The sequence below is a fragment of the Phyllobates terribilis genome, unplaced genomic scaffold (assembly GCF_046119375.1).
Source record: "Phyllobates terribilis strain yellow unplaced genomic scaffold, ASM4611937v1 Scaffold_7__3_contigs__length_470593459, whole genome shotgun sequence".
NCBI classification, from domain to species: domain Eukaryota; kingdom Metazoa; phylum Chordata; class Amphibia; order Anura; family Dendrobatidae; genus Phyllobates; species Phyllobates terribilis.
The window spans coordinates 30617636-30761814 of record NW_027362767.1 but is presented as its reverse complement, the minus strand read 5'-3'; the positions used below and the strand labels follow the sequence as shown (position 1 = coordinate 30761814).

At 41.9% G+C, this 144179-nt stretch overlaps 1 protein-coding gene across 1 annotated transcript; it reads right to left on the bottom strand.

The window, feature by feature from the left end:
* Positions 1–30901: 30901 nt before the first annotated feature.
* CUNH14orf132 (chromosome unknown C14orf132 homolog) lies at positions 30902–132372 on the bottom strand. Its single transcript, XM_073638351.1, has 2 exons — positions 131377–132372; positions 30902–34779 (listed from the first exon to the last, which is right to left on the bottom strand). Exons 1-2 carry the CDS (start codon positions 131401–131403, stop codon positions 34555–34557), a joined length of 252 nt encoding a protein of 83 aa, XP_073494452.1. The 5' UTR covers positions 131404–132372; the 3' UTR covers positions 30902–34554.
* Positions 132373–144179: the final 11807 nt, after the last annotated feature.

Genomic DNA, 144179 nt, shown 5'->3' with positions numbered 1-144179 from the left:
ATAGCACTGAGTGCACCAGTGAGGAGCCTGGCATAGCACCGAGTGCACCTGTGAGGAGCCTGGCATAGCACCGAGCGCACAAGTGAGGAGTCAGGCATAGCACCGAGTGCACCAGTGAGGAGCCAGACATAGCATCGAGTGCACCAGTGAGGAGCCTGGCATAGCACTGAGTGCACTAGTGAGGAACCAGGCATAGCACCGAGTGCACCAGTGAGAAGCCTGGCATAGCACCGAGTGCACTAGTGAGGAACCAGGCATAGCACCGAGTGCACCAGTGAGGAGCCAGACATAGCACCGAGTGCACCAGTGAGGAGTCAGACATAGCACCGAGTGCATCAGTGAGGAGCCAGACATAGCACCAAGTGTATCAGTGAGGAGCCAGACATAGCACCGAGTGCACCAGTGAGGAGCCTAGCATAGCACCGAGTGCACCAGTGAGACGTCAAACATACCACCGAGTGCACCAGTGAGGAGCCAGACATAGCACCGAGTCCACCAGTGAGGAGCCTGGCATAGCACCGAGTGCACCAGTGAGGAGCCAGACATAGCACCGAGTGCACCAGTGAGGAGCCAGACATAGCACCGAGTGCACCAGTGAGGAGCCAGACATAGCATCGAGTGCACCAGTGAGGAGCCTGGCATAGCACTGAGTGCACTAGTGAGGAACCAGGCATAGCACCGAGTGCACCAGTGAGAAGCCTGGCATAGCACCGAGTGCACTAGTGAGGAACCAGGCATAGCACCGAGTGCACCAGTGAGGAGCCAGACATAGCACCGAGTGCACCAGTGAGGAGTCAGACATAGCACCGCGTGCATCAGTGAGGAGCCAGACATAGCACCAAGTGTATCAGTGAGGAGCCAGACATAGCACCGAGTGCACCAGTGAGGAGCCTAGCATAGCACCGAGTGCACCAGTGAGACGTCAAACATACCACCGAGTGCACCAGTGAGGAGCCAGACATAGCACCGAGTCCACCAGTGAGGAGCCTGGCATAGCACCGAGTGCACCAGTGAGGAGCCAGACATAGCACCGAGTGCACCAGTGAGGAGCCAGACATAGCACCGAGTCCACCAGTGAGGAGCCAGACATAGCACCGAGTGCACTAGTGAGGAGTCTGGCATAGCAACGAGTGCACCAGTGAGGAGCTAGACATAGCACCGAGTGCACCAGTGAGGAGCCAGACAAAGCTCCGAGTGCACCAGTGAGGAGCCAGACAAAGCACCAAGTGCAGAAGTGAGGAGCCTGGCATAGCACCGAGTGCACCAGTGAGGAGCCATACATAGCACCGAGTGCACCATTGAGGAGCCTGGTATAGCACCGAGTGCACCAGTGAGGAGCCAGACATAGCACTAAGTGCACCATTGAGGAGCCAGACATAGCACCGAGTGCACCAGTGAGGAGCCAGACATAGCACTAAGTGCACAAGTGAGGAGTCAGGCACAGCACCGAGTGCACCAGTGAGGAGCCAGACATAGCACCGAGTGCATCAGTGAGGAGCCAGACATAGCACCGAGTGCACCAGTGAGGAGCCTGACATAGCACCGAGCGCACCAGTGAGGAGCCAGACATAGCACCGAGTCCACCAGTGAGGAGCCAGACATAGCACCGAGTGCACCAGTGAGGAGCCTGACATAGCACCGAGCGCACCAGTGAGGAGCCAGACATAGCACTGAGTGCACCAGTGAGGAGCCTGGCATAGCACCGAGTGCACCTGTGAGGAGCCTGGCATAGCACCGAGCGCACAAGTGAGGAGTCAGGCATAGCACCGAGTGCACCAGTGAGGAGCCAGACATAGCACTGAGTGCACCAGTGAGGAGCCAGGCACCTGTGGTCAGATTAGTATAACCCCTTTTAATTCAAGCTGCCTCCATGAGGTCAGTGCAGATGGATGAGCTGTAATGATCGTGTCTGCGGTGTGTCTGCACATGGGAACAATGGGCAGTAAAATGTTAATGGTCTGAAGGGTCTGATGCCAGCTGCTGCCACACTGAGAGGGCGATGAACAGCTGCGCTCCCAGCCCCTCACTGCCCAGGCAGCAAAGAAGTGCACGGTCTGCCTCTATAGAGTTACACCGCTATATATAAGGATGCCGTAAAATATATTATTAGGGGCAAGCAAGAAAATGCAAAACAACTTTTTTCATTTCTCCAATAACTCTTTGCAGTTTGGCGTTGTCTTTGCATTCTGATGCACATTGAGGGCAATTTTATTTTTACTAAAATGCATCTAATTCAGGATAAAATAGTTTTTGCAATTGGGCTGCATTAAACATCTTACACTGTTTGCCTTCTATAGCATCACACTGTCTATTACTGGCTTGAGAATGAGTTAACTGAGGGTCCATCAGTGAGCTCGTTCTTTTTTTGAGGCTTTGTAAGTCTTATCTGTCTTTTCCTGAGCTTCTCTGTGCAGATTTATGACCACAGACCACATCAAAGTTGAATGCGTGGTGGAAAAAAATAGCACGTAAAAGTCAAATGGTGCAAAATTTTTAATAATATCTTTTTGCAAAAAAAAAAAAAATTGACATGCATTTAAATGAAAAAAAAAGTCCCCAAAGGAGGACAAACACTTTAATGACCACCATGAGGATTACATGCTTTACAACAAAGAATAGATTAGCCCAGTGATGAATCTTGGATCCCATTATTATATTTATACTTGGCCCAAAAAAGCAACAATTGTAGAAAAGTATAAAATTGCAAAAAATACACTTTAACACTACTGATGTTACTCTCATCATCCTGATACGTGGCAATCACTTTCCCGCCATATACACATTATAATCTGCAATCAAGGTGTTTATTTTGCTCCATCGCCTACTTCCATTGTGTTCACACATGCCACAACTCAAGGACCTTTATATGGACCTTCGAGGGAAGAAATCTTTATCTCACATTCAAGCAGAAAATGACAGAACATTAAATAATTAATGTTTTACCCAGTGGTAATGCATTCTGTCTGACTCATATCCCCTCGGTGTGGACGGTTCTAAATGGAAAAACTCCCCGGTGATTTCATTACGGGTGAATGGAGCCTGTAAATAAGTCTTCTGTTTGTTGACGTCACAAGTTCAAAGGAGCAGAAAGTATCTAATATGGTGAGTGGTCAAGAGATGTGACAGGAGGAAATGCACTTCTATCCACTAATGTACAAATACTGCGCTGTTCATAAGGAGGAAAAGATATAAAAATAACCAAAAGGACAAGTCCATCGAGAGAGCAGCATTCTGCTACATATCACACAGTCCTGGCCAAAGTTTTGAGATTGACACAAAGTTTGTTTTTTTACACATTTTGATTCTTCATTGTTTTTTGATCTTTCAGACTGATGGCCGCCCGTTCTTGTCTCATCAGAGTTCGAGTTTTATCACTATTCCTGTTTTTTTTAAAGAAATAAAATAAATAAATAATAATAAATATTTTTTTTTATCGCTTTTTGAGTATTGACCACAGGTTATCACTGGGATGAGAGCTGAGGAGTTTCCTGACCATGGGCCCAAAATGTCAATATTTTGTTCCCTGACCCATTAAGTTCCCTATTTTTCCTTGTGACCTGGTTTCCATCCTGGACGAAAACCTTCATCACCACATTGTCCTGGATGATAGGAGAAGTTGTTCTTGGAGGAGGTTTAGATCCCATCCTTTATTCATGGCCGTGTTCGTAGCCAAAATTGTAAGTGAACCCCTCCATGGGTAAGAAGCCCCCACACATGAGTGGTGTCAGGAGGCTTTACTGCTGGCAGACATAGGACTCATGGCAACTTCAACTTCTCTTCTCGGACAATCATTCTTCCAGACTCCCAAACAGTCTGAGGGTCTTCACAAGATAAAATAACTTTCCTCCATTCTCTGCAGAGTATCAGTCTGTATTTGATTTCTTTCTAAGAGAAAAGTGGCTTTTTGCTACTCTTCTTGACACTCAGCCTCCAAAAGCCTCTACCTCACTGTGTGCAGATGCATTGACATCTGCCTGCTGCCATTCCTGAGAAAGCTCTGCACTGCTTTTAAACAGATACTGTAGATAAATACACTCTAGGAGTGAGTGCTGGAAGGTGTTAGGCTTTCTTGAGTGCCCTGAAGTATTCTTCACCTTCATACCAATTGAACCACTCTTTTTGAAGTTCTTGATGATCTAAAAAATGGTTGATTCCGGGGCAAGCTTACAAGCAGCAATGTCCTTGCCTGTAAAGCCCTTTGATCTAAAGAAATGAAGACCACGTGTGTTTCTTTGGTGATAAAGATATTTAACAGAAGAAGACAATGATTTAAAGCACCAGACCATATTTAAATCAACAAGTATGCACTTATATATATCAATCAGCATGACAGAATGATATCAGCTGTGTTGTCATTGTTAACACTTTCTTCAGAGCTAACGAGCAAATCAGTTAAATGATGTAAACAGGTAATTTTGTGGCAGGACTGAAATTCAGTGGAAATATATTTTTGTGCATAGAGGACAGTATTATAGTAGTTATATTCTTGCACATAGGGGGCAGTATTATAGTAGTTATATTCTTGTACATAGGGTGCAGTATTATAGTAGCTAAATTCTTGTACATAGGAGGCAGAATTATAGTAGTTATATTCTTGTACATAGGAGCAGTATTATAGTAGTTATATTCTTGTACATAGGAGCAGTATTATAGTAGTTATATTCTTGTACATAGGAGCAGTATTATAGTAGTTATATTCTTGTACATAGGAGCAGTATTATAGTAGTTATATTCTTGTACATAGGGGCAGTATTATAGTAGTTATATTCTTGTACATAGGAGCAGTGTTATAGTAGTTAAGTTCTTGTACATAGGAGGCAGAATTATAGTAGTTATATTCTTGTACATAGGGGCAGTATTATAGTAGTTATATTCTTGTACATAGGAGCAGTGTTATAGTAGTTATATTCTTGTACATAGGAGCAGTATTATAGTAGTTATATTCTCGTACATAGGAGCAGTATTATAGTAGTTATATTCTTGTACATAGGGGCAGTATTATAGTAGTTATATTCTTGTACATAGGGGGCAGTATTATAGTAGTTATATTCTTGTACATAGGGGCAGTATTATAGTAGTTATATTCTTGTATATAGGAACAGTATTATAGTAGTTATATTCTTGTACATAGGAGCAGTATTATAGTAGTTCTATTCTTATCCATAGGAGAGGATAGACGTGTGCTTGTGAGCTCTCAGCAGGGCGGAGGCTTCTGACCCAGGTGGAGGGGAGGGGATCTGGGCTGATGATCCAGGGAAAGCCCCTGGTCTGGAGTCTGGCTTGTAGCATGTATCTGATGGTAATGGAAAGCTGGAGATGGTGGCTGGTGAGTCTTCTAAACCTGCTTGTTATGTTGGAGGATTAAATGCTAAAGTAAGAAGGCAAAGTATATTTAAGCTGGAATTGCATATCAGCAAACTAAAAGAAGAAATTAAGAAAGAGACTGATCCTAAGGTAAAGCTGATGAAGTGCGAGTGTCTGGATGATTGCAGCCGAGAGCTGCTGATCAGGAAAGAAAAACTGGAGAAAGGTTTAATCTCTGTGCCCAGAAAGGAGACTTGGGCTAAAGAGAAAAAAAAGAATCCAGAGCCCAGACTGTGAGCAGAAAACGCTTTATTGGGAATTAGGACATTAAATATAAAGCTGTGTACAGCATTGTGGAGCAAGGAAGCCCAGTGAGACGTGCAGAGCTGATATCAGGGGCACAATGTGAGGGGTCCGAGACACCAGAAAGTGCTGCAGAGGAAAGTGTGCCAGCAAACGAGGGGTTAACTGCAGTGACGTCTGTATGCAGCAATGAAGTGAGCACAGCTGCTGAGAGTGAGAAAGAAAGTGCACCCTGTACTGATACTGTGAGTGAGACCCCCCTCAGCGCTGTGAGTGAGACCCCGCTCACTGGTGCTAGTGAATGTCTGTCTGCAACAGATAATACAAATATTATAATGGACTCTGAACCCTCCATGTCAGTGAATGGAGATAATACTGTGCAGCAATCAGTGGTGATGGACTCTATGTCATGTATGTCAGCGGATGGAGACCACACTGCAGTGGTAATGGACTCTCAACCCTCCATGTCAGTGAATAGAGACAATACTGTGCAGCAATCAGTGGTGATGGACTCTATGTCATGTATGTCAGCGGATGGAGACCACACTGCAGTGGTAATGGACTCTCAACCCTCCATGTCAGTGAATAGAGACAATACTGTGCAACCATCAGTAGTAGATCTGGGTGTTGTTGCAGCACAGTCAGGTGTCAGTAATCATAGAGCTAGGGAGAGCTCCAGCACTAATCCTCCAGCAGCGGTGGAGATCTCCAGCACTGATCCACCTGCGGCTGGTGAAAGCTCCGGCACTGACCCATCTGCGGCTGGTGAAAGCTCCGGCACTGACCCATCTGCGGCTGGTGAAAGCTCCGGCACTGACCCATCTGCTGACCATCAGTTCAGGAGACTGTTCTCTAATGTCACCAGACCAGTGAACCCCCCGCCTCAGAGGAGAAACGCAGTCAGGATAAAATACACAGGACCAGAGGAGAACATCCCATCCAGAATTTACATTGGGAAAGTTCTCCTAAAAGACTTCATGAAGTTCAATGCGTCTGAGGTCTACGCTCTGATCCATATCCCATCCAGCAGGATCTATGACATCAGCTTTAAGCTCCAGTGCGATCTGGATTTGTTCTGGAACATCTAGAACATCTATAATGACACCAGAGAAGATGAGATCTGGGATCACCTCCATTGTATCCAGCTGTCTAAGCCGCAGGAGATAACGGCCACTGTCCTGTTCCAGTCTGAGATGGTGGCGGTGGCGGATCTGCAGCACTGGCTGAATCGGCAGTGCATAGTGAGAAGTCATCCTGACAAGATCTATGATGAGGAGCAGATATGGAATGGAGGATATACACTGAAAATCCAGCTGATACAAGAGAGCGGTGTGACCAGACACCTGTCGCACTCCTTCTACCTGGGCTCAGAGAGGGGGATCTGCTACTACCCTGGTCAGCCACGTCTGTGCCATAGATGTGGGGGCCGGCATCTCGCCATAAACTGCTCTCGTATCACATGCTCATTATGAGGACAGTCAGGTCATACAAAGGACAAATGCACAGGACCCGTCATCTGTAATCTGTGCTCAGAACCAGGGCATACGTTCCGGGATTGCCGGCATGCAGAACACAATAAATATAATGGCCAGACCTCCTCAGAAGTTATTCAGGGAGATGTCACCAGAGGTTCTGATGTCCCAGAAGCTGGTATGGATGAGGACAGAAGTGACATTATCAGTGAACCTGCTCCAGAGTCTGAGGTACTAACGGATGCTGCACTACTAGGACCACCAGCCACTGAAGAACCATCTAAAGGCCCACCAGCCACTAAAGAAAGACCTAAACCGCCATCAGCCAATATAATAAGACCTAAGCTTCGATCAGCCACTAAAGTAGGGCCTAAAATGCCAGTTGTTAAAGAGAGGCCTAAGGTGTCCAGAAAGCCTGCCACCAAACCATCCAAACATCAGCCCAGTACATCTGTGGAAGCAGTTAGTCCGCCTGCACTGTCCAGTGTGGATGAGGAAGGCTTTGTGACCGCAAAAAGAAAAAATGCATCTGTGGATCCCACCAGAAAAGTCACAAGAGTACAGAAAACCTCTGAGCCTCCAGTGCTGGCGATAAGTCCTGGACGTTACAATGTGCTGGGAGAAGACCAAGATGAAGAGTCACAAATGGAGCAAAGTCCTTCATGCGTCCTCGAAAACGTCTCTGATGAGGGGGATCCTGACCCTCCCGTGTCCACAAAGAGATGGGGCACTACAGGTGACAGCAGTGGAAGGAGGAAGAAGACCAAAAAGTCTAAGTGATCAGGATGCGGCTGAGAATAAACTCCATTAATGTGAACAGTGTGAGGACTGCGAGCCGGCGGCAGGCGATTTACCAGCGTCTGTCTGACGAGAGATCTGACGTCTTCTTCTTGCAGGAGACGTATTTGAAGAGCAATGCTCATGTGTATGCAGCCAAGAGAGACTGGAGACTTGGGCCGTCATACTGGTCCTTCGGTCTGGAGAGAAATGACGGTGTGGGGGTCCTCTTTAATACCATGAATGTCCAGGTGGACAGAGTCCTGGAGATCTGTCCGGGTCGCTCTCTGATGCTGGACTTTACATTGGACTCCATCCATTATAGAGCGATAAACATTTATGCTCCGCAGACCAGGAAAGAGCGGAGGGAACTATTTGACCACATGAAACCATATTGCTTTACATCTAAAGTATTTATATTGTGTGGGGACTTTAATAATGTGTCCTGTAATGTGGACAGATCCAGCAGTCATAAGCAACTAAGATATGATGAGACGTTCCTTAATAATATAGTCCAGCAGGCCCACCTAGTAGACCCCTATGGGTCTCATCATACCAGTAAGACGTACACTTACCATAAGGGTGGTAATGGCAGTAGGATAGACCGGGTGTATATAAAGAGGGAGGTGAGATGCTCTCAGTACAGGATCAGCCCCCTGGAGTATTCGGACCATTGTATGGTGAGTGTGACGCTGGATCTGGCCCAAGCTGTGGTCTGTGGAAAGGGGTACTGGAAGGTGAACAGCTCTGTGGTCCAAGATCCTCGGTTCAGAGAGGCCTTCACCACATTCTATAATGAACGTAGGACCACCCAGTGTATGTGTGATGACACAGCTGAGTGGTGGGAGATCATGAAGAGTGACATCAAGCAGTTTATTATACGAGCAGCCAGGAGACGTAGTAATATGGATTATATGAGATACACAGCCCTGAGACTGCACCTCAGCCGGCTATACAGCAGGATCAATGGTGGTGAGGAGGTGGACGGACGGAGCGTCAGCCATATAAAGCAGCGGATGAGGGAGCTGCAGTACGATCGCCTCAAGTCTCTCAAGGCGGAGGGACAGTTTGATAGTTGGGGCGTCCATAACCCAGATCCCTTTATTGCCTGTAAGAACAGGGTTAGTAAGAAGCTGATCACTGGCTTGTTAGATGAGAATGGGGTGGAGCAGTCAGAGCCGGAGAAAGTCCACAGGATCGTTGGGGATTATTATAGAGATCTGTGTAAAGGGGCTCATATTAATAAGGATGACATTAAAGCTTATCTGAAGGGGGTGTCCCTACCAACGTTAGACCTGGTGCAGGCAGATAGTATGGCCGATCCCATAACTGAGGATGAGGTGAAGAGGAGCATTGACTCCTTAAAGGCCAACAAGAGCCCAGGACTGGACGGCCTGACCAGCGAGTTTTACAGAGAGTTCAGGGACTTGTTGGCTCCGGACCTGGTGCAGGTCTATAATGATTGCCTCTCTGCAGGGAAGCTCCTACAGTCCCAGTATAGATCTGTTCTGGTTCTCTTAGCAAAGAAGGGAAATCTAAAAGATGTAAAGAACTGGCGTCCACTGTCTTTGCTAAACACTGACTATAAAATCCTGGCCAAGATCTTGTATTATCGGCTGAGTGAGGTGGCGGGTGAGCTGATCATCGCCAACCAGACGTGTGGTGTGAAGGGTCGGACGATAGAGGACTCATTGCTGCTGGTGAGAGAAGCTGTGACGTACATTAAGCAGCACAATGTGGGGGCGTATATTGTGGGCTTAGACCAGAGTAAAGCCTTTGATAGAGTCCATCATGACTACCTGTGCCAGGTGTTGTTACACTATGGCCTCCCGGTGCGGTTTGTGCAGTGGCTGCAGGTTGTGTATAAGGAGGCTGTAAGCCTGCCGCTGATTAATGGTCACTTGGCTGAGCCCTTCAGGATCATGTCAGGGGTGAGGCAGGGCTGTCCTCTCAGCCCATTGTTGTATGTCTTTAGTCTGGATCCTTTCCTCAGAAAAGTGCAGGATCATAGAGGTTTCACAGGGCTGAGGTGTTGCCTGCAGAGTACAGTGGAGGATGTAAAGTTCTGCGCCTATGCGGATGACGTGTCGGTGGTGGTGTCTTCTAGAGAAGACTGTACGGCTCAACAGCAGGAGATGACAGCCTTCTCCAATGTGTCTAACTCCTCTGTGAACATGGAGAAGAGCGAGGCGTTGTGGTTGGGGGGTGACAGTGATGTCTTCTCTGTGCCCTTCAGAACAGTTCAGGGTCAGATAAAGATTTTGGGAGTAGTGTTTGGAGCTGTAGATGATGGGAAGGTGAACTGGGAGGAGAAGCTGGTGGTGTGTGAGCAGAAGGTGCAGAGCTGGAGACACTGGAAGCTGACGTATCTGGAGAAGGTCCGCCTGCTGAAGACCTTCCTGCTCCCGCTCTTCCTCTATATCAGTGTGGTGTTCCCTGTGCCCGATGCGTTACTCCCCAGACTTACCAATGTCTTCTTTCACTTCTTGTGGGGTAGCAGAGTGAATGTGGTCGGGAGAAACATTGTCTATCTCCCCCATAAGGAGGGTGGTCTCTCCATGCCCTGTCCTGAGCTCTTCTTTAATCTCATGTTTCTTATGAAGAATTTCTCTTTTTGTAAGAATTCAGAGAAGACGCCATGGTCTGGTTTGTTTAAGAGCCAGATCCAGCTGTTTGTGTCCGTGTGGTCGGTAGGGGACCCCATCAAGAAAATCTCAGGCCGACTAAAGAATAATGTTTCTTGGTATGGTGTCCATGTAATAAGTAAGGTTATTAGATGGAGGATCCTGTATGAGGACGTCAGGCAGCTCAGTAGGAAGGAGTTGTATAAGAACGTGCTGTCATCTCAGTTTAGTGTCCATGTTCAATTGAGGGGCGCCCCAAGTCTAGATGTAAAACAGGCTGCAAAAAAAGTACTAGATCCCAGAGTTCCCCCTCATATGAGAGACGTGGCGTGGCTGGGGCTCCATGGTAAGATGTACGTCAGAGATAACCTAAAGTGCAGGAATGTATCAGACAGATCCTGTCCTAGAGAAGAGTGTCCCCGTATACAGGAGACTATGGAGCATCTGCTTCTAGAGTGTCCCTTCAGTATGCAGGTATGGGAGTGTGTGTCCTTGTCCCTAAAGTTACCGCACCTGGTGGGACAGTCGTATGGTCAGCTGCTGTACGGAGACTTCCAGCCTGAGCTCAGGGCGTATAACCGAAGCTCACTATATGTAATAAATGTGGTGACCATCTATCATCTGTGGTGTGCACGGTGCTGCCTGCTCATCAATAAGGAGGTCCTGTCCTGTGATAGTGTCAGGTATAAGATCCTGGAAAGTCTCAAGTCAGTGTATAAGAAGGACATAAAGATTAACTCAGGTAATGTGAACTGGAGGAACATTCATGTGGCGGGATTTATCAATGTTATCTAATATTATTGTGTAAGTGATGTAACAACACAGTATTTATTTTCTTTAATATTTATTATTTTGTGATTTTAATGTAATTATTCTGTAATATTTGGTTGTCAGTTTTAAATAAAAAGATCATTATAGTAGTTATATTCTTGTACATACAGTAGGTTCAGTGCTATATTATCAGGAGCACTGGGTCACTGGTTCCATGTTAGGATTACTGTTCCATCTTTGGGTGCTTTTCTCTAGGTTTTCTTACCATAGATGTAGTAGAGGATAGTTTATAACATGATATTCAGAGGTTCTACTCTATTTCGTCAGTGTTTTTACTTATGAGTAGTGAAGAGCGAGCATGTTTGCTACTGCTCGGTGCTCGTCCATCTCACAGCTCGAGATGCTCGGCTTTCGCCGAGTATTTCCGGCGTTGCTTGGCGGGAGCTCGGGTCTCCTCCCTGCATGTTTGGCGCTCTTTACAGTGCCAATGAACATGCAGGGATTGCCTGCCATGCACTGGAATGCCGTAGCCATGTTGGTTGTCGGCATTACAGTGATTGGCTGGCCGCACAGTGTCATCAGTGTCATCAGGTCTATATCAGACCTGGCGCCGCCATGCTCATCACAGTCACTCGGGAATCAGACATTGTAGGTGTGGTGCCCTTGAGGGTCCAGTTGCCACAGAGGTACTGCATCTCAGCCAGAGGTGTGGTACCGCACTCTCAGGTAAGGAGGGAGCACTACCCGGGACCCACATACTCACATCCAACACTACACCACTCCATTAGATTGCTCCTAAGGGAGAGCACAGACCCGGTCCCTGTTTGGAAGGTGGAACTAAGTAGAGGAGGTGGATGGAGGAAGTAGTTTAGGGGAGCACTGAAAGAAGAGTATAAAAGAAGGGTAGAAACATCTAGAAGGGTCCAGTCCTTGGAGCAGGAGTTCAGTGAGTGAGGACCGTGGAGGAGTGGGGTCCAGTCAGAGGGGCCCAGTAGGAGAGTGAAGAGAAAAGACCGGAGCAGTGAGAAAGGCTCCAGAGAGAGAGGATCCTAGGGGCATGGGAAGTGCGGAGTCCACCCGTGCCCCCGATTTCACACTGATCGTGAAGGGATCAGGCCGCAGTAGGGGACCGGCTCCAGACTAGTGGAGGTCTGCAAGACTCAGCTAGCAAACCGGAGGTTGCGGTATCTTCAAGTGCCGTAGCCAAAAACCACACACACTCACTGAAAAGGTAGCCATATAGGACAAAGGGAACAGAAAGAACGTCGCCCAACAAGGCCCGCGGCCACTGGCTCGGGACACTGTGTGTGAGGTGCAGGGCAGGAGGGCGAGAGCAAGCGCAGAGCGACGACCTGGAAAGGTACACAGAAAGGGGTCCCGATCAAGTGCATCCAAGATATCTGAGAGTTGGCTGGATCACTTCCCCGGAGGACACAGGACTCGGTGGGCTGTTATAACCTGCTGGTAGTTGTAACCCGGAACATCATAAGAACTGTGAGTAAAAACTTGAAGACTGCACCCCGCTGTGTCCTTTACTTAATTGCCGCGTCACCTGCCTTGCACCACAACACCAACATCCTAAATCTCCTATTTAACTGCCCTGGGGCTTAGCTCTACCCGTGGAGAGCTGAACCCTCTCTGCTGCGTCACCATCAGCTCCAGTGGATCTGAACAGCAGCGGGAGCCACCTATAGCCGCATACCACGGGTGGCGTCATGAATATTTATCCCAAAACTTTATTCCCCAATTGACTGTTCTTTATTGACCGCCTTGGGCCACGGACCGGGTCACTGCCACCGTGACTACCCAAAAAAAGGACCGGACCGGCTATCGAGTACCCCACAGTCCCAGGGGGCGCGTCAACTTTGGTGTCACAAACAGGATAAACCAACCCGTTAACCGGGTCCTGTGTGCCACAAAGACTATGTACAACTGTATAAACCGCAGCCATTACTGTAGCACATGCGGAGTTAATGATATGTGGGGAGTCCCATCGTGGGCGGAGTCTCGGAAACGGCGCCAAAATAGCCCCCCCCCCACTTGCATAGACTGTACCAGAGTTGTCTGTCACTCAGGCTGAAAGGTGCGCGCCTTCCCCTTTGCATCAGACTGAGGGGGGAGATTGTCGCCTCCCCCTGCAGAGGGCTGTGTGATATTATTCATCCAGCTGCTGCAGCCCTGTGCTGTGTAATCCCATCCATCCATCCCAGCTGCTGCAGCTCTGTGAATACAACACAAGTGTGAAAATGCTGAGCATGGTTGTCAAGTTCAACCTGGACAAGGGCTGGGGTTTCATCCAGGGGCCCAATAGAGCCCAGGACATATTCGTGACCAGGAGGGATGTAGAGTCGCACCTCCAGCAAGTTAATCCAGACCACGACCTATATCCCTGTGACCGAGTCACTTAGACCCGGCATCAAGGAGAGAGGGGGTGGTACGCGCTTGGTGTGCGGAAGGCGAGCGTAGAGGACATGCCCCTGACTTCTGGTGTCGCTGACCCTGGCCATCCACAAGCAGCTTCTGCTCCGGCTGCAGATAAATACCCGGTTCTGCCGTCTAGTGATAGATGATCAGATGAACTCCCCGGACAAGGAGAAAGAGCTCACCCTCAGCTTTTGCCGTGGAAGCAACTACAAGTTCCACCCCGTAAGCGGCAGGAGCCATAAAGCTGATGAGTCGCAGAGCAAACTAATGTAAAATAGTTACCCGGCTGGGTGTTAATATAGAAAGTTATAAACTGATAACTGTGTAGTACCCGGTTAAGGAAAAGGACACTGTGGTTGTGGACGTTGAACAGCCCGAACTTTTATTGTATAAAGCTGGCACTTCTTAATTTGCTTCTTGTTGGTTTTATAGACCATTGAACAAAAACCTGTTTGGCGTGGCCGAACACATGGTCCAACGAGTAGATCAGCTATGCCCTGCAGCCACGCCCAGGGCCTACGTTGGGGGTTTTAGGACGGGTCCCTCATGTTGCACTTGAAACAGTGAGATGGACACCCTGATACGGATCTCACTACAGCCTACTAAACTTGCTTGAAAAAGTGATAAAATGTTTTATATCTGAAAGAATGTTATTTAAAGTGATCTTATAGTGTTTTATGCACCCGGAAGTTATATATAACGTTTAAGAAAAAGTGCCTCCCATAAAGGGAAGAAAAGCTATTTATTTACCGTTTCTATCTGCTTAAGCATTCTAAAAATTTTGCATGTCTTAAATTCTTGTTTTCTACTCTGTTCCCACATTTCTTGCGCTAGAAATGTTGCCTTTTTGGCTCGTGGAGACGGAAGCATTCCGCAACCTGATGGCGGCGGCCATCCCTCGGTACTCGGTCCCCAGCCGCCACTGTTTCTTCCGGTGAGCCATCCCCGCTTAACACTAGCACGTGTCCCAAAACATTAGCCGTGCCCTCAACAACGCAGTTACTGGGAAAGTCCACCTAACTACGGACACGTGGACAAGTGCTTGTGGGCAGGGATAGTACATCTCGCTGACGGCACACTGGGTTAACATAGTGGAAGCCAGGACCCAGTCGGACCTTGGGACGGAACACATCCTCCCGACGCCAAGGATTGCGGGCCCTAGGTCAATCAGGGTTGCCCCCACATTCTACAGCTCCTGAACCTCATCCTCTCCCTCCTCCTCTTCAGCCTCCATCTCTGAAATGACCACATCAGTCGCAAGCTGGAAGCACTGCAGCACTGACTTTGCCAAGCGGCAACAGGCTCTGCTGAAGCTAATATGCTTAGGTGACAAACCGCACAATGCTGAAGAGTTGTGGACAGCTGTGAAAGAGCAGGCAGATCTGTGGCTGACACCACTGAACCTACAGCCAGGCATGGTCGTGTGTGACAATGGCCGGAACCTCGTGGCGGCTCTGAGGCGAGGCAAGCTCACAAACGTACCATGCCTGGCCCATGTGCTCAACCTCATGGTTCAGCGGTTTCTCAAATCCTACCCTGAGCTGCCGGATCTGCTTGTTAAAGTACGCCGCCTGTGTGCCTGTGGCGCCCCTGAGGGTTCGACCGCCACAGGGATGCTGCACCTCTTTAATGGGGTGTAGTGTTCCTCCTCTGAGGCAAGAACAGTGTGATGGTTTGGACCTCACCTCCACATCCAACACCACACTTCTCCCACCAGAGAGGGCTAATAGGCACTAGGTGCTGCCCCTACTGGAAGTTGGGAGACTGGGGAACCAAGAGATAGGGGAACCAACTAGTGGGTGAGGGTGGAGGACTCACATTTTAGTAACACTTTAAATTTCATATTTAATACACAGCCATTTTGGTTCTGAGTTTTTTGATCGTGATCTCCCTCCCTGAGAGTGGATCCTGTGTGGACCTGCAGAGGATGGAGACATGGCCCTCGTACCCTGGCCTTGGGTCGAGGGGCAGGTTCGAGTTAACATATGTCTCAACCCGGTCAAGGACCATGACCAAGAAGGCCTGGAGCTCAGGAGTGTAGCTCCACCGCAAATGGATCCCAGGGGGATGCAGACGTAGCGTATACGCCACCTGTCCCCGCTATGCTGATCTAGTCAGAGGGATTCCGGCTGCAAGAGGGGTACCAGCCCCCGACACCTGATCTTGCTACTCTACGTCCTGGTCAGGGAAGCCCGGTAGGCCCAGAGGATCCCACCGGGTAACGGAAGGAGCGGAGCTGCCACCCGTACCCTTTTTCTGAATGAAGTTCAGAGGGAGACCCGGCCTATCTACACACACACAGACAGGAAAGGACCCGGTCTGAAGTCTAGGAACACTCTGGTGTGGGGTCCTGATTGAACACTGGACTTACTCGGAGGTTGTGGGACCCCCCTCCTCATCTCTGGTGACAGCAGAACTCCGCGAGCAGCAGAGAGATGCCTTTCTACTGCAATCTCCAACGTGAGTAAAAGCCCTGGAAGTTAACCCCTATGGCCTCCGGACTCTTTATTCTGCATTGCACCGCACTACGTAGCACCAGACCTCTTAGACTACTACCCCCTCCATCCTGCCTCTCTCTGCCCTGAGGCCCTGCTCTGCCTGTGGCCATCAGTATTCATTTCAGACTCCACACATAAGACCTCAGGAGTGGACATGGATGTCAGACATATGTACCATCCTCCAAAACTTTGAGGACTCCACCAAGATGGTGAGCGGCGATGACGCCATAATTAGCATCACCATCCCGCTTCCCTGTCTTCTAAAAAGATCTCTGCTCACAATTAAAGAGGATGCATTGCAGGCGGAGCACGATGAGATGGAGCAAGGAACCATACAGCCCAGCCTCATCTCATCCCAACATGGATTGGGTGACAATGAAGAAGAGGAGGAGGAGGAAGAACAGGAGCTAGTTTCATGCGCTATAGACGGTACTACCTGCACAGCTGTCATACCGTCTGTTCAGCGTAGATGGCCAGAGGACAGAGAGGAGAAGAAGGAGGAGAGCATGGTCAGTCATCCTTGGTGAGGACACGGAAGTCTTGCCTGTTTGCAGTCTGGCACGCATGGCTGAGTTTATGTTACGCTACCTTTCCCATGACCCTCGCGTTCTCAAAATTTTGGGTGACAGTCATTACTGGTTGGTGACACTTCTAGACCCACGCTACAAGGAGAACTTTATATCTTTTAATCCTGAGGCGGACAGGTCTATAAAAATGAAGCAGTACCAGAAGGCCCTTGTTGCGAAACTATTAAAATAATTCCCATCTGAAAACGCTGGCGGCAGAGGTCACAGTTCATTGGACAACCAAGGAGTAGAGGCGAGAGAGACACAACTTCAATCCAGCAGAGGCAGGGGAACACTGTCAAAGTTCTGGGAGAAGTTTCTCAGCCCCTCCCATCGCACAGGCCCTGAGGCGCGGGGTACTCTCACAAGGAGTGCAAAGTTTGGGAAGATGCTGAGGGAGTACCTTGCCGACCGCACCAACATCCTCCGTGATTCCTCTGTGCCTTATAATTATTGGGTATCCAAGCTGGATACGTGGAATGAACTGGCTCTCTATGCCTTGGAGGTCCTGGCTTGCCCTGCCGCCAGTGTTTTATCAGAGGGGGTTTTTAGTGTCGCTGGTGGAATTATAACTGATAAGCGCATCCACCTGTCAACTGAAAATGCTGACAGGCTGACTCATATAAAAATGAACAAGGGCTGGATTGGGCCAGACTTCACAACACCACCGAATGATAGCAGCGTAACATAAACTCAAATCCAGTGTCTTTTCTTGGGAGGTGTATTCCCATGCACCTCTTCACACCCACACATGGGTACACGCTTCCTGATTTTGGCTATTTGCTCTTGTCCTCCTCCTTCTCCTCATCCTCCACCACCATATCACCAGGGTGACCGTGGTCCGTGATGCAACACCCACCTAATTTTTTTAAAGGGTGTTTATGATGCCCGTAAAAAAAATTTTTTATACAGTATGTTCATGTATACCCCCCAGGGGTAAATGTTTGTCAGCCCATACACTTAGTGCATGGGCATTACAAGTATAGGAGGCCCGCTCCTTTCTAATGGGAACATTTTTTATGAGGCCCTCTAAGTCTCTTCCAAGGGGCATTGGAGTGCCTCCAAATTTTTAGCAGCTTTTGCATTCACTGCATAGGTGCATAGGCAAACACTATGGGAGTCCCACTTCCTAATAATGGGAACATTGTTTTTAGGAGGCTCTCCGACCTCTACGACTCCTGCAAGGGGCATTGGAGTTCCTCCAAATTTTTGGCAGCTTTTGCATTCACTGCATAGGCAAACACTATGGGAGACCCACTTCCTAATAATGGGTACATTGTTTTTAGGAGGCTCTCCGACCTCTATGTCTCTTGCAAGGGGCATTGGAGTTCCTCCAAATTTTTGGCAGCCGTTGCTTCACTGCATAGGCAAACAGTATGGGAGACCCTCTCCTTTCTAATGGGAATTTGTGGTTACTGTGGCCCTGCTCTATGTGTCTTTAAATTGTTTGTGGGGTTTTTCCCAAATTTCGGCAGCCCTTGCAGTCACAGCATGGGCATTACCACTATAGGAGACCTGCTCCTTTATAATGGGAACATTTTTTTTACTGAGACCCTCATGTATGTCTCTTCAAAGGGGTATTGGGCAGCGTCCGAATTTTTGGCAGCCCTTGCAGTCACTGCATACGCAATAACAGTATAGGAGACCCACTTGTTAATAATGGGAACAACAAAGCATAGCCGGCTGATAGCGCTCTAACAATAGCGAGGGCCAACTGCTGGCCTTTTAAGAATAGTAAGGGCCGTCTGATGGCCCTATAAAGATAGGCTTGGTGACATTCAGAGTCCCTCCATCATAAATGAAACAGGATGTGTCTGATGATGTGTCACACACCACATTACCAGATAAGGTTGTAAAATGTTAAAATGACATTTCCCGGTGAATGCATTTGTCTTAAAAAATAACGTAAAAAAAAACAAAAAAAACAGTAGGATCTTTCTTTAGTGTAAAAAACAGAGTCGCCAATGTAACCTCAATATAATCACATTGTTCAGCTCCTGCACCTCCTCCTCCATCTCCGAAATGACCACATCAGTCACAAGCTGACAGCACTGCAGCATTGCCTTGGCCAAGCGGCAACAGGCTGTGCTGAAGATAACATGCTTAATGCTTAGATAACGCTGCAGAGTTGTTGAAACCTGTAACACAGCTGCTTGATCTGTAGCTCTCACCACTGAACATACAGCCAGGCATGGTCTTGTGTGACAGTGGGTGGAACCTGGTGACGGAGAAATGACAGCCGAAGTAGATACGGTTTACCTCTATGCCAGTCCTTTCACCGAGCTAAAGAATATGGCTGTGGTGAAATACAACTCCCACTAAGAAGCTGTTTCAGATTGAAAAACATTGGAACCACCAGAGGATTTGATTCTGAGGGCTCACCTTTCTCCCCCACTCAAGAGTGTAGCGTCAGCGTCTCTGCCTCCTGCCGGGCAGAGACACCGATCCCCTCACTGCCGCGGTCGCGGTCCGGCGTCCTCCGGCTCCCCTGCTGCATCTGCCTGGGGTGCGCTCACCACGCGCAGTTCCCCGGGCACTGTACTTAGGGAGCATGCGTGTGCGCTCCCTCCCTCTTAAAGGGGCCACGTGCGCCATCCTAAAAAGTCCCCAGCCGATGGCCGGAGGACTACTCCTATATAAGGCACCTCCTCCAAAATGGAGGTGCCTGTGCAAGGTTGTTGTTTGTGTGCTAACACTCTCCTCAGCCCTCAGGTTCCAGTCCCCGCCAGCCTGTCTATCAGCCGTGCCCGCCAGCCTATCAGCCGTGCCGCCTGCCTGTCTATCTGCCGTGCCCGCCTGTCTATCTGCTGTGCCCGCCTGCCTGTCTATCTGCCGTGCCCACCAGCCTGTCTATCAGCCGTGCCCGCCAGCCTGTCTATCAGCCGTGCCTGCCTGTCTATCAGCCGTGCCCGCCTGCCTGTCTATCAGCCGTGCCAGCCTGCTTGTCTATCAGCCGTGCCTACCTGCCTGTCTATCAGCCGTGCCCACCAGCCTCTCTATCAGCCGTGCCCGCCAGCCTGTCTATCAGCCGTGCCCACCTGCCTGTCTATCAGCCATGCCCACCTGCCTGTCTATCAGCCATGCCCACCAGCCTCTCTATCAGCCATGCCCGCCTGCTTGCCTACCCCCATCACCTGCCTGTCTACCAGCCGTGCTCATCTGCTGTGCCTGTCGGCTTTGGCCATCAGTCCTGTGGGAGTCGCCTGCTCTCACACAAGGTCGGTCCCAGAGTGGCACCTGGTTCACCTTCCCGGTCCCTCCTTGGTTCACGGAGTTGAGTAAGCCGCCGTGTGGCCAGGGTCGGTCCGGGTAGGCACTTAGTTACTCCCCTCTGGTCCCTCCTTGTATCACAGCACAGAGGTTCCACCACCCGGATCCGTAACAAATGTTGTCCTTGCTGGGATTTGAACCCAGGATCCCAGCACTGCAAGACTTCAGTGCTAACCACTGATCCAATGTGCTGCTGTTCACCCTCTGATATCTAACAGGCTGGAGAAACTTGCACCTAATGCCACTCTATCTTCAGCTCCTTTGTGAGAAAATGTATTTGGGCAGCCACTCAGTCTACCAAATAAAATTCCTGAGAAGGAAATTGGGGATGGCTTCGCTACTGGTATTGGGGGCAGTGCTAATACCATGGCTTCGTACCATAGTTTACTGGAAATATTCCAGGCTGGTAGGAGGCAAGCAAATTCCCACAGAAAAGTACCAGCAGTAATGTTAAGGGACCCGTGCTTGTAGAAGGTTGAGACGATATCGGGAGAAATAGTGGCAGCTGGGGACCGAGTATGGACACGAGGCAAGAGGCATGAGGTTGTGAAAAGCTTCCGCCTCCACGAGCCTAAATGCCACATTTCAAGTGCAAGCAGCTTTAGAGGACTTCCTAGGAGAAATGACAGCTGGAGTAGATACGGTTTCCCAAAAGTCAGTCCTTTCACCGAGCTAAAAAATATGGCTGTGTTGAAATACAACTCACCGACAAGCTGTGGACTCGCTCGGTACCGTCCCTGGCCACATTCACATGTCCAGGTGTTTGTGGTTAGGCGGTCCTTCCCATTAAGTGCACTGGGGAGGGCACGGGTAATGTTGTGGGACCAGTGCTTGTGGAAGGCAGAGACGACACCGGGACAAATGGTGGCGGCTGGGGACAGAGTATGGACACCTAGTCGCCGCCGCCATAAGGTTGTGGACAGCTTTTGCCTCCACGAGCCTAAAATGCCAAATTTCAAGTGCAAGCAGCTGTCAAAAATTTGGCAGTATAGTATTGCAGCCTGTGGGTGGGTGGCTGGCTGGCTGCATACTTGCGCTTGCATTCCAAGGAATGTGGTAGGGATAACTGAAAGCTGCGGTGGGACAAGGACTTGGATGGTGATTGTTGCAAGTCTGCAATGACAGGTGCATGGCGGGAGGCATCTTCGCATGCGCCAAGTATCACTTATGATGGGCACACTTTTAGGCAGTGACCCGGGAGTCAGAGATGTTTCCAGAGGTCTTCCCCATGCTGTTCCCATGTCTTTTCAGCACTCTATGCATGTGTCTGATGATGTGTCACACATCCGTAAAAGTGGCGAAATACTCTGACAACGTTGTTGACAGCAGTGACCTGGGAGTCAGAAATGCTTCCAGGGGTCTTCCCCATGCTGTCCCCATGTCATTTGAGCACTGTTTCCATCGATTTGGGCAATTTTTAGGCCCTCTTCAGTCCGCCGGGGTGGACCGCCAGAAAAATGCTCGCGTTTCCCATAGACCTACTATTGGGCTCGTTGCTCAGGTCTTGCACTCGCGTATTCCAATTTGCTCGACCCGAGCACTGAGCACCCAAGCATTTTAGTGCTCGCTCATCACTACTTATGAGCTGATTTTTTTTCTGGAGTGATTTCTTTGCACTTGCCTTTGTTATTTTACCTTTTCTTTTGCTTTCTATATTGCATACAGGGTCGGTCTGGGCTGGCGGGATACCGGGAATTTTCCCGGTGGGCCCCGCCCCCTGCTGCAGAGGAGAGGAGGGAGAAGAGAGCAAAAAAAAAAAATCCTGCGGTTTTAAGGGGCACGGGTCCTTTAAAAGCGCAGGCACAGTGTAGGCAGGGACGCGCACACGGGCCGTTCATTACCTGGACCACCGCGGCGCACGTCCCTGTGAAGCAGCTGAAGCTGCACGTCTCCCTTCGCCGGCCGGCGTATGACGTCATCGTCATGCGCCTGCTGTGAAGGAGGCGCGCAACTCAGGAGAAGGAGGACACCGCACGGGAGCGCAGGAAGGTAAGAGGTGTGTGTGTGTGTGTGTAATGGTCTGGGCCCCTGGCTGGACACACAAGGGGGGTCCAACTGGACACACAAGGGGAAGCCCAGCGGGACACACAAGGGGGTTCCCAGCTGGACAGACACACAAGGGGGTAGCCTGGCTGGACACACAAGGGGGTAGCCTGGCTGGACACAATAGGGGGGTCCTGGCTGGACACACAGTGGGGGAATCCTGGCTGGACACACAAGCGGGGCCCAGCTGGACACACAAGGGGGGCCCAGTTGGACACACAAGGGGGAGCCAACTGGACACAAAAGGGGGGATCCGACTGGACACACAAGGGGGGGCCCTGGCTGGACAAACAAGGAGGAACCCTGGTTGGACACACAAGGGGGGGGCCCAGCTGGACACACGAGGGGGAACCCCCGGCTGGACACACGAGAGGGAACCCTGGCTGGACACACAAGGGGGGGCCAAGCTGGACACATGAGGGGGGGCCAAGCTGGACCCACGAGGGGGGAGCCCTGGCAGGATACACGAGGCGGGTGCCCTGGCTGGACACACAAGGGGGGGCCCAGCTGGATACACAAGGGGGGAGCCGACTGGACATACAAGGGGGGCCCTTGCTGTACACAGAAGGGGGGACCCTGCCTGGACACACAAGGGGGGACCCTGCCTGGACACACAAGGGGGACCCCTGGCTGGACACACAAGGGGGGGCCCAGCTGGACACACAAGGGGGAGCTGACTGGACACACAAGGGGGGCCCTGGCTGGACACACAAGGGGGAGCCCTGGCTGGACACACAAGGGGGAACCCTGGCTGGACACACAAGGGGGAACCCTGGCTGGACACACAAGGGGGGGCCCAGCTGGACACACAAGGGGGAACCCTGGCTGGGCACACGAGGGGGAACCCTGGCTGGGCACATGAGGGGGGCCAAGCTGGACACACGAGGGGGGGCCAAGCTGGACACACGAGGGGGGGCCAAGCTGGACACACGAGGCGGGAGCCCTAGCTGGATACACGAGGTGGGAGCCCTGGCTGGATACACAAGGGGGAACCCTGGCTGGACACGCAAGGGGGAACCCTGGCTGGACACACAAGGGGGGGCCCTGGCTGGACACACAAGGGGGGGCCTTGGATGGACACACAAGGGGGGGCCCTAGCTGGACACACAAGGGGGAGCCCTGGCTGGACACACAAGGGGGGGCCCTGGCTGGACACACAAGGGGGGACCCTGGCTGGACCCAGGCAAAGGGGGTGTGCAGGATGGGTATATGGGAGGCAGGCTGGACACATGGAGGCCAGGATGGATATATGAGGGGGCAGGCTGGACACATGGAGGCCAGGATGGATATATGGGGGGGGCAGGCTGGACACATGGAGGTCAGGATGGATATATGGGGGGGTATGCTGGACACATGGAGGCCAGGACGGATATATGGGAGGGCAGGATGGACACATGGAGGTCAGGATGGATATATGCAGGGGGTAAGGGCAGGATGGATATATGAGGAGGCAGGCTGGACACATGGAGGCCAGGATGGATATGTAGAAGGGGCAGGCTGAACACATGGAGGCCAGGATGGATATATGGGGGGCATGTTGAACACATGGAGGCCAGGATGGATATATGGGGGGGACAGGCTGGACTTATGGGGGGCTAGGATGGATATGTGGAGGGGCAGGCTCGATACATGTGGACTAACATAAATATATGGAGGGGCACGCTGGATATATGGGGGGTGTCAGGATGGATATATGCAGGGGGTAAGGGCAGGATGGATATATGAGGAGGCAGGCTGGACACATGGAGGCCAGGATGGATATGTAGGGGGGGCAGGCTGGACACATGGAGGCCAGGATAGATATATGGGGGGGCAGGATGGACACATGGAGGCCAGGATGGATATGTAGGGGGAGCAGGGTGGACACATGGAGGCCAGGATGGATATATGGGTGGGGCAGGCTGGACACATGGAGTCCAGGATGGATATATGGGGGGGCAGGATGGACATATGGGGGGGGTGTCAGGATGGATATATGCAGGGGGGAGGGGCAGGATGGATATATGGGGGGGGGCTGGACACATGGAGTCCAGGATGGATATATGGGGGGGCAGGCTGGAAACATGGAGGCAAGGATGGATATGGGGGGGCAGGCTGGCCACATGGGGGGCTAGGATGGGTATATGGGAGTGGGCAGGCTCGATACACATGTGCTAGGATAAATATATGGAGGGGTCACACTGGACAAATGGGGGCCAGAAGGGATATATGCAGGGGGGTGTCAGGATGGATACATGGAGTCCAGGATGGATATATGGGGGGGCAGGCTGGAAACATGGAGGCAAGGATGGATATGTGTGGGGGGGGGCAGGCTGGCCACATGGGGGGCTAAGATGGATATATGGGGGGAGGGCAGGCTCGATACATGTGGACTAGGATAAATATATGGAGAGGCCACCCTGGACATATGGGGGCCAGAAGGGACATATGGGGGTGCCTGGCTGGACAAGGGACTTAATTACTGTTTGGGGGCCAGATTGAGGAACATACTTTATTAGTTTATGGTGGCCAGTGGGGAACATTATTACTTTAGATTCCAATTATTATTATTACATTATTAGTTCTGTAATATAATTTACTTTTTAGGAAACTGTTTTCCATGGGATGGGACAAAAGAGGAGTCCTGTTACTGTGCAGGATGGCACTATGTTGCTTTTTTATTCAACTGGTATAGTGTAGAAGTCAGGGAGGAAAAGTGGGAATATTCTCTAGAAGAGATCAGTTATTGATAACTGTGTGTTATTTTCTGCAGATACGATTCCTGGCTGGAAGAAGTGATGGCGGTCTGTGCCTGATGAAGAAGAAAAGTGAAGATGAAGGACTTCACCTAGAGACGTCACTGGTGAGTCAGTGTATTACATGTACACTTACACTACACACGTGGTCAAAATTGTTGGTACCCCTCGTTTCATGAAAGAAAAGCCCACAATGATCACAGAAATAACTTGAATTTGATAAATTACAATTTTTTGAAAATGAACAAATGAAAGTCAGACATTGCTTTTCTGCTTCCACAGAATTAAAAAAAAAAATTAACCTCATGAAATCGGCCTGGACAGAAATGATGGTTCTTCTTAACTTAATATTTTTTTGAACAACCTTTTGAGGCAATCAGACGATTCCTGTAACTGTCAATGAGACTTCTGCACCTCTCAACAGGTATTTTGGCCGACTCCTCATGAGCAAACTGCTCCAGTTGTCTCGTGTTTGAAGGTTGCCTTTTCCAGACGGCATGTTTCAGCTCTTTCCAAAGATGCTCAATAGGATTTAGGTCAGGGCTCATAGAAGCCACTTCAGAATAGTCCAATGTTTTCCTCTTAGCCATTCCTGGGTCATTATCCTGTTGCAAGACCCATGACCTGCGACTGAGACCAAGCTTTCTGACACTGGGCAGCACATTTCTCACTAGAATCCCTTGATAGTCTTGAGATTTCATTGTACCCTGCACAGATTCAAGACACCCTGTGCCAGATGCAGCAGACCAGCCCCAGAACATAACAGAGCCTCCCCCATGTTTCACAGTAGGGACAGTGTTCTTTTCTTGATATGCTTCATTTTTCCGTCTGTGAACATAGAGCTGATGTGCCTTGCCAAAAACTTCCATTTTTGTCTCATCTGTCCATAATACATTCTCCCAGAAGCTTTGTCGCTTGTCAACATGTAGTTTGTCAAATTCCAGTCTGGCTTTTTTATTATTTTTTTTTTCAACAATGGTGTTCTCCTTGGTCGTCTCCCATGAAGTCCACTTTGGATCAAACAACGATGGATAGTACGATCTGACACTGATGTTCCTTGAGCTTGAAGTTCACCTTTAATCTCTTTAGAAGTTTTCCTGGACTCTTCTGGTACCATTCATATTATCCGTCTCTTTGATTTGTCATCAATTTTCCTCCTGTGGCCACGTCCAGGGAGGTTGGCTACAGTCCCATGGATCTTAAATTTCTGAATAATATGTGACACTGTAGTCAAAGGAACATAAAGCTGCTTGGAGATGGTCTTATAACCTTTACCTTTAACAAGCTTTTCTATAATTTTCTTTCTAATCTCCTGAGACAACTCTTTCCTTTGCTTCCTCTGGTCCATGTTGAGTGTGGTACACACCATGTCACCAAACAGCACAGTGAGTATCTGTAGCCCTATATAAAGGCCACTGACTGATTACAAGATTGTAGACACCTGTGATGCTAATTAGTAGACACAACTTGATTTAACATGTCCCTTTTGTCACATTATTTTCAGGGGTACCATAATTTCTTTCCAGGCCTATTTCATGAGTTTAATTTTTTTTTAAATTCTGGGGAAGCAGAAAAGCAATGTCTGACTTTCATTTCTTCATTTTCATAGATTTTTAATTTATTATTACTTTTGTCAGATTCAAGTTATTTCTGTGACCATTGTGGGTTTTTCTTTCATTAAACGAGGGGTACCAACAATTCTGACCACGTGTGTATATATTATATACAGAGCTCCTGTGTATGTCACTGGTGATCACTGTATTACGTATACACTATATACAGAGCTTCTGTGTATAATGTCACTGGTGACCACTGTATTACCTGTACACTATATACAGAGCTCCTGTGTATAATATCACTGGTGATCACTGTATTACCTGTACAATGACACTATATACAGAGCTCCTGTGTATAATATCACTGGTGATCACTGTATTACCTGTACAATGACACTACATACAGAGCTCCTGTGTATAATGTCACTGGTGATCACTGTGTTACCTGTACACTGACACTATATACAGAGCTCCTGTGTATAATGTCGCTGGTGGTAATAACAGGGTTGTTAGTATTGTGGTTTGTATTCATGATCAGTATTGTAGTATTTGGTCACTTTGGGGTGGTAATATGTGGTCTGGTCATGGTGTGGCCATATTTGTTCTTTGTATGTGGTATTATTCGGTCACTATGTGGTGGTAATATGTGGTCTGGTCATGGTGTGGCGATATTTGTCCCTTTTGTATGTGGTATTATTGGTGTTGATATAGTGAACTGTGTTGTGTATGGCAGTCATTTTGTTCTTGCTGATATTAACTAGGAAAAGATTTTTTTCCATTAGGCCACAGCCCCACCATTAGTATTTGGTTAGTATTCTTTCTCAGGAGTCGCTGCCAAATCAAGTAGTGGGTGATAAATGCAGAATTGGTGACTTGTTTCTATTCTACCTTTTCTCTGATTGTTCCTCACCTGGTTTTGGCTCCCACTCCTGAAAAAAAAAATACTGACCGGATACTGATAGTGGGGCCGTGGCTTTAGAGATGAAATACTTGGACCAGAGCAGCAGAGATGCACTTACAGGGGCTCTCTGGTGAAAACAAGTAATCACCTCTGCACAGGATCAGTGATAATATTGATTGGTGGGGGTCTGACTGCTGGGACACAATCGGCAGAATGTGGAGCTTTTCTCCCCATTAGACTGGAGCTCATGTGAGATGCGACCACTGATCCATTCATTCTCTCAGTGGCTGTGAGCGCTGCTCTTTTTTGGAAGCCCTCAAGAGAATGAATGGAGCTGCGGTCAGACGTCCCACCTGTCGCTGCATTTTAAAATGGGGATAAGTGTCCTGTCAGGGATAAAACTTCCCCATTCTTCCGATAGCTGCATTTTCCAATGTTCGGACCCAAACGATCAATAAGTTATCTCCTATCCTGTGGAGCCCATGGATCGGTGATAACTTGTTTTAACCAAAGAACCTCTTTACTGCAAACTACCGTCATTGTACATCTCAGTTAGTGTCGCACAGTAGATGTGCAGGAGCCGCCAGTCAATGCTCCACTATAACAGGGATAGCGGATAACAGATATTTGCATATGGCTGTAGGTGGGCCCCTAGAGTCAATTACCCCTGTGGGCCCCAGACACCCCAGTCCGACCCTGATTGCATACATTTCCCTGAGCACTTTCCCAGGTCAGGCTGTTACATGTATCGGTCTAGTAACCTGTGTCTGTATTCTGTGCCTGGAGTCAGTCCTGGTTTTCTTTATTGTTGGTTGTTGTAAGTGTTATTTTCTTTCTGTTTTAAGCAATGTATAAAATGAAGTTTCGTTACTCTCACATCAGTAATTCTTTCCTTGCTGTTGATTTGTCGATTATTGGTGCATTATCCTGATGGGCTGAATCGTCTGTTTTCCGGAGATGTTACACATACACTGTGTCATGGATCACAGATCTACATTGGTTACATTTTTATTCTGATCATTTCATGTTGTTTTATTTTCCTTCTTTGTATCACTGCAGATATTTTTAGTTATGGTGGACACATTTTTTTCTCCCTTTTGCACTGTTTCCCCTCATGAAAGGAAAATCCTGTATTTGCAGCAGATGTTTCTCTGCCGTCTCTCGCCTTCTGCCAATTTAATTTGCTTTACCCATTTTCCGTCTTTGGAATAACTCTGACGCACTGATTTCAATGTCACACTGGCAGCTGAGCTCGGAATGGGCATCACAGGGCAGAGTTGTTCGCCTTATGTCATTTTCTAGCCAGACGCACACATCGTGCGGCCCCCGCTTTCCTTGGAGATGAGGAAATCATTGCCACCATTCCCAGGAATTCACCAATATTGTATCATTCAGGGTCAACCCGTCCTGGAATATTACTCACATCGGGGCACGTAATACTCCCATCCTCCTATCAATGTGATCTATGAGTTCACTTTTCTTTACCATGGTTTTTAACCAGTTGTGTAGCGTGAGGGGGCATTTACAAAATTCAATGGGGGAAGGGTTGTAGAATTTGTCCCTTACGGCTAAGGATAAGGATCCCATAATATAATAGTTATTAACAAAAAAAACACAAAAAATGGAATAAGACAAAAAAAAATTCTAACAATGTAAAAGAGGAGAAAAAAATAGAAATCCAAAGCACAAACTATAATTACATTTCCTTAAAATTCAACACATGATCTTGGGAAATAGTTTTGGACTTGATTAGGGCTCAGGGAGTGCAAAAGGTGCATGAGGTAGAAGGGGAAAATCCTTTCCTTGCCCTGGGTGCTGGGACCCTAGTTCCCTGGTGTTTATCTGGATCATTAGAAGGGGCAAAAACATTCCTATGTGTCATTAAAGGGGATATTTCCCATCCTGGGCCCCTTCCTGGTATAATATCCCCCATCCTGGGCCCCTTGCTGGTATAATAAATATACCCCATCCTGGGCCCCTTCCTGGTATAATATCCCCCATCCTGGGCCCCTTCCTGGTATATTGCCCCCATCCTGGGCACCTTTCTTCTATAATATCCCCCATCCTGGGCCCCTTCCTGGTATAATATCCCCATCCTGGTATAATATTCCCCATGCTAGGCCCCTTCCTGGTATAATATCCCCCATCCTGGACCCTTCCTGGTATTTTGACACCATCCTGGGCCCCTTCCTGGTATAATATCCCCCATCCTGGGCCCCTTCCTGGTATAATATCCCCCATCCTGGGCCCCTTCCTGGTATAATATCCCCCATCCTGGGCCCCTTCCTGGTATATTGCCCCCATCCTGGGCCCCTTTCTTCTATAATATCCCCCATCCTGGGCCCCTTCCTGGTATAATATTCCCCATGCTAGGCCCCTTCCTGGTATAATATCCCCCATCCTGGGTCCCTTCCTGGTATAATATCCCTCATCCTGTTTCCCTTCCTGGTATAATATCCCCATCCTGGGCCACTTCCTGGCATTTTGACCCCATCCTGGGCCCCTTGCTGGTATAATATCCCCATCCTGTGCCCCTTGCTGGTATAATATCCCCATCCTGGGCCCCTTCCTGGTATTCTGCCCCCATTCTGGGCCCCTTGCTGGTATAATTTCTCCATCCTGAGCCCCTTGCTGGTATAATATCCCCATCCATGCTGAATGTGCGTGCTCCGATGCACAACCACCTGAATAGGTGTGTTGGTGGGCTCCTCTTCCACACAGGCCCGGTGGCAGTCTCACCCTTGTTATGCCTCTAGCAATATAGCAAACTGCCTCTATGCTGCACAGACTTGTTTTCAGATCCACCCAGAAGGTAGTAGATACCTCCCAACAGTTCATTATTCATGGGACACATGACAAAATCTGATCAAGGCCCCTAAGCAATTAGTATTAATTCCCCTTAAAGGGGCTGAGGGACGTTTTGGTTTCCTCATAAAGCTCAAGATGCCTTTGTGAAAGCAAAGAAGCAATACATTGGATAAGACATTTAAATAAAAAAAATGTTATAGCGCCCCCTCAGGCTGTATACATGAATTGCCATATAAATACCATACATTTGTGTAAAGAATTGCTTTATCACTGTTTCATCCTGGCACAGAGGTAGAATTTCTGACTCGAGCACCATTGTATACTCCCCTCCCCCACGTGTGCTCGTTTCTCCACCGATCGCTTCCGTCTTTGCAGAATGCCGCTTACCTACATTTAATTAGATTTACCTTTTTAAGAAACAATTTGGAAACATCTCATTAAAAGACCAGGATCCACTTTCCCCTCTAAGACGTCACGTTAAATATTGATCGCCCTCGGAGAGAGAACATCAGAGATGGGAGCAATTAATTAAACATTAGGACTGAAGAGGCGGCCGACGGCTTCACGAAAACTCCGCCGGCCCTTATGGCGAAATGTATGTGCAATTATGGCAACCTGCTCCATCTTTACGGATGCAGAGGAATTTCCTTCATTATGTATTTATGGCGCTGTTGGATCGCTATTGCATATGACATTTAAAGGGGAACTGCACCTAAAATTAAATTCCTACAAACTTATGGCTGTGGTAGAAGATAAGACTGGTAAGATGTGTATGAGCTAGAAAAAAGGTCTTCAAAACAAAAAAAAAAAAAAAAGGATTTTGTCAACGCAGAATTAAACGAGCAAATATACTGTTATTGAATTCTTTATTTTTTTACTAGATTATATACATATACACGAAAATACGGTAAAAATTATTTCCAAATAAACGGCACATAAAAAAAGATATAATAATAATAAAGCACATAATCTGAGAATACATTAATCCCATAACTGTTAGAAAGATTCTTAATGCAGTGGAAATGCTTCCGGTCCATACAAATATAAGGACCATTTTATCATTGTGTTTTCGCAGAATTCTGGCAGTGTTTGAGCGACGCTTTTTACTTTTTTTTTTAATCTGTTTTTTGGCTATTTTCCTGAAATACCTTAGGTAGCAAGTTGACATTTAAAGAGGCTGTGCCTTTAAAACAACCATTTTTGAAACTAAAGACAGCCCCTACTGGAGATATAGGGTATTACATGGTGTCCATTCAAATGAGTAGGGAGTTAAAGGGGTTGCTTTCTTTAAAAATCAGCACAAAAAAATGGTCTACAGGCTGTGTGTGATATTGTACTTCAACTGCATTCACATCAATGTGGCTGGACTGTAATACCACACATAACCTGTAGATAGGTGTGCCGCTGTTTTTGGATGGTAGAAGCCATGTTGTTCTAATCCTGGAGCGTTTGCTCCCTGCTCTGTTAATTTATGTTAAAGTTAATTTATATCAGCTACAACAATTCAGAGCTGGCGTCAGAACCAATGGCTCCCGGGCACATGAAAAGCTGGGTACATTCGAGCTGGGATTTTGTTTGTTTCTGCTTTGTGCGATTAATTCTGGTTGTTGCAGATGCATCTGCAGGTGTAATGGACGAAATTAACGGCGTCGTAAAGATTGCACTTGGATTTACAGCCAAAGATGGGAGTAACATTGAGCCTTTATTACACCAGTGTCAGAGCAGCCTTATAGGGACGTCGTCATTGCACACGGTGCACCAAGCTAATTACCTGGCCGGGTGGGGTAAAAGAAGGAAAATTCACACATAACTAACTTGCTGTAAATGGATAGTTCAGTGATGAGGAAATCAACTCTGAATCCTTATGTGATTGAGGCTGCAAGTGCACGGGGTGGTCCGATTCTCAGAGAGTACATGGAGGGGGCAGACTCTCAGAAAGTGCAATGAGAGGGGCCAATTCTGAGAGAGTGCATGGAGAGGGGGCATACTCTCAAAAAGTGCACCATTCTCAGAAAGTGCACTGAGGGGGGCCGATTCTGAGAGAGTGCATGGAGAGGGGGCATACGCTCAAAAAGTGCACCATTCTCAGAAAGTGCACCGAGGGGGTCGATTCTCAAGAGGTGCACCGAAAGTGGCCCAATAATCAGAAAGTGCATCATTCTCAGAAAGTGCACTGAGGGCGGGCAGACTTTCAGAAAGTGCACTGAGGGCAGGCAGACTGTCAGAAAGTGCACTGAGGGCAGGCAGACTGTCAGAAAGTGCACTGAGGGCAGGCAGACTGTCAGAAAGTGCACTGAGGGCAGGCAGACTGTCAGAAAGTGCACTGAGGGCAGGCAGACTGTCAGAAAGTGCACTATTCTTAGAAAGTGCAACTATGATGGTCTAATTCTCATACAGTGCACCTAGTGCAGACTCACTCAGAGGGTGGGCACACTCTAAGAAAGTGCATGAAGGGCGGGTACACTCTCAGAAAGTGCACGGAGGACGGGTACACTCTCGGAAAGTACACAGAGGGCGGGTACACTCTCAGAAAGTGCACATAGTGTGGACAGACTCTCAAAGAGTGCATAGAGGGCACACTCACTCTCAGAAAGTGCCCCGAGTTCGGGACGATTCTCATTAAGTGCACTGAGGGTAGGCCATCTCTCAGAAAGTGCATCCAGAGCAAGTGAATTTCCAGCTAATGCACCATAACTTAGTGTAGCGCCATCCTTATGTGCTTGATTAACATGAGTCCAGCTCTGCTCCGTGAGTGAGTGCTATTGTAAGTGAAATCTTATATATGCACCATGCTTTCTTACTCATTTTCATGTGTTGTGCATTCATGCCAATTCTTTCCTTTGTGGACAAAGGCATGGCTGATCAGGCACATGAGCCTGATTTTGCTGACTTGTCCACAAAAAGAAACTGCAGATGCGCCTGGCCAGGAATGAATGAAGACTGTGCAAGATTCTCCAGCAGAATCAGTGAAGTTGCAGAGTTCAACAGGTGTAAATCAAGCACATTGGGGTGACGCGAGGAAGGGAATAATACAAGAAACACAGCACTGTCCAGGAACACGCTGGCGCTCATTATCGTAAAGATTCAGAAATAGTTTTCTCAGCAATGAAATATCCGTTTTCAGGCAGGAACGTACTTGTGAACTTTGCTTTTGCTACCCTAACAATAGATTTCCCTTGAAATCGGCAGTTATTTGGTATAATTCTCTACCTTTAGTTTACAACTAAACTTATCAAAAAAATTGTTTAAAAAATTAGAACTATTTTTCTTTTTACCGAGCATTAAACAATTCTATGAATTGAAATATTTATTTAAATTTATTTTATGTTTTGTTTTTAATTAAAACTTTCTAAAAAAACAAAACAAAAAACTTTACGTCCAGTATCCAACATAATAAATTTTCGCTTTTAAAACTAGATTTCTTTTTAAAATTTACAAAAAAATTCCTTTCGACAATCTTGAAAGATTCTAATAAAAATGATCCCGTAAAACCTTTTGTAGCATTTATAATTGTCAACCTACAAAATGCCAAGAGAAGAATTAAAGCCCTTATTAATTTACACAAATCGGTTTCATAGAATAAATCAATTTGGTGTATGATGGAGCCTTGTTAAATCGGCACAATGACATCAAGCAGGATTGGATAAGTGACATCATCTTTCGGGAGCGATGACATCACTTATTAAGACAAAAGCTGTTTGTGGTGCAGATTGATACATTCTACTCCACTGATTGTATCAGGCAGGAATCCATAGGGAAAACCTGTTGTATGTATGGGGCAGAATGGATGCCTGTCGGGGCCCCAACAGATGCTGGACCCTTGGGCACTGCTGCTTATCTGACCTGACCATGTAAATCAGGCATTCGGGCATTACTTAACTTCATTTTGGTTGCTCTTTGGAAACTGTCATATTTCTCAGAGCCAGATAATTAGTTAATTAGCTTATGACGCATGTTTTCTTCTGTCTGCAGCTGGGAATTTACTTAATTAATATCCCTTTAGATATCCACAGACTAAATAAAATGAGGCTGGTTTATCCCTCTTTGTCCTGATTTACCCCTACACAACCCGCGTAGGTTAGAAGAGCAGAGCATGAGTTAGACTCTTGGGTTGTGCGCACCCATTCCTTACCCCATGGTGGTTCCTAAAGAAATAGAATGGAATGTAGTTGGGACTTACCAACCCATTGTTCCCACACCATGAGCCCCATGGCATCCAAAGAGGCAACTTAAATGGCATATATGGTCTAGCTCACAATAAGACATGTAACAATAGTTATAAGTCCAGCTCAAGTCCGAGGCTCCACGCTACGCAGCCTATGTGACCGCACAGCACATTAACTTACTTCCTTTGTACAGTGAAACATTGTTTCTCTTTGTTAAATGTTTCATGATCTTTTCTTTTTCAGTCTGACAGGACGTAAATTATGAACACCAGTAAGAACATCAATAAAAAATACTGTCTGTGCCTCGTAGCACCATTGCCCACAGTTCCATCCTTCTTAAAAAGTAAAGGCGTAGACCACTCCCACCACTACGATATTTCCAATAGTGGCGATAATCGCAATCCATAACAATATAGCGTCATTGGAGGAGCGAGCTGGTTCTTCAGGGGGAATGGGGGCAGATGAGGCGGCGTGGACGTTGGCCGATGAGTTGAAAAGGGAATATTCCGTTCCAAATTCCTCATTCGGAGAGTCCATAAAAGCCCCTCCCATAACAGGGAGCTGTTGGGGGAAAAAGAAAGGTGATCAGGACAGTATTCTCATAGGGACAACTGTAAATAAACATAAAACATTGTAAAACATAAAATGTTATAGGACAGTGATGGGGTTTCTTAGCTTTTGCAAAAAAAACACTGCTAAAAGTAAAAAAATTGCAACAGATGGAAGCACAACATTTTTGCACCACTAGTCTTAGCAATAATTGGTCCTTAAAGAAAATCTGTCAGGAAGAATTGGCACAGAAAACTATTTATATACTCATGTAGCTCTTTCAATGATAAGTTCAGCAATAGCTTTACATGGACAGTCCGTTCCTCTGTTACTGAGAAATGAGCATCTGAATTAATATGCAAGTGAGGCTAAAGGACTATGGTAGATCTGAAGCCACTGTCACTCCAGCTCTGTTCCCCACCCAGCAGCTCCTCATTTCTGCATAATGAATGACTCCTTTGCCTGAGGTCACACAGCACACTGTTAGTCAATGTCATAGAGAACAATTAAACATCCATAAGACATCTACAGAGAGGGAATAAAAATCATATATAAATGATTGGTGGTGGCAGCTTGTAGTTCTTTTGTTATTGCAGAGCTGGCAGTGATCGTACAGGAGGTATATACATATATTCCATGAGCTACCATCGGAGGTATATATACCATATGCTCACTGTTAGTTCCCCAATAACCGGCCTAGTATTGGAAGCAGCCGCTGCCTTGTCAATCACTGGTCAGTCAATTGCATAATTGTAACGGTGGGATCTCTGTCATCTTTCCGCTGTCATCTGTGAAAAGGTGATAATAGTAGTGGGATCTGTGTATCCGTGACAGTCAATCAGGGAGAAGAGGGGCTGGACGGGAAATAGAGCTCAAGTGACAGACGTTTCAGATTTACCATAGCTTTTCAGCCTAATTTTCAAGTCAATTCAAACACTGATTTCTCAGAAATGGAGGAATGGACCGGACATGTAAAGGTATTGCTTGACCTGTCTTTGAAACAACCACATGAACATTTTGGGGGATGAAATCCTGCCGACAGATTCACAGATTCCTTTTATCTAATAGGCAGATGGGGCAATACAAAAGCAGTTATGGTATATATACTGTTTCCACATAAAAAGCTGTTTTATAGACTTTCATTATTGTTTTAAGTTCAAAATTTCAAATATTTTAAACACCATATCTGTAATGATATACTGCCTTCAATAAGGGACATGTATCAATTGTCTTCATTATTTTAATATGTATTTTTGTTGAAATGCAAATGAAAACATAAATTTGAAAGAAAATAGTATTTTACCAGTTATATTCTTGAACATAGGAGCAGTATTATAGTAGTTATATTCTTGAACATAGGAGCAGTATTATAGTAATTATATTCTTGTACATAGGAGCAGTATTATAGTAATTATATTCTTGTACATAGGAGCAGTATTATAGTAATTATATTCTTGTACATAGGGGCAGTATTATAGTAATTATATTCTTGTACATAGGAGCAGTATTATAGTAGTTATATTCTTGTATATAGGGGCAGTATTATAGTAGTTATATTCTTGTACATAGGGTGCAGTATTATAGTAGTTATATTCTTGTATATAGGAGCAGTATTATAGTAGTTATATTCTTGTATATAGGAGCAGTATTATAGTAGGTATATTCTTGTACATAGGGGACAGTATTATAGCAGTTATATTCTTGTACATAGGAGCAGTATTATAGTAGTTATATTCTTATACATAGGGGCAGTATTATAGTAGTTATATTCTTGTACATGGGGGGCAGTATTATAGTAGTTATATTCTTGTACATAGGAACAGTATTATAGTAGTTATATTCTTGTACATAGGAGGCAGTATTATAGTAGTTATATTCTTGTACATAGGGGGCAGTATTATAGTAGTTATATTCTTGTACACAGGAGCTGTATTATAGTAGTTATATTCTTGTACATAGGCGCAGTATTATAGTAGTTATATTCTTGTACATAGGGGGCAGTATTATAGTAGCTATATTCTTGTACACAGGAGCTGTATTATAGTAGTTATATTCTTGTACATAGGCGCAGTATTATAGTAGTTATATTCTTGTACATAGGGGGCAGTATTATAGTAGCTATATTCTTGTACATAGGGGGCAGTATTATAGTAGTTATATTCTTGTACATAGGAGCAGTATTATAGTAGTTATATTCTTGTACAAAGAGGCAGTATTATAGTAGTTATATTCTTGTACATAGGGGCAGTATTATAGTAGTTATATTCTTGTACATAGGGGGCAGTATTATAGTAGTTATATTCTTGTACACAGGAGCTGTATTATAGTAGTTATATTCTTGTACATAGGCGCAGTATTATAGTAGTTATATTCTTGTACATAGGGGGCAGTATTATAGTAGCTATATTCTTGTACATAGGGGGCAGTATTATAGTAGTTATATTCTTGTACATAGGAGCAGTATTATAGTAGTTATATTCTTGTACATAGGAGCAGTATTATAGTAGTTATATTCTTGTACATAGAGGCAGTATTATAGTAGTTATATTCTTGTACATAGGAGCAGTATTATAGTAGTTATATTCTTGTACATAGGCGCAGTATTATAGTAGTTATATTCTTGTACATAGGGGGCAGTATTATAGTAGCTATATTCTTGTACATAGGGGGCAGTATTATAGTAGTTATATTCTTGTACATAGGAGCAGTATTATAGTAGTTATATTCTTGTACATAGGAGCAGTATTATAGTAGTTATATTCTTGTACATAGAGGCAGTATTATAGTAGTTATATTCTTGTACATAGGAGCAGTATTATAGTAGTTATATTCTTGTACATAGGAGCAGTATTATAGTAGTTATAGTCTTGTACATAGGAGCAGTATTATAGTAGTTATATTCTTGTACATAGAGGCAGTATTATAGTAGTTATATTCTTGTACATAGGGGCAGTTTTATAGTAGATATATTCTTGTACATAGGGACAGTATTATAGTAGTTATACAGTTATATGGCAAAGTTTGGGCACCCCTATTAATCTTAAGCTTAATGTTTTATAAAAATTGGTGTTTTTGCAACAGCTATTTCAGTTTGATATATGTAATAACTGTTGGACACAGTAATGTTTCTGCCTTGAAATGAGGTTTATTGTACTAACAGAAAATGTGCAATCTGCATTCAAACAAAATTTGACAGGTGCATAAGTATGGGCACCCTTATCATTTTCTTGTTTTAAATACTCCTACCTACTTTTTACTGACTTACTAAAGCACTTTTTTTGGTTTTGTAACCTCATTGAGCTTTGAACTTCATAGCCAGGTGTATGCAATCATGAGAAAAGCTACTTAAAGTGGCCACTTGCAAGTTGTTCTCCTGTTTAAATCTCCTCTGAAGAGTGGCATCATGGGCTCCTCAAAACAACTGTCAAATGATCTGAAAACAAAGATTATTCAACATAGTTGTTCAGGGGAAGGATACAAAAATCTGTCTCAGAGATTTAACCTGTCAGTTTCCACTGTGAGGAACATAGTAAGGAAATGGAAGAACACAGGGACAGTTCATGTTAAGGCCAGAAGTGGCAGGCCAAGAAAAACATCAGAAAGGCAGAGAAGAAGAATGGTGAGATCAGTCAAGGACAATCCTCAGACCACCTCCAGAGAGCTGCAGCATCAACTTGCTGCAGATGGTGTCATTGTGCATCGCTCAACTATACAACCATGGGAGAGTGATGCGAAAGAAGCCGTTTCTGCAAGCACGCCACAAACAGAGTCGGCTGAGGTATGCAAAAACACATTTGGAGAAGCCAATTTCTTTTTGGAAGAAGGTCCTGTGGACTGATGAAACCAAGATTGAGTTGTTTGGTCATACAAAAGGCGTTATGCATGGCGGAAAAAAAAAACACTGCATTCCAAGAAAAATACTTGCTACCCACAGTAAAATTTGGTGGAGGTTCCATCATGCTTTGGGGCTGTGTGGCCAATGCCGGCACCGGGAATCTTGTTAAAGTTGAGGGACGCATGGATTCCACTCAGTATCAGCAGATTCTTGACAATAATGTTCAAGAATCAGTGATAAAGTTGAAGTTACGCAGGGGATGGATCTTTCAGCAAGACAATGATCCAAAACACCGCTCCAAATCTACTCAGGCATTCATGCAGAGGAACAATTACAATGTTCTGGAATGGCCATCCCAGTCCCCAGACCTGAATATCATTGAACATCTGTGGGATCATTTGAAGAGGGCTGTCCATGCTCGGCGACCATCAAACTTAACTGAACTGGAATTGTTTTGTAAAGAGGAATGGTCAAAAATACCTTCATCCAGGATCCAGGAACTCATTAAAAGCTACAGGAAGTGACTAGAGGCAAAAGGAGGATCTACTAAATATTAATGTCACTTTTCTGGTGAGGTGCCCATACTTATGCACCTGTCAAATTTTGTTGAATGCAGATTGCACATTTTCTGTTAGTACAATAAACCTCATTTCAAGGCAGAAACATTACTGTGTCCAACAGTTATTACAGATATCAAACTGAAATAGATGTTGCAAAAACACCAATTTTTATAAAACATTAAGCTTAAGATTAATAGGGGTGCCCAAACTTTTTCATATAACTGTATTCTTGTACATAGGAGCAGTATTATAGTAGTTATATTCTTGTACATAGGGAGCAGTATTATAGTAGTTATATTCTTGTACATAGGGGCAGTATTATAGTAGTTATATTCTTGTACATAGGGGCAGTATTATAGTAGTTATATTCTTGTACATAGGGGGCAGTATTATAGTAGTTATATTCTTGTACATAGCAGCAGTATTCTAGTAGTTATATTCTTGTACCTAGGGGCAGTATTATAGTAGCAATATTCTACTGTATAGGGGGCAGTATTATAGTAATTATATTCTTGTACATAGGGGCAGTATTATAGTAGTTATATTCTTGTATATAGGGTGCAGTATTATAGTAATTATATTCTTGTACATAGGAGCTGTATTATAGTAGTTATATTCTTGTATATAGGAGCAGTATTATAGTAGTTATATTCTTGTATATAGGGTGCAATACTATAGTAATTATATTCTTGTACATAGGAGCAGTATTATAGGAGTTATATTCTTGTACATAGGAGCAGTATTATAGTAGTTAAATTCTTGTACATAGGGGCAGTATTATAGTAGTGATATTCTTGTACATAGGAGCAGTATTATAGTAGTTATATTCTTGTACATAGAGGTAGTATTATAGTAGTTATATTCTTGTACATAGGGGCAGTATTATAGTAGTGATATTCTTGTACATAGGAGCAGTATTATAGTAGTTATATTCTTGTACATAGGGGCAGTATTATAGTAGTTATATTCTTGTACATAGGAGCAGTATTATAGTAGTGATATTCTTGTATATAGGGAGCAGTATTATAGTAGTTATATTCTTGTACATAGGAGCAGTATTATAGTAGTTATATTCTTGTACATAGGGGCAGTATTATATTAGTTATATTCTTGTACATAGGAGCAGTATTGTAGTAGTTATATTCTTGTACATAGGAGCGGTATTATAGTAGTTATATTCTTGTACATAGGAGCAGTATTATAGTTATTATATTCTTGTACATAGGGGCAGTATTATAGTAGTTATATTCTTGTACATAGGAGCAGTATTATAGCAGTTATATTCTTGTACATAGGAGCAGTATTATAGTAGTTATATTCCTGTAGATAGGAGCAGTATTATAGTAGTTATATTCTTGTACATAGGAGCAGTATTATAGTAGTTATATTCTTGTACATAGGGCAGTATTATAGTAGTTATATTCTTGTACATAGGAGCAGTATTATAGTAGTTTTATTCTTGTATATAGGAGTATAAAAGTAGTTATATTCTTGTACATAGGGGCAGTATTATAGTAGTTATATTCTTGTACATAGGAGCAGTATTCTAGTAGTTTTATTCTTGTTCATAAGAGCAGTATTATAGTAATTTGTCATTGAAAAGATTAAGATCAATAACCCACTCTGGTGAGGGAGCATTCAACCCCCCCATCCTCTCGCGTACCAAATTTCAAAGAGACAAGAGATGGCATTCTAAGCCCCTTGATGTAGAATTGCATAGTGGACATAGGGAAGTGACAAATGTACTTAACATTCCATTTGAAGCCCAGACTCTCCGCAGTGCCAAGGTGGCTGAAAGAGTTTATTGTGAAAGACTGAGATTTATAGATTGGACTGGTAATTAGACAGGAGAGATCTTTTTTGGGGTTCAGATAACAAAAGAGGCATGTGTTTAAACATAGATAGAGAAGTGGAAGTGTCTTTTTTATCCCCCAGTAAGACCTCTTACATTTTGAATGAAAGGGAAGTGAATATCTAACACCTTTTAGAGCTATTGTTCCTCCAGGATGAGCTTCTTTCCATAAAAACATCTTTGGTAGCCAGTAGGGCACGGTTGGAAAGTTATGAATATCGGGGTTTTTTGTATAGATCCGATATCGATGGGACATACATTTTCAGCTTCAGGGCTAATCGGGGAAGAATTTGCATGTTTTCTCAAAATTGTAACACCTGCCTATTAACCCCAAATTAATAGTGGATAGATAACTGACACCAGCCATGACATGTTTACTATCTATGGAAAGGTAAAATCCCAATAAAAAATATGTCGGCGATCTCGAACTTCTGCGATCGTCAGAAGAGATGATATCTAATAAGTTGGGAATTTCATAAAATCTTGAAGTGCTGAGAACATCCCACAACCGGGCCCACGTGAGGTCATCAAGGAGAGGTGCAGGGGAGGTCTGGGTGGCAGAGGTGCAAATGCCCCCCCAGGCCGGTCCCCCCAGCAGCTGTTTTGGGCTGCCCGACCGTTTTTTGCTTTACAAGCCGGGTGCCGTCCCTGTAAATATAAACTTGTACAAGTGCCGGCCGGATCTCTGTATTGCAGACAAGCCAGCACCGTCTGCAGAACTGACATCACCCAGCATGCCTCTGGCCGGCAAGAGAGTTTGAAAGCAGCCTGGAAAGGATCAGCACAGGCCAAGGTGAGGCAGGAGGTCTCTGACTCTGATGTTTCCACAGTGATAGCATCACGCTCACCTCTTGGTATGTTCACAGCTCCTGGTCTGTCTGCAGTTTCTCTGTGGTATTGTCTGATTTATTGCAACAGCTTGGACCTTCACACAGATCGGGTCGCGCTGTCAGTGGGGTCATCGGCTCCAGCGTTACCTGATCTGTATGGAAGTTCAGTCTGCAGGAATAAATCACAGTGAAGATCAGATAAAGAATGCAGGCAGGCAGGCAGGACCCTGCACTGACTTATCCTCTGCCTACAGGACATCATGTATTATATACAGATCCATATATTATAGCATGTGAGATCCTGTAGGCAGAGGATCAGTCAGTGCATATAACACTGTATACCTGTGCACAGTATAACACATTCAGTCTACACATTGTTATATACCATCTGAGGTTTGTAGCCTCAGTACATCATATGCTAACCTGTATATTGGTTTTGCTTCACTGTGTGCACAGACATCAGAAGGCTCATGGTGTAACCAGAGTTTCATGGGCCCCAATGCAAAATTTGGACTGAAATAATGCCCTCTTCCTGTAATAATGTCCCCATCCTGTAATAATATCTCTGTCCTGTAATAGTGTCCCCATCCTGTAATATCTCCGTCCTGTAATAATGTCCCCACCTGTACTAATATCTCCATCCTGTAATAATGTCCCCATCCTGTAATAATATCTCTGTCCTGTAATAGTGTCCCCATCCTGTAATATCTCCGTCCTGTAATAATGTCCCCACCTGTACTAATATCTCCATCCTGTAATAATGTCCCCATCCTATAATAATATCTCTGTCCTGTAATAATGTCCCCATCCTGTACTAATGTCTCCATCCTGTAATAATGTCCCCACCTGTACTAATATCTCCATCCTGTAATAATGTCCCCATCCTGTAATAATATCTCTGTCCTGTAATAATGTCCCCATCCTGTACTAATATCTCCATCCTGTAATAATGTCCCCATCCTGTAATAATATCTCTGTCCTGTAATAATGTCACCACCTGTAATAATATCTCCGTCCTGTAATAATGTCTTCATCCTGTAATGATATCTCCATCCTGTAATAATGTCCCCATCCTGTAATAATATCTCTGTTCCTGTAATAATGTCCGTACCTGTAATAATATCTCGTCCTGTAATAATGTCCCCACCTGTAATAATATCTCCGTCCTGTAATAATGTCCCCATCCTGTAATAATATCTCCGTCCTGTAATAATGTCCCCATCCTGTAATAATGTCCCCACCTGTAATAATATCTCCGTCCTGTAATAATGTCCCCACCTGTAATAATATCTCCGTCCAGTAATAATGTCCCCACCTGTAATAATATCTCCGTCCAATAATAATGTTCCCACCTGTAATATCTCCATCCTGTAATAATGTCCCCACGTGTAATAATATCTCCGTCCTGTAATAATGTCCCCATCCTGTAATAATATCTCCGTCCTGTCATAATGTCCCCACCTGTAATAATATCTCCATCCTGTAATAATGTCCCCACCTGTAATAATATCTCCGTCCTCTAATAATGTCCTCATCCTGTAATAATATCTCCATCCTGTAATAATGTCCCCATCCTGTAATAATATCTCTGTCCTGTAATAATGTCACCACCTGTAATAATATTTCTGTCCTGTAATAATGTCCTCATCCTGTAATAATATCTCCATCCTGTAAGAATGTCCCCATCTTGTAATAATATCTGTCCTGTAATAATGTCCTCATCCTGTAATAATATCTCTGTCCTGTAATAATGTCCCCACCTGTAATAATATCTCCGTCCTGTATTAATGTCCCCACCTGTAATAATATCTCCATCCTGTAATAATGTCCCCACCTGTAATAATATCTCCATCCTGTAATAATGTCCCCATCCTGTAATAATATCTCCATCCTGTAATAATGTCCCCACCTGTAATAATATCTCCATCCTGTAATAATGTCCCCACCTGTAATAATATCTCCGTCCTGTAATAATGTCCCCATCCTGTAATAATATCTCCATCCTGTAATAATGTCCCCACCTGTAATAATCTCCATCCTGTAATAATGTCCCCACCTGCAATAATTTCTCCATCCTGTAATAATGTCCCCACCTGTAATAATATCTCCATCCTGTAATAATGTCCCCACCTGTAATAATATCTCCGTCCTGTAATAATGTCCCCATCCTGGGCCCTGTATGTAATAATGTCCCTGTCCTGTAATATGTCCCTAACCTGTAATAGTATCTTTGTCCTGTAATAATGTCCCCATTCTGTAATAATATCTCCGTCCTGTAATAATGTCCACTGTCCTGGGCCCTGTATATAATAACCTTCCCGTCCTGTAATAATGTTTACATCCTGGGCCCTGTATGTAATAATGTCCCCATCCTGTAGTAGTATCTCCGTCCTGTAATAATGTCCCCATCCTGTACTAATATCTCAGTTCTGTAATAATGTCCCCATACTGTAATAATATCTCCATCCTGTAATATCTCCGTCCTGTAATAATGTCCCCATCCTGTAATAATATCTCTGTCCTGTAATAATGTCCCCATCCTGTAATAATATCTCCGTCGTGTAATAATGTCCCCATCCTGTAATAATATCTCCGTCGTGTAATAATGTCCCCACCTGTAATAATATCTCTGTCCTGTAATAATGTCCCCATCCTGTAATAATATCTCCATCCTGTAATAATGTCCCCATCCTGTAATAATATCTCAGTCCTGTAATAATGTCCCCATCCTGTACTAATATCTCCGTCCTGTAATAATGTCCTCATCCTGTAATAATATCTCCGTCCTGTAATAATGTCCCCACCTGTAATAATATCTCAGTCCTGTAATAATGTCCCCATCCTGTACTAATATCTCCGTCCTGTAATAATGTCCCCATCCTGTAATAATATCTCCGTCCTGTAATAATGTCCCCATCCTGTAATAATATCTCCGTCCTGTAATAATGTCCCCACCTGTAATAATATCTCCATCCTGTAATAATGTCCCCACCTGTAATAATATCTCCGTCCTCTAATAATGTCCTCATCCTGTAATAATATCTCCATCCTGTAATAATGTCCCCATCCTGTAATAATATCTCTGTCCTGTAATAATGTCACCACCTGTAATAATATTTCTGTCCTGTAATAATGTCCTCATCCTGTAATAATATCTCCATCCTGTAAGAATGTCCCCATCTTGTAATAATATCTGTCCTGTAATAATGTCCTCATCCTGTAATAATATCTCTGTCCTGTAATAATGTCCCCACCTGTAATAATATCTCCGTCCTGTATTAATGTCCCCACCTGTAATAATATCTCCATCCTGTAATAATGTCCCCACCTGTAATAATATCTCCATCCTGTAATAATGTCCCCATCCTGTAATAATATCTCCATCCTGTAATAATGTCCCCACCTGTAATAATATCTCCATCCTGTAATAATGTCCCCACCTGTAATAATATCTCCGTCCTGTAATAATGTCCCCATCCTGTAATAATATCTCCATCCTGTAATAATGTCCCCACCTGTAATAATCTCCATCCTGTAATAATGTCCCCACCTGCAATAATTTCTCCATCCTGTAATAATGTCCCCACCTGTAATAATATCTCCATCCTGTAATAATGTCCCCACCTGTAATAATATCTCCGTCCTGTAATAATGTCCCCATCCTGGGCCCTGTATGTAATAATGTCCCTGTCCTGTAATATGTCCCTAACCTGTAATAGTATCTTTGTCCTGTAATAATGTCCCCATTCTGTAATAATATCTCCGTCTTGTAATAATGTCCACTGTCCTGGGCCCTGTATATAATAACCTTCCCGTCCTGTAATAATGTTTACATCCTGGGCCCTGTATGTAATAATGTCCCCATCCTGTAGTAGTATCTCCGTCCTGTAATAATGTCCCCATTCTGTACTAATATCTCAGTTCTGTAATAATGTCCCCATCCTGTAATAATATCTCCATCCTGTAATATCTCCGTCCTGTAATAATGTCCCCATCCTGTAATAATATCTCTGTCCTGTAATAATGTCCCCATCCTGTAATAATATCTCCGTCGTGTAATAATGTCCCCATCCTGTAATAATATCTCCGTCGTGTAATAATGTCCCCACCTGTAATAATATCTCTGTCCTGTAATAATGTCCCCATCCTGTAATAATATCTCCATCCTGTAATAATGTCCCCATCCTGTAATAATATCTCAGTCCTGTAATAATGTCCCCATCCTGTACTAATATCTCCGTCCTGTAATAATGTCCTCATCCTGTAATAATATCTCCGTCCTGTAATAATGTCCCCACCTGTAATAATATCTCAGTCCTGTAATAATGTCCCCATCCTGTACTAATATCTCCGTCCTGTAATAATGTCCCCATCCTGTAATAATATCTCCATCCTGTAATAATGTCCCCATCCTGTAATAATATCTCCATCCTGTAATAATGTCCCCATCCTGTAATAATATCTCCATCCTGTAATAATGTCCCCACCTGTAATAATATCTCCGTCCTGTAATAATGTCCCCATCCTGTAATAATATCTCAGTCCTGTAATAATGTCCCCATCCTGTAATAATTTCTCCATCCTGTAATAATGTCCCCATGCTGTAATAATATCTCTGTCCTGTAATAATGTCCCCACCTGTAATAATATCTCTGTCCTGTAATAATGTCCCCATGCTGTAATAATATCTCTCTCCTGTAATAATGTCCCCATGCTGTAATAATATCTCTGTCCTGTAATAATGTCCCCATGCTGTAATAATATCTCTGTCCTGTAATAATGTCACCACCTGTAATAATATCTCCATCCTGTAATAATGTCCCCACCTGTAATAATATCTCCGTCCTGTAATAATGTCCCCATCCTGTAATAATATCTCAGTCCTGTAATAATGTCCCCATCCTGTAATAATTTCTCCATCCTGTAATAATGTCCCCATGCTGTAATAATATCTCTGTCCTGTAATAATGTCCCCACCTGTAATAATATCTGTCCTGTAATAATGTCCCCATGCTGTAATAATATCTCTGTCCTGTAATAATGTCCCCATCCTGTAATAATTTCTCCATCCTGTAATAATGTCCCCATCCTGTAATAATATCTCAGTCCTGTAATAATGTCCCCATCCTGTAATAATATCTCAGTCCTGTAATAATGTCCTCATGCTGTAATAATATCTCTGTCCTGTAATAATGTCCCCATGCTGTAATAATATCTCCGTCCAGTAATAATGTCCCCATCCTGTAATAATATCTCAGTCCTGTAATAATGTCCCCATCCTGTAATAATATCTCTGTCCTGTAATAATGTCCCCACCTGTAATAATATCTCTGTCCTGTAATAATGTCCCCATGCTGTAATAATATCTCTGTCCTGTAATAATGTCCCCATCCTGTAATAATGTCCCCATGCTGTAATAATATCTCTGTCCTGTAATAATGTCCCCACCTGTAATAATATCTCTGTCCTGTAATAATGTCCCCATCCTGTAATAATATCTCTGTCCTGTAATAATGTCCCCATCCTGTAATAATATCTCTGTCCTGTAATAATGTCCCCATCCTGTAATAATTTCTCCATCCTGTAATAATTTCTCCATCCTGTAATAATGTCCCCATCCTGTAATAATATCTCTGTCCTGTAATAATGTCCCCATCCTGTAATAATATCTCTGTCCTGTAATAATGTCCCCATCCTGTAATAATTTCTCCATCCTGTAATAATGTCCCCATCCTGTAATAATATCTCTGTCCTGTAATAATGTCCCCACCTGTAATAATATCTCTGTCCTGTAATAATGTCCCCATCCTGTAATAATTTCTCCATCCTGTAATAATGTCCCCATCCTGTAATAATATCTCTGTCCTGTAATAATGTCCCCATCCTGTAATAATATCTCTGTCCTGTAATAATGTCCCCATCCTGTAATAATTTCTCCATCCTGTAATAATGTCCCCATCCTGTAATAATATCTCTGTCCTGTAATAATGTCCCCATCCTGTAATAATATCTCTGTCCTGTAATAATGTCCCCATCCTGTAATAATTTCTCCATCCTGTAATAATGTCCCCACCTGTAATAATATCTCCATCCTGTAATAATGTCCCCATCCTGTAATAATATCTCCATCCTGTAATAATGTCCCCACCTGTAATAATATCTCCGTCCTGTAATAATGTCCCCATCCTGTAATAATATCTCAGTCCTGTAATAATGTCCACATCCTGTAATAATTTCTCCATCCTGTAATAATGTCCCCATGCTGTAATAATATCTCTGTCCTGTAATAATGTCCCCACCTGTAATAATATCTCTGTCCTGTAATAATGTCCCCATGCTGTAATAATATCTCTGTCCTGTAATAATGTCCCCATGCTGTAATAATATCTCTGTCCTGTAATAATGTCCCCATGCTGTAATAATATCTCTGTCCTGTAATAATGTCACCACCTGTAATAATATCTCCATCCTGTAATAATGTCCCCACCTGTAATAATATCTCCATCCTGTAATAATGTCCCCACCTGTAATAATATCTCCGTCCTGTAATAATGTCCCCATCCTGTAATAATATCTCTGTCCTGTAATAATGTCCCCATCCTGTAATAATTTCTCCATCCTGTAATAATGTCCCCATCCTGTAATAATATCTCTGTCCTGTAATAATGTCCCCATCCTGTAATAATTTCTCCATCCTGTAATAATGTCCCCACCTGTAATAATATCTCCATCCTGTAATAATGTCCCCATCCTGTAATATCTCCATCCTGTAATAATGTCCCCACCTGTAATAATATCTCCGTCCTGTAATAATGTCCCCATCCTGTAATAATATCTCAGTCCTGTAATAATGTCCCCATCCTGTAATAATTTCTCCATCCTGTAATAATGTCCCCATGCTGTAATAATATCTCTGTCCTGTAATAATGTCCCCACCTGTAATAATATCTCTGTCCTGTAATAATGTCCCCATGCTGTAATAATATCTCTGTCCTGTAATAATGTCCCCATGCTGTAATAATATCTCTGTCCTGTAATAATGTCACCACCTGTAATAATATCTCCGTCCTGTAATAATGTCCCCATCCTGTAATAATATCTCAGTCCTGTAATAATGTCCCCATCCTGTAATAATTTCTCCATCCTGTAATAATGTCCCCATGCTGTAATAATATCTCTGTCCTGTAATAATGTCCCCACCTGTAATAATATCTCTGTCCTGTAATAATGTCCCCATGCTGTAATAATATCTCTGTCCTGTAATAATGTCCCCATCCTGTAATAATTTCTCCATCCTGTAATAATGTCCCCATCCTGTAATAATATCTCAGTCCTGTAATAATGTCCCCATCCTGTAATAATATCTCAGTCCTGTAATAATGTCCTCATGCTGTAATAATATCTCTGTCCTGTAATAATGTCCCCATGCTGTAATAATTTCTCCATCCTGTAATAATGTCCCCATCCTGTAATAATATCTCTGTCCTGTAATAATGTCCCCACCTGTAATAATATCTCTGTCCTGTAATAATGTCCCCACCTGTAATAATATCTCTGTCCTGTAATAATGTCCCCATCCTGTAATAATATCTCAGTCCTGTAATAATGTCCCCATCCTGTAATAATATCTCTGTCCTGTAATAATGTCCCCACCTGTAATAATATCTCTGTCCTGTAATAATGTCCCCATGCTGTAATAATATCTCTGTCCTGTAATAATGTCCCCATCCTGTAATAATGTCCCCATCCTGTAATAATATCTCTGTCCTGTAATAATGTCCCCATCCTGTAATAATTTCTCCATCCTGTAATAATGTCCCCATCCTGTAATAATATCTCTGTCCTGTAATAATGTCCCCACCTGTAATAATATCTCTGTCCTGTAATAATGTCCCCACCTGTAATAATATCTCTGTCCTGTAATAATGTCCCCATCCTGTAATAATATCTCAGTCCTGTAATAATGTCCCCATCCTGTAATAATATCTCAGTCCTGTAATAATGTCCTCATGCTGTAATAATATCTCTGTCCTGTAATAATGTCCCCATGCTGTAATAATATCTCCGTCCAGTAATAATGTCCCCATCCTGTAATAATATCTCAGTCCTGTAATAATGTCCCCATCCTGTAATAATATCTCTGTCCTGTAATAATGTCCCCACCTGTAATAATATCTCTGTCCTGTAATAATGTCCCCATGCTGTAATAATATCTCTGTCCTGTAATAATGTCCCCATCCTGTAATAATGTCCCCATGCTGTAATAATATCTCTGTCCTGTAATAATGTCCCCACCTGTAATAATATCTCTGTCCTGTAATAATGTCCCCATCCTGTAATAATATCTCTGTCCTGTAATAATGTCCCCATCCTGTAATAATATCTCTGTCCTGTAATAATGTCCCCATCCTGTAATAATTTCTCCATCCTGTAATAATGTCCCCATCCTGTAATAATATCTCTGTCCTGTAATAATGTCCCCATCCTGTAATAATATCTCTGTCCTGTAATAATGTCCCCATCCTGTAATAATTTCTCCATCCTGTAATAATGTCCCCATCCTGTAATAATATCTCTGTCCTGTAATAATGTCCCCACCTGTAATAATATCTCTGTCCTGTAATAATGTCCCCATCCTGTAATAATTTCTCCATCCTGTAATAATGTCCCCATCCTGTAATAATATCTCTGTCCTGTAATAATGTCCCCATCCTGTAATAATATCTCTGTCCTGTAATAATGTCCCCATCCTGTAATAATTTCTCCATCCTGTAATAATGTCCCCACCTGTAATAATATCTCTGTCCTGTAATAATGTCCCCATCCTGTAATAATATCTCTGTCCTGTAATAATGTCCCCATGCTGTAATAATATCTCTGTCCTGTAATAATGTCCCCATCCTGTAATAATGTCCCCATGCTGTAATAATATCTCTGTCCTGTAATAATGTCCCCACCTGTAATAATATCTCTGTCCTGTAATAATGTCCCCATCCTGTAATAATATCTCTGTCCTGTAATAATGTCCCCATCCTGTAATAATATCTCTGTCCTGTAATAATGTCCCCATCCTGTAATAATTTCTCCATCCTGTAATAATGTCCCCATCCTGTAATAATATCTCTGTCCTGTAATAATGTCCCCATCCTGTAATAATATCTCTGTCCTGTAATAATGTCCCCATCCTGTAATAATTTCTCCATCCTGTAATAATGTCCCCATCCTGTAATAATATCTCTGTCCTGTAATAATGTCCCCACCTGTAATAATATCTCTGTCCTGTAATAATGTCCCCATCCTGTAATAATTTCTCCATCCTGTAATAATGTCCCCATCCTGTAATAATATCTCTGTCCTGTAATAATGTCCCCATCCTGTAATAATATCTCTGTCCTGTAATAATGTCCCCATCCTGTAATAATTTCTCCATCCTGTAATAATGTCCCCACCTGTAATAATATCTCTGTCCTGTAATAATGTCCCCATCCTGTAATAATATCTCTGTCCTGTAATAATGTCCCCATCCTGTAATAATATCTCTGTCCTGTAATAATGTCCCCATCCTGTAATAATATCTCTGTCCTGTAATAATGTCCCCATCCTGTAATAATATCTCTGTCCTGTAATAATGTCCCCATCCTGTAATAATATCTCTGTCCTGTAATAATGTCCCCATCCTGTAATAATATCTCTGTCCTGTAATAATGTCCCCATCCTGTAATAATATCTCTGTCCTGTAATAATGTCCCCATCCTGTAATAATTTCTCCATCCTGTAATAATGTCCCCATCCTGTAATAATATCTCTGTCCTGTAATAATGTCCCCATCCTGTAATAATATCTCTGTCCTGTAATAATGTCCCCATCCTGTAATAATTTCTCCATCCTGTAATAATGTCCCCACCTGTAATAATATCTCTGTCCTGTAATAATGTCCCCATCCTGTAATAATATCTCTGTCCTGTAATAATGTCCCCATCCTGTAATAATATCTCTGTCCTGTAATAATGTCCCCATCCTGTAATAATATCTCTGTCCTGTAATAATGTCCCCATCCTGTAATAATATCTCTGTCCTGTAATAATGTCCCCATCCTGTAATAATATCTCTGTCCTGTAATAATGTCCCCATCCTGGCATTTTCCTGCAACACATTTATACACAAAAAATAAACAATTCCTCTCACCTTTCCTCGCTCCCGCTGTGGTCGGCGTCTTCTTTCTTCTCCATAACCGCGCAGGTGGGGGGGCGAGCGGCACATGGCAGTGACATCATTAGCTATACACAACAGGCGTGCCGACGTCAGCTGCCGCTTCTGATAGGCCAGCGGTCACTAGAGCAAATTCAGCAGCAGACTAGGCAGGCGTCAGCGGACCCCCTAACTCCACGGGCCTGGCCGTGATCGCACCCTCTGCGACCAGGATCGTTTATGCCCCTTCAGATATTATATACAGGATAATATGCGACTGGTGTAATATCTGATGTCTGTACTCATATCATATACCAGTCACGTATTGTCCCATTTGCTGTATACATTATACTATACATCCTATGGTATATACACGGTAATATGTGACTGATATATATCCTATACGATGACCTTTTTTCATTGTTGTGAGGTACAAGTATATATTGGAGATTGGGTTGAGCGAGTATTTTTGAAATAATAAAAAAAAAAAACTTAAAAAGGTATTCACAGGTACAATAAGAACATAGTACCCTATAGTTATGCGTGACCACCTTTACTCCAGGTATATGCCGTTTTTACATTGCTTTGCATTATGTTCATTGTTTTTTGTTTTTTTGCTGCACTATTTCAGGCAGATTCCACCTGAATAATATGTCATGTGCATATACCCTAAGGCAATGATCACCTGGAGCGTTTTTTTTATATAGTATCCGCTAAACCTATGAGACTTCAGAAATCTTATTGACACGCTTGTTTGTTTTTTTTCCTGACTGAATTTGAGAACTGCAACATTTTTTTAATCTGCAGCATGTCAATTGTTGCAGCATTTTTATGCAGCATTTTTTTCACCTGAGGAGTGAGAAAACTCCGAAAAACACAACAGCGTTTTTAGCAGCGTTTTTAGCAGCGTTTTTGGTGAATAAAACTAACTTTTTTAAACATGTACTATAGAGAAAGCACACATGTAATCCGCACTCATAAAGGCGTTTGAGCAATGATTCCTGTCACTGAAAACTTGCACGGTTCTTGCAAGAATTCTGTGCGGAGTTTTGAAAAATCAGACTCAGTGTTTTAATTTTGCTTATCTGGGACAATACTGTACGTGTAGCAGTTACACTCCCCCCATCTCTTGTTTTTCTGTCCTATCTTTTGTTTGGCAATGATGGCTGCAGCTGGAGAGCCCTGGTATAATCAGCAGACCAAGGACACTCTTATTGCCCTCTGTACAATGAGATAGATTGACTCCACAGGCAAAACCAAGCACCAAATGATTGCTGAACTGTTGCAAGGTGATGCAGAGCCAGTCCATCACCCAAGCCCTGATGAAGGGGAAGCCAGCCAAAGTGTAGGTGGCACTGCGGCAGAGGTCCCACCTGTGAATGCCAGCTTCCTCAGCAACCACCTGCAGATGGTCTTCCTGCAACCCGATGCAGACGATCATGAGTGATGTCTGAACCTGATTCAGCAGTACCGAGAGGCTGAGAGCCGACACTGAGGCTGAAAAAGCCAAGCTAGAGGCTGAGAGAGCCGAGCGTCAAGCTGAGTGACAGGCCCAGGCTGAGCGGGAGGAGCGAGAGTACCAGCTGGCGTTAGCACAAATCCAAAAGGAGACATCCACCCCATAGAACATGAGTCAAGTAATGTCTCCACCGTTAAACCAAGTCCTGAACATTTTCCTGTAATGGACAAGGACGGGGACTTGGACATATTTCTGCGGGGGTTTGAAAAAGCCTGCACACAGTACCAGCTGCCTTCGGACCAATGGGCCCAATATTTAACACCAGGGCTCTGAGGCAAAGCTCTGGAGTTATTCGCCTCTCTCCCTCGAGATCAAGTTGGAGACTACGAGGCCATCAAACAGGCCCTGATAAAAAAAAAGTACCAGTTGACACCAGAGGTGTACCACAAAAAATTCTGGGTCCTCCAACATGGATCACATGACAGCTATAGTGATGTGGTGGACGGGCTCAGAATAAACTTTGAGTAGTGGCTCCAAGGACTGTCAGTCACCACCTTGGAGGAACTGAAGTATCTGATGGTGAACGACCAATTTCTTCATCTTTGCCCTGTGAAGGTGCGACAGTTCGTGCTGGACCGGGAGCCAAAGGAGACCGCTAAGGCAGCACAGATGGCAGACATCTATGAGTCCAACTAAACACCTGAGGTACAGAAGTCTGACGTCGCCAGCTGGAAAGGCGGTAAGCCGACAACCAGCCCCAGTGCTCCTGCCAGCGAATCTTCAGGAGATCCTGCTCCATGTTTAGCACCCGGCCTGCACGTGACTTCTGCCGCTGCAATACCTGAGAACGAACTGGTCACATCAGTCTAGTCTGCCCGAGAGGCAGAAGACTAAAGCCACACCCAGGGGTGGATTAAGAGTAGCAAGGGCCCCGGGCAGTTTAGAAGGCGCGGGCCCCCCCCCCAACACACACCTGATGTATCACATGTCACATGAACCCCCGTGAAAGATCATGTGATAGTTCACGTGAAATTAATTTGGCACAATATTAATATATTAATTGTAATAATTTTTTTTAGGCTGTGTGCCCACTATGCGTTTTTTAAGCGTTTCCGCATTGGCAATTCCGCTGCAGAAACGCTTAAAAAACGCTTGGTAGAAGGTCTGCAATGTTCCCCAATGATAATCCACATGTGCCGTGCACATGCTGCGGAAATTTCCGCTGCGGATTATCATTGTGGAAAAATCCGCAGCACTACCAATTATTTTGCGGAAGCGCGGCGTTTTCGCCGCCATTGACTTGCATTGGAACGTATGGACCCGGGTACCATAGAACCTGTAAAAAAAAGACTAAAATAAAAAATAAATATTATACTTACCTTCTGATGGCCCCCGGTGTCTTTATCCGATGCGTCCTGGCTTGCCGGCAGCTCGCGGTAGACTAAAGGACCTGTGGTGACGTCATTTAGTCATGTGACGGGTCATGCGACTGCTGACGTCAGCAGGCCATCAGAAGGTAAGTATATATTTATTTTTTTCTTTTTTACCATTCTTTTACGGTCACATTCATAGGCGGATTATAATGAGGGCAATCTGGGCTACCGCCCAGGGCCTGAGCCTCCGGGGGGGCCATGAATTGCTCCCATTATAATGCGCAATCTTTTTTTTTTGTCACTGCAGCGCTGGCCGAAGGTTCAGATCAACACTGCTGCGGGCCCGCAGCCGCAGGCGGCTTGAATCATGCTGTGCCCGCCCTGCCAGTGCCACATGATGTCAGGCAGGGCAGCCACTCACAGACACGCTGGCTGCATCACTCAACCGCTCCCATCCTGCTGCCGCAGCTGTTTATTCGCTAGCGCGGCCAGTTTAAATGATGTTGGGACCGCTCTGCCTGACGTCATGTGGCAGGGCGGTCCAAACATCATTTAAACTGCCCGCTCTAGTGAATATACAGCTGCGGTGGCCACGTGATGCAGCCAGCGTGTCTGTGAGTGGCTGCTTTGAAATTTGGGTCCTGCCCTGCCTGCCTGAGTGGACTGAAACTACATAAAGACAAATGCCCCTGCACACTGTCTACCCCCTCCCCCATCATCTTAGAATTTTTGCTTGCATCACATATTTCATTATTTGTATAAATGTATGATGCAATGCAAGCAAAATCTCCAAGGTGGACAGCGCATAGTGTGTCGGGGCATTGGTCCCATGTAGTTTCAGTCCACTACCATCTCCCACATTTTTTACACAATTAAAGGCTCCTTGTCCTTAGATGCAGAGCGCCACTGCAAATTCTGCTTGTACATGCCCACAATCAGGAATGGTAGCGTTTTGAATGCAGCGTATTTCCACTGCATTGTAATTACCGCACTTGTGTTTAGTTACATGCAGATTTACCGCATCTAATGACATGCTATTGGTCATACACTGAAGACACTGGTCTTTGCCACAGAAATTCACATGCAGCCATGTTGCGTCTTGTAAACCCGCGTAAACTCACCTCACCCGGGTGAGATTGCATAGCATTAGGCTGGTTACACACGTCTGGCTATTTCTGGTACTGGAAAAACCGGTACCGGAAATATCCGTGTCCCGTGTGGCAACCATTTGCCACATCAGGACCGGCGCCTAGGAATAGAGGTACAGTTAGCGCTGTTCATAAGCGCAGGTGCCGAACGCTGCCCTCATAAAAACAATAATAATAATTTTTATTTTTATAGCGCCAACATATTCTGCAGCACTTTACAATTTTAGGTGGGACATATACAGACAATACAGAATAAGCATATCTCATATCGAAAGGAGTGAGGGCCCTGCTCGCAAGCTTACAGTCTATGAGGAAATGGGGGAGACACAAAAGGTAGAATGTACATATATTGTATAATGCAGCCTTGATATACTAAATAGGATAATTAATACATGGACTGGTCGCCTGCCAGTATGTGTGCAGTCCTGACCGAGGCTATTAAGTACATGGTTGGTATGAACCTGAAGTTGAAGAAGATTTTAATATGGGGGAAAACTGGGACGGACAGATAGTGTGTTGAGGCGATACGCCAGTCTAAAGAAATGTGTTTTTAGGGTTCGCTTGAAACTGTGGGTATTGGGAATTAATTGAACTGTCCTGGGTAGTGCATTCCAAAGAATTGGCGCAGCACGTGAGAAATCTTGGAGACGGGAGTGGGAAGTTCGGATTATGGAGGATTTTAGTTTTAAGTCACTGGCAGAATGGAGGGCACGTGTAGGGTGGTAGACTGAGACAAGGGAGGAGATGTAGGGGGGTACTGAAGCATGGAGAGCTTTGTGGGTAAGCGTGATAGGTTTAAATTGAACTCTATATTGGATGGGCAACCAATGCAATGACTGGCACAGGGAAGAGGCATCGGTGTAGCGGTTGGCGAGGAATATGATCCTGGCTGCTGCGTTAAGGACGGATTGGAGAGGGGAGAGTTTAGTAAGAGGGAGCCCGATAAGTAGAGCGTTGCAGTAGTCCAGACGAGAATGAATAAGAGCTATAGTAAGAGTTTTTGCCAAGTCAAAGGTGAGAAAAGTCCTGATTCTTGAGATGTTTTTGAGGTGTAGATGACATGAACGAGCGAGTGATTTGTTGTGATGAGTGAAGGAAAGATCTGAATCAAAAATGACCCGAAGACAGCAGGCTTCTTGCTGGGGAGTAATGGTTGAGCCACAAACGGAAATGGCAATATCGGGCACAGGTAGGTTAGTGGAGGGAGGAAAGACGAGGAGTTCAGTTTTTGACAGATTCAGTTTTAGACAGAGGGACGACATAATGTTAGACACAGCAGAAAGACAATCACTGGTCTTTTGTAGTAATGCAGGGGTGATGTCCGGAGCAGAGGTGTATAATTGGGTGTCATCAGCATAGAGGTGGTACTGAAAACCAAATCTACCGATTGTTTGTCCAATAGGAGCGGTGTATAAGGAGAAAAGAAGGGGCCTAGGACCGATCCTTGAGGAACCCCGACAGTAAGGGGAAGGAGAGAGGAGGAGGAGCCGGCAAAAGACACAGAGAAGGAGCGGTCAGAGAGGTAGGAGGAGAACCAGGAGAGAACAGTGTCCTTGAGGCCAATAGAGCAGAGCATAGTGAGGAGGAGCTGGTGATCACAATTCCCTGCCAGCGCTGCGATCAGCGCGAGCAAGGGACAATGATGAGGGTAGTAGTAGTCTGCTCCCGCAGTGTCCCTGTGTATAAATAAGATTAAAATAATAAAATCCATATATTCACCTTTCCTAAGTGTCCCACGTTGTAATCCTCTGACTGCTGACAGAGAAGCCTGTGAAAATGAGCAGCTCCAGCGAGCGGCTCCAGAGCTGCACTCAGGAGCAGTGTCCTGTCACTCACAGAGCGCAGCTACGGAGCGGCTCATTCTCTCCGGCTCCTCGGCCGCAGCGATCGCATGGATTACAGCGGGAGACACCTAGGAGAGGTGAGTACATGGATTTTATTATTTTAATCTTATTTTTGCAGGCGTGGACACAGCGGGAGCAGACTACTACTCTCTCTATTGTCCCTGCCTGTGCTGATCGCAGCGCCGGCAGGGATCCATGATGAGGGCAGTGTTCAGCCCCGGGCGTTTGGGGACAGCGCTAACTGTACCGCTGATTCCCAGACACGGGTACGTGTCACACTGATGACAAACGGATGTCATTTGTGTGTGTTCAGTGTGAGACAGTTTTGTGGACCGTGTATCTGCAAAAAAGGAGACATGTCTCCGTGTGGAGCACACGAACACACAGTCCATGGAAACACACTGACATGTGCGCAGACCATAGACAGTTTCCGGAAAGTGTCACCACTCGTAGAGACTTGTTTACATATTAAAGTTGGTCTGTTCAATACTATGGCTTAAAGTATTTTTTTAAGCGAAGGTAAATTTTAGATTAATGGATGTTTTTTATGTTATAGTTTCACCCAGCAGCTATTTTTTTCAGAAATAATGTTTCAGGTATATGGTGAACCCTGACCCGTCACGTGGGGCGGTGGAGGGGCCCATGCAGTCTCAACTGCACGGGGCCCTGGCTATCCTTAATCCACCCCTGGTCACACTACATAAATACATGCCGGTTGCATGGATTTATATAGTGTGACCAAGTTGTCAAGCACTTTCCAAGGGATGCTAAAATCGCTGGGAAAGCGCTTGTCAACCCGCATGCGGAAATGCATGTGAAGAACGCTTCACCCCTGCATGTCCCTAGCAGGAAAAACGCATGTACAATCCGCATGTACAATCCGCATGTACAATCCACATGCGTTTTTTCTGCCAGGGAAATGCAGAAATGCTCAAAAAAAATCCGGAGCATTTCTGCATCGTGGGCACATAGCCTTACATTAATTGTATGGCTTAATATTGAGCACACGTAGCCATCTATACACAGCAGGAGGCCGCACGGCGCCATCTATACACAGCGGGAGGCTGCACGGCGCCATCTATACACACCAGGAGGCTCCACGTAGTCATCTATACACAGCGGGAGGCTGCACGTAGCCATCTATACACAGCAGGAGGCCGCACGTAGCCATCTATACACAGCGGGAGGCCGCACGTAACCACCTATACACAGCGGGAGGCCGCGCATAGCCATCTATAAACAGCGGGAGGCCGCATGTAGCCATCTATAAACAGCGGGAGGCCGCACGTAGCCATCTATACACAGCGGGAGGCCGCACGTAGCCATCTATACACAGCAGGAGGCCGCACGGCGCCATCTATACACAGCGGGAGGCCACACGTACCCATCTATACACAGCAGGAGGCCGCACGTAGCCATCTATACACAGCGGGAGGCCGCACGTAGCCATCTATACACAGCGGGAGGCCGCACGTAACCACCTATACACAGCGGGAGGTCGCACGTAGCCATCTATAAACAGCGGGAGGCCGCACGTAGCCATCTATAAACAGCGGGAGGCCGCACGTAGCCATCTATACACAGCGGGAGGCCGCACGTAGCCATCTATACACAGCAGGAGGCCGCACGTAGCCATCTATACACAGCAGGAGGCCGCACGGTGCCATCTATACACGGCAGGAGGCCGCACGTAGCCATCTATAAACAGCGGGAGGCCGCACGTAGCCATCTATACACAGCGGGAGGCCGCACGTAGCCATCTATACACAGCAGGAGGCCACACGTAGCAATCTATACACAGCGGGAGGCCGCACGTAGCCATCTATACACAGCGGGAGGCCGCACGTAGCCATCTATACACAGCAGGAGGCCGCACGTAGCCATCTATGCACAGCAGGAGGCCGCATGATGCCATCTATACACAGCAGGAGGCCGCACGGTGCCATCTATACACAGCAGGAGGCCGCACGTAGCCATCTATACACAGCAGGAGGCCGCATGATGCCATCTATACACAGCAGGAGGCCGCACGGTGCCATCTATACACAGCAGGAGGCCGCACGTAGCGTTCTACACAACAGGAGGTCGCACGTAGCCATCTATACACAGCAGGAGGCAGCACGGTGCCATCTATACACAGCAGGAGGCCGCACGTAGCCATCTATAAACAGCAGGAGGCCGCACGTAGCCATCTATACACAGCGGGAGGCCGCACATAGCCATCTATACACAGCAGGAAGCCGCATGATGCCATCTATACACAGCAGGAGGCCGCACGGTGCCATCTATACACAGCAGGAGGAAGCACGTAGCCATTTACACAGCAGGAGGCCGCACGTAGCCATCTATACACAGCGGGAGGCTGCACGTAGCCATCTATACACAGCGGGAGGCCGCACGGTGCCATCTATACACCACGGGAGTCCGCACGTAGCCATCTATACACAGCAGGAGGCCGCACGTTGCCATCTATACACAGCAGGAGGCCGCACGTTGCCATCTATACACAGCAGGAGGCCGCATGTAGCCATCTATACACAGCGGGAGGCCGCACGTAGCCATCTATACACAGCGGGAGGCCGCACGTAGCCATCTATACACAGCGGGAGGCCGCACGTAGCCATCTATACACAGCAGGAGGCCGCATGATGCCATCTATACACAGCAGGAGGCCGCACGGTGCCATCTATACACAGCAGGAGGCCGCACGTAGCATTCTACACAGCAGGAGGCCGCACGTAGCCATCTATACACAGCGGGAGGCGGCACGTAGCCATCTATACACAGCGGGAGACCACACGTAGCCATCTATACACAGCAGGAGGTCGCACGTAGCCATCTATACACAGCAGGAGGTCGCACGTAGCCATCTATACACAGCAGGAGGCCGCACGGTGCCATCTATACACAGCAGGAGGCTGCACGTAGCCATCTATAAACAGCGGGAGGCCGCACGTAGCCATCTATACACAGCGGGAGGCCGCACGTAGCCATCTATACACAGCGGGAGGCCGCACGTAGCCATCTATACACAGCGGGAGGCTGCACGTAGCCATCTATACACAGCGGGAGGCCGCACGTAGCCATCTATACACCGCAGGAGGCCGCAAGTAGCCATCTATACACAGCAGGAGGCCGCACGTAGCCATCTATACACAGCAGGAGGCCGCACGGTGCCATCTATACACATAGGGAGGCCGCACGTAGCCATCTATACACAGCGGGAGGCTGCACGTAGCCATCTATACACAGCAGGAGGCCGCACGGTGCCATCTATACGCCGCAGGAGGCCGCACGTAGCCATCTATACACAGCGGGAGGCCGCACGTAGCCATCTATACATAGCAGGAGGCCGCACGTAGCCATCTATACACATCGGGAGGCTGCACATAGCCATCTATACACAGCAGGAGGCTGCACATAGCCATCTATACACAGCAGGAGGCCGCACGTAGCCATCTATACACAGCAGGAGGCCGCACGTAGCCATCTATACACAGCGGGAGGCCGCACATAGCCATCTATACACAGCGGGAGGCCACACATAGCCATCTATACACAGCAGGAGGCCGCACGGCGCCATCTATACACAAGGGAAGGCCGCACGGAGCCATCTATTCATAGCAGGAGGCCGCACGTAGCCATCTATACACATCGGGAGGCCACACGTAGCCATCTATACACAGCGGGAGGCTGCAGTAACCATCAATACACAGCAGGAGGCCGCACGGTGCCATCTATACACAGCGAGGGGCCGCACGTAGCCATCTATACACAGCAGGAGGCCGCACGTAGCCATCTATACACATCGGGAGGCCGCACGTAGCCATCTATACACATCGGGAGGCCGCACGTAGCCATCAATACACAGCGGGAGGCTGCACGTAGCCATCTATACACAGCAGGAGGCCGCATGGTGCCATCTATACACAGCGGGAGGCTGCACGGCGCCATCTATACACAGCGGGAGGCCGCACGCAGTCACGCACACAAACATATGCAGACATATACATACATACATGCATAAACACATTTGAAACACAAAAATACATATAAACAGACATCACACAATGTTATCTGCCTGCACACACACACACACACACACACGGGGTCGTGTCTCTTAGTTGTGACGCGACCAGTCCAGCACACAGGGAAGTTAACAGGTGCAGTGCTGGCCCGGCCGAAGAAGAAGCAGCGGCCCGGGGGCCCCCCTGCCTCTGGCTGCCGGTATGTGCCGCGGCGCCGCACATATTATAATGAGGGCAATCTGGCCATGGACCCCCTGGAGCCCCGGGCCCCCTGGAGCCCCGGGCGGTAGCCCAGATTGCCCTCATTATAATCCGCCTATGCCCACACCTGACGCCCAGGAGCCTACTACAGCTGTTCTTTTGTGGGTGGTGAGGTTGTGAGGGCCTGTGAGAATCTGCAACTGGTTACTGTGCATGAGAATTTGCAACCAGTTACTGTAAGCAAGACCGCTACTGTTGGTCTGAAGGACACAGGCGCAGAACTAACCCTCATCCATCCTGAGTCTGAGCTACCAGAGGAACTCATTCCTGGGAAGACCCTGACTGTCACTGGATTTGAGGGTGTTCGCCGTCCCTTACCGATGACCCGGGCTCTCCTGGATTGGGGTGTGGGAAGGGAATTAAGGGAAGTGGGGTTGTCTGAGAACCTCCCCACAAATGTTTCATTGGGAACTAATCTGGGACTGTTGGTTGCCCAATACATTCTTGACAACCCTCCCAAATCTGATATGTCATTTGATGCAACTGTCAAAACTGTCAATGTCATGCAAAACGAAAATGTGTTCTGTGGTAAAGGAGAACTCAGCTATGTCGCGCTGCGGGGTGATGTTGCTGAGTATCTCCTAAAAGGAGCCAGCATAAGCGCTAAGGGCGACGGGGACAGGCACGGGGATCATGAAGCAAGTGGTCCCATGCAGCTGATCAGTGTCACGACGAGCGGTGACATGGCCGGTGGTAGCTGCCCCATGATGAGCACTGCTCCAGAGGTAACAGGGGAGGATGGGGACAGGCATGGGGGATCATAAGGAAGGTGGTCGCCTACAGCTGACCAGTGTCACGACAGACCCTGACATAGCTGCCCCATACGTAGACAGCTCCTGAGGTAACAAGGGGGGCAGGGAAAGTATGTTCCACAACTGGTCAGGGTGAGGGAAAAGTATGTCCAACCGTCCGACGATGGGAAAGAGGTACTCATGGCCTGTCATGGGGGTGGGAAAATTGTACCCCGAGTCTGTCAGGATGATGGGAAGGAGTGTCCCACAATCTGTAAGTGTGATCGGAAAGCAGGATTCCCCGTGGATCAGAGTGGTGAAAAGGTGTGTCCCATAGCCTGTCAGAGTGGCAGGAACATAGTATTCACAGTCAGTCAGGGTGGTAGGATAGTTGTGTGTGCAGCCTGTCAGACAAATGGGAGAGGGTTGTTATCCCCTGGGGAGACAACCTGCATAGCCGCTGTGCGAGAGTCCAGAATGCAGGTAACGCACTGCCTTCTGGACCCTCATCAGCCAGCGGTATAGCATGACTAGGTACCGGAGGGTTCCTGTGAGGTTGGGGCCTTAGCGTCACTTTTGGTTACCTAAAGCCAGGAGTCTCGGATCTATCTGATGGCTCTTAGTGACCTCATGGGGAAGCACATCTCTGAATCCTGGAAGTAGAGGGTACTGTGGGTTCCAGGAAGGGATGCAAAGGAGGTAGGCTTGGGAAATTATCAGTTTTCCATGCAACTTCAAAAAGGGGGAGATGTCATTGATCTTAATATTTTCTATTACCCACCCTAATGAGGGGGCATTCAACCCTCCCTCCTCTCTCGCACCAAATTTCAAAAGGACAAGAGCTGACATTCTAAGCCTCCTTGATGTAGAATTGCACAGTAGACACAGGGAAGTGACAAATCTAATAAAAATTTTGTTTGAAGCCCAGACTCCCAGCAATGCCCAAGTGACTGAAAGAGGATGTCTATTGTGAAAGACTTAAATTTATAGATTGGACAGGTAATTAGACAGGACAGATCTTTTCTGAGGTTCAGATAACAAAAGGGGCATGTGTTTACACATAGATAGAGAAGTGGAAGAGTCTTTTTTGCCCCCAGGAAAGACCTCTTAAGTTTTGAAAGGAAGGGAAGTGAATATCTAACACCTTTTACAGATAGTTATTGTTCCTGCAGGATGAGATTCCTTCCATCAAAACATCTTTGGTAGCCACTAGGGCATTGGTGGAAAGTTAAGAATATCAGGCTTTGTATAGATCCGACAACCATGGAACATACATTTTCAGCTTCAGGGTTAATTGGGGAAAAATATGCATTTCTGTTTTCTCATAACTGTTACACCTGCCTATAAGCCCCAAATAAATAGTGGGCGAATAACTAACACCAGCCATGCCATGCTTACTATCTATGGAAAGGTAAAATCTTGATAAAAAAATATGGCGGCAATATCGAACTTCTGCGATCGTCAGGAGTGAAGATATTTCATAAAATCCTAAAGGGCTAAGAACATCCAACAACCCGGCCCACGTGAGTTCATCAAGGGGAGGTATGTGGGTGTAACTTATGTGTTAATAAAAGGTTAAGGTGAATTATGATCTGTGTTCCTGTAGAGAGATACACATCAGTGTACACATGAGTCTCATTCACTGAATGTCTCCAATTGAAGTGCTCTCATTTGCTAAGCTGAATCACCTATGTGATCAGCGTAGTAAGTTCTTTTGTTAATCCTGTTTTATTTTATGCAACTGTATATGCTGTATTGCTTTGTGTCCTTTGTAAAATCTTTTGTGTATTTTTTATAAATGCTGCCTAGCGTTCTGGATTAAATATAAAAAGTAATACACCTGTTCCTTTTGTTCTGTAAACCGCACCACAAAGGCATATGCTACCAGACATCAGACATCCAGTCAGTCTGTATAAAACTACTGGAGGTGGCAGCAAGCAGTCTTAAGTTATCGTGGAGTTTTCAATGATCATACCGGGGAGTATCTATATATATATATATTCCATGTGTTGGAATCGGAGTTGTATATACCATACGCTCACTGTTAGCTTCCCAATAACTGGCCTAACAGTGGAAACAGCATGCGGCCCCCTCCATTAATCATCAGTCAATCACGTAAATGTCCGGAAGATAGGCGGCCGCAGTGAGCTGTTCATGACAAAAAGTTAACTGCAGGTGGATCTGTGTGACATCCCAGGCTGTGATCTTTGACATAATTATATTCTTGTACATAGGTGGCAGTATTATAGTAGTTATATTCTTGTACATAGGAGCAGTATTATAGTATTTATATTCTTGTACATAAGAGCAGTAATATAGTAGTTATATTCTTGTACATAAATGCAGTATTATAGTAGTTATGTTCTTGTATATAGGGGGCAGTATTATAGTAGTTATATTTTTGTACAGAGGAGCAGTATTATTGTAGTTATATTCTTGTACATAGGGGCAGTATTATAGTAGTTATATTCTTGTACATAGGAGCAGTATTATAGTAGTTATATTCTCGTACATGGGAGCAGTATTATAGTATTTATATTCTTGTACATAGGGGCAGTATTATAGTAGTTATATTCTTGTACATAGGAGCAGTATTATAGTATTTATATTCTTGTACATAGAGGCAGTATTATAGTAGTTATATTCTTGCACATAGGGGGCAGTATTATAGTAGTTATATTCTTGTGCATAGGGGACAGTATTATAGTAGTTATATTCTTGTACATAGGGGCAGTATTATAGTAGTTATATTCTTGTACATAGGGGGCAGTATTATAGTAGTTATATTCTTGTACATAGAAGCAGTATTATAGTAGTTATATTCTTGTACATAGGGGACAGTATTATAGTAGTTATATTCTTGTACATAGGGGCAGTATTATAAAAACCAGGGGAGGAGTCCTGAGGAGATAATTTGCATATTCCCGCTGCATTTTGGGGTAAGTGAAGAGTCTCCGCGAGCTCAAAGAACACTGGATTTTGGCTGTTGGAGCTGAAAAGAGGACATCGGTAAACCGCGCATTTTGAAGCTTTTTTCACTGTTTTCAGAACATTAACAATAAGAACATGGAAGAGTCCAGGAGCCATTTGGTGAGCTGCATATCCTGCTACATGTTCACAGACTTGCCAGTGGAAAAGCCAAACTTCACATGCCAGAAATGCAAGCTTGTGTCCTTGTTGGAGGAAAAGTTGCGAAATCTAGAAGAGAGGTTAACTACCTTGAAAATCATTAAGGAAGGTGAAGAGTTCTTAGACAGAGCAGAATTATCTCTTCATGATTCAGAAAGAGAAGAAATTCGAACTGCACCTGACGAAACAGAGGAATGGAAGCATGTGACCCACAGAAGCAGGAGGATCGAGAGGCAGTCAGCACCCATACTGCTCAGGAACCAGTACCAGGCTCTCACGCAGGAGAACCATGAAGAAATACAGCAAAATAAGACTTTGCCAGCAATGAATAACCTTGTAAGCCCTCAGAATCCTCCTGGATGGAGAAAGAAGAATGTTGTGAAGAAAAAACGGAGAGTGGTGGTCATGGGGGATTCCCTGTTAAGAGGAACAGAGGCCGCTATCTGCAGACCAGACATAACCTCAAGAGAAATGTGCTGTCTTCCAGGAGCAAAAATTAAAGATGTGTCTGACAGGATATCAAGACTCTTCAGACCTACAGATCACTACCCATTCCTGCTAATACATGTGGGGACAAATGACACCGCAAGAAAGGACCTGGAAACCATCTGCAGTGACTTTGAAGACTTAGGCAAGAAAGTGAAAGAATTGGGAGCGCAGGTGGTCTTCTCATCCATCCTCCCAGTGGATGGCCATGGAACAATGAGGTGGAATAAGATTCTACAGGTGAACAACTGGCTACGTCGATGGTGCTGTCAACAAGGATTTGGATTTCTGGATCACGGAATGAATTACCTATACGATGGACTACTTGCTAGAGATGGGGTGCACCTTACAAAGACTGGAAAACATGTATTTGGAAGTCGCCTTGCTACACTCATCAGAAGAGCTTTAAACTAGAACAATGTGGGAAGGGAAGCAAAAGGCCAGAAAAAGCCATACAGCTGACAAATACTATTGAGATCTCTGCTACTGGAAGTGGAAAGGAAGAACAAAGACAAAACAATTTAAATAATAAAAATATGGGAGGAAGAGAAACCAATCACAAACTAAAATGTTTTTATACAAATGCACAAAGCATGGGCAACAAACAAGGAGAATTGGAACTACTAATGCAGGAAAAGAAATATGATGTCATTGGAATCACTGAAACTTGGTGGGACGATACACATGATTGGAATAAAAGGCTTAAAGGATACAACTTATTTGCAAGAAACAGACTTGATAAACGAGGAGGAGGTGTCGCATTGTATGTTAGAAAAGCGTATATCTGCACAGAGATTGAAGCTTCAGAGACTGGGAGTTCTGTGGAAACTGTTTGGGTAAGAATACAAGGAGAGAACAACGGAAAGGACACCATTGTAGGCATTTACTACAGGCCACCTGGGCAAGCTGAAGATATGGATGAACTCTTTATGTATCAAATGACCAAGTTCTCCAAAAAATATGACGTAGTGGTCATGGGAGATTTCAACTATCCAGACATTTGTTGGGAATCTCTCTCAAGTAAAACTAACAGGTCAAGCAAATTCTTATCCTCTCTTGCTGACAACTTTATCTTCCAAAAGGTAGGGGAGAAAACAAGGGGATCTGCTACTTTGGATCTAATCCTTATAAACAGGGATGAAATGGTTGAGGAGGTAAAGGTGGCTGGGACCCTAGGAGGCAGCGATCATGCTATTATAGAATTTTCGATAACTAGAGGAGGAAGACATGTGAAGACTCAAACTTCAAGGTTAGATTTTAGAAAGGCAGATTTTAAGAGACTCAGAAAGAGAATAGGAGGGATCCAATGGCTGGATGTCCTTAAGGACAAAAATGTCCAGGAAGGATGGGAAATTTTTAAAACTGAGATTCTCAAAGCACAATCGTTAACAATCCCGAAAAGTAGGAAGAATGGGAAGCATTTAAGGAAACCAGAATGGATGAACACAGAACTTAAACACATGCTAAAAAGAAAGAAAGAAATGTTTATTAAATGGAAAGAGGGAGGCATATCTAAAGAAGATTATAATGCAGTCTGCAGATCCTGTAGGGCACGTATCAGGTTAGCTAAAGCTGACAATGAATTAAGGCTTGCAAGAGATGTCAAAAGCAACAAAAAAGGATTTTGGGGGTATGTCAAAAGTAAAAGAAAAGTCAAAGATGCTATAGGATTTTTACAGGATGAAAATGGAGAAATGGTAAGAGAGGATGTTGAGAAGGCCGAACTTTTTAATTCCTATTTTGCATCTGTTTTCTCTCAGAAAAAAAATGTAACATCAGCTGATCGTCACTGTCCTTTTAAAGGAATAGAGGAATCCAAGTTATCTGTAAACAGAAAGATTGTGAGGGAATATTTAGCTAACATAAATGAGTTCAAGTCTCCAGGTCCAGATGAATTACACCCCAGAGTACTGAAGGAGATCGTAGAAGAAATTTTAGAACCACTCTCCATAATCTTTGAAAATTCTTGGAGAACAGGAGAAGTCCCAGAAGACTGGAGAAGAGCAAATGTTGTTCCTATCTTCAAAAAGGGGAAGAAGGTGGACCCAGGGAACTATAGGCCGGTGAGTCTGACTTCTATACCAGGAAAGATCTTTGAACAAATTATTAAACAACATGTATGTAAGTACATGGATAAGAATGAAGTGATTAACCAGAGTCAGCATGGGTTTGTAACTAACAAGTCATGTCAGACTAACTTAATTTCCTTCTATGACAGAATCACTGACTGGGTGGATCAGGGAAATGCTGTAGATATAGTATATCTTGACTTCAGCAAAGCATTTGACAAAGTATCTCACACCATCCTTATTGAAAAAATGACCAAGTATGCAATGGACCAGGCAACTGTTAGGTGGATTCATAACTGGCTTAGTGATCGGACTCAAAGGGTGGTTGTAAATGGCTTCACATCCAGCTGGATGAATGTCTCAAGTGGGGTACCACAGGGCTCCGTCCTGGGACCTGTATTGTTCAACATCTTTATCAATGATTTAGATGAAGGAATTGAGGGTAAACTGATTAAATTTGCTGATGACACAAAGCTAGGAGGGATAGCTAATACTAGAGAAGAGAGAGAGAGGATTCAAAAAGACCTAAATAAACTGGAGCAGTGGGCAGCAACAAACAGAATGGTTTTTAACAGGGAAAAATGCAAAGTACTACATCTGGGCAATAAAAATGAAAAAAACATATACAGAATGGGAGGAATAGAGCTAAGCAACAGTACATGTGAAAAAGACTTAGGTATACTAATAGATCATAGACTGAACATGAGTCAACAGTGTGATGCAGCAGCAAAAAAGGCAAATACAATTCTGGGATGTATTAACAGAAGCATACAGTCTAGATCACGTGAAGTCATTATCGGACTTTACTCCTCTTTGGTCAGACCTCATCTGGAATACTGTGTACAGTTTTGGGCACCACATTTTAAAAAAGACATAGACAAACTGGAGCAAGTTCAGAGAAGAGCGACCAGAATGGTGACTGGTCTGCAAACCATGTCCTATGAGGAACGGTTGCAGGATTTGGGAATGTTTAGCTTGCAAAAAAGAAGACTGAGAGGAGACTTAATAGCTGTCTACAAATATGTCAAGGGCTGTCACATTGTAGAAGGATCATCTTTATTCTCATTTGCACAAGGAAAGACTAGAAGCAATGGGATGAAACTAAATGGGAGGAGACACAGATTAGATATTAGAAAAAACTTTTTGACAGTGAGGGTGATCAATGAGTGGAACAGGCTGCCACGAGAGGTGGTGAGTTCCCCTTCAATGGACGTCTTCAAACAGAGGCTGGACAGACATCTGTCTGAGATGATTTAGTGAATCCTGCTTTGAGCAGGGGGTTGGACCAGATGACCCAGGAGGTCCCTTCCAACTCTACCATTCTATGATTCTATGATTCTATTATAGTAGTTATATTCTTGTACATAGGAGCAGTATTATAGTAATTATGTTCTTGTACATAGGGGAAGTATTATAGTAGTTATATTCTTGTACATAGGGGGCAGTATTATAGTAGTTATATTCTTGTACATAGGGAGCAGTATTATAGTAGTTATATTCTTGTGCATACGAGCAGTATTATAGTAGTTATATTCTTGTGCATAGGAGCAGTATTATAGTAGTTATACTCTTGTACATAGGAGCAGTATTATAGTAGTTATATTCTTGTACATAGGAGCAGTATTATAGTAGTTATACTCTTGTACATAGGAGCAGTATTATAGTATTTATATTCTTGTACATAGGAGCAGCATTATAGTAGTTATATTCTTGTACATAGGAGCAGTATTATTGTAGTTATATTCTTGTACATAGGAGCAGCATTTTAGTAGTTATATTCTTGTACATAGAGGCAGTATTATAGTAGTTATATTCTTGTACAGAGGGAGCAGTATTATAGTAGTTATATTCTTGTACATAGGGGCAGTATTATAGTAGTTATATTCTTGTACATAGGGGTAGTATTATAGTAGTTATATTCTTGTACATAGGAGTAGTATTATAGTAGTTATATTCTTGTACATAGGAGCAGTATTATAGTAGTTATATTCTTGTACATAGGGAGCAGTATTATAGTAGTTATATACTTGTACATATGGGCAGTATTATAGTAGTTATATTCTTGTACATAGGAGCAGTATTATAGTATTTATATTCTTGTACATAGAGGCAGTATTATAGTAGTTATATTCTTGCACATAGGGGGCAGTATTATAGTAGTTATATTCTTGTACATAGGGGGCAGTATTATAGTAGTTATATTCTTGTACATAGAGGGCAGTATTATAGTAGTTATATTCTTGTACATAGGGGGCAGTATTATAGTAGTTATATTCTTGTACATAGGGGGCAATATTATAGTAGTTATATTCTTGTTCATAGGAGCAGTATTATAGCAGTTATATTCTTGTACATAGGGGGCAGTATTATAGTAGTTATATTCTTATACATAGGGGGCAGTATTATAGTAGTTATATTCTTGTACATAGGGGCAGTATTATAGTAGTTATATTCTTGTACATAGGAGCAGTATTATAGTAGTTATATTCTTGTGCATAGGGAGCAGCATTATAGTAGATATATTCTTGTACATAGGAGCAGTATTATAGTAGTTATATTCTTATTCATAGGGGGCAGTATTATAGTAGTTATATTCTTGTACATAGGGGCAGTATTATAGTAGTTATATTCTTGTAGATAGGGTGCTGTATAATAGTAGTTATATTCTTGTACATAGGAGCAGTATTATAGTTATATTCTTGTACATAGGGGGCAGTATTATAGTAGTTATATTCTTGTACATAGGGGCAGTATTATAGTAGTTATATTCTTGTACATAGGGGACAGTATTATAGTAGTTATATTCTTGTACATAGGAGCAGTATTATAGTAGTTATATTCTTGTACATAGGGGACAGTATTATAGTAGTTATATTCTTGTACATAGGGGCAGTATTATAGTAGTTATATTCTTGTACATAGGGGGCAGTATTATAGTAGTTATATTCTTGTACATAGGGGGCAGTATTATAGTAGTTATATTCTTGTACATAGAGGGCAGTATTATAGTAGTTATATTCTTGTACATAGAGGGCAATATTATAGTAGTTATATTCTTGTTCATAGGAGCAGTATTATAGCAGTTATATTCTTGTACATAGGGGGCAGTATTATAGTAGTTATATTCTTATACATAGGGGGCAGTATTATAGTAGTTATATTCTTGTACATAGGGGGCAGTATTATAGTAGTTATATTCTTGTACATAGGGGCAGTATTATAGTAGTTATATTCTTGTACATAGGAGCAGTATTATAGTAGTTATATTCTTGTGCATAGGGAGCAGCATTATAGTAGATATATTCTTGTACATAGGAGCAGTATTATAGTAGTTATATTCTTGTACATAGGGGCAGTATTATAGTAGTTATATTCTTGTAGATAGGGTGCTGTATAATAGTAGTTATATTCTTGTACATAGGAGCAGTATTATAGTTATATTCTTGTACATAGGGGGCAGTATTATAGTAGTTATATTCTTGTACATAGGGGCAGTATTATAGTAGTTATATTCTTGTACATAGGGGACAGTATTATAGTAGTTATATTCTTGTACATAGGAGCAGTATTATAGTAGTTATATTCTTGTGCATAGGGGACAGTATTATAGTAGTTATATTCTTGTACATAGGGGCAGTATTATAGTAGTTATATACTTGTACATAGGGGGCAGTATTATAGTAGTTATATTATTGTACATAGGGAGCAGTATTATAGTAGTTATATTCTTGTATATAGGAGCAGTATTATACTGTAGTTGTTATATTCTTGTACATAGGGGGCAGTATTATAGTAGTTATATTCTTGTACATAGGGAGCAGTATTATAGTAGTTATATACTTGTACATAGGGGCAGTATTATAGTAGTTATATTCTTGTACATAGGGGGCATTATTATAGTAGTTATATTCTTGTACATAGGGAGCAGTATTATAGTAGTTATATTCTTGTACATAGGGAGCAGTATTATAGTAGTTATATACTTGTACATAGGGGCAGTATTATAGTAGTTATATTCTTGTACATAGGAGCAGTATTATAGTACTTATATTCTTGTAGATAGGGTGCTGTATAATAGTAGTTATATTCTTGTACATAGGAGCAGTATTATAGTTATATTCTTGTACATAGGGGGCAGTATTATAGTAGTTATATTCTTGTACATAGGGGCAGTATTATAGTAGTTATATTCTTGTACATAGGGGACAGTATTATAGTAGTTATATTCTTGTACATAGGGGGCAGTATTATAGTAGTTATATTCTTGTACATAGAGGGCAGTATTATAGTAGTTATATTCTTATACATAGGGGGCAGTATTATAGTAGTTATATTCTTGTACATAGGGGCAGTATTATAGTAGTTATATTCTTGTAGATAGGGTGCTGTATAATAGTAGTTATATTCTTGTACATAGGAGCAGTATTATAGTAGTTATATTCTTGTGCATAGGGAGCAGCATTATAGTAGATATATTCTTGTACATAGGAGCAGTATTATAGTAGTTATATTCTTATTCATAGGGGGCAGTATTATAGTAGTTATATTCTTGTACATAGGGGCAGTATTATAGTAGTTATATTCTTGTAGATAGGGTGCTGTATAATAGTAGTTATATTCTTGTACATAGGAGCAGTATTATAGTTATATTCTTGTACATAGGGGGCAGTATTATAGTAGTTATATTCTTGTACATAGGGGCAGTATTATAGTAGTTATATTCTTGTACATAGGGGACAGTATTATAGTAGTTATATTCTTGTACATAGGAGCAGTATTATAGTAGTTATATTCTTGTACATAGGGGGCAGTATTATAGTAGTTATATTCTTGTACATAGGGGCAGTATTATAGTAGTTATATTCTTGTACATAGGGGCAGTATTATAGTAGTTATATTCTTGTACATAGGAGCAGTATTATAGTAGTTATATTCTTGTACATAGGGAGCAGTATTATAGTAGTTATATTCTTGTACATAGGGGCAGTATTATAGTAGTTATATTCTTGTACATAGGGGGCAGTATTATAGTAGTTATATTCTTGTACATAGGGGGCAGTATTATAGTAGTTATATTCTTGTACATAGAGGGCAGTATTATAGTAGTTATATTCTTGTACATAGAGGGCAATATTATAGTAGTTATATTCTTGTTCATAGGAGCAGTATTATAGCAGTTATATTCTTGTACATAGGGGGCAGTATTATAGTAGTTATATTCTTATACATAGGGGGCAGTATTATAGTAGTTATATTCTTGTACATAGGGGCAGTATTATAGTAGTTATATTCTTGTACATAGGAGCAGTATTATAGTAGTTATATTCTTGTGCATAGGGAGCAGCATTATAGTAGATATATTCTTGTACATAGGAGCAGTATTATAGTAGTTATATTCTTATTCATAGGGGGCAGTATTATAGTAGTTATATTCTTGTACATAGGGGCAGTATTATAGTAGTTATATTCTTGTAGATAGGGTGCTGTATAATAGTAGTTATATTCTTGTACATAGGAGCAGTATTATAGTTATATTCTTGTACATAGGGGGCAGTATTATAGTAGTTATATTCTTGTACATAGGGGCAGTATTATAGTAGTTATATTCTTGTACATAGGGGACAGTATTATAGTAGTTATATTCTTGTACATAGGAGCAGTATTATAGTAGTTATATTCTTGTGCATAGGGGACAGTATTATAGTAGTTATATTCTTGTACATAGGGGCAGTATTATAGTAGTTATATACTTGTACATAGGGGGCAGTATTATAGTAGTTATATTATTGTACATAGGGAGCAGTATTATAGTAGTTATATTCTTGTATATAGGAGCAGTATTATACTGTAGTTGTTATATTCTTGTACATAGTGGGCAGTATTATAGTAGTTATATTCTTGTACATAGGGAGCAGTATTATAGTAGTTATATACTTGTACATAGGGGCAGTATTATAGTAGTTATATTCTTGTACATAGGGGGCATTATTATAGTAGTTATATTCTTGTACATAGGGAGCAGTATTATAGTAGTTATATTCTTGTACATAGGGAGCAGTATTATAGTAGTTATATACTTGTACATAGGGGCAGTATTATAGTAGTTATATTCTTGTACATAGGAGCAGTATTATAGTAGTTATATTCTTGTAGATAGGGTGGTGTATAATAGTAGTTATATTCTTGTACATAGGAGCAGTATTATAGTTATATTCTTGTACATAGGGGGCAGTATTATAGTAGTTATATTCTTGTACATAGGGGCAGTATTATAGTAGTTATATTCTTGTACATAGGGGACAGTATTATAGTAGTTATATTCTTGTACATAGGAGCAGTATTATAGTAGTTATATTCTTGTGCATAGGGGACAGTATTATAGTAGTTATATTCTTGTACATAGGAGCAGCATTTTAGTAGTTATATTCTTGTACATAGAGGCAGTATTATAGTAGTTATATTCTTGTACAGAGGGAGCAGTATTATAGTAGTTATATTCTTGTACATAGGGGCAGTATTATAGTAGTTATATTCTTGTACATAGGGGTAGTATTATAGTAGTTATATTCTTGTACATAGGAGTAGTATTATAGTAGTTATATTCTTGTACATAGGAGCAGTATTATAGTAGTTATATTCTTGTACATAGGGAGCAGTATTATAGTAGTTATATACTTGTACATATGGGCAGTATTATAGTAGTTATATTCTTGTACATAGGAGCAGTATTATAGTATTTATATTCTTGTACATAGAGGCAGTATTATAGTAGTTATATTCTTGCACATAGGGGGCAGTATTATAGTAGTTATATTCTTGTACATAGGGGGCAGTATTATAGTAGTTATATTCTTGTACATAGAGGGCAGTATTATAGTAGTTATATTCTTGTACATAGGGGGCAGTATTATAGTAGTTATATTCTTGTACATAGGGGGCAATATTATAGTAGTTATATTCTTGTTCATAGGAGCAATATTATAGCAGTTATATTCTTGTACATAGGGGGCAGTATTATAGTAGTTATATTCTTATACATAGGGGGCAGTATTATAGTAGTTATATTCTTGTACATAGGGGAAGTATTATAGTAGTTATATTCTTGTACATAGGAGCAGTATTATAGTAGTTATATTCTTGTGCATAGGGAGCAGCATTATAGTAGATATATTCTTGTACATAGGAGCAGTATTATAGTAGTTATATTCTTATTCATAGGGGGCAGTATTATAGTAGTTATATTCTTGTACATAGGGGCAGTATTATAGTAGTTATATTCTTGTAGATAGGGTGCTGTATAATAGTAGTTATATTCTTGTACATAGGAGCAGTATTATAGTTATATTCTTGTACATAGGGGGCAGTATTATAGTAGTTATATTCTTGTACATAGGGGCAGTATTATAGTAGTTATATTCTTGTACATAGGGGACAGTATTATAGTAGTTATATTCTTGTACATAGGAGCAGTATTATAGTAGTTATATTCTTGTACATAGGGGACAGTATTATAGTAGTTATATTCTTGTACATAGGGGCAGTATTATAGTAGTTATATTCTTGTACATAGGGGGCAGTATTATAGTAGTTATATTCTTGTACATAGGGGGCAGTATTATAGTAGTTATATTCTTGTACATAGAGGGCAGTATTATAGTAGTTATATTCTTGTACATAGAGGGCAATATTATAGTAGTTATATTCTTGTTCATAGGAGCAGTATTATAGCAGTTATATTCTTGTACATAGGGGGCAGTATTATAGTAGTTATATTCTTATACATAGGGGGCAGTATTATAGTAGTTATATTCTTGTACATAGGGGCAGTATTATAGTAGTTATATTCTTGTACATAGGAGCAGTATTATAGTAGTTATATTCTTGTGCATAGGGAGCAGCATTATAGTAGATATATTCTTGTACATAGGAGCAGTATTATAGTAGTTATATTCTTATTCATAGGGGGCAGTATTATAGTAGTTATATTCTTGTACATAGGGGCAGTATTATAGTAGTTATATTCTTGTAGATAGGGTGCTGTATAATAGTAGTTATATTCTTGTACATAGGAGCAGTATTATAGTTATATTCTTGTACATAGGGGGCAGTATTATAGTAGTTATATTCTTGTACATAGGGGCAGTATTATAGTAGTTATATTCTTGTACATAGGGGACAGTATTATAGTAGTTATATTCTTGTACATAGGAGCAGTATTATAGTAGTTATATTCTTGTGCATATGGGGACAGTATTATAGTAGTTATATTCTTGTACATAGGGGCAGTATTATAGTAGTTATATACTTGTACATAGGGGGCAGTATTATAGTAGTTATATTATTGTACATAGGGAGCAGTATTATAGTAGTTATATTCTTGTATATAGGAGCAGTATTATACTGTAGTTGTTATATTCTTGTACATAGGGGGCAGTATTATAGTAGTTATATTCTTGTACATAGGGAGCAGTATTATAGTAGTTATATTCTTGTACATAGGGGGCATTATTATAGTAGTTATATTCTTGTACATAGGGAGCAGTATTATAGTAGTTATATTCTTGTACATAGGGAGCAGTATTATAGTAGTTATATACTTGTACATAGGGGCAGTATTATAGCAGTTATATTCTTGTACATAGGAGCAGTATTATAGTAGTTATATTCTTGTACATAGGAGCAGTATTATAGTAGTTATATTCTTGTACATAGGGGGCAGTATTATAGTAGTTATATTCTTGTACCTAGAGGCAGTATTATAGTAGTAATATTCATGTATCTAGAGGCAGTATTATAGTAGTAATATTCATGTATCTAGAGGCAGTGATACAGCTGTGTGTTAGTAATTACTGAAAAATCGCTGGATGTTGCTGTTTTTGTTTATTGTAAATGTGTCTTTTTCTTTCACAGAATGAAATGTTTACTGCTCTTGTCTGATGTGCTAATATCCTCCTCACCGCCAGATACTATGAATATTTCATTTCTTTGCTAACAGTTTCCAACCTTTGACAGCAAAAATAATTCATGTAAATGACAGCAGAAACCGTGACCCGAAACCTTGTTTTCTTCTTTTGCTGATGGAAATTATTTAGATCAGTTTATTATTAGAAAAAAAAAATATCCAGTTGGGGCTGAGTGAGATCTTATGTGCTGAGTGTTAGAAATATTAGATATAAAAGTATAAAAAGTAATGATTTCTAGTAGTTAATAGGGGGAAATATTTCACTCAAAGGCACAATAGCAGCGTCTTCTCTCGCCCATCCAGCAGTAGGGTATGAATATTTTTGAAATGTTATTACAATGTTGTATAGGACTTATTGCCTCATGTTCTGCAGAAGTTTCTTTGCTTGCTATATGATTTATCTGTGCAAGTGTATAAATATCCCCAGCCTCACTAACATTTACATCATTCTCTGCAAATCCCCGTGCATTCTTCAAAAGTGCATTTACACAGGGCAATCTAGAGCATTCGCTACTTGCTTTGACTTTCTGAGACAGAGATTATACTCATAAATCATTTCCATCAGTAAAATATAATAACCGAACATTGTGTCCCCTCCCCCACAATTAGCTGAGCTTATTTTTAATGTATCTGGAGCGCTCCAGCTGGAGTCTCACATCCCATCCTGATCCTTTGTGCAGCTCTTTATCATTCTGATTAAGGCTCGGGCAGCGATTATGTAAAATGTTCGGTGATATTGTCAATTAGTGCAAAATATTCCTTTCATTTTTATATGGTCAAGATTCTCAGATGAGTCTTGTGACGTCCAAACTTTGATAAAAATCCATGATTTATGTTTTTGTGTACTTTTAGTCCAAACCTAATCATATTATAATTCACAGGATTCCATCTTTCCTGGCTCTTCCTATTCTCTGACTTGGATTATGTTAATTATCAAAGATCACAGCCTGGGAGATCATGCAGATCCACCCGCTGTTATAGTTTTGTCCCAAGCCGCTCATTTCTGCCCCCTACACAACTGACCGAAGATTAACGCAGGAGGCCGCAGGCTGTTTCCACTAAGGCTGGTTATCAGGAAACTAACAGTGAGCGTATGGTGTATACACCTCCAATTCCAAGGCATGGAATATATATGTACAAACGGTATGGACACTGCTAACTCCTCAATAACCCAAGAAATATTATTAGCTGCCACCACAAGTTGTTTTTATACAGGCTGACTGGACATCTAATTTCTGGTAGCGTATGGCTTCGGGATACGGTTTACAGAACAAAAGGAACAGAACTATTCCATTTTATATTTAATCCAGAACAATAGGCAGTGTTTATAAAAAAAAAAAAATACAAAAGATTTTACAAGGGGGGGAGGGGGGGCAAAACAATACAGCATACACAATTGCATAAAATAAACAGGATTATCAAAAGAAAATTACTACGCCGATCACAGAGATGATTCAGCTTAGCGGATGGAAGTGATCCGATTGAAAACATCCGTAAACATGGAGCCTGCCTACCCTGATATGTATCTTCCGACATAGAACACAGATCATAATTCACCCTGAGCTTTTATCAGCACCTAAGTTACACCCACACACCTCCCCTTGATGACTCATAGCAGGGCTAGTGAATTTTCTTCAGTGTCAAAAAATTATAATATTCCAAACATTAACAACATCTTTACTCCTGAAGCTCACAGACATTTGATATCGTCATCATATTTTTTATCTGGATTGTACGGTTAGCCAAATACCAAACATAATATGGCTGTTGTCAGCGATCTGTCCACTATTGATTTGGCGCTTATAGGCAGGGTTTACAGTTATGAAAAAATATGCATACTCTTCCTCTATTAGTCCTGAAATTGAAAATGTATGTCCCATCAGTATCGGATCTATATGAACCCCAATATTCATAACTTTCCACCATTGCATCAGCGTCTGGTTGCATATATAATATTTCCCTGAAGGGAACAAAAGTTTAATTTCAACTCAGGATGTATTTCCTGGGGATAAAAGAGACTCTTCCACTTCTCTATCTATGCGTAAACACATATCCCTTTTTTTGTCTATCCCTGGGAAAGGATTTTTTCTGTCTAATTACCTGCACCCTGTAGAGAGTCTTGGCTTCAAAAGGAATTTTAACTCGATTTCTCACTTCTGAACTATATGTAATTTCTTCTAAGTCACCTGAGCAATTTTATTTCAAGGCAGCTTAGATTGCAAGCTCTTGTCTCTTTGAAATTTGATGCAAGAGACGAGGGGGGATAAATGCCCCCTCACTAGGGTGGGTTATTGATATTCATATTTTCTATGACACTAATGAAGAAGTCTACCAAAATAAGTAAGGAATGTAGTCCATTGTGCTACTACTAAAACAATAACTTTATGTACAAGAATATAACTAATATGATACTGTCACCTATGTACAAGAATATAACTACTATAATACTGCCCCCTATGTACAAGAATATAACTAATATAATACTGCCCCTCTGTACAAGAATATAACTACTATAATACTGCTCCTATGTACAAGAATATAACTACTATAATACTGCTCCCTATGTACAAGAACATAACTACTATAATACTGCCCCCTATGTACAAGAATATAACTACTATAATACTGTCCCCTATGTACAAGAATATACCTACTATAATACTGCTCCTATGTACAAGAATATAACTACTATAATACTGCTCCTATGTACAAGAATATAACTACTATAATACTGCTCCCTATGTACAAGAATATAACTACTATAATACTGCCCCCTATGTACAAGAATATAACTACTATAATACTGCCCCCTATGTACAAGAATATACCTACTATAATACTGCTCCTATGTACAAGAATATAACTACGATAATACTGCTCCTATGTACAAGAATCTAACTACTATATTACTGCTCCTATGTACAAGAATATAACTACTATAATACTGCCCCCTATGTACAAGAATATAACTACTATAATACTGCTCTGTATGTACAAGAATATAACTACTATAATACTGCCCCCTATGTACAAGAATATAACTACTATAATACTGCTCTGTATGTACAAGAATATAACTACTATAATACTGCCTCCTATGTACAAGAATATAACTACTATTATACTGCCCCTATGTGCAAGAATATAACTACTATAATACTGCTCCTATGTACAAGAATATAACTATTATAATACTGCCCCTATGTGCAAGAATATAACTACTATAATACTGCCCCTATATACAAGAATATAACTACTATAATACTGCCCCTATATACAAGAATATAACTACTATAATACTGAACCCTATATGCAAGAATATAACTACTATAATACTGCCCCCTATATACAAGAATATAACTACTATAATACTGCCCCCTATGTACAAGAATATAACTACTATAATACTGCTCTGTATGTACAAGAATATAACTACTATAATACTGCTCCCTATGTACAAGAATATAACTATTATAATATAGCCCCTATGTACAAGAATATAACTACTATAATACTGCCCCTATATACAAGAATATAACTACTATAATACTGCCCTTATATACAAGAATATAACTACTATAATACTGCCCCTATATACAAGAATATAACTACTATAATACTGCCCCCTATATACAAGAATATAACTACTATAATACTGCCCCCTATGTACAAGAATATAACTACTATAATACTGCTCTGTATGTACAAGAATATAACTACTATAATACTGCCCCCTATATACAAGAATATAACTACTATAATACTGCTCATATGTACAAGAATATAACTACTATAATACTGCTCCTATATACAAGAATATAACTACTATAATACTGCTGCTATGTACAAGAATATAACTACTATAATACTGCTCCCATGTACAAGAATATAACTACTATAATACCGCTCCTATGTACAAAAATATAACTATTATAATACTGCTCCTATATACAAGAATATAACTATTATAATACTGCTCCCTATGTACAAGAATATAACTACTATAATACTGCTCCTATGTACAAGAATATAACTATTATAATACTGCTCCTATATACAAGAATATAACTATTATAATACTGCCCCTATGTACAAGAATATAACTACTATAATACTGCTCCTATGTACAAGAATATAACTATTATAATACTGCTCCTATATACAAGAATATAACTATTATAATACTGCCCCCTATGTACAAGAATATAACTACTATAATACTGCCCCTATGTACAAGAATATAACTACTATAATACTGCCTCCTATGTACAAGAATATAACTACTATAATACTGCCCCTATGTGCAAGAATATAACTACTATAATACTGCTCCTATGTACAAGAATATAACTATTATAATACTGCCCCTATGTGCAAGAATATAACTACTATAATACTGCCCTTATATATAAGAATATAACTACTATAATACTGCCCCTATATACAAGAATATAACTACTATAATACTGAACCCTATATGCAAGAATATAACTACTATAATACTGCCCCCTATATACAAGAATATAACTACTATAATACTGCCCCCTATATACAAGAATATAACTACTATAATACTGCCCCCATGTACAAGAATATAACTACTATAATACTGCTCTGTATGTACAAGAATATAACTACTATAATACTGCTCCCTATGTACAAGAATATAACTATTATAATATAGCCCCTATGTACAAGAATATAACTACTATAATACTGCCCCTATATACAAGAATATAACTACTATAATACTGCCCTCTATATACAAGAATATAACTACTATAATACTGCCCCCTATGTACAAGAATATAACTACTATAATACTGCTCTGTATGTACAAGAATATAACTACTATAATACTGCCCCCTATATACAAGAATATAACTACTATAATACTGCTCATATGTACAAGAATATAACTACTATAATACTGCCACCTATGTACAAGAATATAACTACTATAATACCGCTCCTATGTACAAGAATATAACTACTATAATACTGCTCCCATGTACAAGAATATAACTACTATAATACCGCTCCTATGTACAAGAATATAACTATTATAATACTGCTCCTATATACAAGAATATAACTATTATAATACTGCTCCCTATGTACAAGAATATAACTACTATAATACTGCTCTTATGTACAAGAATATAACTATTATAATACTGCTCCTATATACAAGAATATAACTACTATAATACTGCCCCCTATTTACAAGAATATAACTACTATAATCCTGCCCGCTATGTACAGAGATATAACTACTTTAAAATACCCATTTGGAGCCTTGTAATGCAAACACAGCCTTAATGTCCAAGTGACCTCAACCTATCTGACTAGAAGAAAATGGATGGTAACTGTTGGTTACCAGCAGCGGTATTCAGGTGGTGTCTATGGGTCAAATATTGGACTAGTACAGCAAAGTTGTATGCAACGAAAGTACATTTTTAATAACCCGTGCACTTCATGAGGGGGACAAGTTGATTTTAAATTTCTGGATTTTGAAAATTTGTGATGTGTATGAATGAAAATAATGGCTTTCTTGCCTGTGACACACAAGCCTAGGTTTCAGGATTCTTCTTTATTAGCAAGGTTTTCAATTACAGCTTGTGAAGATTAAAACATGTTGTCATTCAGGTTCTGTTTTTGGAGTTTATCACAGATGAATGACGTCATAGACACACTGACACTGAAGCTACAGCACCTCCCTATATATCATATTGACTCTGTAGGTCCAGCACCTCCCTATCTCACTGGAATCTTTGTATTATTATTCACAGACTGACTGCCACTCTGCTGCCTTAGTGCAGTTGGACAATACAATATAATCTTGGCCTTTTTCTATCCCTGTATGAATGAACTGTGCACTGTGATCGCTTTCCCTATAGTTTAAGTGGCGATAATGGCCATCTCCTAGACCTGGGCTGTGATACTCCCCCCTGATTGGCTGCGTCAGACCATAGCTGCAGAGCATTATGGGAAATCACGCCTGGTGAATGATATGGCCCTGTGCATTTTTTTTTTGGCCAATCCACACAAATGAAATCATAGTCCGTTCTGTTCATATTCGTGGGGACCTGCGAATATCATTAGATTTGACTCCAATCGATCGATCTGCTCATCTCTACTTAGGAATGTTCCGCTTTCACTCACTTTGCTCCGTGCAGATGGAGGAGATCTGCCTGCAGAATATGATTTGAGACGAGAGATTGTGTGAGCGGGAAATGTTCTGAATTATGTATAAATGCTCAAAGGATCTTTTCACATTCCATTAAATCAGTTTTTCGGAGCTCTCTGGTATTTTAATGAGGAGGAGTAAGTGGAATTTGATTTAATAAAACAGACGGTTGATTCTCCATCCGAAACCAAAGTGAGCGTTTCATTGGCTGGAAGGGATGGAAACTCCGACATTAATCACGGGTCTCCCCTTAGTCTGCATGTGTAATATATATGGCGCTCTGCATGAACGTTGATACATAGTTTTTGCAAATCATTTTTTCTTATTACACAGAATTCCAATTCTTTTTTTTTTTCAAGACTGAACTTTCCTGGTACATTCAAGACAGATCAGTATTTGATTTGCTTTAATATTAATTTAGCGCCCACATTTTCACAAGGTTAACGCTGATGGCACCCTACCAATCATCAGAAGTAGGCGTCCCCCCACGCACTTCCAGCTCCCATCTACCTTTACCAAGCTTTGCTACAGCACGAAGGTCACCTTTACAAAAAAAAATCTGTGCAATCTGTTCACAGCCAAATTATAATTGTTAAGATCTCCGTTTGCAGTCAATGAAGTCCTATTTACAAACAGAGGCTAAAAGGCGCCGAGAAGTTGATCAAAGCTAAGTCATGTTGCAATCCATGCACCAATGCAAAAATTAATTTACTCGTAGAAAACAGAGATCTTAAAAATATTGATGATTTGCAAATCTTTTTGTGACACAACGATAAAAACAACAAAAAAAACGGTTTACATCACATTCCACTTTTCCATTCCTGCAATTCATGGACGCTTCATTTAATTGCGTGATGAAGAGCTGACAGTCTGAATTTCCGTCACTGCATCTCTTGTCGGCAGCCCCCATTCTGGCCTGTAATGTGATGCATATAGGGTAAGACACCAAATGGTTCAGCAGCAGGGGAGCTCCTAAGTTACTGTCTGAGGGACGACGATGGGGTGGAATTTACTGGATATTTCAGATCTTAATTGTCAGCCTTTCACACAGTTCATAGCAAGTCTTGTCTTACGTAATCTGAATGGTGTATTTTGGATCACTTGTGCTCAGTATTAAGGGCAGAGGAGAAAATGGCAGCAATGTAGTCTACAAAGGAATTGGAGATGTCAGGGGTTACATTATAAAATATTGTCCGCAGAAATACATGACAACAGTCTATTGCAGCCACCACTAGGGGGAGCTCCCTGTATACATAGATACATGATAAGATTCTGTCTGCAGTCACCCCTAGGGGGAGCTCCCTGTATACAGAGATACATGATAATATTCTGTCTGCAGTCACCATTAGGGGGAGCTCCCTGTATACAGAGATACATGATAAGATTCTGTCTGCATCCACCACTAGGGGGAGCTCCCTGTATACAGAGATACATGATAATATTCTGTCTGTAGCCACCACTAGGGGGAGCTCCCTGTATACAGAGATACATGATACGATTTTGTCTGCAGCCACCACTAGGGGGAGCTCCCTGTATACTGAGATACATGATAATATCCTGTCTGCAGCCACCACTAGGGGGAGCTCCCTGTATACAGATACATGATGCCTCCCCAAATATATTATGAAATGAAAGAGTTTTCTATATTGTGACATGGAAACCCTCTTTCCAGAAAACCCCTTTAATCAGCAGAGAAATCCCCTTTATAGAAGTTGGTACACTTTACTATCGTCCCCTATAAAGGATGACACAAGTGATCAGCAGAATGCTCCACTGAGGTCGCTCCTATGAGTATAAATGATACGAGTTTCATGTATATGATATATGTCATCTCTCCGGGGGTCTCAGACCCTGTTAATATAATACATAAGGGACATATGTCATTGACGCGCCCCTGGGCCTGTGTCGCGCTGCGTTGCGCATGCGGGAGCCTACCCGGAGCCGGATCAGTGGAGGGTTGTAGTCTCGTGGCGGTGACCCGGTCCGTGCCCAGGGAGTCAAACTAGACGGCAGTCTATTAGTAGTAAATAGTTGATGACTACGCCACCCGTTGAGTGCAGCCAGGGAGCTGCTGCTGCAGGGCAGACCGCTGAGGCCGGTGGTAGGATTGTGCAGCGCGATAGTATAACCCCCAACGGGAGGGGTATGGCCTCAGGGCAGCCGACGTGGATGATGGGGGTAGCAGGAACCACTCAGAGACGGTACGGTGTAGTTCAGGGTCTTTACTGGTAACAACGATAGACCCTCCCGGAGTACTTGCTAGCAAACGGGGCCTGGTCAGTCTTTGAGCAGATGGGATCTCCCCTTGCCAGGCGTAGTTGTAGGCCTCACAAACTGACTGTACTCTTCCGGCTACCTTGCTAGAAGCTGATGTAAGTAGCCCACGTCCCTGAGTGTACCGTGTGGTGCTCACCCGTATGGCCGGTGACTCGGGGCCTTCTAATGGCTTCCGCTCCACGATGGCGGTGCTGGTCCCACGCGTGTGACCGTGCCTTCGGGCTTCTGGGCCAGAGGACCTGAAATCCCCTGCCTGACGGATTCTGCTGCTGGGTAGAAGTTAGTCCCCACAGCCTCGGACTCCGGGTCCGGTAAAGAATCTTCTTAGTCAGGGCGAGCGCTGCAGCTGCCAGCCCCTGACTCCTTGGAACTCTCCTGTTTCCTATGCTGCTTCTTGTCTCCACTCTCCTTGTCTGACTCACCCTGCCTCAGCCCCGGGTTTATACAGGGGAAGTTCTTCCCCTCCCAAGACTGGGCAGGAGGTGTGGCATGCACAGGATCCCTGACCAAAGGACCTCCCACCTGCTCTCAGACATAACATTACATTACTGTGGAAAACCAGACCCCTGGGGTGCCACATTCCCCCCTAGTGAAATTTAGTACTCCGGGACTAAACACATTTAGAAAAACATAACAAAGTATAACAATAACAACACAATAAGAAAAACACATAAGATGGTTGCGGCGTGTCCGCAACCGGGTGCAGTCTTTGAAGAAAAGCAAAGGTGTCCATTTCACCAACACAGGGAGACGTAACCAGGTAGGGGTCTGTCCTACCCCGAGTCCTTAACAGTCTCTAGTCCATCCTGGGTTACGCTCCAACTATATACAAGGATTCCCGGTAAATCCACCAAGGTTTCCTAAAAACAACTGGAAACACAAAATTATTCACAAGCAACAATACACAGAAAAACATAAATAAAACAATTTATACACTTTAAATTCTCCAGCGTGCGGGTAACTGGCCTCTAGTGGCCCGAGTGGACCTACGGAGCTGACTGTCTGGCCCTGAACTACAGGGTGTAGGAGCTGTCAAGGGTAAACTGGGCAGCTGTCTACCGGCTCTTTGTCTCACTAGGGGTACGGCAGGCTCACTATAAGCAGAGGGTTGATTCTCCTGTTCTGCTTGTGTGGAGTCTTCTGCCTCCTGGACCGGCTGTTCTTCCAGCTCTACCCGTTGCTCCGTAGGTTCTTGGGATGATGGTTGGAGGAAGGTGAGTACGGGTACCACAACTGCACCATTGACTTGAGTCCAAGACTGAGGGAAGTCCCCGAGCACGGTACTAACCATATCTTCCCTTTCTTCCACGGGTCGATGGTCTTCTTGTTCCTCTTCAGGGTTCCTCAGTTGTTCGGGACACTTCTTCAGGTGGTCCCGGGATACAATGGCTGTGGTTTCCCCTCCGTCTTTACTGATGGTACAGACCTTCGGGTTCTCGTGGCTTGAGGGCAGTACGGTGTACGGGTCCTCCTCCCACTGGTCATCCAACTTGTGGAGCCGTCTTTTCCTCTTCAAGACCTGCTCTCCGGGTACCAGGGGAACAGCGGGAGCATACTGGTTGTAAGTCTTCTCTTGTCTTTCCCTAGCCTGACAGAGACTTCGCTCCACGCTCTCTTGTACTCTCCGGTACTGCTGCTGCCTCTCTGTGTCCCAGTCTGTTTCTGGTGAAGTGTCCTCAGGTGTCAGGACTCCCATTTCCAGGTCAACAGGTAACTTACCAGGTCTCGCCCTCATTAGGTAAGCCGGGGTACAGTTGGTGGAACCTACCGGGATGTGGTTGTATAGGTCCACCAGATCGGGCAACTTCTCAGGCCACAGACTGCGTTCTTCCAGGGGCAATGTTTTTAGCAGATCCATTACCACCTGGTTCATTTTTTCACAAAGTCCATTAGTTTGCGGATGGTAGGGTGTCGTCCTTATCTTCCGGCAGCCATACAGATTGCAGAATTCCTGGAAGACCTCCGCTTCAAAGGCAGGTCCCTGGTCCGTCAGCACTTGGTCCGGGTACCCGTGTGGACGGCAGAAGTGCTGCTGGAAGGCTCTAGCTGCCGTTTGAGCCGTTAAATCCTTGACGGGGACGACAACCAAGAACCGGGAGTAATGATCCACGATGGTTAACGCGTAGACGTAGCCACTTCTGCTTGGGGTCAGTTTTACATGATCCAAGGCTACCAGTTCCAACGGTTGCCGGGTGACGATGGACTGCAGGGGAGTCTTCTGGCTGGCCCGGTCCTTCCTTCTCAGATTGCACGGGCCACAGTCTCTGCACCACTTCTCGATGGTTCCCCTCATGCCTACCCAGTGGAACCGCTCGCGCAGCAGGAACTCCAGCTTTTTCCACCCGAAGTGTCCAGCTCCGTCGTGGTATGCCTCCATCACCATGGCTGCGTCTCTTCGTGGCACCACTACTTGCCAGAGTAGCTCATGCGTCCGGGAATTGACCATTCTGCGGCACAACTTCCCCTTGTAAAGGAATAGTCGACTCTTCTCCGCCCATAGTTGTTTGGCTTCCTCCGGAGCGTCTGGTTCAAGTCGAGCCTCCGGCCGAGTCAGCATCTCCTTGACCAGTCGGACGGCAGGGTCGCTGTCTTGCGTTTCCGCCCAGTTGTAGTGGGGTAAGGGGTTCAACGTAGCAGCCTGTTTACCCCTTACCCGGTGGGAATACTGGATAGTCCCATGACGGTGGAACGCAGGGAGTTCAACTTCTTCCAGTCCCTCCGGATCTTCTCCTTCGTCCGGCAGGTTGGGCATCCTGGACAGGGCATCCGCGTTAGTATTGGAGCGTCCTGCCCGGTATTTGATTGTGAACTCGTAGTTGGACAGACGGGCCATCCACCTCTGCTCCAGGGCACCGAGTCTTGCCGTGTCCAGGTGTATCAACGGGTTGTTATCCGTGTATACGGTGAACCGGGAAGAAGCGAGGTAATGCCTAAAGCGCTCGGTGACTGCCCATACCACGGCCAGGAACTCTAGCTTAAATGAGCTGTAATTCTCGGGGTTCCTTTCGGTGGGTCGCAGTTTTCGGCTGGCATAGGAGATCACTCGTTCTCTCCCCTGCTGAATCTGGGATAGTACGGCTCCTAGCCCGATGTTACTGGCGTCGGTGTAGAGGATGAAGGGCTGGCTATAGTCTGGGTACGCCAAGATTTCATCCCCCGTGAGGGCCATCTTCAGCTGGCGGAAGGACTCTTCTTCTAGCTCTTCCCATTTGAAGGGCGGCTTCTGGTTCTTGGCCTTCCGGGACTGGCCTATCAGGAGGTCCTGCATAGGCGCTGCCTTTTTGGTGAAACCGGGAATAAACCTTCGGTAGTAGCCTACCAACCCTAGGAACTGCCGCACTTCTTTTACGCTGGAGGGGCTTGGCCATCCCTTAATTGCGGTGATCTTATCGGGGTCGGGAGCCACTCCGTCAGCGCTCACCACGTGTCCCAGGTATTGCACCTTTGGTTTCAGGAGGTGACACTTGGAGGGTTTCACCTTTAGGCCGTAACTCGCCAGAGCTTCGAACACCTCCGCCAGGTGTTTCAGGTGGTCCTCATAAGTTTTGGAGTATACGATGACATCGTCCAGGTACAACAGGACCGTCTCGAAGTTTCTGTGGCCCAGACAGCACTCCATTAATCGTTGGAAGGTTCCTGGGGCGTTGCAGAGTCCGAACGGCATGCAGGTGAACTCACTAAGTCCCATCGGGGTGGTGAATGCGGTCTTCTCCCGGTCCGCCTCTGCTACAGGAACCTGCCAGTACCCGCTAGTGAGATCCAAGGTAGAGAAGAAGTTAGCAGATCTTAAAGCAGCCAATGACTCCTCTATCCTTGGTAAGGGGTACGCATCCTTGTGTGTGATACGGTTGATTTTCCGGTAATCTACACACATCCTCATGGTGTTGTCTTTCTTTTTGACTAAAACTAGTGGGGCTGCCCAGGGGCTACAGCTATCCCGGATTACCCCAGCCTCCTTCATGTCTCTAAGCATCCCCTTGGCGTGTTGGTAATGTGCAGGGGGTACGGGTCGATACCTCTCTTTTATGGGAGGATGATCTCCCGTGGGGATGCGGTGTTCTACCCCCTTGACTCGCCCGAAGTCTAACGGGTGTTTACTAAACACTCTCTCATACTCTTGAACCACCCGATAGACTCCTTGTTTCTGATGTGAGGGAGTGGAATCAGTACCCAAATGTAGTTGCTGACACCAGTCCTCCATGTCTTTCTTAGAGCCGTTACCTTCCTCCGGGTGAGATGGAGGCAAGGGTTCCACAGATTGTATAGAATTTTGATTAGTGGTATATAATTTGGCTAGCGTGGCATACCGGGGCAGGTACACTTCCCTCTCCCCGATATTTATTATGCGAATGGGCACCCTCCCATGGCGTACATTGACCACCCCCCGTGCTGTCAAAATGGTGGGCCTACTGTCTGAGTAAACTGGTTCTACCATTGCCTGGTAATCTCTTCCTCTCAGACCAATAGCTGCCCGGCACCAAATCATCATTTCACTTTTTGGGGGCATGGCAATAGGAAAAGGGTCACACATTCTTACGCTACCAATCTCACCGCCGGAGAGTTCCACTTGTTGCCGTTGCATCAGTGCCCGGATCTCTTTCTGGAGCACCCGCTGCTCGCCGGAGCTGGCGTTCTTGGCAACCTGCTGTAAAAGGAAAATCACCTCTGCAAGACAATTTTCAATTACGTTAGTTCCTAGAGTTATTTTTGGGTGACTCTCATGTTTATCAATATCTACAATGATCAGTCCCTGTGCGGCCAGTTCGACTCTACCGATTTTGAGGGCCACCTCCTTAAATCCGATCTGTGGCACGGGCTGGCCATTGCTGGCGATGATACTCAAGTCGTCGTCAGGGTAGTGGGTAATATCCGAGTCATTCCAGTACTGCTTGAAGAGCACGTACGGGATGGTGGTGACCTGTGACCCGGTATCCAGTAGGGCACTCATGGGAATGCCATCCAGTACCACAGGCAAGACTGGACGTCCTCCCACATATCTGTCGCGCCAGTTCGATGGGCCTGGTGATCTTTTTCCTGGGGGTTGGCCCTCTACCCCAGGTTGTGCCCGTTTAAAGAACAGTACCTTTCCATATGTCCGGGTTGATTGCAGCGGCGGCAGATGGGTCGTCCGTCCTCGCTGTATCGGTCACTGGGTCTTCCTCTGGCCGGTGGGGTCCTCCTTGGTCGACGCCACGGGATGTCCTCCGGTCCGGATGCCAGCTGGATCTTCCCTGGGGTGGAAACCTGTAAAGACTGCACAGTTCGGGTTAGCGCAGCAACGCTCTTAGCTAGCTCTTGGACCTGATGGTGTAGGTCTGGAGCCGGGTCATTGTCCAAAGCCTGCGCATCAGCTCCCACAGGCCCTGCTGACAAGGGCGCCGCCTCCTGGTAGTAAGTGGTAGTGGGGCGTCTGTGGGTCACAACGCCACCTGGTGCCGGTTCTCGGAGCACCCGGATGGCTCTGTCCTTGAACTGTGCAAAGTCCAGATGGGGATCCTGTAAGGCCATTGCCCGCAACTGGGTTCGGTGGGCATTGCAATATAAACCCTCTATAAATTGTTCAGTCAACAGCCTGTCCTCGTTTCCCACCCCATCAGGGTCGGTCTGCTTTATGGCCCTCAGGGCCTCTTGTAGGTTTAGTGCATAGTCCCTTATACTCTCATGCGCTCGCTGCTTGCACCCGAATAATCTAAGCTTAATCTCGGCTGAGGTTAGAATCATAGAATCATAGAATGGTAGAGTTGGAAGGGACCTCCTGGGTCATCTGGTCCAACCCCCTGCTCAAAGCAGGATTCACTAAATCATCTCAGACAGATGTCTGTCCAGCCTCTGTTTGAAGACGTCCATTGAAGGGGAACTCACCACCTCTCGTGGCAGCCTGTTCCACTCATTAATCACCCTAACTGTCAAAAAGTTTTTTCTAATATCTAATCTGTGTCTCCTCCCATTTAGTTTCATCCCGTTGCTTCTAGTCTTTCCCTGTGCAAATGAGAATAAAGATGATCCTTCTACAATGTGACAGCCCTTGACATATTTGTAGACAGCTATTAAGTCTCCTCTCAGTCTTCTTTTTTGCAAGCTAAACATTCCCAAATCCTGCAACCGTTCCTCATAGGACATGGTTTGCAGACCAGTCACCATTCTGGTCGCTCTTCTCTGAACTTGTTCCAGTTTGTCTATGTCTTTTTTAAAATGTGGTGCCCAAAACTGTACACAGTATTCCAGATGAGGTCTGACCAAAGAGGAGTAAAGACCGATAATGACTTCACGTGATCTAGACTGTATGCTTCTGTTAATACATCCCAGAATTGTATTTGCCTTTTTTGCTGCTGCATCACACTGTTGACTCATGTTCAGTCTATGATCTATTAGTATACCTAAGTCTTTTTCACATGTACTGTTGCTTAGCTCTATTCCTCCCATTCTGTATATGCTTTTTTCATTTTTATTGCCCAGATGTAGTACTTTGCATTTTTCCCTGTTAAAAACCATTCTGTTGGTTGCTGCCCACTGCTCCAGTTTATTTAGGTCTTTTTGAATCCTCTCTCTCTCTTCTCTAGTATTAGCTATCCCTCCTAGCTTTGTGTCATCAGCAAATTTAATCAGTTTACCCTCAATTCCTTCATCTAAATCATTGATGAAGATGTTGAACAATACAGGTCCCAGGACAGAGCCCTGTGGTATCCCACTTGAGACATTCATCCAGCTGGATGTGAAGCCATTTACAACCACCCTTTGAGTCCGATCACTAAGCCAGTTATGAATCCACCTAACAGTTGCCTGGTCCATTGCATACTTGGTCATTTTTTCAATAAGGATGGTGTGAGATACTTTGTCAAATGCTTTGCTGAAGTCAAGATATACTATATCTACAGCATTTCCCTGATCCACCCAGTCAGTGATTCTGTCATAGAAGGAAATTAAGTTAGTCTGACATGACTTGTTAGTTACAAACCCATGCTGACTCTGGTTAATCACTTCATTCTTATCCAGGTACTTACATACATGATGTTTAATAATTTGTTCAAAGATCTTTCCTGGTATAGAAGTCAGACTCACCGGCCTATAGTTCCCTGGGTCCACCTTCTTCCCCTTTTTGAAGATAGGAACAACATTTGCTCTTCTCCAGTCTTCTGGGACTTCTCCTGTTCTCCAAGAATTTTCAAAGATTATGGAGAGTGGTTCTAAAATTTCTTCTACGATCTCCTTCAGTACTCTGGGGTGTAATTCATCTGGACCTGGAGACTTGAACTCATTTATGTTAGCTAAATATTCCCTCACAATCTTTCTGTTTACAGATAACTTGGATTCTTCTATTCCTTTAAAAGGACAGTGAAAATCAGTTGATGTTACATTTTCTTTCTGAGAAAAAACAGATGCAAAATAGGAATTAAAAAGTTTGGCCTTCTCAACATCCTCTCTTACCATTTCTCCATTTTCATCCTGTAAAAATCCTATAGCATCTTTGACTTTTCTTTTACTTTTGACATACCCCCAAAATCCTTTTTTATTGCTTTTGACATCTCTTGCAAGCCTTAATTCATTGCCAGCTTTAGCTAACCTGATACGTGCCCTGCAGGATCTGCAGACTGCATTATAATCTTCTTTAGATATGCCTCCCTCTTTCCATTTAATAAACATTTCTTTCTTTCTTTTTAGCATGTGTTTAAGTTCTGTGTTCATCCATCCTGGTTTCCTTAAATGCTTCCCATTCTTCCTACTTTTCGGGATTGTTAACGATTGTGCTTTGAGAATCTCATTTTTAAAAATTTCCCATCCTTCCTGGACATTTTTGTCCTTAAGGACATCCAGCCATTGGATCCCTCCTATTCTCTTTCTGAGTCTCTTAAAATCTGCCTTTCTAAAATCTAACCTTGAAGTTTGAGTCTTCACATGTCTTCCTCCTCTAGTTATCCAAAATTCTATAATAGCATGATCGCTGCCTCCTAGGGTCCCAGCCACCTTTACCTCCTCAACCATTTCCTCCCTGTTTATAAGGATTAGATCCAAAGTAGCAGATCCCCTTGTTTTCTCCCCTACCTTTTGGAAGATAAAGTTGTCAGCAAGAGAGGATAAGAATTTGCTTGACCTGTTAGTTTTACTTGAGAGAGATTCCCAACAAATGTCTGGATAGTTGAAATCTCCCATGACCACTACGTCATATTTTTTGGAGAACTTGGTCATTTGATACATAAAGAGTTCATCCATATCTTCAGCTTGCCCAGGTGGCCTGTAGTAAATGCCTACAATGGTGTCCTTTCCGTTGTTCTCTCCTTGTATTCTTACCCAAACAGTTTCCACAGAACTCCCAGTCTCTGAAGCTTCAATCTCTGTGCAGATATACGCTTTTCTAACATACAATGCAACACCTCCTCCTTGTTTGTCAAGTCTGTTTCTTGCAAATAAGTTGTATCCTTTTAGCCTTTTATTCCAATCATGTGTATCGTCCCACCAAGTTTCAGTGATTCCAATGACATCATATTTCTTTTCCTGCATTAGTAGTTCCAATTCTCCTTGTTTGTTGCCCATACTTTGTGCATTTGTATAAAAACATTTTAGTTTGTGATTGGTTTCTCTTCCTCCCATATTTTTATTTAGATTTTTTTGTCTTTGTTCTTTCTTTCCACTTCCAGTAGCAGAGATCTCAATAGTATTTGTCAGCTGTATGGCTTTTTCTGGCCTTTTGCTTTCCTTCCCACATTGTTCTAGTTTAAAGCTCTCCTGATGAGTGTAGCAAGGCGACTTCCAAATACATGTTTTCCAGTCTTCGTAAGGTGCACCCCAACTCTAGCAAGTAGTCCATCGTATAGGTAATTCATCCCGTGATCCAGAAATCCAAATCCTTGTTGACGGCACCATCGACGTAGCCAGTTGTTCACCTGTAGAATCTTATTCCACCTCATTGTTCCATGGTCATCCACTGGGAGGATGGATGAGAAGACCACCTGCGCTCCCAATTCTTTCACTTTCTTGCCTAAGTCTTCAAAGTCACTGCAGATGGTTTCCAGGTCCTTTCTTGCGGTGTCATTTGTCCCCACATGTATTAGCAGGAATGGGTAGTGATCTGTAGGTCTGAAGAGTCTTGATATCCTGTCAGACACATCTTTAATTTTTGCTCCAGGAAGACAGCACATTTCTCTTGAGGTTATGTCTGGTCTGCAGATAGCGGCCTCTGTTCCTCTTAACAGGGAATCCCCCATGACCACCACTCTTCGTTTTTTCTTCACAACATTCTTCTTTCTCCATCCAGGAGGATTCTGAGGACTTACAAGGTTATTCATTGCTGGCAAAGTCTTATCTTGCTGTATTTCTTCAAGGTTCTCCTGCGTGAGAGCCTGGTACTGGTTCCTGAGCAGTATGGGTGCTGACTGCCTCTCGATCCTCCTGCTTCTGTGGGTCACATGCTTCCATTCCTCTGTTTCGTCAGGTGCAGTTCGAATTTCTTCTCTTTCTGAATCATGAAGAGATAATTCTGCTCTGTCTAAGAACTCTTCACCTTCCTTAATGATTTTCAAGGTAGTTAACCTCTCTTCTAGATTTCGCAACTTTTCCTCCAACAGGGACACAAGCTTGCATTTCTGGCATGTGAAGTTTGGCTTTTCCACTGGCAAGTCTGTGAACATGTAGCAGGATATGCAGCTCACCAAATGGCTCCTGGACTCTTCCATGTTCTTACTGTTAATGTTCTGAAAACAGTGAAAAATGCCTAACGGCGTGCGGTTTACCGATGTCCTCTTTTCAGCTCCAACAGCCAAAATCCAGTGTTCTTTGAGCTCGCGGAGACTCTTCACTTACCCCAAAATGCAGTGGAAATATGCAAATTATCTCCTCAGGACTCCTCCCCTGGTTTTGCGGGTATCAAAGGTGTCCTTCAGCCGGGTTAGTATCCCTGCGACAGTCTTCCTCCCAGGTGGCCAGGATTTTACTTCCCTTTTGGCTGCCCCGGTTAGTTGGGCCACCAGGATGCTCACTTTTTGCTCTTCTGTGAGGGGGTACACCTGGAAGAGGCTATCCAGCTTTTCTCTAAAGTCATGCAGGGTATGTGACTCCCCTGAGTACTGGGGTAGCCAAGCTGCTCCCGGGATATAGGGCATGGTGAAGGGCATAACTGCAGCAGCGGTAGCGCTGGCGGGGGTTGGGGCAGTGAAGCTCTCCTCCGTATCCGACATCTTCCTCCCCCCTAGTGGACCGTGGCCTACCTTGCGATGATCCTCTTCCGTAGGCCGCGGCTCCGCAGTGGATCGTCAGGGTTGAGGACCTTCCGTCGCGCTCCTGTGACGTCGGCGTCTGCTGGGCTCCTTCCAGGACCTTACGCAACGTCCGGACGTGAGGCGGGGCTTCAGTTCTCGCGCGCTTTCGGAGTCCACGCCCCTCTTCTTCCCGCGCGGCGTCCCCAAGATGGCGTCCAACGGCGGGAAAACTTCACGGATGGCGGGAAGAAGGCCGAAGATGGCGCCGGATGGCGGGAAACTTCACCGATGGCGGGAAGAAGGTAGAAGATGGCGCCGGATGGCGGGAAACCTCCACGGATAGCGGGAATCTTCACCACTGGTAAGTTTGAACAGTCTTTGCTTTTCAGGCACGCAGTACCCGGTGGTTGCGGGCACGAAATCCTGCCGACTACGCCAAAGTTGACGCGCCCCCGGGCCTGTGTCGCGCTGCGTTGCGCATGCGGGAGCCTACCCGGAGCCGGATCAGTGGAGGGTTGTAGTCTCGTGGCGGTGACCCGGTCCGTGCCCAGGGAGTCAAACTAGACGGCAGTCTATTAGTAGTAAATAGTTGATGACTACGCCACCCGTTGAGTGCAGCCAGGGAGCTGCTGCTGCAGGGCAGACCGCTGAGGCCGGTGGTAGGATTGTGCAGCGCGATAGTATAACCCCCAACGGGAGGGGTATGGCCTCAGGGCAGCCGACGTGGATGATGGGGGTAGCAGGAACCACTCAGAGACGGTACGGTGTAGTTCAGGGTCTTTACTGGTAACAACGATAGACCCTCCCGGAGTACTTGCTAGCAAACGGGGCCTGGTCAGTCTTTGAGCAGATGGGATCTCCCCTGGCCAGGCGTAGTTGTAGGCCTCACAAACTGACTGTACTCTTCCGGCTACCTTGCTAGAAGCTGATGTAAGTAGCCCACGTCCCTGAGTGTACCGTGTGGTGCTCACCCGTATGGCCGGTGACTCGGGGCCTTCTAATGGCTTCCGCTCCACGATGGCGGTGCTGGTCCCACGCGTGTGACCGTGCCTTCGGGCTTCTGGGCCAGAGGACCTGAAATCCCCTGCCTGACGGATTCTGCTGCTTGGTAGAAGTTAGTCCCCACAGCCTCGGACTCCGGGTCCGGTAAAGAATCTTCTTAGTCAGGGCGAGCTCTGCAGCTGCCAGCCCCTGACTCCTTGGAACTTTCCTGTTTCCTATGCTGCTTCTTGTCTCCACTCTCCTTGTCTGACTCACCCTGCCTCAGCCCCGGGTTTATACAGGGGAAGTTCTTCCCCTCCCAAGACTGGGCAGGAGGTGTGGCATGCACAGGATCCCTGACCAAAGGACCTCCCACCTGCTCTCAGACATAACATTACATTACTGTGGAAAACCAGACCCCTGGGGTGCCACATCATCTCTAAGAATGACTACTACTCTCATCAGATGTTCATAGTACGGTGAACGATCATTAAGAACAGCTCCATCGTGGTCTTTATGTCTGGTCGTACGGATCTACGAGCGCCATGACATCGCCATTTGAATACTTGTCACTTGATATCACGGTCTGTTAAAGTGAACTTGTCACCCACATTTTCCATCACTTAAAGGGGCTGTCCAGTTGTATTTGCTTTACATTAAGCAATTATATGTCCCCGTGACTTTCAGTTCAGTCAGTGACCCCCACAACCACACACAGAGGATCCAGGCTGTTGATGTGAGCGAACACCAACCAAGTAGATGTGTGCAGCTGATGCTGGGGTGGTCCCTGTCCCTGTAAGCTCTTGTGATTGACAAGTTAGGGCATTGCTCCCACCCGTGACACATCCTTCCTCCATAGACCTTACAACACTTCCTCCTAGAACAGCAATCTCTTATTCTCTTGCATTTCTTACATTTTCCATCCCTTGATTTGTGTGATTGTATCTAAACGTTGCAAAATGTAACATTCTCACCCCTTCATGTTTTCTGTACAAGAACAACCTGAAACAAGTCTGTGTCCCATGAAGAATCACTCTACTGTACAGCACTCAGCAGGAGAACCTCTTTGACTACCTTAATACATATACAGGTTGTTATTTTTTTACATAATACTCCAAGATCCCTATAAGTCAAAGTCATAGACGACCAAGGAAAAAGAGACTCTAGCTACACAATAGCATAAAAAATAGAATTATATTGAAAAATTAAAAACAATCATCACCATAATCAGAAAAAAACAAAGCAGTGAACCTCGCAAAGGAGAGGAAAACATAGCAATCCACAGGACAAAATCCATCTGATGGTAAAAGCCTAGAGCTAGAGGCATAATCGAACACCGTATACTGATTATATATCAGAAAAAAATTAATTGATATAAAAGGTCACTTGTGTGGGAAAACACGGTTATGATGTAATTAAATAAAGTGCATAGTGCCAGAAACCTTCACAATCCTATGGTGCCTGAGAGCTATAAACCGACATTAACCTGTGATATATATGCAGAGAGAACCCATACAGAGATTACCCCATATAGATGATGTCAGGCAAAAGGTATTTTTTCCCGAATTTTAAAAATGAGAGATGTTTTAAAAAAGAAAACCCCCCACCCCCTATCCGTTTGTAAGAAGACATAGAACTGCAGTGCTGGCCCCCACCCTAAGAATTTTTATTAGCGTCGTAAACCCTCAGTGTAGCGCAGCTTCTAGCTCAAACTAGATTATTCCCTCCAAAATTCCCATTGTTTAAAAGCTTGTACAGTTAATGTAGAATTTAAAAACGCACATGATGGTCACTAACCCAGGGACCAGATTTTTGGAATGTTCATATTTTCCTGGTTACAATGATATATTTTTCATAACTGGGATACCCCCAGAAATCGAGGAATTGGTTTCTTAGCTTCTGAGCATCATAGAGAGGTCCTGTTTAATATCCATCTGCATGAAAATTAGTGACGGCCAACATGATGTCTCCATCTTGGATGTGGGACCCCCCCACACCAAGATATGAAACATGAAGGTTTTTATGTTCTATGCAGCTGGGTGGTCTCACAAAGCCGAGCCCCCCTTGTGAGGTAAATAATGGGTGTCTCCCGGAGTTTTGGCTGCTTTTCAAAAAAGAAAATCGGCCATTTTCAGGGCATTCTTCTCAGGGACGTCGGACGCACGCACACCACGCGGCGTAGAAGAATCACCTCTAATTTCCGGGGAGCCGTCCCCCCCCACAGAATCTGAGACCATCACCTTGTGAAGCAGGTTTTGCTATTACTTATCCCTTTTATTTTAATAACTGTTTATGCATACATGTAAATTGTCTCCTTTATAATATCTTGTATATATTTTGTAAACACTGCCCCCCTTTTGGGAGTAAATCATTAATTATTTACCAGTTTCGTCCTTCTTGTCCTATGTCGAGCAAACACGTTCCTCACCTGCTAATTCACGTTACCTACCAGGTACCCGATCCACCTGTTAAGCGATCGGTGGTGGCAGTATACCAGTATTTATGTGATATTGTGGTTTGAGGGTGGCTGGTCTGAGGTATATATACGTTCCTGGAAGGAACTGGTGGTATATATATGTCCTGTCACATCACGTGCCGCAATAGTCGACATAAACTAGAGCAGCGGCACCCGTGCTTATCCTCGGTCAATACCGTGTTTGACCAGCAGGATAAGGGGGCGCCAGAGAGCTGCAAGGTCTGACCCAAAAGTGGGTGTTGTTTTACTGACAAATTGGTGGCAGCGGTGGGATGAGGTGGCCTTTAGGGCATTGAAGACTGCCTTGAGCAGATCCCCTGTGCTAAAGGCGGTCGACGGCACACGGCCACTCTTAGTACAGACCGACACCAGTGAGTTTGGCCTCGGTGATGTACTCAGCCAGGTCGACTCGGGGAACCAAGAACACCCCGTGTTGTACCTAAGCCGGAAACTGCTGCCGAGGGAAGTGGCCTATTCCACCATAGAGAAGAGTGCCTGGCCATTGTATGGGCCCTTAACCGCTTACAGCCTTACTTGTACGGGCGCCCCTTCACTGTCGTGACTGACCACAACCCCCTGAGTTGGCTGCACACCATGTCAGGTGCCAACGGAAGGTTGTTACGCAAGAGCCTCACCCTCCAGCAGTACGACTTTACCGTTCAACACCGCAAGGGCAGCGAGCATAGCAATGCCGATGGGTTGTCCCGGCGAGGGGAGCCTCCAGACATACGCTTGGAGGAGTACCAGAAGGTCCTACCTCCATAGCGCAGTCTAAAAGGGGGAGGTGTCAGGCAAAAGGTATTTTTTCCCGAATTTTAAAAATGAGAGATGTTTTAAAAAAGAAAACCCCCCACCCCCTATCCGTTTGTAAGAAGACATAGAACTGCAGTGCTGGCCCCCACCCTAAGAATTTTTATTAGCGTCGTAAACCCTCAGTGTAGCGCAGCTTCTAGCTCAAACTAGATTATTCCCTCCAAAATTCCCATTGTTTAAAAGCTTGTACAGTTAATGTAGAATTTAAAAACGCACATGACGGTCACTAACCCAGGGACCAGATTTTTGGAATGTTCACATTTTCCTGGTTACAATGATATATTTTTCATAACTGGGATACCCCAGAAATTGAGGAATTGGTTTCTTAGCTTCTGAGCATCATAGAGAGGTCCTGTTTAATATCCATCTGCATGAAAATTAGTGCCACCACCTGTTAAGCGATCGGTGGTGGCAGTATACCAATATTTATGTGATATTGTGGTTTGAGGGTGGCTGGTCGAAGGTATATATACGTTCCTGGAAGGAACTGGTGGTATATATACGTCCTGTCACATCACGTGCCGCAATAGTCGACATAAACTAGAGAAGCAGCACCCGTGCTTATCCTCGGTCAATACCGTGTTTGACCAGCAGGATAAGGGGGCGCCAGAGAGCTGCAAGGTCTGACCCAAAAGTGGGTGCTGTTTTCCTGACAGATGAATATGGCGCTATTTACCTACATATAGGGGTCACCAGGAGAGGAGTGTGGTGGGCTGCTTCCTCACCCCCGGGGGGCATTTTATTGCAACAGAAATGAACAACAGGCTCTGACTTACAATGGCGAATAGAATCCAAAAGATGTGCCAAATTACTTAAAGGTGCACGTCTCTTAATGAATTACTCCAGCGCTCCCTTTAATAAGACTAGCAAGTAAGGTCCATATAAAAGCTGTGGGGCCATAGACTGTACAATATTCTGTAATAGTGATTATAATACATCTGTACAGAGCTGGAGTGCCGGCTCAGTAATGTAAGTATACAAAGGGTGTAAGGAAGCCATCCGCTCACAAATGAGTTTCCATGGACAGACCTGGCACAAGCCGCTCTGCTTAGCAGAGTCTGGGAGCTCCCTGGTTTTCACCACTTTGCATGGCTCTGACCATCGCTGGCCGGGCACCTGGGACGTGTCCATGGACAAAATCTCCACTTTTTCAACTGAAAATCCTTTGAGTGCTGACTACCTTTAATGAAATATACATGCATGCAAATGGAGATTTGTTTGGTGGCTTTGCATCTGAAGTTTTTAATATATGGTGCTGTTCCATTTTTGTATTTTTAGATAGATAATCTAATATATATAATAGTCTTATCCCGTCTGTCTGTCCTTCTGTCCAGGAAATCCCACGTTACTGATTGGTCCGGCCGCGGCCAATCAGCGACGTGGGATTTCAGAAGAAGATGGCGGCCGTTAGCGGCTCATCTGCCACACGGAGGTCAGCGGCGATGCAGCCGGGAGATGACCTCCCTGCCGCTAGCAGCAGAACGACCCCGTCCGGCGGCGCCACTGACCTCCATGCGGCTACCGTCAGGAGATCAGCGGCTAGGGCCGCTGATCCCCCGACGGCAAGTGTGAAGGGAGGGCCGGTGAGCGGCGCCGCCGGTCCGGATACTTCTGCTGCGAGCAGCCGCTCATCTCCCGGCTGCTCACAGCGGAATTACCCGCACAGGCAGCACCGCTCCCCGGTTCTCACTAATACAAGTCGCTGATTGGTCGCGGCAGCCGGCCGCGACCAATCAGCGATTTTGGTGCCAAATTTAAACACCGCTCTGCTGATTGGTCGCGACCGCTGGCCGCGACCAATCAGCGATTTTGGCGCCAAATTTAAACACCGCTCTGCTGATTGCACCCCGTTGGCCGCATACATATTCTAGAATACCCGATGCGTTAGAATCGGGCCACCATCTAGTAGATAGATAATAGGTAATAGATAGATAGATAGATAGATAGATAGATAGATAATAGATAGATAGATAATAGATAATAGATAGATAGATAGATAGATAGATAGATAGATAGATAGATAGATAGATAGATAGATAGATAGATAGATAGATAGATAGATAGATGATAGATAGATGATAGATAGATGATAGATAGATAGATAGATAGATAGATAGATGATACAGTGGGGAAAATAAGTATTTGATCCCTTGCTGTTTTTGTAAGTTTGCCCACTGACAAAGACATGAACAGTCTATAATTTTAAGGGTCTGTTAAGTTTAACATTGTGAGATAGAATATCCAAAAAAAATCAAGAAAATCACATTGTATAAATTACATATTTTTTTTTGCATTTTGCAGTGAGAAATAAGTATTTGATCCCCTACAAATCATTATGAGTTCTGGCTCCTACAGATCAGTTAGACGCTCCTAATCAACTCATTACCTGCATTAAAGACAGCTGTCTTACATAGTCACCTGTATAAAAGACTCCTGTCCACAGACTCAGTTAATCAGTCAGACTCTAACCTCTACAACATGGGCAAGACCAAAGAGCTTTCTAAGGATGTCAGGGACAAGATCATAGACCTGCACAAACCTGGAATGGCTACAAAACCATAAGTAAGACGCTGGGTGAGAAGGAGACAACTGTTGGTGCAATAGTAAGAAAATGGAAGAAATACAAAATGACTGTCAATCAACATCGATCTGGGGCACCATGCAAAATCTGACCTCGTGGGGCATCCTTGATCATGAGAAAGGCGAGAGATCAGCCTAAAACTACACGGGGGGCATCTTGTTAATGATCTCAAGGCAGCTGGGACCACAGTCATCAAGAAAACCATTGGTAACACATTACGCCTTAAAGGTTTACAATCCTGCAGTGCCCGCAAGGTCCCCCTGCTCAAGAAGGCACATGTGCAGGCCCGTCTGAAGTTTGTCAATGAACACCTGGATGATTCTGTGAGTTATTGGGAGAAGGTGCTGTGGTCAGATGAGGAAAAAATTGAGCTCTTTGGCATTAACTCAACACGCCATGTTTGGAGGAAAAAGAAGGATTAGTACAACCCTAAGAACATCGTCCTAACCGTGAAGCATGGTGGGGGAAACATTATACTTTGGGGGTGCTTTTCTGCAAAGGGGACATGACGACTGCACCGTACTGAAGGGAAGATGGATGGGGTCATGTATTGCGAGATTTTGGCCAACAACCTCCTTCTCTCAGTAAGAGCTTTGAAGATGGGTCGTGGCTGGGTCTTCCAGCAAGACAATGACCCAAAACATACAGCCAAGGCAACAAAGGAGAGGCTCAAAAAGAAGTACAGTAAGGTCATGGAGTGGCCTAGCCAGTCTCCAGACCTTAATCCCATAGAAAACTTATGGAGGGAGTTGAAGCTCCGAGTTACCAAGCGACAGCCTCAAAATCTTAATGCTTTAGAGATGATCTGCAAAGAGGAGTGGACCAAAACTCCTCCTGACATGTGCAAAAACCTCATCATCAACTACAAACAACGTCTGACTGCTGAGCTGCCAACAAGTGTTGTTTGCCAGAAGGGTCAAATACTTATTTCTCATCGCAAAATGCAAAAAATGTATCTAATTTATACAATGTGATTTTCTTGATTTTTTTGGGGGGGGTGTTCTATCTCTCAATGTTAAAATTAACCTACCCTTAAAATTATAGACTGTTCATGTCTTTGTCAGTGGGCAAACTTACAAAAACAGGAAGGGATTAAATAATTATTTCCTTCACTGTACATGATAGATAGATAATAGATAGATGATATATAGATAATAGATGATAGATAATAGATAGATGATAGATAGATGATAGATAGATGATAGATAGATAATAGATAGATGATAGATAGATGATAGATAGATAGATGGTGGATCAGAAGCTGTGACAATACTACACTGCTCCTGATCTATAATCAGATGTATACGGGGGGGGGGGTGCTGATCATCGGGGACCGAAATCATTAAGCTGAAAATTAATTAATCAAAACAAAGCGTAAATGTGTGTCGGGGGAGGGGCGGTGATACCTGGTGATGAACATGTGACAGGCGGCCTGTGTAATGGGCCAGAGGACGCAAAGATGTCATATATAGTACTGTATATTGTACGTTAAACACCGCACTGTAATATACCATATAATATACTGTGCTATCATTATATATTGTGATCCTGCCCACTACTATGTGCTATAATATGCCGCAGACTATTACATTATATGCGGCGCTGTGCAATAAAGCAACATATAACAGCATGTCATAGCACACTATTGATCTTCTTTCTATACAGAGCCGCGCTGCACTGTGCCGTGTATAGCGCACTTATATATGGGAATATTACCATATCTAGATGGTTATTGTTACACCCTGCACTCTTATCATATACTGTTGTCTCATTTGTTAGTTTCTTTGATTCTTATACTGCGCTCCTGTAAAACTTGCCGGTCTAAATCGTCCCATAACTTGCTCCAATATACCGTACTATGCTATTATATTTTATTGTACCACCCTAGATTATTACAGATTACTCCACAGTATCATAAAATCAGCTCCACTTTACATTACACCTGGTACTGTGTATATAGTATAACATTACACCTGGTACTGTGTATATAGTATAACATTACACCTGGTACTGTGCATATAGTATAACATTACACCTGGTACTGTGTATATAGTATAACATTACACCTGGTACTGTGTATATAGTATAACATTACACCTGGTACTGTGTATATAGTATAACATTACACCTGGTACTGTGTATATAGTATAACATTACACCTGGTACTGTGCATATGTAGCATAACATTAGACCTGGTACTGTGCATATAGTATAACATTACACCTGGTACTGTGCATATATAGCATAACATTACACCTGGTACTGTGTATATAGTATAACATTACACCTGGTACTGTGTATATAGTATAACATTACACCTGGTACTGTGCATATATAGCATAACATTACACCTGGTACTGTGCATATAGTATAACATTACACCTGGTACTGTGTATATAGTATAACATTACACCTGGTACTGTGTATATAGTATAACATTACACCTGGTACTGTGTATATAGTATAACATTACCCTTGGTACTGTGTATATAGTATAACATTACACCTGGTACTGTGTATATAGTATAACATTACACCTGGTACTGTGTATATAGTATAACATTACACCTGGTACTGTGTATATAGTATAACATTACACCTGGTACTGTGCATATATAGCATAACATTACACCTGGTACTGTGTATATAGTATAACATTACACCTGGTACTGTGTATATAGTATAACATTACATCTGGTACTGTGTATATAGTATAACATTACACCTGGTACTGTGTATATAGTATAACATTACACCTGGTACTGGGCATATATAGCATAACATTACACCTGGTACTGTGTATATATAGTATAACATTACACCTGGTACTGTGTATATAGTATAACATTACATCTGGTACTCTGTATATAGTATAACATTACACCTGGTACTGTGTATATAGTATAACATTACACCTGGTACTGTGTATATAGTATAACATTACATCTGGTACTCTGTATATAGTATAACATTACACCTGGTACTGTGTATATAGTATAACATTACACCTGGTACTGTGTATATAGTATAACATTACACCTGGTACTGTGTATACAGTATAACATTACACCTGGTACTGTGTATATAGTATAACATTACACCTGGTACTGTGTATATAGTATAACATTACACCTGGTACTGTGTATATACTATAACATTACACCTGGTACTGTGTATATAGTATAACATTACACCTGGTACTGTGTATATACTATAACATTACACCTGGTACTGTGTGTATATAGTATAACATTACACCTGGTACTGAGTATATAGTATAACATTACACCTGGTACTGTGTATATAGTATAACATTACACCTGGTACTGTGTATATACTATAACATTACACCTGGTACTGTGTGTATATAGTATAACATTACACCTGGTACTGTGTATATAGTATAACATTACACCTGGTACTGTGTATATATAGTATAACATTACACCTGGTACTGTGTATATATAGTATAACATTACACCTGGTACTGTGTATATAGTATAACATTACACCTGGTACTGTGTATATAGTATAACATTACACCTGGTACTGTGTATATACTATAACATTACACCTGGTACTGTGTGTATATAGTATAACATTACACCTGGTACTGTGTATATAGTATAACATTACACCTGGTACTGTGTATATATAGTATAACATTACCCCTGGTACTGTGTATATATAGTATAACATTACACCTGGTACTGTGTATATAGTATAACATTACACCTGGTACTGTGTATATAGTATAACATTACACCTGGTACTGTGTATATAGTATAATATTACCCCTGGTACTGTGTATATAGTATAACATTACACCTGGTACTGTGTATATAGTATAACATTACACCTGGTACTGTGTATATATAGTATAACATTACACCTGGTACTGTGTATATAGTATAACATTACACCTGGTACTGTGCATATGTAGCATAACATTACACCTGGTACTGTGCATATATAGTATAACATTACACCTGGTACTGTGTATATAGTATAACATTACACCTGGTACTGTGTATATATAGTATAACATTACACCTGGTACTGTGTATATAGTATAACATTACACCTGGTACTGTGTATATAGTATAACATTACACCTGGTACTGTGCATATATAGCATAACATTACACCTGGTACTGTGTATATAGTATAACATTACACCTGGTACTGTGTATATAGTATAACATTACACCTGGTACTGTGCATATATAGCATAACATTACACCTGGTACTGTGTATATAGTATAACATTACACCTGGTACTGTGTATATAGTATAACATTACACCTGGTACGTGTATATAGTATAACATTACACCTGGTACTGTGTATATAGTATAACATTACACCTGGTACTGTGTATATAGTATAACATTACACCTGGTACTGTGCATATATAGCATAACATTACACCTGGTACTGTGTATATAGTATAACATTACACCTGGTACTGTGCATATGTAGCATAACATTACACCTGGTACTGTGCATATATAGTATAACATTACACCTGGTACTGTGTATATAGTATAACATTACACCTGGTACTGTGTATATATAGTATAACATTACACCTGGTACTGTGTATATAGTATAACATTACACCTGGTACTGTGTATATAGTATAACATTACACCTGGTACTGTGCATATATAGCATAACATTACACCTGGTACTGTGTATATAGTATAACATTACACCTGGTACTGTGTATATAGTATAACATTACACCTGGTACTGTGCATATATAGCATAACATTACACCTGGTACTGTGTATATAGTATAACATTACACCTGGTACTGTGTATATAGTATAACATTACACCTGGTACTGTGTATATAGTATAACATTACACCTGGTACTGTGTATATAGTATAACATTACACCTGGTACTGTGTATATAGTATAACATTACACCTGGTACTGTGCATATATAGCATAACATTACACCTGGTACTGTGTATATAGTATAACATTACACCTGGTACTGTGTATATAGTATAACATTACACCTGGTACTGTGCATATATAGCATAACATTACACCTGGTACTGTGTATATAGTATAACATTACACCTGGTACTGTGTATATAGTATAACATTACCCCTGGTACTGTGTATATATAGTATAACATTACACCTGGTACTGTGTATATAGTATAACATTACACCTGGTACTGTGTATATAGTATAACATTACACCTGGTACTGTGTATATAGTATAACATTACACCTGGTACTGTGCATATGTAGCATAACATTACACCTGGTACTGTGCATATAGTATAACATTACACCTGGTACTGTGCATATGTAGCATAACATTGCACCTGGTACTGTGTATATAGTATAACATTACACCTGGTACTGTGTATATAGTATAACATTACACCTGGTACTGTGCATATATAGCATAACATTACACCTGGTACTGTGCATATAGTATAACATTACACCTCGTACTGTGTATATAGTATAACATTACACCTGGTACTGTGTATATAGTATAACATTACACCTGGTAATGTGTATATAGTATAACATTACACCTGGTACTGTGCATATGTAGCATAACATTACACCTGGTACTGTGCATATATAGCATAACATTACACCTGGTACTGTGTATATAGTATAACATTACACCTGGTACTGTGCATATATAGCATAACATTACACCTGGTACTGTGTATATAGTATAACATTACACCTGGTACTGTGTATATAGTATAACATTACACCTGGTACTGTGCATATATAGCATAACATTACACCTGGTACTGTGTATATAGTATAACATTACACCTGGTACTGTGTATATAGTATAACATTACCCCTGGTACTGTGTATATATAGTATAACATTACACCTGGTACTGTGTATATAGTATAACATTACACCTGGTACTGTGTATATAGTATAACATTACACCTGGTACTGTGTATATAGTATAACATTACACCTGGTACTGTGCATATGTAGCATAACATTACACCTGGTACTGTGCATATATAGCATAACATTGCACCTGGTACTGTGTATATAGTATAACATTACACCTGGTACTGTGTATATAGTATAACATTACACCTGGTACTGTGCATATATAGCATAACATTACACCTGGTACTGTGCATATAGTATAACATTACACCTGGTACTGTGTATATAGTATAAGATTACACCTGGTACTGTGTATATAGTATAACATTACACCTGGTACTGTGTATATAGTATAACATTACCCCTGGTACTGTGTATATAGTATAACATTACACCTGGTACTGTGTATATAGTATAACATTACACCTGGTACTGTGTATATAGTATAACATTACATCTGGTACTGTGTATATAGTATAACATTACACCTGGTACTGTGCATATATAGCATAACATTACACCTGGTACTGTGTATATAGTATAACATTACACCTGGTACTGGGCATATATAGCATAACATTACACCTGGTACTGTGTATATAGTATAACATTACACCTGGTACTGTGTATATAGTATAACATTACACCTGGTACTGTGTATACAGTATAACATTACACCTGGTACTGTGTATATAGTATAACATTACACCTGGTACTGTGTATATAGTATAACATTACACCTGGTACTGTGTATATACTATAACATTACACCTGGTACTGTGTATATAGTATAACATTACACCTGGTACTGTGTATATACTATAACATTACACCTGGTACTGTGTGTATATAGTATAACATTACACCTGGTACTGAGTATATAGTATAACATTACACCTGGTACTGTGTATATAGTATAACATTACACCTGGTACTGTGTATATACTATAACATTACACCTGGTACTCTGTGTATATAGTATAACATTACACCTGGTACTGTGTATATAGTATAACATTACACCTGGTACTGTGTATATATAGTATAACATTACACCTGGTACTGTGTATATATAGTATAACATTACACCTGGTACTGTGTATATAGTATAACATTACACCTGGTACTGTGTATATAGTATAACATTACACCTGGTACTGTGTATATACTATAACATTACACCTGGTACTGTGTGTATATAGTATAACATTACAACTGGTACTGTGTATATAGTATAACATTACACCTGGTACTGTGTATATATAGTATAACATTACCCCTGGTACTGTGTATATATAGTATAACATTACACCTGGTACTGTGTATATAGTATAACATTACACCTGGTACTGTGTATATAGTATAACATTACACCTGGTACTGTGTATATAGTATAATATTACCCCTGGTACTGTGTATATATAGTATAACATTACACCTGGTACTGTGTATATAGTATAACATTACACCTGGTTCTGTGTATATATAGTATAACATTACCCCTGGTACTGTGTATATATAGTATAACATTACACCTGGTACTGTGCATATATAGTATAACATTACACCTGGTACTGTGTATATAGTATAACATTACACCTGGTACTGTGTATATAGTATAACATTACACCTGGTACTGTGTATATAGTATAACATTACACCTGGTACTGTGTATATAGTATAACATTACATCTGGTACTGTGTATATAGTATAACATTACACCTGGTACTGTGCATATAGTATAACATTACACCTGGTACTATGTATATAGTATAACATTACACCTGGTACTGTGTATATATAGTATAACATTACACCTGGTACTGTGTATATAGCATAACATTACACCTGGTACTGTGTATATATAGTATAACATTACACCTGGTACTGTGTATATAGTATAACATTACACCTGGTACTGTGCATATATAGCATAACATTACACCTGGTACTGTGTATATAGTATAACATTACACCTGGTACTGTGTATATAGTATAACATTACACCTGGTACTGTGCATATAGTATAACATTACACCTGGTACTGTGTATATACTATAACATTACACCTGGTACTGTGTATATATAGCATAACATTACACCTGGTACTGTGTATATAGTATAACATTACACGTGGTATTGTGTGTATATAGTATAACATTACACCTGGTACTGTGTATATAGTATAACATTACACCTGGTACTGTGTATATAGTATAACATTACACCTGGTACTGTGTATATACTATAACATTACACCTGGTACTGTGTATATATAGTATAACATTACTCCTGGTACTGTGTATATATAGTATAACATTACACCTGGTACTGTGTATATAGTATAACATTACACCTGGTACTGTGTATATAGTATAACATTACACCTGGTACTGTGTATATACTATAACATTACACCTGGTACTGTGTGTATATAGTATAACATTACAACTGGTACTGTGTATATAGTATAACATTACACCTGGTACTGTGTATATATAGTATAACATTACCCCTGGTACTGTGTATATATAGTATAACATTACACCTGGTACTGTGTATATAGTATAACATTACACCTGGTACTGTGTATATAATATAACATTACACCTGGTACTGTGTATATAGTATAATATTACCCCTGGTACTGTGTATATATAGTATAACATTACACCTGGTACTGTGTATATAGTATAACATTACACCTGGTACTGTGTATATATAGTATAACATTACCCCTGGTACTGTGTATATATAGTATAACATTACACCTGGTACTGTGCATATATAGTATAACATTACACCTGGTACTGTGTATATAGTATAACATTACACCTGGTACTGTGTATATAGTATAACATTACACCTGGTACTGTGTATATAGTATAACATTACACCTGGTACTGTGTATATAGTATAACATTACACCTGGTACTGTGTATATAGTATAACATTACATTTGGTACTGTGTATATAGTATAACATTACACCTGGTACTGTGCATATAGTATAACATTACACCTGGTACTATGTATATAGTATAACATTACACCTGGTACTGTGTATATATAGTATAACATTACACCTGGTACTGTGTATATAGCATAACATTACACCTGGTACTGTGTATATATAGTATAACATTACACCTGGTACTGTGTATATAGTATAACATTACACCTGGTACTGTGCATATATAGCATAACATTACACCTGGTACTGTGTATATAGTATAACATTACACCTGGTACTGTGCATATAGTATAACATTACACCTGGTACTGTGTATATACTATAACATTACACCTGGTACTGTGTATATATAGCATAACATTACACCTGGTACTGTGTATATAGTATAACATTACACGTGGTATTGTGTGTATATAGTATAACATTACACCTGGTACTGTGTATATAGTATAACATTACACCTGGTACTGTGTATATAGTATAACATTACACCTGGTACTGTGTATATACTATAACATTACACCTGGTACTGTGTATATAGTATAACATTACACCTGGTACTGTGTATATACTATAACATTACACCTGGTACTGTGTGTATATAGTATAACATTACACCTGGTACTGAGTATATAGTATAACATTACACCTGGTACTGTGTATATAGTATAACATTACACCTGGTACTGTGTATATACTATAACATTACACCTGGTACTGTGTGTATATAGTATAACATTACACCTGGTACTGTGTATATAGTATAACATTACACCTGGTACTGTGTATATATAGTATAACATTACACCTGGTACTGTGTATATATAGTATAACATTACACCGGGTACTGTGTATATAGTATAACATTACACCTGGTACTGTGTATATAGTATAACATTACACCTGGTACTGTGTATATACAATAACATTACACCTGGTACTGTGTGTATATAGTATAACATTACACCTGGTACTGTCTATATACAATAACATTACACCTGGTACTGTGTATATAGTATAACATTACAACTGGTACTGTGTATATAGTATAACATTACACCTGGTATTGTGTATATATAGTATAACATTACCCCTGGTACTGTGTATATATAGTATAACATTACACCTGGTACTGTGTATATAGTATAACATTACACCTGGTACTGTGTATATAGTATAACATTACACCTGGTACTGTGTATATAGTATAATATTACCCCTGGTACTGTGTATATATAGTATAACATTACACCTGGTACTGTGTATATAGTATAACATTACACCTGGTACTGTGTATATATAGTATAACATTACCCCTGGTACTGTGTATATATAGTATAACATTACACCTGGTATTGTGCATATATAGTATAACATTACACCTGGTACTGTGCATATATAGTATAACATTACACCTTGTACTCTGTATATAGTATAACATTACACCTGGTACTGTGTATATAGTATAACATTACACCTGGTACTGTGTATATAGTATAACATTACACCTGGTACTGTGTATATAGTATAACATTACATCTGGTACTGTGTATATAGTATAACATTACACCTGGTACTGTGCATATAGTATAACATTACACCTGGTACTATGTATATAGTATAACATTACACCTGGTACTGTGTATATATAGTATAACATTACACCTGGTACTGTGTATATAGCATAACATTACACCTGGTACTGTGTATATATAGTATAACATTACACCTGGTACTGTGTATATAGTATAACATTACACCTGGTACTGTGCATATATAGCATAACATTACACCTGGTACTGTGTATATAGTATAACATTACACCTGGTACTGTGTATATAGTATAACATTACACCTGGTACTGTGCATATAGTATAACATTACACCTGGTACTGTGTATATACTATAACATTACACCTGGTACTGTGTATATATAGCATAACATTACACCTGGTACTGTGTATATAGTATAACATTACACCTGGTACTGTGTGTATATAGTATAACATTACACCTGGTACTGTGCATATAGTATAACATTACACCTGGTACTGTGTATATACTATAACATTACACCTGGTACTGTGTATATATAGCATAACATTACACCTGGTACTGTGCATATATAGTATAACATTACACCTGGTACTGTGTATATAGTATAACATTACACCTGGTACTGTGTATATAGTATAACATTACACCTGGTACTGTGTATATAGTATAACATTACACCTGGTACTGTGTATATAGTATAACATTACATCTGGTACTGTGTATATAGTATAACATTACACCTGGTACTGTGTATATATACTATAACATTACACCTGATACTGTGTATATACTATAACATTACACCTGGTACTGTGTATATAGTATAACATTACACCTGGTACTGTGTATATAGTATAACATTACACCTGGTACTGTGTATATACTATAACATTACATCTGGTACTGTGTATATAGTATAACATTACACCTGGTACTGTGTATATACTATAACATTACATCTGGTACTGTGTATATAGTATAACATTACACCTGGTACTGTGCATATAGTATAACATTACACCTGGTACTGTGTATATAGTATAACATTACACCTGGTACTGTGTATATAGTATAACATTACACCTGGTACTGTGTATATATAGTATAACATTACACCTGGTACTGTGCATATATAGCATAACATTACACCTGGTACTGTGCATATAGTATAACATTACATCTGGTACTGTGTATACAGTATAACATTACACCTGGTACTGTGTATATATAGTATAACATTATACCTGGTACTGTATATATAGTATAACATTACACCTGGTACTGTGCATATAGTATAACATTACACCTGGTACTGTGTATACAGTATAACATTACACCTGGTACTGTGTATATATAGTATAACATTACACCTGGTACTGTGTGTATAGTATAACATTACACCTGGTACTGTGTATATATAGTATAACATTACACCTGGTACTGTGTATATACTATAACATTACACCTGGTACTGTGTATATAGTATAACATTACACCTGGTACTGTGTATATATACTATAACATTACACCTGGTACTGTGTATACAGTATAACATTACACCTGGTACTGTGTATATATATAGTATAACATTACACCTGGTACTGTGTATATAGTATAACATTACACCTGGTACTGTGTATATAGTATAACATTACACCTGGTACTGTGCATATAGTATAACATTACACCTGGTACTGTGTATATACTATAACATTACACCTGGTACTGTGTATATATAGCATAACATTACACCTGGTACTGTGTATATAGTATAACATTACACCTGGTACTGTGTATATATAGCATAACATTACACCTGGTACTGTGTATATAGTATAACATTACACCTGGTACTGTGTGTATATAGTATAACATTACACCTGGTACTGTGTATATAGTATAACATTACACCTGGTACTGTGTATATAGTATAACATTACACCTGGTACTGTGTATATACTATAACATTACACCTGGTACTGTGTATATAGTATAACATTACACCTGGTACTGTGTATATACTATAACATTACACCTGGTACTGTGTGTATATAGTATAACATTACACCTGGTACTGAGTATATAGTATAACATTACACCTGGTACTGTGTATATACTATAACATTACACCTGGTACTGTGTGTATATAGTATAACATTACACCTGGTACTATGTATATAGTATAACATTACACCTGGTACTGTGTATATATAGTATAACATTACACCTGGTACTGTGTATATAGTATAACATTACACCTGGTACTGTGTATATAGTATAACATTACACCTGGTACTGTGTATATACTATAACATTACACCTGGTACTGTGTATATAGTATAACATTACACCTGGTACTGTGTATATACTATAACATTACACCTGGTACTGTGTGTATATAGTATAACATTACACCTGGTACTGAGTATATAGTATAACATTACACCTGGTACTGTGTATATACTATAACATTACACCTGGTACTGTGTGTATATAGTATAACATTACACCTGGTACTATGTATATAGTATAACATTACACCTGGTACTGTGTATATATAGTATAACATTACACCTGGTACTGTGTATATAGTATAACATTACACCTGGTACTGTGTATATACTATAACATTACACCTGGTACTGTGTGTATATAGTATAACATTACACCTGGTACTGAGTATATAGTATAACATTACACCTGGTACTGTGTATATACTATAACATTACACCTGGTACTGTGTGTATATAGTATAACATTACACCTGGTACTATGTATATAGTATAACATTACACCTGGTACTGTGTATATATAGTATAACATTACACCTGGTACTGTGTATATAGTATAACATTACACCTGGTACTGTGTATATACTATAACATTACACCTGGTACTGTGTGTATATAGTATAACATTACAACTGGTACTGTGTATATAGTATAACATTACACCTGGTACTGTGTATATATAGTATAACATTACCCTTGGTACTGTGTATATATAGTATAACATTACACCTGGTACTGTGTACATAGTATAACATTACACCTGGTACTGTGTATATAGTATAACATTACACGTGGTACTGTGTATATAGTATAATATTACCCCTGGTACTGTGTATATATAGTATAACATTACACCTGGTACTGTGTATATAGTATAACATTACACCTGGTACTGTGTATATATAGTATAACATTACCCATGGTACTGTGTATATATAGTATAACATTACACCTGGTACTGTGCATATATAGTATAACATTACACCTGGTACTGTGTATATAGTATAACATTACACCTGGTACTGTGTATATAGTATAACATTACACCTGGTACTGTGTATATAGTATAACATTACACCTGGTACTGTGTATATAGTATAACATTACACATGGTACTGTGTATATAGTATAACATTACATCTGGTACTGTGTATATAGTATAACATTACACCTGGTACTGTGCATATAGTATAACATTACACCTGGTACTATGTATATAGTATAACATTACACCTGGTCCTGTGTATATATAGTATAACATTACACCTGGTACTGTGTATATAGCATAACATTACACCTGGTACTGTGTATATATAGTATAACATTACACCTGGTACTGTGTATATAGTATAACATTACACCTGGTACTGTGCATATATAGCATAACATTACACCTGGTACTGTGTATATAGTATAACATTACACCTGGTACTGTGTATATAGTATAACATTACACCTGGTACTGTGCATATAGTATAACATTACACCTGGTACTGTGTATATACTATAACATTACACCTGGTACTGTGTATATATAGCATAACATTACACCTGGTACTGTGTATATAGTATAAAATTACACCTGGTACTGTGTGTATATAGTATAACATTACACCTGGTACTGTGTATATAGTATAACATTACACCTGGTACTGTGCATATAGTATAACATTACACCTGGTACTGTGTATATACTATAACATTACACCTGGTACTGTGTATATATAGCATAACATTACACCTGGTACTGTGCATATATAGTATAACATTACACCTGGTACTGTGTATATAGTATAACATTACACCTGGTACTGTGTATATAGTATAACATTACACCTGGTACTGTGTATATAGTATAACATTACACCTGGTACTGTGTATATAGTATAACATTACATCTGGTACTGTGTATATAGTATAACATTACACCTGGTACTGTGTATATATACTATAACATTACACCTGGTACTGTGTATATACTATAACATTACACCTGGTACTGTGTATATAGTATAACATTACACCTGGTACTGTGTATATATACTATAACATAACACCTGGTATTGTGTATATAGTATAACATTACACCTGGTACTGTGTATATAATATAACATTACACCTGGTACTGTGTATATACTATAACATTACATCTGGTACTGTGTATATAGTATAACATTACACCTGGTACTGTGCATATAGTATAACATTACACCTGGTACTGTGTATATAGTATAACATTACACCTGGTACTGTGTATATAGTATAATATTACACCTGGTACTGTGTATATATAGTATAACATTATACCTGGTACTGTGTATATAGTATAACATTACACCTGGTACTGTGCATATAGTATAACATTACACCTGGTACTGCGTATACAGTATAACATTACACCTGGTACTGTGCATATATAGTATAACATTACACCTGGTACTGTGTATATAGTATAACATTACACCTGGTACTGTGTATATATAGTATAACATTACACCTGGTACTGTGTATATACTATAACATTACACCTGGTACTGTGTATATAGTATAACATTACACCTGGTACTGTGTATATATACTATAACATTACACCTGGTACTGTGTATACAGTATAACATTACACCTGGTACTGTGTATATATATAGTATAACATTACACCTGGTACTGTGTATATAGTATAACATTACACCTGGTACTGGGTATATAGTATAACATTACACCTGGTACTGTGCATATATAGTATAACATTACACCTGGTACTGTGTATATAGTATAACATTACACCTGGTACTGTGTATATAGTATAACATTACACCTGGTACTGTGTATATAGTATAACATTACACCTGGTACTGTGTATATAGTATAACATTACACCTGGTACTGTGTATATAGTATAACATTACACCTGGTCCTGTGTATATAGTATAACATTACACCTGGCACTGTGTATATAGTATAACATTACACCTGGTACTGTGTATATATAGTATAACATTACACCTGGTACTGTGTATATAGTATAACATTACACCTGGTACTGAGTATATATAGTATAACATTACCCCTGGTACGGTGTATATAGTATAACATTACACCTGGTACTGTGTATATAGTATAACATTACACCTGGTACTGTATATATAGTATAACATTACACCTGGTACTGTGTATTTAGTATAACATTACACCTGGTACTGTGTATATAGTATAACATTACACCTGGTACTGAGTATATATAGCATAACATTACACCTGGTACTGTGTATATAGTATAACATTACACCTGGTACTGTGTATATAGTATAACATTACACCTGGTACTGTGTGTATATAGTATAACATTACACCTGGTACTGTGTATATAGTATAACATTACACCTGGTACTGTGTATATAGTATAACATTACACCTGGTACTGTGTATATAGTATAACATTACACCTGGTACTGTGTATATACTATAACATTACACCTGGTACTGTGTATATAGTATAACATTACACCTGGTACTGTGTATATACTATAACATTACACCTGGTACTGTGTGTATATAGTATAACATTACACCTGGTACTGTGTATATAGTATAACATTACACCTGGTACTGTGTATATACTATAACATTACACCTGGTACTGTGTGTATATAGTATAACATTACACCTGGTACTGTGTATATAGTATAACATTACACCTGGTACTGTGTATATATAGTATAACATTACACCTGGTACTGTGTATATATAGTATAACATTATACCTGGTACTGTGTATATAGTATAACATTATACCTGGTACTGTGTATATAGTATAACATTACACCTGGTACTGTGTATATACTATAACATTACACCTGGTACTGTGTGTATATAGTATAACATTACAACTGGTACTGTGTATATAGTATAACATTACACCTGGTACTGTGTATATATAGTATAACATTACCCCTGGTACTGTGTATATATAGTATAACATTACACCTGGTACTGTGTATATAGTATAACATTACACCTGGTACTGTGTATATAGTATAACATTACACCTGGTACTGTGTATATAGTATAATATTACCCCTGGTACTGTGTATATATAGTATAACATTACACCTGGTACTGTGTATATAGTATAACATTACACCTGGTACTGTGTATATATAGTATAACATTACCCCTGGTACTGTGTATATATAGTATAACATTACACCTGGTACTGTGCATATATAGTATAACATTACACCTGGTACTGTGTATATAGTATAACATTACACCTGGTACTGTGTATATAGTATAACATTACACCTGGTACTGTGTATATAGTATAACATTACACCTGGTACTGTGTATATAGTATAACATTACACCTGGTACTGTGTATATAGTATAACATTACATCTGGTACTGTGTATATAGTATAACATTACACCTGGTACTGTGCATATAGTATAACATTACACCTGGTACTATGTATATAGTATAACATTACACCTGGTACTGTGTATATATAGTATAACATTACACCTGGTACTGTGTATATAGCATAACATTACACCTGGTACTGTGTATATATAGTATAACATTACACCTGGTACTGTGTATATAGTATAACATTACACCTGGTACTGTGCATATATAGCATAACATTACACCTGGTACTGTGTATATAGTATAACATTACACCTGGTACTGTGCATATAGTATAACATTACACCTGGTACTGTGTATATACTATAACATTACACCTGGTACTGTGTATATATAGCATAACATTACACCTGGTGCTGTGTATATAGTATAACATTACACCTGGTACTGTGTGTATATAGTATAACATTACACCTGGTACTGTGTATATATACTATAACATTACACCTGGTATTGTGTATATAGTATAACATTACACCTGGTACTGTGTATATAGTATAACATTACACCTGGTACTGTGTATATACTATAACATTACATCTGGTACTGTGTATATAGTATAACATTACACCTGGTACTGTGCATATAGTATAACCTTACACCTGGTACTGTGTATATAGTATAACATTACACCTGGTACTGTGTATATAGTATAACATTACACCTGGTACTGTGTATATATAGTATAACATTACACCTGGTACTGTGCATATATAGCATAACATTACACCTGGTACTGTGCATATAGTATAACATTACACCTGGTACTGTGTATACAGTATAACATTACACCTGGTACTGTGTATATATAGTATAACATTATACCTGGTACTGTGTATATAGTATAACATTACACCTGGTACTGTGCATATAGTATAACATTACACCTGGTACTGTGTATACAGTATAACATTACACCTGGTACTGTGTATATATAGTATAACATTACACCTGGTACTGTGTATATAGTATAACATTACACCTGGTACTGTGTATATAGTATAACATTAAACCTGGTACTGTGCATATAGTATAACATTACACCTGGTACTGTGTATATATAGTATAACATTACACCTGGTACTGTGTATATAGTATAACATTACACCTGGTACTGTGTATATAGTATAACATTACACCTGGTACTGTGTATATAGTATAACATTACACCTGGTACTGTGTATATAGTATAACATTACACCTGGTACTGTGTATATAGTATAACATTACACCTGGTACTGTGTATATAGTATAACATTAAACCTGGTACTGTGTATATAGTATAACATTACACCTGGTACTGAGTATATAGTATAACATTACACCTGGCACTGTGCATATAGTATAACATTACACCTGGTACTGTGTATATAGTATAACATTACACCTGGTACTGTGTATATAGTATAACATTACACCTGGTACTGTGTATATAGTATAACATTACACCTGGTACTGTGTATATAGTATAACATTACACCTGGTACTGTGTATATAGTATAACATTACACCTGGTACTGTGTATATAGTATAACATTACACCTGGCACTGTGTATATAGTATAACATTACACCTGGTACTGTGTATATATAGTATAACATTACACCTGGTACTGTGTATATAGTATAACATTACACCTGGTACTGAGTATATATAGTATAACATTACCCCTGGTACTGTGTATATAGTATAACATTACACCTGGTACTGTGTATATAGTATAACATTACACCTGGTACTGTATATATAGTATAACATTACACCTGGTACTGTGTATATAGTATAACATTACACCTGGTACTGTGTATATAGTATAACATTACACCTGGTACTGAGTATATATAGCAGAACATTACACCTGGTACTGTATATATAGTATAACATTACACCTGGTACTGTGTATATAGTATAACATTACACCTGGTACTGTGTGTATATAGTATAACATTACACCTGGTACTGTGTATATAGTATAACATTACACCTGGTACTGTGTATATAGTATAACATTACACCTGGTACTGTGTATATAGTATAACATTACACCTGGTACTGTGTATATAGTATAACATTACACCTGGTATTGTGTATATAGTATAACATTACACCTGGTACTGAGTATATATAGTATAACATTACACCTGGTACTGTGTATATAGTATAACATTACACCTGGTACTGTGTATATAGTATAACATTACACCTGGTACTGTGTATATAGTATAACATTACACCTGGTACTGTGTATATAGTATAACATTAAACCTGGTACTGTGTATATAGCATAACATTACACCTGGTACTGTGTATATAGTATAACATTACACCTGGTACTGTGTATATAGCATAACATTACACCTGGTATTGTGTATATAGTATAACATTAAACCTGGTACTGTGTATATAGTATAACATTACACCTGGTACTGTGTATATAGTATAACATTAAACCTGGTACTGTGTATATATAGTATAACATTACACCTGGTACTGTGTATATAGCATAACATTACACCTGGTACTGTGTATATAGTATAACATTACACCTGGTACTGTGTATATAGTATAACATTACACCTGGTACTGTGTATATAGTATAACATTACACCTGGTACTGTGTATATAGTATAACATTACACCTGGTACTGTGTATATAGTATAACATTAAACCTGGTACTGTGTATATATAGTATAACATTACACCTGGTACTGTGTATATAGCATAACATTACACCTGGTACTGTGTATATAGTATAACATTACACCTGGTACTGTGTATATAGTATAACATTACACCTGGTACTGTGTATATAGTATAACATTAAACCTGGTACTGTGCATATAGTATAACATTACACCTGGTACTGTGTATATATAGTATAACATTACACCTGGTACTGTGTATATAGTATAACATTACACCTGGTACTGTGTATATAGTATAACATTACACCTGGTACTGTGTATATAGTATAACATTACACCTGGTACTGTGTATATAGTATAACATTACACCTGGTACTGTGTATATAGTATAACATTACACCTGGTACTGTGTATATAGTATAACATTACACCTGGTACTGTGTGTATATAGTATAACATTACACCTGGTACTGTGTATATAGTATAACATTACACCTGGTACTGTGTATATAGTATAACATTACACCTGGTACTGTGTATATAGTATAACATTACACCTGGTACTGTGTATATAGTATAACATTACACCTGGTACTGTGTATATAGTATAACATTACACCTGGTACTGTGTGTATATAGTATAACATTACACCTGGTACTGTGTATATATAGTATAACATTACACCTGGTACTGTGTATATAGTATAACATTACACCTGGTACTGTGTGTATATAGTATAACATTACACCTGGTACTGTGTATATAGTATAACATTACACCTGGTACTGTGTATATAGTATAACATTACACCTGGTACTGAGTATATAGTATAACATTACACCTGGCACTGAGTATATAGTATAACATTACACCTGGCACTGAGTATATAGTATAACATTACACCTGGTACTGTGTGTATATAGTATAACATTACACCTGGTACTGTGTATATAGTATAACATTACACCTGGTACTGTGTATATAGTATAACATTACACCTGGTACTGTGTATATAGTATAACATTACACCTGGTACTGTGTATATAGTATAACATTACACCTGGTACTGTGTATATAGTATAACATTACACCTGGTACTGTGTGTATATAGTATAACATTACACCTGGTACTGTGTATATATAGTATAACATTACACCTGGTACTGTGTATATAGTATAACATTACACCTGGTACTGTGTGTATATAGTATAACATTACACCTGGTACTGTGTATATAGTATAACATTACACCTGGTACTGTGTGTATATAGTATAACATTACACCTGGTACTGTGTGTATATAGTATAACATTACACCTGGTACTGTGTATATATAGTATAACATTACACCTGGTACTGTGTATATAGTATAACATTACACCTGGTACTGTGTGTATATAGTATAACATTACACCTGGTACTGTGTATATAGTATAACATTACACCTGGTACTGTGTATATAGTATAACATTAAACCTGGTACTGTGTATATAGTATAACATTACACCTGGTACTGAGTATATAGTATAACATTACACCTGGCACTGTGCATATAGTATAACATTACACCTGGCACTGTGCATATAGTATAACATTACACCTGGTACTGTGTATATATAGTATAACATTACACCTGGTACTGTGTATATAGTATAACATTACACCTGGTACTGTGTATATAGTATAACATTACACCTGGTACTGTGTATATAGTATAACATTACACCTGGTACTGTGTGTATATAGTATAACATTACACCTGGTACTGTGTATATATAGTATAACATTACACCTGGTACTGTGTATATAGTATAACATTACACCTGGTACTGTGTGTATATAGTATAACATTACACCTGGTACTGTGTATATAGTATAACATTACACCTGGTACTGTGTATATAGTATAACATTACACCTGGTACTGTATATATATATAGTATAACATTACACCTGGTACTGAGTATATATAGTATAACATTACACCTGGTACTGTGTATATAGTATAACATTACACCTGGTACTGTGTGTATATAGTATAACATTACACCTGGTACTGTGTATATATAGTATAACATTACACCTGGTACTGTGTATATAGTATAACATTACACCTGGTACTGTGTGTATATAGTATAACATTACACCTGGTACTGTGTATATATAGTATAACATTACACCTGGTACTGTGTATATAGTATAACATTACACCTGGTACTGTGTGTATATAGTATAACATTACACCTGGTACTGTGTATATAGTATAACATTACACCTGGTACTGTATATATATAGTATAACATTACACCTGGTACTGTGTATATATAGTATAACATTACACCTAGTACTGAGTATATAGTATAACATTACACCTGGTACTGTGTATATATAGTATAACATTACACCTGGTACTGTGTATATAGTATAACATTACACCTGGTACTGTGTATATAGTATAACATTACACCTGGTACTGTGTATATAGTATAACATTACACCTGGTACTGTGTATATAGTATAACATTACACCTGGTACTGTGTATATAGTATAACATTAAACCTGGTACTGTGTATATAGTATAACATTACACCTGGTACTGTGTATATAGTATAACATTACACCTGGTACTGTGTATATAGTATAACATTAAACCTGGTACTGTGTATATAGTATAACATTACACCTGGTACTGTGTATATAGTATAACATTAAACCTGGTACTGTGTATATAGTATAACATTACACCTGGTACTGTGTATATAGTATAACATTACACCTGGTACTGTGTATATAGTATAACATTACACCTGGTACTGTGTATATAGTATAACATTACACCTGGTACTGTGTATATAGTATAACATTACACCTGGTACTGTGCATATAGTATAACATTACACCTGGTACTATGTATATAGTATAACATTACACCTGGTACTGTGTATATATAGTATAACATTACACCTGGTACTGTGTATATAGCATAACATTACACCTGGTACTGTGTATATATAGTATAACATTACACCTGGTACTGTGTATATAGTATAACATTACACCTGGTACTGTGCATATATAGCATAACATTACACCTGGTACTGTGTATATAGTATAACATTACACCTGGTACTGTGCATATAGTATAACATTACACCTGGTACTGTGTATATACTATAACATTACACCTGGTACTGTGTATATATAGCATAACATTACACCTGGTGCTGTGTATATAGTATAACATTACACCTGGTACTGTGTGTATATAGTATAACATTACACCTGGTACTGTGTATATATACTATAACATTACACCTGGTATTGTGTATATAGTATAACATTACACCTGGTACTGTGTATATAGTATAACATTACACCTGGTACTGTGTATATACTATAACATTACATCTGGTACTGTGTATATAGTATAACATTACACCTGGTACTGTGCATATAGTATAACCTTACACCTGGTACTGTGTATATAGTATAACATTACACCTGGTACTGTGTATATAGTATAACATTACACCTGGTACTGTGTATATATAGTATAACATTACACCTGGTACTGTGCATATATAGCATAACATTACACCTGGTACTGTGCATATAGTATAACATTACACCTGGTACTGTGTATACAGTATAACATTACACCTGGTACTGTGTATATATAGTATAACATTATACCTGGTACTGTGTATATAGTATAACATTACACCTGGTACTGTGCATATAGTATAACATTACACCTGGTACTGTGTATACAGTATAACATTACACCTGGTACTGTGTATATATAGTATAACATTACACCTGGTACTGTGTATATAGTATAACATTACACCTGGTACTGTGTATATAGTATAACATTAAACCTGGTACTGTGCATATAGTATAACATTACACCTGGTACTGTGTATATATAGTATAACATTACACCTGGTACTGTGTATATAGTATAACATTACACCTGGTACTGTGTATATAGTATAACATTACACCTGGTACTGTGTATATAGTATAACATTACACCTGGTACTGTGTATATAGTATAACATTACACCTGGTACTGTGTATATAGTATAACATTACACCTGGTACTGTGTATATAGTATAACATTAAACCTGGTACTGTGTATATAGTATAACATTACACCTGGTACTGAGTATATAGTATAACATTACACCTGGCACTGTGCATATAGTATAACATTACACCTGGTACTGTGTATATAGTATAACATTACACCTGGTACTGTGTATATAGTATAACATTACACCTGGTACTGTGTATATAGTATAACATTACACCTGGTACTGTGTATATAGTATAACATTACACCTGGTACTGTGTATATAGTATAACATTACACCTGGTACTGTGTATATAGTATAACATTACACCTGGCACTGTGTATATAGTATAACATTACACCTGGTACTGTGTATATATAGTATAACATTACACCTGGTACTGTGTATATAGTATAACATTACACCTGGTACTGAGTATATATAGTATAACATTACCCCTGGTACTGTGTATATAGTATAACATTACACCTGGTACTGTGTATATAGTATAACATTACACCTGGTACTGTATATATAGTATAACATTACACCTGGTACTGTGTATATAGTATAACATTACACCTGGTACTGTGTATATAGTATAACATTACACCTGGTACTGAGTATATATAGCAGAACATTACACCTGGTACTGTATATATAGTATAACATTACACCTGGTACTGTGTATATAGTATAACATTACACCTGGTACTGTGTGTATATAGTATAACATTACACCTGGTACTGTGTATATAGTATAACATTACACCTGGTACTGTGTATATAGTATAACATTACACCTGGTACTGTGTATATAGTATAACATTACACCTGGTACTGTGTATATAGTATAACATTACACCTGGTATTGTGTATATAGTATAACATTACACCTGGTACTGAGTATATATAGTATAACATTACACCTGGTACTGTGTATATAGTATAACATTACACCTGGTACTGTGTATATAGTATAACATTACACCTGGTACTGTGTATATAGTATAACATTACACCTGGTACTGTGTATATAGTATAACATTAAACCTGGTACTGTGTATATAGCATAACATTACACCTGGTACTGTGTATATAGTATAACATTACACCTGGTACTGTGTATATAGCATAACATTACACCTGGTATTGTGTATATAGTATAACATTAAACCTGGTACTGTGTATATAGTATAACATTACACCTGGTACTGTGTATATAGTATAACATTAAACCTGGTACTGTGTATATATAGTATAACATTACACCTGGTACTGTGTATATAGCATAACATTACACCTGGTACTGTGTATATAGTATAACATTACACCTGGTACTGTGTATATAGTATAACATTACACCTGGTACTGTGTATATAGTATAACATTACACCTGGTACTGTGTATATAGTATAACATTACACCTGGTACTGTGTATATAGTATAACATTAAACCTGGTACTGTGTATATATAGTATAACATTACACCTGGTACTGTGTATATAGCATAACATTACACCTGGTACTGTGTATATAGTATAACATTACACCTGGTACTGTGTATATAGTATAACATTACACCTGGTACTGTGTATATAGTATAACATTAAACCTGGTACTGTGCATATAGTATAACATTACACCTGGTACTGTGTATATATAGTATAACATTACACCTGGTACTGTGTATATAGTATAACATTACACCTGGTACTGTGTATATAGTATAACATTACACCTGGTACTGTGTATATAGTATAACATTACACCTGGTACTGTGTATATAGTATAACATTACACCTGGTACTGTGTATATAGTATAACATTACACCTGGTACTGTGTATATAGTATAACATTACACCTGGTACTGTGTGTATATAGTATAACATTACACCTGGTACTGTGTATATAGTATAACATTACACCTGGTACTGTGTATATAGTATAACATTACACCTGGTACTGTGTATATAGTATAACATTACACCTGGTACTGTGTATATAGTATAACATTACACCTGGTACTGTGTGTATATAGTATAACATTACACCTGGTACTGTGTATATATAGTATAACATTACACCTGGTACTGTGTATATAGTATAACATTACACCTGGTACTGTGTGTATATAGTATAACATTACACCTGGTACTGTGTATATAGTATAACATTACACCTGGTACTGTGTATATAGTATAACATTACACCTGGTACTGAGTATATAGTATAACATTACACCTGGCACTGAGTATATAGTATAACATTACACCTGGCACTGAGTATATAGTATAACATTACACCTGGTACTGTGTATATAGTATAACATTACACCTGGTACTGTGTGTATATAGTATAACATTACACCTGGTACTGTGTATATAGTATAACATTACACCTGGTACTGTGTATATAGTATAACATTACACCTGGTACTGTGTATATAGTATAACATTACACCTGGTACTGTGTATATAGTATAACATTACACCTGGTACTGTGTGTATATAGTATAACATTACACCTGGTACTGTGTATATATAGTATAACATTACACCTGGTACTGTGTATATAGTATAACATTACACCTGGTACTGTGTGTATATAGTATAACATTACACCTGGTACTGTGTATATAGTATAACATTACACCTGGTACTGTGTGTATATAGTATAACATTACACCTGGTACTGTGTGTATATAGTATAACATTACACCTGGTACTGTGTATATATAGTATAACATTACACCTGGTACTGTGTATATAGTATAACATTACACCTGGTACTGTGTGTATATAGTATAACATTACACCTGGTACTGTGTATATAGTATAACATTACACCTGGTACTGTGTATATAGTATAACATTAAACCTGGTACTGTGTATATAGTATAACATTACACCTGGTACTGAGTATATAGTATAACATTACACCTGGCACTGTGCATATAGTATAACATTACACCTGGCACTGTGCATATAGTATAACATTACACCTGGTACTGTGTATATATAGTATAACATTACACCTGGTACTGTGTATATAGTATAACATTACACCTGGTACTGTGTATATAGTATAACATTACACCTGGTACTGTGTATATAGTATAACATTACACCTGGTACTGTGTGTATATAGTATAACATTACACCTGGTACTGTGTATATATAGTATAACATTACACCTGGTACTGTGTATATAGTATAACATTACACCTGGTACTGTGTGTATATAGTATAACATTACACCTGGTACTGTGTATATAGTATAACATTACACCTGGTACTGTGTATATAGTATAACATTACACCTGGTACTGTATATATATAGTATAACATTACACCTGGTACTGAGTATATATAGTATAACATTACACCTGGTACTGTGTATATAGTATAACATTACACCTGGTACTGTGTGTATATAGTATAACATTACACCTGGTACTGTGTATATATAGTATAACATTACACCTGGTACTGTGTATATAGTATAACATTACACCTGGTACTGTGTGTATATAGTATAACATTACACCTGGTACTGTGTATATATAGTATAACATTACACCTGGTACTGTGTATATAGTATAACATTACACCTGGTACTGTGTGTATATAGTATAACATTACACCTGGTACTGTGTATATAGTATAACATTACACCTGGTACTGTGTATATAGTATAACATTACACCTGGTACTGTATATATATAGTATAACATTACACCTGGTACTGTGTATATATAGTATAACATTACACCTGGTACTGAGTATATAGTATAACATTACACCTGGTACTGTGTATATATAGTATAACATTACACCTGGTACTGTGTATATAGTATAACATTACACCTGGTACTGTGTATATAGTATAACATTACACCTGGTACTGTGTATATAGTATAACATTACACCTGGTACTGTGTATATAGTATAACATTACACCTGGTACTGTGTATATAGTATAACATTAAACCTGGTACTGTGTATATAGTATAACATTACACCTGGTACTGTGTATATAGTATAACATTACACCTGGTACTGTGTATATAGTATAACATTACACCTGGTACTGTGTATATAGTATAACATTACACCTGGTACTGTGTATATAGTATAACATTAAACCTGGTACTGTGTATATATAGTATAACATTACACATTATATTGTTACACTCTTTAATAAACACGTTTGCAGAACTGATTCCGTCAGTGTGCCACATTATGATACAATTCTAAATGTATATAATAATAATAATAATAATAATAAGTTACTTAGTAATACAGTTGGATCCGGGATTATCCATGGTGTGCTCCTGGGATATTCATGCTCAGTATCTCCCATACATGCTGCACTTTATCTTCTCAGTCTCATAGAACATAATGATGTGACTGGTTATAAGATGTGCAATAAGAGCAGTAATGGAAGGAGAGCACCCAGTCTTACCTGAGCTGCCATGAAGGAGAGGTCCATGGTTGCCGGTGGAGTAGACCCTTTTCTACAGATCCAGGGCGACCTCGGCTGAGCTCATCCTCCTGGGCTCCCTTAGGTTTTTACATGAAGGGAGGGCAACAGCTGGTACTGAGACCTGTATGACCCAACCTGCTGCTGCCAGGCTCATGCCCACTCCTCCTTGCACTGACCACCACTGACCAGGCACTGTGTTCTGCTGATGGTGCTCTGATAGGGGTTAGCCTCCTGTGCCATCCAGGGTTAACCCTTAACTGCCCATCCTCATGGCACCCATATGTACCGACGGAAAGAAAGGGAACAGATGCATGGGTTATATATTATCCATGGCGAGCTATTCTAGTGTGAACGCCTTGGCACAGATTTGTGTGTCGGTGGCGGAATATTCTGCAGCGAGGTTCATTTATAAAGTGATGTGATGGTTAAATAGGTTCCTATGGAAACAAAAGCTCCTTAGGGACAGAGCGAACGAGCGGAGCGACTGACAGCGAAGTTTCCGGCAGATGTAGACCGCGTCGAGAAGTTGGTGACGCTCCTCGATTCGGGCTTCGCGTAAGGGTCAGAATCCTGGATGGATGATTGTGAGAAGCTGGAAAAGAGCAAACAGGGGAGTAGATGTAGGGGATGAAGAGGATGCAGCTGTACAAGGCTCCTCCTGAGCCCAAAATGGGGCCAAAGACTCCCCTGCCACATAAGACACCAGTATTATAATGGCGGCATTGTAGGTGGGGGGGCCGGATACAGAGATTGCATTAGGGTCCTGGGAAATATGTCTCTAGGCAGAGAATATACAAAGTGTCAAATGAGAGAAGTCTGCATGGAAACTGAGGCTATTATTATAAAGATATCGATCCAATGGGGGAAGAAAAAAGAAACTTCCAGATAAAATGTGTCACCAGTCCTGGAAATAAGGAACAAGAAAAACAAGAAAATCAATTCTGTAATGGTGATATCAAGACGTCACTATCGATCTGCAGGTGGAAATGGAGACGTCTTATCCTATGTTATCACTGAGGAGAATAAAAAACAAGAAGAATAATTGCATCTATATTATTCACCAAGAGGAGACAGTATGATAGGAGTTATATTCATATATACAGGGGCAGTGTTATAGTACTGACAAAACTAAAGGAGAGGAGAAGAAAGTAGTGTGTAAAGATATAAATCCTCAAAAAATGATATCATTTATTAGAATCCATTAAAAACAACAATGCCTATGTGATAAGGGAATAAAAATGATCCACAGATACGTGTTCATCATATATATAGCGCATATCCCTAAAGGACTTATTATAAAGATAGTAACAGCACAAAGTAATGAAATTATAATGCAATATTCAGAACCTGAAATGATTCTACCTGTCGTGGAGGTTGGCACCCTATATAGCGAATCTGGTGCCCCCGCTCAGCAACGGCTGTCCCCCACTATCCCTGATAAACCCTGATAGAGAGAACTAAAACAGGAAAGGGGGTGACTGCCCAACCTAATACAGAGATGTCTCTAACCTAAATGATATATGTGACAGATAAGCACAGCGTGATGAATAAACTTATCTCCACACATCTCCCTGTCCAGGAGGTTCATCAGAAGGAATAATATAAGGATTTTAGAGAAATATTGATAAGAGTGCATGTTGGAGGATCACAGGCTATCATTATTATCAGTATTATCATTATTATCAGTATTATAGTAGTATTATAGCAGTATTTTAGTAGCTATATTCTTGTACATAGGGGCAGTATTATAGTAGTTATATTCTTGTACATAGGGGCAGTATTATAGTAGTTATATTCTTGTACATAGGGGGCAGTATTATAGTAGTTATATTCTTGTACATAGGGGGCAGTATTATAGTAGTTATATTCTTGTACATAGGGGCAGTATTATAGTAGTTATATTCTTGTACATAGGGGCAGTATTATAGTAGTTATATTCTTGTACATAGGAGCAGTATTATAGTAGTTATATTCTTGTACATAGGGGCAGTATTATAGTACTTACTGTATATTCTTGTATATAGGGGCAGTATTATAGTAGTTATATTTTAGTACATAGGGAGCAGTATTATAGTAGTTATATTCTTGTACATAGGAGCAGTATTATAGTAGTTATATTCTTGTACATAGGAGCAGTATTATAGTAGTTATATTCTTGCACTTAGGGGGCAGTATTATAGTAGTTATATTCTTGTACATAGGAGGCAGTATTATAGTAGTTATATTCTTGTACATAGGGGCAGTATTATAGTAGTTATATTCTTGCACATAGGAGCAGTATTATAGTAGTTATATTCTTGCACATAGGAGCAGTATTATAGCAGTTATATTCTTATACATAGCAGCAGTATTATAGTAGTTATATTCTTGTACATAGGGGCAGTATTATAGTAGTTATATTCTTATACATAGCAGCAGTATTATAGTAGTTATATTCTTGCACTTAGGGGGCAGTATTATAGTAGTTATATTCTTGTTGTAGCGCCGGCGTCCCTGCCCTCTGCTAGGCAGGGACGCTGTTCCCCTCACCCCTCTGCTCCGAGCCCGGCGTCCTCCTCCCGCTCTGCTGGCAGCGCGCACTCCTTCCCGGCCACTGTGCTTAGGGCGCGCGCGCGCCCTCCCTCCCTCTTAAAGGGGCCGCGCGCGCCGTCCTAAGGAGTCCCCGGCCAATGGCCGGAGGACTTTACCATATATAAGGCACCTCCTCCAAAATGGAGGTGCCCGAGCAATGTTGTTGCACTGTTCACTACTCTGCTTCAGCCCTCAGGTCCCGTTGCCAGTTACCTGCCAGATTCCTGCCTGATATTCTGCTTACCTGCCTGCTAGCCTGAGGTCCGACGGTCTGCCCTCCAACTCCTGTCAGTCTGTCTATGGACCAGCTTGCCCGCTCACCTGGGAGCGCACATCTGCTACCTGCCTGCTAGCCTACCTGGAGGCTCCGCCGTCACGTGCTGTGACCACCTGCCATTCCAGAGACTCCTGCCCGCTCACCTGGGAGCGCACACCTGCTACCTGCCTGCTAGCCTACCTGGAGGCTCCGCCGTCACGTGCTGTGACCACCTGCCATTCCAGAGACTCCTGCCCGCTCACCTGGGAGCGCACACCTGTTACCTGCCTGCTAGCCTACCTGGAGGCTCCGCCGTCACGTGCTGTGACCACCTGCCATTCCAGAGACTCTCGCTTGCTCACCTGGGAGCACACATCTACCATCTGCCTGCTAGCCTACCTGGAGGCTCTGCCATCACAGGTCGTACCTACCCTTTACCCTGAGACTGCCCCGGTCACTTGCCGTGACCTCCTGCCCGTTCATCCAGAGACTGCCTCGGACACTTGCCGTGACCTCCTGCCCGTTCATCCAGAGACTGCCCCGGTCACTTGCCGTGACCTCCAGCCCGTTCACTCAGAGACTGTCCCGGTCACCTGCTGTGACTGCCTGCCCGTCTTCCCTGGTCGCCACCCGCTCCCTTACAAGGACCGCCCCCTTGTATAGTAGCTCAGAGGTTCCGCCTCCCAGACCCGTTACAGTTTGCTCGGGCCATGGAACCCGGTGGCACCCAAGCTCCCTCACTCTCGGACCTGTGTCATGAACTGTCCCGTCAGAGGTCCCAACAGGAGTCCATCCTGGGTCACCTGCGGAATGTCAATACTCGCCTGGACACTCTGACTGCTCCACCAGCAACCACCGCCAGAGCCATGACTCGCAATCCGGCAGCTCCGCTGCCCACCAATACTATGATATCCTACCCCGGACCCCGGCTTTCTGCACCTCCTCGCTTCGGAGGCGACTCCGCTCAGGCTCGGGGCTTTATAAATCAGTGCACCCTGCACTTTGAACTCCTGTCCCACCAGTTTAACTCCGACCGGGCCAAAATTGCCTTCATCATGTCCCATCTCACCGGGGAGGCCCTGGCCTGGCTAAATCCTCTATGGGAGAGAGGAGACCCCCTGGTGTCCGACTTGCCTGCCTTTCTCACGGCTTTCCGGAAAGTCTTCGACGAACCTGGACGGAAGACCTCATCCGCATCATCTCTGCTACGCCTCCGTCAGGGAAGTCTCACCGTGGGCCAATATGCCATACGGTTCCGTACCCTTGCCTCGGAGCTGGCCTGGGATAACGACGCTCTGGTATCTGTCTTCTGGGAGGGTCTGTCCGGCCGTATTAAAGATGAACTTGCCGGTCGAGACATTCCTACCACTCTCGATGACCTAATAACTCTTGCCACCCGGATTGACCTACGGTTCCAGGAGCGTGCCAAAGAAGTCACCCGTGAGAGGAGGTTTCCACGTCTAGCTCCTACTTTTCAGAAATCCGTCACTCCCTCCGTTTCTCCCCAGGTACACTCTCCTGAGCCTATGCAGGTCGACCAGACCAAGATGGTCAAAACCCGTCAGGACTTACGCCGTGCCGAGGGGAGCTGCTTCTACTGTGGCAGTAAGGAGCACCGGATCCGTACCTGCCCGGAGAGGTCGGGAAACGCCTGTGTCTAGGTTCGCTCAGAGAGGTCGACCTAGACAAGAATAAATCCTCTCCATCTCTGCTGCTGTCAGTCTCAATTATCTGCGGGGAGAATCGTTATTTCGAACTAGCCCAACTTGACTCTGGAGCGGCCGGGAATCTTATTTCACAGTCCCTGGTAGAAAAATACCGCATTCCCACCAAACCTCTGGCTATACCATTATCTGTCGCTGCTGTGGATGGGGGCCTCTTACCACGTCCCATCCAACTCATCACCGAATCCGTAACTCTGCAGGTGGGAATGCTGCATTCTGAGAGCATCTCTTTTCATGTTCTGCCTGGACTCTCTCACGCCCTCATACTAGGTCTACCTTGGCTCCAGAGACATGCACCCGTGCTTGACTGGCAGACCAGAGAAGTCCTTCACTGGGGACAGGACTGTCATAAGACTTGTTTGGTTCCTGTTCATCCCGCCCGTCCTTCTCCTTCCCCAACTAATCTACCTGGACTTCCAATTCCCTATTGGTCATTTGCTGATGTCTTTAATAAAAAGGAGGCAGAGACATTACCCCCTCATAGACCATACGATTGTCCTATCGACCTGTTACCCGGTACTACGCCTCCCCGTGGGCGTATTTACCCATTGTCCGCTGCTGAGACCCGGTCGATGTCCGAATATATTGAGGAGAATTTGGCCAGGGGATTCATCCGGAAATCTACCTCCCTGGCGGGAGCAGGCTTCTTTTTCGTAAAAAAGAAGGACGGCTCTCTCCGTCCCTGTATAGACTATAGAGGCCTTAACCAGATCACGGTGAAGAATAAGTACCCCCTTCCGCTCATTCCAGAATTATTTGATCGTCTGAGGGGGGCTAGAATCTTCACCAAACTGGACCTCCGTGGGGCGTACAACCTGGTCCGTATCTGTCAAGGGGATGAATGGAAGACTGCATTCAACACCCGCGACGGCCACTATGAATATCTGGTAATGCCCTTTGGTCTCTGTAACGCTCCTGCCGTCTTTCAAGAGTTGGTCAATGACATCTTCCGGGACCTTCTCTACTCCTGCGTAGTGATGTACCTGGACGACATCTTGGTCTTCTCTCCGGATCTCCAGACTTACCGGAGAGACGTTCGTCAGGTCCTGCTCAGGCTCAGGCAGAATCACCTCTTCGCTAAATATGAGAAGTGCCTCTTTGAGCAGACCTCGCTTCCGTTTTTGGGCTACATTATTTCTCAGACCGGCCTTCGAATGGATCCAGAGAAACTGTCTGCCATCGAGAAATGGCCCCGACCGGAGGGGTTGAAGGCCATTCAGCGGTTCCTGGGCTTCGCCAACTACTACCGCCTCTTCATACCGCACTTCTCTTCCCGGACGGCCCCAATTTCCGCGCTCACCCGTAAGGGCACTAATCCCAGAGAGTGGCCGCCCGAAGCAGAGGAGGCCTTTCTTTCCTTAAAACAGGCCTTCTCTTCCGCCCCGGTGCTGCATCGCCCAGATGGCAACAAGCAGTTCTTCCTGGAGGTTGACGCCTCCTCCTCTGGAGCCGGAGCGGTACTTACCCAAAAATCATCTTCCGGGAGAATGGTAACTTGTGGCTTCTTCTCCAAACTCTTCTCCTCTTCTGAGCGCAACTATTCCATAGGAGATCGAGAGTTATTGGCCATCAAGCTGGCATTGGAGGAGTGGCGTTACCTGCTCGAAGGGGCTCTTCACCCGGTAATAATTTACACTGACCACAAGAACTTGGCTTACCTCCAGCATGCCCAGAGACTTAACCCGCGCCAAGCTCGGTGGTCCTTGTTTTTTGCTCGCTTTGATTTTATTCTTCATTTTCGCCCGGCTGACAAAAACATCAAGGCGGATGCCTTGTCCCGATCCTTTCTGGTGTCTGATCTCGAGGAGGAACCGAAACACATCATCGATCCCGCCAGAGTAATGCAGGTGGCTCCCGTGAGTCTAAATCGTCTCCCTCCCGGTAAGACGTTCGTATCAGTACCTGATCGGGAGAAGATCCTACACTGGGGTCACTCGTCTAAACTAGCTGGCCACGCCGGTCAGAAAAAGACCCTCCAGCTTATTACCCGGCACTACTGGTGGCCTACCCTGCACAAGGACGTAATAGACTTTGTTTCTGCCTGTGTGTCCTGCGCCCGCAACAAGGTTCCGAGACATCTGCCAGCCGGTCGCCTCCTTCCGCTCCCAGTACCTGCTGCCCCCTGGCAGCATATAGCAATGGACTTTATAACTGATCTCCCCGTCTCTGCCGGTTGTACGGTCATTTGGGTGGTCGCTGACCGCTTTTCCAAGATGGCTCACTTTATTCCCCTGCCAGGCCTCCCGTCTGCACCCGAGCTGGCTAAAGACTTTATCCGCCACATCTTCCGTCTTCATGGCCTGCCCCTCCACATCGTGTCGGATCGTGGGGTACAGTTCACCTCACACTTCTGGAGAGCCACTTGTAAACTGCTAGATGTCACCCTGGACTTCTCCTCCGCTTACCACACACAGTCTAATGGTCAAGTGGAGCGGATCAATCAGAACCTGACCAGTTACCTCCGGCACTTCGTTAATGCCCACCATTCAGACTGGGTGGATCTCCTGCCATGGGCCGAAATTTCTTACAACAATCACGTGAGCGAATCTTCCTCCAAATCCCCGTTTTTTGTTGTCTTCGGTCAGCATCCTCGGATCCCATTTCCCGTCTCCACCTCGGTGGACAATCCAGCTGCGGAATCTCTTGTTAACAAATTTTCCTCCATATGGGAGAGCACCCGGTCCGCACTCCTTCTGTCATCCGAGCGTATGAAAAGACATGCTGACAAAAAACGCCTGGATCCTCCACAATTCCGTCCAGGGGATAAGGTCTGGCTCTCGTCCAAGTATGTCCGGCTCAAGATTCCTTCCTATAAATTAGGGCCTCGGTTCATCGGTCCTCTGGAGGTCATCAGTCAGATCAACCCGGTGGCCTATAAATTGAAACTCCCGGCCAACTTGCGGATCCCTAACTCCTTCCATGTATCTCTCCTCAAACCCGTGGTACTTAACTCTTTTTCCAAGTCTACAGGTACGCCTCCTGCTCCGGTTTCCGCTGAAAACGAATTTGAGGTAGAGAACATTCTGGCCACCAAAAGGGTAAGAGGGAAGACCTTTTTTCTGGTAGATTGGAAGGTGTTTGGTCCTGAAGAGAGAACGTGGGAGCCCCGGGAGAACATCCATGCCCCTCTCATCCTAGCTAAATTTCTCTCTGGCCTAAAAAAGGGGGGGCCTAAAGGGGGGGGTACTGTAGCGCCGGCGTCCCTGCCCTCTGCTAGGCAGGGACGCTGTTCCCCTCACCCCTCTGCTCCGAGCCCGGCGTCCTCCTCCCGCTCTGCTGGCAGCACGCGCTCCTTCCCGGCCACTGTGCTTAGGGTGCGCGCGCTCGCGCTCCCTCCCTCTTAAAGGGGCCGCGCGCGCCGTCATAAGGAGTCCCCGGCCAATGGCCGGAGGACTTCACCATATATAAGGCACCTCCTTCAAAACGGAGGTGCCCGAGCAATGTTGTTCACTGTTCACTACTCTGCTTCAGCCCTCAGGTCCCGTTGCCAGTTACCTGCCAGATTCCTGCCTGATATTCTGCTTACCTGCCTGCTAGCCTGAGGTCCGACGGTCTGCCCTCCAACTCCTGTCAGTCTGTCTATGGACCAGCTTGCCCGCTCACCTGGGAGCGCACATCTGCTACCTGCCTGCTAGCCTACCTGGAGGCTCCGCCGTCACGTGCTGTGACCACCTGCCATTCCAGAGACTCCTGCCCGCTCACCTGGGAGCGCACACCTGCTACCTGCCTGCTAGCCTACCTGGAGGCTCCGCCGTCACGTGCTGTGACCACCTGCCATTCCAGAGACTCCTGCCCGCTCACCTGGGAGCGCACACCTGTTACCTGCCTGCTAGCCTACCTGGAGGCTCCGCCGTCACGTGCTGTGACCACCTGCCATTCCAGAGACTCTCGCTTGCTCACCTGGGAGCACACATCTACCATCTGCCTGCTAGCCTACCTGGAGGCTCTGCCATCACAGGTCGTACCTACCCTTTACCCTGAGACTGCCCCGGTCACTTGCCGTGACCTCCTGCCCGTTCATCCAGAGACTGCCCCGGTCACTTGCCGTGACCTCCTGCCCGTTCATCCAGAGACTGCCCCGGTCACTTGCCGTGACCTCCATCCCGTTCACTCAGAGACTGTCCCGGTCACCTGCTGTGACTGCCTGCCCGTCTTCCCTGGTCGCCACCCGCTCCCTTACAAGGACCGCCCCCTTGTATAGTAGCTCAGAGGTTCCGCCTCCCAGACCCGTTACACTTGTACATAGGAGGCATTATTATAGTAGTTATATTCTTGTACATAGGGGCAGTATTATAGTAGTTATATTCTTGCACATAGGAGCAGTATTATAGCAGTTATATTCTTGTACATAGGAGCAGTATTATAGTAGTTATATTCTTGTACATAGGGGCAGTATTATAGTAGTTATATTCTTATACATAGCAGCAGTATTATATTAGTTATATTCTTGCACTTAGGGGGCAGTATTATAGTAGTTATATTCTTGCACATAGGAGCAGTATTATAGCAGTTATATTCTTGTACATAGGTGCAGTATTATAGCAGTTATATTCTTGAACATAGGGGGCAGTATTATAGTATTTATATTCTTGTATGTAGGAGCAGTATTATAGTAGTTATATTCTTGTATATAGGGGCAGTATTATAGTAGTTATATTCTTGTACATAGGGTCAGTATTATAGTAGATAAATTCTTGTACATAGGGGGAAGTATTATAGTAGTTATATTCTTGTACATAGGGGCAATATTATACTAGTTATATTCTTGTACATAGGAGCAGTATTATAGTAGTTATATTCTTATACATAGCAGTAGTATTATAGTGCAAAAAAAAGGAGTATGGACCGAACCTCCAAAAATCATACATTTGATCTAATGCCTCTCTGCAAAAATATATATAACTGAACATGAGGTTATTAGTTTAACATTCTGATCAGACTGTATGAAGCCACTGCCACGTCATGGCAAACCTCTAACTGGGTCCTAACATTTCCTACCTGAACGGTAGTATTATAGTAGTTATATTCTTGTACATAGGGGGCAGTATTATAGTAGTTATATTCTTGTACATAGGAGCTGTATTATAGTAGCTATATTCTTGTACATAGGAGCAGTATTATAGTAGTTATATTCTTGTACATAGGGGGCAGTATTATAGTAGTTATATTCTTGTACATAGGAGGCAGTATTATAGTAGTTCTATTCTTGTACAAAGGGGCAGTATTATAGTAGTTATATTCTTATACATAGGAGCAGTATTATAGTAGTTATATTCTTGTACATAGGGGCAGTATTATAGTAATTATATTCTTGTACATAGGAACAGTATTATACTAGTTATATTCTTGTACATAGTGGGCAGTATTATAGTAGTTATATACTTGTACATAGGGGGCAGTATTATAGTAGTTATATTCTTGTACATAGGGGGCAGTATTATAGTAGTTATATTCTTGTACATAAGGGGCAGTATTATAGTAGTTATATTCTCATACATAGGGGGCAGTATTATAGTAGTTATATTCTTGTACATAGGGGCAGTATTATAGTAGCTATATTCTTGTACATAGGAACAGTATTATAGTAGTTATATTCTTGTACATAGGGGGCAGTATTATAGTAGTTTTATTCTTGTACATAGGGGGCAGTATTATAGTAGTTCTAATCTTGTACATAGGAGCAGTATTATAGTAGTTATATTCTTGTACATAGGAGCAATATTATAGTAGTTATATTCTTGTACATAGGAGCAGTATTATAGTAGTTATATTCTTGTACATAGGGGGCAGTATTATAGTAGTTAAATTCTTGTACATAGGAGCAGTATTATAGCAGTTATATTCTTGTACATAGGAACAGTATTATACTAGTTATATTCTTGTACATAGGAGCAGTATTATAGTAGTTATATTCTTGTACATAGGGGGCGGTATTATAGTAGTTATATTCTTGTACATAGGGGGGCAGTATTATAGTAGCTATATTCTTGTACATAGGGGCAGTATTATATTAGTTAAATGTTCTTGTACATAGGGGGCAGTATTATAGTAGTTATATTCTTGTACATAGGGGAGGTATTATAGTAGTTATATTCTTGTACATAGGGAGCAGTATTATAGTAGTTATATTCTTGTACATAGGAACAGTATTATAGTAGTTATATTCTTGTACATATGGGGCAGTATTGTAGTAGTTATATTCTTGTACATAGGGGGCAGTATTATAGTAGCTATATTCTTGTACATAGGAGCAGTATTACAGTAGTTATATTCTTGTACATAGGAGCAGTATTATAGTAGTTATATTCTTGTACATAGGAGCAGTATTATAGTAGTTAAATTCCTGTACATAGGAGCAGTATTATAGTAGTTAAATTCCTGTACATAGGAGCAGTATTATAGTAGTTATATTCTTGTACATAGGGGCAGTATTATAGTAGTTATATTCTTGTACATAGGGGGCAGTATTATAGTAGTTATATTCTTATACATAGGGGGCAGTATTATAGCAGTTATATTCTTATACATAGGGGGCAGTATTATAGTAGTTATATTCTTATACATTGGAAGACAGTATTATAGCAGTTATATTCTTATACATAGGGGGCAATATTATAGTAGCTATATTCTTGTACATAGGGGCAGTATTATATTAGTTAAATATTCTTGTACATAGGGGGCAGTATTATAGTAGTTATATTCTTGTACATAGGGGCAGTATTATAGTAGTTATATTCTTGTACATAGGAACAGTATTATAGTAGTTATATTCTTGTACATAGGAAGACAGTATTATAGTAGTTATATTCTTGTACATAGGGGCAGTATTATAGTAGTTATATTCTTATACATAGGGGGCAGTATTATAGTAGTTATATTCTTATACATAGGGGGGCAGTATTATAGTAGTTATATTCTTGTACATAGAGGCAGTATTATATTAGTTAAATATTCTTGTACATAGGGGGCAGTATTATAGTAGTTATATTACTGTACCTAGGGGGCAGTGTTATAGTAGTTATATTCTTGTACATAGGGGTCAGTAGTATAGTAGTTATATTCTTGTACATAGGGGGCAGTATTATAGTAGTTATATTCTTGTACATAGGGGGCAGTATTATAGTAGTTATATTCTCATACAATAGGGGGCAGTATTATAGTAGTTATATTCTTGTGCATAGGGGCAGTATTATAGTAGTAATATTCTTGTACATAGGAACAGTATTATAGTAGTTATATTCTTGTACATATGGGGCAGTATTATAGTAGTTATATTCTTGTACATAGGAGCAGCATTATAGTAGTTATATTCTTGTACATAGGGGCAGTATTATAGTAGTTATATTCTTGTATATAGGAGAAGTATTATAGTAGTTATATTCTTGTACATAGGGGCAGTATTATAGTAGTTATATTCTTGTACAAAGGGGGCAGTATTATAGTAGTTATATTCTTGTACATAGGAGCAGTATTATAGTAGTTATATTCTTGTACATAGGGGCAGTATTATTGTAGTTATATTCTTATACATTGGGGGCAGTATTATAGTAGTTATATTCTTATACATAGGGGGCAGTATTAAAGTAGTTATATTCTTATACATAGGGGGCAGTATTATAGTAGTTATATTCTTATACATAGGGGGCATTATTATAGTAGTTATATTCTTATACATAGGGGGGCAGTATTATAGTAGCTATATTCTTGTACATAGGGGCAGTATTATATTAGTTACATATTCTTGTACATAGGGGGCAGTATTATAGTAGTTATATTCTTTTACAAAGGGGGCAGTATTATAGTAGTTATATTCTTGTACATAGGAACAGTATTATAGTAGTTATATTCTTATACATAGGAACAGTATTATAGTAGTTATATTCTTGTACATAGGAGCAGTATTATAGTAGTTATATTCTTGTACATATGGGCAGTATTATAGTAGTTATATTCTTGTACATAGGGGCAGTATTATAGCAGTTATATTCTTGTACATAGGGGCAGTATTATAGTAGCTATATTCTTGTACATAGGGGCAGTATTATAGTAGTTATATTCTTGTACATAGGGGGCAGTATTATAGTAGTTATATTCTTGTACATAGGAGCAGTATTACAGTAGTTATATTCTTGTACATAGGAGCAGTATTATAGTAGTTATATTCTTGTACATAGGAGCAGTATTATAGTAGTTATATTCTTGAACATAGGGGCAGTATTATAGTAGTTATA

What these genes read in the sequence shown, in the direction of transcription:
- CUNH14orf132 (XM_073638351.1), bottom strand. Translation starts at nt 131,403, where the DNA reads ATGGACCTCTCCTTCATGGCAGCTCAG. An exon ending in TCTCCTTCATGGCAGCTCAG is followed by an intron (nt 34,780 to 131,376) that starts GTAAGACTGGGT and finishes TTCCCCCAACAG; the next exon opens with CTCCCTGTTATGGGAGGGGC.